Consider the following 108103-nt stretch of genomic DNA (forward strand, 5'->3'; position numbering starts at 1 on the left):
AATGGTTCAGCAAAATATGTGTGTGTCTATTTACCTATCTACATAATGCATATATAGATATAAACATGTTTAGCAAGACAGGGAGATAAAGCAAACATGGCAACTTGTTAACTATTAGTGAATCTAGACCGAGATTTAGATTTCTATCAACTGTTATGTTCCAAAATTTAAAAGCTGGCAACCCCCACCCCCCAACTCTTGCTCTCTCTCTCAAAAATAAATAGACATTAAAAATTTTTCAAAAAAAGGTGGGGGGGGGTGCCTGGGTGGCTCAGTTGGTTAAGCATCCGACTCTTGATTTCGGCTCAGGTCGTGATCTCGTGGTTCGTGAGTTTGAGCCCCACATCGGGCTTTGAGCTGACAGCGTGGAGCCTGCTTCTGATTCTCTATCTACCTCTCTCTCCCCCTCTCCAACTCTCTATCAAAAATAAACGTTAAAAATTTTTTTTTTAAACTCGCAAAAAGGTAGCACTTACAATACACAAAAATATCAAGTATGAAAGGATTAAGTCTTTAAAAAAGAAATAGAAGCCCTCTGTGAGGGAGATTATGAGTTTACTGTGAAGCATTAAGAGAAGACATAGAACATAGAGAAATACCATGCCCATGGATTGGAAAGCTAAACATAAAATTTATGAAAGAAGACACAGATCTACGATGCTCCTAGATTAGAAGATTAAATTTGTAAAAATCCCCCAAATTCATGAGTAGATTTAATGCAACTTTCATCAAAATCTAATAGGGCTTTCAATCACTATATTGTACACCTGGAACCAGTATTACACTGTATGTTAATGAACTGAAATTTAAACAAAAACTTTAAAAAATCTAATAGGGTTTGGAAAGAACTCGGCAAGGTGCATATGCATATGGACGAGGTAAGGGTCGCGAAGAGAAACACACTCTGGGCTTCCAACCACTACACGCTGTGTGGTTTTGTTCTACCTCAGTTGTGGCTCCGTCTCGGCCTTATTCATTGATTTCTTAACTTCTTCCTGATCTTCTTAGGCCTGCCCCAGGGCTCAGGCCTTCAACTTCTCTCCACTATTATACTCGCTCCTTCGGCAATTTCATCCAGTCTCATAGCTTTAAATAACCATCAATTACTAACCCCTCCGCCTCCGTTCCAATCTAGATCTCCCTCTCAGACTCAACTCTTATATCCAATTGCTTATTTGGTATCTCCACTTGGGTTATCTAGTGGACATCTGAGATGTAACCTATCTCAAACTGAATGCCTCAAAACTTTTCTCCGTCTGCCACCCTCCTCGTTTCAGTTGATGAGCAATTTGAATTGCTCAGTCCAGTACTTTGGGTTCAGCTGTGACGCTTTTTCTCTTACATATTTTATCCAACCCATCAACCAATCCCTAATCACTTCTCATATACCCTCCTTTGATCCACCACCCGCTCTTATCTGGATAACTGCAATGGCCTTCCAATCGGCCTACCTTCCTCATCCCGTGTCCCTGCATCCCTCTCTCCCCAGAACCAGTGTGATCATTTTAGAAGCCCAAGATCATTTTTCACCCTAAAACCTTGTCACAATTTTTATTGAGTAAAAGCCAAAATCTCTAACGACGGTCTTCTAGAACCTGTATCATCTGGCACTGCTCCTTGTTCCTTCCTCCAGGACCTCAGATCTCCTACCGTTGTCCCCTTCCCTCACTTCACGCTAGCCGCACTGGCTTCCTTGCCCCTCCTCAAATATGCCAAACACCCTCCCACATTACAGGCTTTGCACTAACACTCCCACTAGCATTTCCCTCTAGTTCTTACCCCAGTTAGCGTGATGAAAATCGGCTTGGGTTTGGCATTAGAATATATTTTAGATGTCCCATATTTCTTCAAAATAATCAGGAATTTATTTTAGTGCTTCGTTGGTAATTGTTGGAACTGAGCAATGGGTACACGGAGCCCTTACGCTGTCTTCTCAAATAAGTATAAAACAAAATGAAAGCGTCTCTGGTGGTTCCACTGTGCAGTAGGATGGGGAAGCACTGGTCTATGATCTCCAAACTAGATCATTTTCCCAGAAGTAAAAATTCTAGGGGGCGCCTGGGTGGCTCAGTCGGTTGAGTGACCAACTTTGGCTCAGGTCATGATCTCGCGGTTCGTGGGTAGAAGCCCCGTGTCGGGCTCTGTGCTGACAGCTCAGAGCCTGGAGCCTGCTTCGGATTCTGTGTCTCCTTCTCTCTCTGCCCCTCCCCCGCTACACTCTGTCTCTCTAAAAACAAATAAACGTTAAAATTTTTTTTTTTAAGTTTAAAAATAAATAAAAAATAAAAATCCTACTTGAAAGGCTGTCTTAATAAATTGAAAGGATACATAGAAGATGAAAAATATCACATTTATTTTCCAAATACAACCGAAGTATGCATTTGAATTCACTTTGCAATAAACATTAGCAATAAAAACACCTGTCCCATGTCCCACCTGTCTCAGCTTAACCCCCCAACCAATGGTGGCAGCCACAGGAAGGGAAAGATTGCTGGTCCTTTGTTTGCAGAATCTGAAACCTGGCACGAGAGCAGACAGAACAGCAACCCCAGGCTCTGAAGGCCTTCTTACCACCTGCTCATCCAAAAGCTCTGGAAGAGCCATTTGCAGTCTGAGGTCTTGCCACAGCTTCCACTAACGCTTAATATATTTTGAGGTAAAGTCCAGGGTGTGGAAGAAAGAAATTCTCTTCAGTGTCAAATGAAAAACAGTTTGTAGCTGAATCTGAAAATCTTATCAAAGGTGATGCTTTTTCCTCTTTAAAAAAGAAACCACCCAAATGAGTTTAGTGGTTTGAAAGAGATTTGTTAATAAGCCTGACAAGGAAAAATCCAACCACCACCCCATTTTTGCCAGAAGGATGAGAATCTACAAAAGGCTAACTTAGGTCTTCGGGAGGTGGAACCACATGAGTTCTACCGACAGGGGCTCTCGGGCTTGTTACATGTGATCTGAGGTCCCCTCGGAAGACTGGGGAAGCTGGGAAGACTTTAGCTGCAGGCTATTCCCACTCATGCTCACCAGATGGCTATTGATGACGTTAAGTTCTCTTATCACCGTGCTCAGGTCTTCGTGTAGTTTCACTATGGCATTTTTCACCTCCCCTAGGAGAGTTTTAATGGAATCGTTTGTTTCGGGCTCCCCCGGCAGGCCGGCAGGTGTCTGAAAACTCAGACAGGACACAGAGGTGACGTGGTCTGCCCTGGGGGTGGAAGACTCTGCCCAATTACTGGCAGAAGCAGGACTTGTCTGCTCTTTAGCAGACTCAGAGTTATCCGGAAGACTCTCCAGCAGATGGAGGTTGTCGTCCTCCTCTTCATCAGAAGACGCTTGGTCCCTAGGAGCAAAGGGGTGGTGAGCCCTGGTCGTCTTATCTTCATCTTTAAAGGAGGCGGAAGAAGACCGTTGCTGGGCCAGAGACCAGAAGGAAGGTCCCGTCAAAATGCGGGGTAGAAGATGAACAGACTTCTCCGGAGAGGCTGAGTCGGGAGACGGCATGGATAAAGTAGACAAGGAGGACGTTCCTTCAGAGGTGGTTGAAACTACAAGGGAGAGAGAGATTATGCAACATACAAACGAGAGTAATGGCTAAAATAATTTTTCAATGTAAAATCCCCATCTGCAAGGTCTCAACATAAATATACTACTGACAGTGTCATATGCTAAATAGTCATCATAAGCCTAGATAAACCCGAAGCAGGAAGCAGAGAAAATCTAAGGAGGTATTCTATACCAACAATGCCATGGAAATGAAACGAACATGGAAGTATCAATAGTCACCTTGACTGTGAACCGTGCCCGATGTACTTTCACACCACACTTACCAGAGAGAGCAGAAAAGTAAAGTATTACACCCCGTTCTACTGGCTGGTGGCATTTTAAGTTGGCATTTAAAGCAGAAAGTCTGAGAAAGCTGTAACTTAGATTCCTTCATCCTTTTTTTTTTTGTCCCCTACAGAGACTATTATGGTAAAATGAACAACCAACTACAAGTACCTAAAAGCTGTCAAACGAATCTTTTTCTCTAACTGTTCAAATACGGTCAAAACTGAACTCCAGCCCACCTGAGATCTGGGACACTTGAGCACACATACGGAATTTTTTTTTTTTTCCACCAAGAAACAGTAAGTAAAATCAAAAGCATTCTAAACCGGTTTTCTGTAAAATATTTGATAACATTTTAATTCCCTTTCAGACAAAATCATACTCATTGCTTTTTGTGCACTTCATCTTAAATCGTTATTTCCCGGGGCGCCTGGGTGGCTCAGTCGGTTAAGCGTCTGACTTCAGCTCAGGTCACGATCTCGCGGTCTGTGAGTTCGAGCCCCGCGTCGGGCTCTGTGCTGACAGCTCAGAGCCTGGAGCCTGTTTCGGATTCTGTGTCTCCCTCTCTTTGACCCTCCCCTGTTCATGCTCTGTCTCTGTCTCAAAAATAAATGAATGTTAAAAAAAATAATAATAAATAAAAAATAAATCGTTATTTCCCAAACTGTGTCCTGAGGAACGCTGTGTTCCTGGAGATGTACAAACAGGTTTTGTGAAAACAGTATTTCAAAGTCAAGTAAGACCAGGCGATTGCATGTCGTGCCTCTCGTTAGGAGGTTAACAACGAACATTAGCACATTTAAAGTTCTGAGAAGTCGTACACTAATTTATTCAAGGGTTTTCCAAACTTTCTTGGACACAACTTTCTCTTGTCTTCTTGGAGTATCTGTTTACATTCATGCGTGCGTTAGGTGGTACGGATTGGCAGAATTCGGTTTCTAAAGTCTTGCAGCTAACTCTAGACTTGCTACTTTCACATAAAAAAAAAAAAAAGCTGAAGTCATAGAAAGGGAAATTACCGCTAAGCACACATGACTTCTTATCTTTCTATATTATTTTATTTGCTTAGAGATGCATGTCCCTTTAAGCGAAATTGAACCTCTCCTGTAAAAAACATGGCTGGGGCAGGCGGCTTCTATTTTCTGCTTCAAAGCTCTCTGAGGGCTATCTCCGTCCAGTTTTTAGGAAAAATTCCAATCACAAGACATTTTGGGGGTGACATGAGTATTCTCAGCCGATGTAGCAGCAGGACACGAAAAGGAAAATAGGGACTTCATCGGCACATGGTCAAGGCAAGACAAGCGCACAGGAGAATCTAGGTCAGCCTTATCCTGACGTTCTGTCCTTGGGTTGAAGAGAGGGCATGGTGGTGACGGGCACGCTAAGGGTGAGAGAGCCTCCACACGTGTGCGTCCTGAGTCACGCCGCTGCTCTGCTCTGGGTGTGCTCTGTTTGGGTCACAGCTGTCACCTGACATGGCCCCGCACCATCCTCCCGTGTTGGCCCTCCCGTTTCCATATCCCAAGTCTTTCTCTTTCTGGGTTTACCCTCACCTGGGGATAGCACCTTCTCCAGCAGGTCACTGAAAAAGGGTAACACAGTCACGTTAGTCACATGGATGCGATGTGATTACCTGCTTTAATTTTATGCCAGCGGTTCTCAAAGCGGGTGCCTGGGTGGCTTAGTTGGTTGAGCGTCTGACTTCCGCTCAGGTCATGATCTCGCGGTACGTGAGTTCAAGCCCCACATGGGGCTCGCTGCTCTCAGCACAGAGCCCGCTTTGGATCCTCTGTCCCCCTCTCTCCCTCTGCCCCTCCCCTCTCTCAAAAATAAGTAAAACATTAACAACAACAAAGTGCGCCCCCTGAACAAGCAGCAGCAGCACCTGGGAATTTGTTAGAAATAAAGTTCTCGGGCCCCATCTCTCTAAATCAGAAACTGGGACTGTGCCCAGGACACTGAGTTTTAACAAGCCTCCAAGTGTGTCATGCCTGCTAACGTCTGAGAATCACTGTTTTCTGCTGTGTGTCCACCTTTCTTTCTCTTTGTAGCTACAACTGCTGACTGAATAGCTTATCATTGTTTACAGTTTGGTAGCTTTGATTCACGGGCTTTTGCTCATAAAAAGCCACTTCAGCTCTAATTGCTGCGCACCAATTTACTTTTGTTTCCAAACACGCCACAGCTGTACGAGACACTTCAACGCTGCACTCCAGGGTGCCTCTCCTGCCCATTTCGTCACCCTGCTCCCACTCACTGCGGAAGGTACTGGACTATCTTGTTAACAGCCATCCTCTTCATACAGTGCACCCACCAGAGCTGGAGCCAGCCGCGATAAATGGCTGAATTTAAACGATCTCCCCGGGTGATATATGCACGCCAATTAATGCTGCACTTGCTTAAAAATAGCGCCGATAAAGCGATTCCAAATGCGGATGTGTTATCTCTGACTTTTTATGCTCGTGAAAACATCAGGCCCCTTAATTATTATATTGCAACTCGAAATTTAAAAAGCATTTAGAAGAACTGCGCTGCAAAAATATCATGACGAATACATTCCTAGAAATATTTTTAAACTCTCTTCGCCTGGAGTTGCAAATGTAAATTTTTCTGTTAGCAGTAGGTCCTTGTTCAGCTAAACACTTCAAACTGTTCACTGTAAAACAGGAGCTTTTTATTCTTCTCTTTCAGTTTTCCTATGTGATACATAACGACTGTTAAGTTACCTGTACACATGAATTAAAACATTCTGATTTTCAGGGGCACCTGGGTGGCTCAGTCTGTTGGGCGTCCGACTTCGGTTCAGGTCATGATCTCACGGTTTGTGAGTTCGAGCCCCGCGTCGGGCTCCGTGCTGACAGCTCAGAGCCTGGAGCCTGCTTCGGATTCTGTATCTCCCTCTCTTTCTGCCCCTCCCCCACTTGTGCTCTGCCTCTCAAAAATAAATCAATGTAAAAGAAAAAACTAAAAAAAAAAATTCTGATTTTGTTCTGTGTTGTAGAAAGTAACAAATGTCCGTAGTAATATTATTTGTACTAGCTAAAAAGACGAAACAACTCAAATATCCATCAGCTGATGGACAGATACATAAAATGTGTTTAAACAGCGGAGTATTACTCAGCCATAAGGAGAGAAGTACTGATTCATGCGACAACGTGGATGAACCCTGGAAACGCTGTGCTACGTCAAAGAAGCCAGACACGAGAGGCACATAGTGTATGATTCTGTAACATGAAACGTCCAGAGTAGGCAAATGCACAGAGGCAGAAAGTACATCACTGCTTAGGAGGAAGCGCTCGGGGGGAGGAAGGAATGGGGAGTGACTGCTAATGGATACGGGACTTTTTGGGGTAATGAAAATATCCTGGAATTAGTGGTGATGATGGCGCAATTCTGAGAATATACGAAAAGTACTGAATCGTACACTTTAATAGGGTGCATTTTCTGGTGCGTGAATTAGATCTTGTACTTAAAAAAAATTTTTTTTGATGTTTATTTATTTTTTTTTTTGAAAGAGAGAGAGAGAGAGAGAGCGAGTACGAACAGGGGAGGGGCAGAGAGAGAATCCCGAGCAGGTCCTGAACTGTCAGCACAGAGCCCAACACGGGGCTCAAACCCACGAACCATGAGATCATGACCTGAACCGAAGTTGGACACTTAACAGACCGAGCCACCCTGGCGTCCCAATCTCGTACTTTTATAAGTACAATATTTGAAAATTTATTGTCATGATTATCAAGGAGTTACATGAAAAGAAACAGATTTAGGAATAACATAGGATTCGAGAGAAATGCTAATGACTCTGCCTCTAATCACTGATGCTAAACTGTTATTGGGATGACTGGACGATTGGATTAATGCTGAGTCTTCTCACTTACCTACGAAGTATAAATTTGGCTCCCTGAATGTAAAAAATCAAATCAGTGTGTCTTTTTGTCTGCACGAAGGCAGGCAGGAGCTGTACAGCTGGAGGTGTTGCTGGGTCCACAGAACCACCACTACTGAAACCCATGGTACAAAAATGGAATCAATGAGATATAAACAAAGGACAGAGCCAGTGAGAACGCTCACCACTAGCCCAGCATGAGAACATATGGATTTTTTTTTCCTACCCCCAAAATTAGAAAGAAAAGTCCAGGGCAGTCTAACACACTTACCCAAACTATGGCTCACGGATATAATGATCTGGCTTCTGTGTATGTTCTATCTTCTTTTTTTCTTTTTGGTATGCATGACAAATGATCTAATGACCTAAAGGAATAGTATGACCTAGACATAAAGAACTTAAAATTTAAATGGAGGAAGAGAAGGAATGGACTGTTCTAGGAACAGAGTTACTCAGTATCAAAAGGTCAAACGAGGTTGCTGCAAATCCATCATTCGGTGAAAATATTAGAATGAGAATATTAACCTATATTAGGTGGCTGAGATCTGTTACACCGTGAGGGTGCAAGTATTTTTAAGTTTACCAAGCTCATCATCTCCAAAGAGTTTTGTAACACCAGACCTGGACCCTTCATATAAACAAATACTTCTTAAAAAAATAAAATAGAAAAAAAAAAAAAAACCACCCCAGAAAGTAGACAGTGTCGTGTCTACCTTCCTTCACCCAGCGTCCACGGAGACCAGCCATCGATCCTGCCTCAACGTTTCCTGAATTCCTCAACCGCGAGTTACCTGCAGCCATTCCTTTGAGCTGCCCTACTCTGAAATCTTGCTTTCCAAGATTACTTTCCTTCTTGATTCCTTCCAGCCTTCTCATTCCCTTTAATGCATCTACACTTTGGCCTCATCGAGACATCAGGTCCGATCATCTTTTTATTTTCTCGTTATCCATCACCTGAACCACTTTCTTGCTCCCCTCCGCTCCCCCCCACTGCCATGGTTTCTGCTTTATCTGCTGCTAATTCCTAATCCAGGAGTCAGGCAGACCTTTTCTGTCAAGGACCAAATGGTAAATATTTTAGGCTTTACGGGACATACTGTCTCTATTACAACTTCTCAGCTCTGCTGTTGTAGCACAAAAGCAACCAAAGACTACATGGGAGCCAGTTAGTATGGTTGTGTTCCAATAAAATTTTATTTGCATAAACAGGGGGTGACCACATTTGGCCTCAAAGCTATGGTTTGCAAATTCCTGTCCAAATCCTATTTCAATTCAAATATGCTTTCTCATTCCTACCCCCAGGCTGCTCAGCGCTCTTGGAGGAAGCACAGATCCTGCAAATTAGGACCCCCACAAATTCTGGCTCTGTCGCTCCATTGTACCAGAGTCTTATCAGCATCTTCTTCCATTCTCTAGAGTGGCTATTCCTAAATCTCAGCAGACCTTTCACCGCCTTTATACCACTTCCCCTCAGTCTGGGCAGGTGACCTCAGACGATAAGATATGGAGGCCACAACATACAACGTGCGGCACGTGAAGGCTCAATACATCTTAATTACTAAAACCCACCAAACCCATCCCTCACACTCTGACACATCCCTTCCCCTCCTTCCTTACGGGCGCTCAGGGTAAGGTGAGTATCTTTCTGTTCTGGATTCTAGCCCACTTGCCCCTGACTGTGCCCCATCTCAGGCTAGCCGCCCCCCCTCTCCCCCACCTCACCTGCTTTGCTCTCCAATCTCCCACTTGGTCTCCTTCCCGGCAACAGCCCCTGACGAGCTCCCCGCCCCAGCTTCACCCCCCTCCACATCAATCCTCCACACTGCCCCCACCATAGAAATCAGTAATTTTTCTAAAACACATTCAAAAAGCCACTCACGTGGCTTAAAACCTTTAGTGACTTGCATTCTCTTCAAACTGAAGTCCAAACTTCTTAACCTGGCACACACAGCTCTTCGTCATCCGTCCTGGCATAATTTTCCAGTGCTTTCTTCCATTATTTCTTCACGCACACTCTCCATGGCTGCTTCACTAAGCTGCTTTTGATTCACTTGTTGAACGTTGGGTACCTACTGTGTGCAAGGCACTGTGGTCGGTGCTGGGGCTTCAATAACCAACAGGCAGACGTGGTCCCTCCCTCAGGAAGGCGCCATCCCACTCGGGGAGTGGGGGAGACATCAGACAAGTTCACGGATATGCAATCACATCCCACTCGAATGGCGGTACGTGCTAGAAGGATAATTACGGGCACCAAGACAACATAGAGTGGGAGGGGGATCTGAAGTAATCAAGGGGGTCAGGGAAGCCTGTGGAAGCAACGTTTGAGCTGAGCCCTGAAGGAGGAATGCAGCGGGGAAGGGCTGGGTGGGAAGCGTTCCGGTCTGAGGGAACAACAGCACCAAGCTGGTGAAGCGATTTGGTTTACTTGACAAGCGGAAGCATCACCAGGCTGCGGGGAGAGGCAGAAGCGAGACCGCGCAGGGCAGTGGAAGGCTAGTGACCTTCAGGAACAGGGCGACAGTCCGAGAGGTCTGCCGTCTCAGCGGGGAGCAGCAGTCGTCAGGTCCTCTGGCTGCTCTGGGGAGAATGAACTGGAGCTCCCTAGGATCTCTTTGGTCCGTCCCAGCTGGGCTCTATTCCTCAGCCTGCAAGGCCCTTTCTGGAAGGACAGGAGTTTTCTTGCTCCTGAGAATAAGCAAGGAACTCCTGGGTCCTTTTGGAAATAACCGGAGTGGATGTGGAGAGTTGGGAGGGGGCTGGGGGCTCGGAGCTCTAAAAGCAGAACTAAAGGGACGCCTGGGTGGCTCAGTCGGTTGAGCATCCGACTTCGGCTCAGGTCATGATCTCGCGGTCTGTGAGTTCGAGCCCCGTGTCGGGCTCTGTGCTGACAGCTCGGAGCCTGGAGCCTGCTTCGGATTCTGTCTCTCCCTCTCTCTCTGCCCCTAACCCACTCGCATTCTGTCTCTGTCTCTCTCAAAAATAAATAAACATTGGATAAATAAATAAAAGCAGAACTAAAAACATGGAAACTGGGGGTGCCTGGGTGGCTCAGTCGGTTAAGCGTCTGATTTCGGCTCAGGTCATGATCTCACGGTTCGTGGGTTCGAGCCCCACGTCAGGCTCTGTGCTGACAGCTTGGAGCCTGGGGCCTGCTTCGAATTCTGTGTCTCTCTCTCTCTCTGCCCCTCCCCCACTTGTTCTCTCTCTCTCTCTCTCTCTCTCTCTCTCTCTCTCTCTCTCTCAAAAATAAACATTAAAAACAAAAACAAAAACACGGACACTGGAGTAAAAATAGCAAATTTTTTTTCTACGGCACTGGCCAGGTCCAGATTCTACCCTGAGCACCTGATGTTTGCGAATTCAGGGACCCCCTCCAGCGGCCCCATTCCGTAGATGAAGACAGCGCCACACAGAGGCCACGCAGCCAGTGGCTGGGCTGAGATTATGAACCCAGGCAGTGTGATCCCAGAACCTGAGCCGCTAACAACTATGCAATCCAGCCATTCTTTGTCCTCTGTTGTGATATATATTACATCTACTGTTTTAAAACAAAATACAGTAGGAAAAGTTTGCTTTAAACAGTCACATGCATTTTAAGAGTGAGAATAAAAATAAAATATACTGCGTTTTATATTTACCCACGTATTTTAGGATTGCCCACATGACTTCCCAGCTCCTCTGCCAGTACCGAAGCTCTCTTTTGATAACCTCAGGCCATGTGACTGAACAGTGCCCTCAGGGCCTTAATTTTGGCTACTGTATTTTTCAGCTCCGGAACTTTCGTTTCATTCATTCATTCTTTTTTTAAAAAATCTTTTAATGTTTATTATTTACTTTTGAGAGAGAGAGAGAGAGAGCATGAAGGGGGGAGGGGGAGAGAGAGAGGGAGACACAGAATCAGAAGCAGGCTCCAGGTTCCGAGCCATCAGCACAGAGCCCGACACAGGGCTCGAACCCACGGACCGCAAGATCACGACCTGAGCCGAAGTCAGACGCTCAACCGACTGAGCCACCCAGGGGCCCCTCGTTTCATTCTTTCTTCACAGATACTTGCATTCTGGTGAAATTCTCCATCCTTCCCTCTGTGCTCTTGATCATATTAATCACAGCTATTTTAAAGTACTTATCTTACAATGTCAGTATCTAGCTTCTCTGTGGTTCTGCTTCTGTTGTCTGTTTTTCTCGTGTATTTTAAAAGCCAAAAACTTTGCATGAGAAATTATAGGAGCTCTTAAGCAAGGGCTTCATTGTCTTCTAGAAGACAGATGGAACGCAGTACAATCCCTTTGCTCCACTTGGAGCTGGGTTTCGGCATTTGTGAGGGCTGTTCTAGTTCTGGTCTGTTCTCGCCCCTAGATGGGAGTTGTGATGCCTGGGGCGTGGCCTGTCGCAGGTCCCAGCTGAGAGCACGCTACTCGCCAGAGCCACTCCAGTTTGGCAGACCCTGAGCTCCACCCTCTGTCTCCCAGAGCCGTGAGATGATGAGAACCTTTGCCCTCTAGAAGCTGCCTCCCCCTTAGCTTCTTGGCATCACATCCCTAACGTGTGCAACTTAGCAGGGGGCAGATATTTCAGTAAGAAATTGCACAAAGACTTCGGGGCTTTCTCCTCTGTGACTTCCTCTCTTCTGGCATGTTCGCCCCTGGAGTCCCTGCCACCGGGGATGCCCCAAACTCCAATCCTATCTCTCAAGCCCAGTAAACAGTGGAGAGCCCAGGCCTCTGATTTTCCCTCAGTTTCCATCATCCTGCTCTGCGAATAGGCAAGTGATCCATGGTGGGAAAACTGAGATGAATGCAGGGCCAACTACAAGTAAACTAGTTTCCTGCTTTGCTCACATCATTTCTGACACCAAATGTGGGTTCTGCACACCAAGGATTTCTCTAATTCTCTGAGGACACTAACTGGGTGTCCTATAATTTAACTCCATTCTGGCACTACCCAGAGTTAGTGCAAACACCACAGATGAGAGGCCCAATCCCTCAAGACCGTCCCCCACTTCAGTTGCCACTCACAAGTCTAGGCCTCACATATTTCTGACCTGCCGGGTATAAATGGAGGGATCCCATGATCCCCTCCTCGGGGCTGGTAATTTGCTACAACGGCTCACGGAACTCAGGAAAGTGCTTTGTTTCCTATTACTAGTTTGTTAGGAAGGATACAACTCAGGAACAGCCAAATGGAAAGATGCACCGGACAAGGTATGGGGAAGGGCCCAGAGCTTCCATGCCCTCTCTGGGTGCACCAACCTCCCAGAAACTTCACGTGTTCGCCAACGTGGAGGCTCTCTAAACCCCACTGTCTGGGGATTTTTATGGAGGTTCCGTTACAGAGACATGACTGATCAAATCATTGGCCATTGGTGATGAAGTCAACTTCCCTAGAGGTCAGTGGGTGGGGCTGAAAGTTCCAGCCCTCCACTGGCCTGATTGGTTACTCTGGCAACGAGCCCCCATTCTCCAAGACGCACCTCAACATAAACCCAGGTATGGAAGGAAGGGGTTTATTACAAATAACAAAAAGACTCTTCTCACTCCTATCACTCAGGAAATTCCAAGGGTTTTTAGGGAGCTCAGTGCCGGGAACCAGGGATGAAGACCTAATATATATATTTCATATTATATCACAGTGTCACAGTCCCCTTCCTAGGATCTTGACCCATCATGTGTTTTCTACCTCAGTTGTTTTACAGGACTTCAAACCAGCTTTTAATAGTTTTCCAGCTTTAACCAGTATTTTCGGTGGGAGAGTTAGAACAATACTATCTACTTCATTATAAATGGAAGCAAAAGTCCTCCTTGCTCACTGGCTTTAGAGGAACTTCCAGCTAATTTTTATAATTAAGTATGCTTGGTACACAGGCAGTGGCCAAAACTATTTTCAATGATCTTTCTGTGGTATTTGTGAAAGAAATGAACTCATAGTAACAACATCCCGGGGGACAGCCACGCACACAAACCGTCACAGTCATTGTAACCGGTACTGATTGGTTTCCACATCAACAGTCTCCGCAGAACAGTTAATTTGGTGACAGAAGTAAGAATCAGTTTATTTTTAGGCTATTCGATCCCCTAAAATTCTGGAAAGTGCAGCAAGGGGACTGTGCTATCATTCACTGACCTTACTAACACCAAAGTAAATTTCTTTAGCCTCAACATGTTGGCTTCCATTGTTTGTACTTTTGACCTGAGATTGAGGCAGTTTAGAGTATTTATATTAAAAGCTTTATATTTATATGAGTTAGTAAGCATTATTGTACATAAGAACCAATAAAACGACTCAGTCTTGGAAAATAGCACAAACAACTTATTCTTTTACTAATTAACTTTAAAGAAGAAAGCATAATTACGATGTAGGCTTTGGTAACTGATAGCCAACAATCTGGATTCCCAATTGGCTTTCTCCTTTACCATCAAGGCCCAAGAATACTGCAACCCTTTTAGTGTTTTATAGGACAGAATAAAGAAGAGATTCCCCGCCATTTTTTTTTTTTTTTTTTGGCAATCAGTACACAATACTTTAAAAAAAGGCCGCGTACGCACACACATACATTGTGTGTCTACACATCAGTATACATAATAACTCATTCCTTTTTATAAAGTGTCTTCATAGGTAACCTAAATGCCTAACAGGAAGCTCTTATTTAATGCTAGTTCTTTCTAATTTACTCGGAATCAGAATTGCTCAGAACTTGTGCTTCAACAAGTACTTGAGACCCCCAGGGATGAACTGCCTTTCAGCTCTTTAAGAAAAGGGGTGCTTTTTCCCAACTGAGAAGTCCCTTTCTCTGGCTTGTATGTTTTAACGCCACTGGATGCAGAGTGAAAGAAGGGAACCAGAAACAGAGACAGAAAGCACAGAAAAATAACAGAAGAACACTTCAGAAGAGCTGTGTGTGTGTGTGTGTGTGTGTGTGTGTGTGTGCGCGCGCGTGCGCATGTGGGTGCACGCAGACTCACCCCATGTGGTTACAGTCTTGAGGTTTTCCTCATCCATGTGAACAATGCTGGATTGTGCTGGCTTCTGGCAGTCCTTATTGCTTACCATCTCCTTCACTGGGTCAAATGTTTTGAATGAAGGAGAGACATAGAGCGTCTCCACAGAGGCCTGGTCACAGAAAGTAGAATCTGACTTTGACATCCTTAAATTAGGGCTGACGAACTCTTCCTTATTCGATGACCAAAACGATGGTGAGGTTGTCAATGTGTCAAAGCTTTCTGCAGCGGACTGCTTTTCCAGAGGCATTTGCAAAGGGCTTTCGGTTACGGTATTTGTGATGGTACTGCTGTCTGGTTTCTTGTCCAAACTCACATTTGTCTGCAGAGACGGGCTTTCTTCTGAGGGGGTAGGCACAGCGTCTGTAAAATAACAAGTAAGAACCATGATCAAAAAATACAACTGAAAACACTCTGTTTCAAATCCGTTGCAATTTTATTTCTTTTTTCTTTTCCTTTTAAAAAAAATTTTTTTTTACGTTTATTTATTTTTGAGACAGAGAGAGACAGAGCATGAACGGGGGAGGGGCAGAGAGACAGGGAGACACAGAATCGGAAGCAGGCTCCAGGCTCCGAGCCATCAGCCCAGAGCCCGACGCGGGGCTCGAACTCACGGACCGTGAGATCGTGACCTGAGCTGAAGTCGGACGCCCAACCGACTGAGCCACCCAGGCGCCCCTCTTTTCCTTTTTTTAAAGTAAGCTCTACACCACGCATGTGGCTTGAACTCATGACTCTGAGATCAAGAGCCACATGCTCCACGGATGGAGCCAGCCGGGTGCCCCCAAATCCATTGTAATTTTAATAATGGATTTTTTTTTTTTTTATTTGAGAGAGAAAGAGAGAGCAAGCAGGAGAAGGGGTCTGGGTAGGGGGAGAGAGAGAGAAAGAGAGAGAGAGAATCTTAAGCAGGCTCCACATTTGCCTGTCATGGGCTCGATCTCTAACCCTGGGATCATGATCTGAGCTGAAATCAAGAGTTGGATGCTCAACTGACTGAGCCACCCAGGCGCTCCTAAATCGGATTTTTTGATGCTATAACAGGATTCTCTATTTAGTTGTTTCTACTTTCTTACTATATTTCTCTTCTGCCTATATAAAGTATACCCCAGCTATTACTGATGCATTAGTCATTTGGTGGCCGCTTCTCTCTCTCTCTCCTCACTGAAGCACAAGGAAAGGAAAGCTTCAAATAACTTGTCTTTAAATATTTTTCTCTTCACCCACTTATCTGTCTCTGAAACCACTATATTTTTAGAACCTTCAAACGTTCATCTTTTACAAGATAAACTAGAGAAAATATGCCATATCATACTGGTCTATCCCTACAGAACCCCCAGCTACCAAAAAAAAAAAAAGGGCCGTTTTCCCCTGTAATAAAAAATGTCTTCTTGTCCTGGTGTCTACACAAAGCCCATGAAAGAAAACCCTGCTTTCGGTAGCAGCCTAATTTTAATAAATCCTTTGTCTATGTGGGAGAAAAGAAGCAATCTTTCAGAGCCGTTGTGATGATTACCAAAATGTAAGTTCCGTCAGGGCGGAATCTTTATCCATTTCATTCATTAATATCACCACAGTAACTAGACTATGACAAAGTACCTGGAATATAAGGGACAAATAATATTTATTACAAATAGAAGGGATTGAAAGGAGCTGATATTTAAGATAGGTCTGATATAGGAAGACCTACTGAATCTGTGACTTATGAGCCTGGTCCAAATTTCTAGACGCAAACTGTTACCAACCCTCCGTGCCAGGGCTGGCTCTGAAGTAGTTTTACCTGAAGTTGGATATGGAAAGAAAGAAAAGTATTTTAAGAGACAGAGTTGATGAAGTTAGTGGCATCATGGGCTGGGAAAGGGCAAAAGGAAGACTGAGCAGAAGCTCCCAGAAGAGGATACAGGAATTGTGTAATTCACTATCGAGTGTCTACGTATCACCATGCCCACCACAACATAGCCTCACAAAGCACATTTATATGCCATCATCACCGCTGTCAGGCCCTGAGTTATTACAGAAACACATTTTCATCCACAGTTGGAGGCCAGCCTGGGCGAAATGGCTGCTGGGACGCCACGGCATTGGACAATTCAGGACACGTGCCTCCCTCCCTCCGTGGGGAGTTCCATTTCTCTCCAACCCTCTCACCTCCAAGCTTTTCCATTTTTTCCAACTGATTCAAGCAGCCTGTTCTCTTGCCCTGAACCTGTTCTTTCCTTTCCTTGCCCTCCCCTGTCATCGTCTTTCTCACCACACCCTGTCTGGGGCCCTGCAGTCAGCCTTACATACACTTCCTCATTCTCACCAGTCCGGCCCCTCCCGGCAAACAGGCCCCCCCCACCCAAGAGGCCTTCTTAGGAGTTATCTTTGTGCCCCAGCACTGGAGAGTGTGACCCGTGGGAAGTGTTCAGTAAATGCTTGTTAAGGAGAAGGACAAATAGAAGCACAAGGATAAAGAAAGAGAAAAAGGAGTGCCTTTGTTTTTAAAAAAGCCAAATCAAGTTACTGAAGAATCATTAAAAGAAAGAGTAAATCGGTAGATGAAAATAACTTCTAAAATATCCCTAATTTGCATATGACCGAGTTGTAACTAGTTGGTAAAGGTTTCTGTTAAAGATGCGAATATATTTCCCCGGCAGAATGCTAGACTGACTAGCGCCAAGCACACGTATACCTCCCCATGTTTACATAAACGCGTTTCTTCAGAGTGGATTTTTGTCAAAACTTTTCCCCTTGGCTTCTATTTTACATCTGAGAGAAATGGGGGGAAAAGCATTTTTCTATAGTAACAGAATCACCTTAACACTTAGCAATATGGACAGTAAGATAATTCAGAATGACAATGACTCTCTCATGGAAATATTCACAACAACACTCAATCTAAATCTCAAAACTGGGATGTATAAAGTCATCTAACAGCCATGATTTTATTTGCTTATTTTCTTATTTTTTTATTTTTAAGTAACCTCTATACCCAACATGTGGCTTGAACTCATGACCCCGAGATCAAGAGTCATATGCTCCTCTGACTAAGCCAGCCGGGTGTCCCTAGCCATTGTGTTAACGTTTAATATAAAAGCTTAACATTATGAAAGAAAAAATTATCTTCAAATTCAACGAAACAAACCAGACTGAAGTCTATCTATCCACCCTCTTTCCCATCTGTCCAGGAGGAACAGTCTTCTGGGTGCTTAGACTTTGGTTTTTAGACTGGTAATCTTTTCAATGAGTAAAACACTATGATCTAAAAGAAGAAAGCATGACAACAATTCAAAAATAATGATTTAAAAAAGTTTTTTGATAATGTTTATTTATTTTTGAGAGAGAGAGAGCGCGCGCACGCGTGCGAGTACGAGCGGGGGAGGGGAAGAGAGAGAGGGAGACACAGAATCGGAAGCAGGCTCCAGGCTCCGAGCTGTCAGCACAGAGCCCGACACGGGGCTCCAACTCGAGGACTGTGAGATCATGACCTGAGCCGAAGTCGGATGCTTAACCAATTGAGCCACCCAAGCGCCCCTCAAGTTTCTTTACCTTTATTACCATCTATTTCTCACCCTGCACCCCAACACTGGACCACCCCCTCCGCTTCTCTATCTATTTAAATCCTATCAACGTCTCAAGGCCTCTACCTCGACTACTTCTGGAAACCATTTCCAATCACACCTACCTAATCCTTCCCTTCTCTCAATAATAAATATTAGTTTCTGTAAACTCATTTTTTTTCCACCTAAGAATATGCTGTATACAGCCTATCACACATCGTACTAACTTCCCACATTCTGACTTTAGAGCCTCGACCATGCTTTAGCAGGTAGGAGGTCTGCAAAGGTGAGTTAAATAGGATAATTTATAACTTATCTAAGTGTTATATGTGGATTTTGTGTATAATAATTTACAGTGGATGTAAAGGCTAAAAATTAAGATTAAAGATTAAAGATTTTAAAGAATAAAAATTAAAGATTAATCAAGAAACACTTGTTGAACATCCACTGTTTGCACTGGACTGTATTTAACTCTGCAGGCACCTAAGTGGAAGTCATAGTTCCTACTGTCAATGAATGTTAAGATCAAGCATGGATTTTATATAAGCAGATAGGTAGGGAGGGAGAGAGAGAAAGAAGGAAGGAATATATGTACATATACGTGTATACCTACAAAAGTATATGGACAATAAACACATAGAAATAACTAATGATACAAGTTACCAGTTAAATTTCACAGTGTCTAAGAGGTTGTAGTTTCTCAATAAATGAGTAAACGTGAAGAATAAATGTGTATAATACAGTAGACAATAATACAGTAAATTTGTATAGTACAGTAAATATTCTGTATCTGTGTAATACAGTTTCAGATCGGGTTCCCCCAGAAGCAGACTTGGATGCAGGGAGCATCCTGCAAGTCTGAGAAAAAGACTTGGATGCAGGGAGCGGGTTTGGCCGTCGATCCCAAGGGCACGAGTGAAGGAGTGGGCATGGTAAAACAGAAAAGGGATCAAGTCAATAGAGCGTACTACTGACCAGATTACCATGGTGCGCAAATGAGGTTCGATCCTGCGGGGTGCTGCAGGGTTGTCCTTTCAGGAACGGGAAGGTGGAACACGAATTCAGAGACTCTCGCCTTCACTGGCTGAGGGTTGCGCTCACTAGTGCTAAATCTGGGGCACGTCTAGGCGGTCTCGCACTTACGCCGAACAGGTGGTGTCTGGGCTCCAGAGGAAACCCCGGTAGAGGACACTCGCGGTGGACAGGGGGACTGGTCACCAGGGCTGCCGCTGAACTCAGAGGTAGGCCAAGAGAATACGGGGTGGGGGCATTAACAGCATTTGCTACAAGACATATTCATTTCTCAGTTTTCCTTCCCCCATACCCACTGGAATGACAGAAGTGGCACAAAGAGGTCCAGACCTCGGGAGGCAAATAGAACAGGAGAGAAGAGAGGACAACAGAAGATGGGCGATGTCAACACTGTTGGAAAAGGAACCATTGATGGAGCGAGGAAGCAAACCCCAAATACCTGCAGAGGGGAAGCCAGTGTGGAGGAGATCGGCTCTTACCACAGAGCTCCAGAAAGTCTTAGGAGTGGGAGGAGGGGGCGCCCTGGAAGGCTGGGACCTTGTGCCTCGTTACTTTGGGGAGAGGACCTTCTTTCATACAAACAGTGGGAGGTGTTGTTGTTGCCTGGACGTTCAAATAACTGCAGAAGAGTGTGGATGGGCTGTGCTCGTTATTGAGCTATTGTCTCTTGGCTTTGTGATGCTGGGGACGGGCACCACAAGGCACACCTCTGCTTTGCTGCTTCATTTTGAACTACGGTTTTTCCAGAACTAAATGACCCTACTATACTTTCTTTCGGTTCTTCAAATTTGCCACGTTTCCTCCTTGCACCAAGCCTTCACCCATGCTGTTCTTGGTGCCTGAAATGCTCTTCTTCTTCTTTATACCCAACTGATTTCCAGTTTCCAAGGTTATGTCCGTTAGGTGGACATATCTCTGTGTTTTTGCTCGTGCTGCTCCCTCAGCCTAGAATGTCCTCCAGCCCTGCCCTTCTCCTCTATCAAAAATGGTTTCACGTGTCCAACCCCAATTGAAATACTACTGCTTTTGTTAAATACCTTTATCCTCCGAGTTAAAACGAATCCCTCTTTTCTTTGCTTTTGCATAATTCAATGTGAACATTCATATTTTTCACTTAGTTCATTGTTTCAGAGATTAGTCACTCGTTTGACAAATATTTATTAAGTACAAGGATGTGGCAGGCACTCTTCTAAGCTTTGTAACACTAGTAAAAATTTGTTGTTTATGACTCATTATAATTTGTTTACAGATCCATCGCCTCCAGGAGACTACAAACTCCTTCAGGGCAAACATCTTGATTTCAGCTCCGGTCGTGATCTCAGGGGTTCGTGAGTTGGAGCCCGCCTAGGGCTCCGGGCTGACAGCGGGGAGCCTGCTTGGGATTCTGTCTCCTGCTCTCTCTGCCCCTCCCCCACTTGCTCTCTACCTCTCTCTCAAAATAAATAAAAACAAACTAATAAAAAAAAAAAAGAAATGAAAAGTCTGGTAGAAGCTGCTGTACCAAGTGGCTCTTTACTGACAATTCTAATGGTTCATAAGTGTAAGTGACTGAAGTTTACCTTGGGGTCACTCCTCTCCTCCCTGGTGTCACTTTTAGAGATGCAGGGCCATGTGGAGGAGGACTGAGTCATTAAGTACACAACTGGCCCATTGTCTTTGCCTATTTGTCTCTTCCCAGAAGGGCTTCGGGGTAGATGTTTTCTTGGATCCATATAAAGGATGCACAACATTTATGGAAAAATTTCTGAACTCCGTGGGAACTCCTGGGGATTTGCCGGAGAACAGCAATAAATATTAACTCTATATGGTTGAATACAAAGCACAGAAATGTATACCCTGCAAACACTAAAACAATTGTTTCGTGAGGGCCTCCCAACTTTCTCTGGGAGCGAATCTCTCTGAATTCCACTAAAAAGCAGAGAGGACTACAGAGTGAATTAATTTGGTTGGCTTGCTTTATCAGGTTTCTCATTTTCTTTCAATTTAAAACCTGCATGTCAAAGAGCTTTGTTCTCAAGTATCTGTCTGGCAGACTCCGGGGTGAGAAGCTCAGTATTAAATTATGAGACTGTCCCCGGTTTTCTTTATTGTACAGTGTTTCACACCTGCCAATATACTTGATTAATGCAAAACAGGACCTCGACACATCGGTCATTGTAAAGCTGGTTTGATTACTCTTAATAGTTATCTCTAGGAAGAAGCTTATTCCCTGTGTAAGGCATCAGACTGCAAATTTAAATACAGACTATCACTAAGCTGTCTGCAGTAAGGAAAAGGAAAAACAAACCAAAACAAACCAAAACAAACAAACAAACAAACAAACAAACAAACAAATGCATCACCTCTCCATGCTCTGAGCCTAAGGACAAAAGAGAAGAGCTATGTTGGCGAAGGTACCGAAAATGTTTTTGCTCATTTGGAGACGATGATGAGATCATTTTTGAAAGGGAACATTGGATTTAATTCCGGGTTAAGAGACTTTGCCTACAGGTAGGAATATTCTGTACTGGTAACTCTTTTTTCAATTTTCAATAATTCCCCTGCCTCGTTTCAGGTACTGTAATCATTGCATATTATTTTATATTCCATTATATGGTGACTCTGATAATGGGTGTTAATTCCAGCCCAGCGATTGCTGTGATCAATTCTCCTGCTGGTCTGACGCATGGTATCCAATTACAGCTCCAAGGCGGAGAGCTGGCAAGCGTGACAAAAGGTAGACGCCAAAATAGGTCTTTCTGGAGCTTAAAAATGTGTAGCCGAAGGAGCTTCTACTTTTGCAATTATTTAATCAAAGGACATAGGATCTGACGATAATAGGTCTATTTTGCTAAGAGGCCACAGTTATAAATTATTAATATAGAGGAGTGATTTGAATTGCTCATTAATATATTGGTTTAAAGTAGACAAGCCACTAATTTTAAGGTGGATGTGAGACTTGAATAACATGTTTGACATGAAAATCTTACTATAGTTTTCTTACAGTGTATGCGCGAAACCTCAAATCATCATAATACGTTAGAAGAACAGCTATATTCTCCCTCTGATCCGTGTTAAGTGCGTGCACACACACAGGTGCAGGCTCTGAAAATTTCACTTCATCATATATCACTGCGTTTAACTGCAGAATATAGTGTACCCAAGTTTTAAAAAGAGAAAATATTTTGGAAAGCATGGCTATGAAATACGGCAAGTATATTTACTACTTCTTTCAATATAAATTTGCGATAACGGTTTAACTTCTCATAAGAAAACAGAGACATGGGCATATCTGAAGGTACTTTTCTTTAAAAGCCTCTTCAATAGACAACCTATAACTTACAGCTTCTCTTTTAAAACAGGCTCAATTCTTTAAATTAAAACAAAAACTTTAAAAGAAGATTTAGAAGGCAAAATCCTATTATTTGTTAGAGAATACTGTTAATACTGTTAGATTTTCTGAAGACATCTATTCTGTAAAACATATCATCAAATGAAATAAACGGATCGTTCTTCAAAAATAAAAAAAATGAAAAAATAAGTAGGACGGCAGAAGACTCTCAGGCCATGAAAACGGATCACGGCGAATGGATTATACAGGTACGGGGCGCTCATGATTACATTTTATGCCATAGTTACGGTTCCCCCCATAATAAAAATCCAAATTTCCCTTAATAGATAATCATTATGGAAACTGAAGCTGAACAGGTCTTTGGGAAACTAGTGCTCATGACCTATCTCAGTGTTTCCTGCTGTTTGGGCTAGAGGTTAAATGGAAATTGGCCTCTGGCACACGAGGGTCTCCTGCTCTACAGAGCCCTCTCCAGGCAGGTGCCTGAAGACCTAAGTGTTTGTGACCATCAGACCGATCCATAGAATGCCAATAAAACCCTGCAGGGCACCCGAGGAGAATAAAAAATGAAAATAAATTGGTCAGAGGCTCAATTCTGACATGAATGAAATACAAGAAATGCTCGAAGTGGTACCCGGCCCACAGATACTCTATATAGTTCCTGGCTGCTGTTATGATGGAGTGGTCTGAAGGCGTTCCCGCCATGGCCGTGACTAGAGGCAGACGGGACCCTGGATGTCCCAGGCACTCTCCCCCCCCCCCCAAATTCCTGTATAGGTAGACCACGGGCAGGATGCAGGTTCTCTGTGCCCACTGTTCTTAGAAGGTGGTATTTGACACCAAGAGAACTGGTGTTCTGTGGAAAGATGATGATGAACAACTGTAATTCGCAAACGTTTTCCCTCGTTAGATGTACAGAACAATGAGAAACTTTTACTTCAATGCAGCGTAAAAATCTTGTCTAAGTCTGCAACACAGCAACGCACCTGAGAATATCATTTACGCTGTGAATTCAGATGAAGTATTATTTCTCCTGAAGTAAGGATGCTCTGTTTTCCACACTAAGCTGAGAAAAAAAAAAAAAAACTCACCTATTAAAACTTCGTACAACATATACGTCTCTTTGGAACACACCTTCCCGAATACCTAAAAGGACACGCGCCATTTCTCTGTCCCCAGGCAGGATCGGAGTGTGGTCCTTGTTCTTAGAGCTCTTCGCTTATATTTTTATAATATGACTTACAGCACTATCCTGTAATTTACCTATTAATGTTTCATTTGCTCTTTTTATTCCAGCACCTTCCACATATTTTCATTTGTTCGTTTATGCAACAAACAATATTGGGGATGGCGCAGTGCCCGAAAATACAAAAGCCACCAGAATTATCCCAGCAAAACCTGTCACCATTGCAATTCGTTGGAATTACAAAACACAGAAGACAGATAACCACAGATATACTTAATACGTTTAAGGAAATAACACAAGCTTGAAAATATAAGCAAGGAATAAGATTATAAAAACAGACCCAAGCAGAAGACCCAAATAGAAATTGTAAAAGTGAAAACTAGAATGGCTGAAATTACAAAAATAATTGTTTTTTTAAGCAGCGGGTTAACTAGCTGAAAAGAAAATTAGGAACTGGAAGATAGGGGCAAAGCAATTATTTAAAAATACGGCACAGAGATCAAAGTGAAAGAAAATCTGGGCGTGAGGGGAGGCAGTATGGCGGACGGAGTGTTCTCCCATTGACGCCGTGTCTAGTCAGAGCGCGACCCTCCTTCCGGTCTCTGATGAACCCCCCCCCGCCACCGCATGTCAGCCATGCTGAATCCCTCGAAAGAGTCCCCACACACACCTGGTGCTATCACACCTCTGGGCTTTTGCACTGGCTTCTCTCCCTTCCTGGCCTACCCTTCTTCTCATCTGGAGGTTGAATTTGATCTACTGATGGGACAAAGCTCCCTCCTCCGAGCTCCGCTCTATTCGGCGTCAGAACAGAGGAAGGGCGATACGAGACAAGCGTCTATCTCTTCCTCATCTGGCCGCTGTTGTGATCACGTATCTCTTGGCAGCTGCCGTGGCTTCGGCTAATGTGGCCCTCCCCGGCCGCTCTACAGCAGGCACCCGAATGCTGGTTCTCTCGTGAAGTGAATATGAGAGGCTCTTCAGTGCACCCTGGGGAGCCCCCTAACCACACCATTCCCTAATGCAGGACATCCAGGTCTGGTTCAACTTACTCGAACCACCTCCCTGCGGCGCCCTCCCTACTGGGACTTTCGGTGTTTGCATCTAGCGCCTTGGGCCTGGAACACATTTGACTCCCCGGGGCCCCTGCTCCTCTCCTCTCCCGGGTGACTGACTGCTACTGTAGAGAGTTCACAACTGTTACGTTCATGGTCTCCACGCCCCCCGGGGTCCTCAGGAGTGTCCAGGAATCCTTTCTGCGTGTCCTTTCTCTCCCGTTTCTCTCAGAGACAATTCCAAACTTCCCTGCTCTCCTCAAAGCTCCCTTGTCAACTAGACCTTTCTCTTATTTTTAGTAGATGACCTTCTCCCCTCTTCGTCAAGATAAGAGAGGTTTTTCAACTGGTTTGTTTCAGCTTCTCTCCCTCTCTTCAGCCAACTGAACCACAATCCACAACCGTTCCTCACACCCTTCCCTTCGGTCTTGAGGGTCTGAGACCCTTCTTATGCCTACTCAGGCCTGTCCTGCCATCTGTGTCACCGAAACACCCACTCAAGTGGAACCTAGTCTCCTTTATTTTAAATATTTCTCTGGGCCTTTCTGCTAGTGTCTCTCTGTCTTGCTCCCCCCAGCCAACCACACTGAAAAACAAATTTATTTTCTCCCTCTGAATTAATTTCCCTCTTTCCTGTTCAACTCCTCAAAACACCACAATCTGGCTTCCATTCCTACTTCTTGACTGATGCTGTCCTGTCTGAGGACCACTGACCTTTTCCACTGCTAATTCCAATTTCCAGTCCTAGGTCACAGGACATCCCTGTGTCATCGAAGATTGGTTAGTCTCTCCCCACTCTGCACCCCTGGGAGCGATAACGGTGCACAGGACCAGGACCAGCAGCGGAGGTGACCAGTTTCTGGATATACGCTGAACCAGAGCTGCTATGAAAGGAAGATCGGGGGTGACGCCAAGGTCTGCAGGGATGACGCATCTCTATTCCGGCTGCCTGTTCGTGACACCGTCCTCTTTGCCATTCTACAGGTTCATTCTAATACGTGAGTTTGCAAGTGTTTGTAGTTCTACCCTATTTGGTATATATCAGGCTCCCTGTATCTTTAAATTCATGCCTTTCATCAGTTCTGGAAAAATGATCTCCTATTACCTCATCAAAGAGTGCCTCCCACTGGCTGTACGCAACTTCCCGACTTGCCATTTGTGCCTCAGCTTAAAAAAAAAAGTACTTTCCATCTTCTTGGCCTCCTTGCAGCCCTTCTACTTCTCACTTCGGTTTGATCAAATCTGGTGTTTAATCCATCCACATCCACTGGATTTTTACTTTCAAACAAGTTTATTTTTCCTTTCCAAAAGTTTTATTTGGTCATTTTTCAAATGTGCCTAGTCATCCGTCCCTTACTGATTCCATCCTTTTTTTTTTCCCTTTAAACATTTCATACTCAGATAATATTCTATCGCCAACGGTTCAAGCCTGAAATCCTCAGAGGCTAAACCTGCTGTCCACATCTTTGTAGACTCAGTCACAAAGGCTTATTCTCTTGTGTTTCCGGCGATCACTGATCGTGACATCAGGTTGAGGTTAATCTGTGAGAGTCTTGGGTCTCAGTGGGGCCTCCAGAAAGGATCTGTATTTTTGTCACACCTAAAGCCAGTGCAGCCCCCTTGAATGCTCCACTTAAAGCCGAGTTTGAGGCTCTGCTTCCTCCCTGCTGTGGGCTCCAGCCTGCGGTCTCTGATCTCTGATCAGTGATGATGTCAGCATTCGCCTTCGGGGGAAAACCTGCCTTTGGAGTCCTTCACACCCACAGCTCCCTGCTCCAATCAGGTTCCAGCTCTTGGGTTTAGACACGTGGGGTTTGTTCCGGTCTGCCCTCGAGATTTCCCTCAGTTCCCACGAACCCAACAATGTATTAAAAGGTAGCTTTCATCGAGAATCTAGGTTGGAGGCTCTTCAGAGTATCTAGTCCACCACACTCCTGAAAATGTAAGAAGTCAGGAGTATAGTTTTTATCCCATAGATGATGAAAAGCCACTAAAGGCTGTTTTGAAGATTTGTGTGTTATACAGATCTCTGTGGAGATTATGTGGCAGACAGGAGCGAGGCTCGGGCCAAAAGATCAGCGACAAAGGTGTCCTAATAGTGCAGGTGACAGATGACAAGAGCCTACAAACTAGGGACAGAGATGACAGTTAAGATAAGATTATCATAATTTAGTGATTGAATATTTCTGAATAATTAAGCTTTTTCCAAGTCTGTAGGTAGCAGAGGACTGGTAGCTATCATTATCAAAGTATTAAGGACTCCTTTCTGGGTTTTTCTTCTCTAAGTCAAATGAATCAAACACCTCCAAGGAAGCAAAACGCCCTTTTCATCTATATTTATTCAAAGCATTTGACCTTGGCAGGAGCCACACTAAACTCTCGAGATTTGTAACTGCTGTAGCCCTTTGCTTGGCTTGTCTCAAGGCCATACTGCGTGCTGATCCAAAGTATAAAAGACACCTGCCGCAAACCCTGAGGCACTTCCAGAATATCTTCGTAGTGCAGTAGTGCTGTCGTCCCTTTCCCATCCCCCCACCACACTAGCACAAGCACGTGCCTGTGCGCGCGCGCGCACACACACACACACACACACACACACACATCTTCCAAGAGGGAAACAAAGGACATTTACAGGAGTCTAATCAACCCATCAGAAACCAGGTCATTCATTGTCTACTTCACCCAGTCCTCTAAAGCATCCACACTCCGTTGTAAGGAGGACAGCAATATGAAGAGGAAAAAAAATCAAGCGCCACTGTTTACATTGTGTACAAACTGCTAACTTCAGGGAAACTGAAGCTGTGGTTTGAACGTGTTGGGCATGCTGGACTGTCATCAACAACAAGGGTAAAGAGATGAACGGCGAGAGTGCTCTCGGGAGGGTATTAAGGGATTGGGCATGTCTGGTGATGACCTACATTTGAGGTTTGTGGTGCCCTTTTTTTTTTTTTTTAATAGTAATGGGATGCTCGGATCTCTGATATGCACAGCAGACATACAACCACCATCCAGAAACCACAGTTAGAATTTTTAAAAAATTAGGTGTTTCAAGGAAGGAGAGACTGATTAAAGAAGTAGGAAAAACAATCATCTAAGTTCCAATTTAGTTACTTTAGTGTCCTGATATCCAGGATTTCCAGAAGGCAGGGATTTAAATAGATGTCTCATAGGCACCTCAAATGTAACATATCCAAGATGCAGCCCTTAATATCCCCCAACCCGTTCTCTCCCCACCGCCTTTCCCTTCTCACTAAACGACATCACACACTCACTTCCCAAAGGCAGAAAACTAGGAGTCATCCTTGTTCCCAGACTCGTCCTCCCTCCAACAAGCAGTCGTCAGGAGTCCTAGGGACTGAACTCCAAATTATATCTCAGATCTGCACACTCTTCTCCATAGCCGCTGCCTCCGCTCTCAGTCATGGTCACTTGGACAGTCTACCTAGGTTCTCCATCGATCTTTCTGCTTCTGTCTCCCCCCCATAATGCATTCCCTGACAGTTTCTATTTCAGTAAATAATAAATCAGATTACAGCATCCCTGTGCTTCAAATGTTCCCACTGTGCTCAGAATTCAGTCTGAAACTCCTCCCTCTGACTACACTGTGGTCCCGCGTGACGTGGCTCCTGTCTGCTTTTCTCTGATCTCCACAAGCACCCCCGTCCCCTCATTTGCTTGCAATTCTAGGAGCAAGCTAACCTTTCCTCCTGCCCCTGAGCCTTTGAACTCGCTGTTCCCTCTGCTTGAAATGATCCTTCCAGGCTGCTTCGTCCTTATTTCACAGCACATCATCTCCGTGTAGGGGCCTTCTCTTGCTACCCTAACTAAAGCTCACATGCTCCCATCGCTTCACCGAAGCTCCTGTTCATTTCTTTAACAGCACGTAGTACAATCTGTAATTATACCTTCACCAGAAGTTCCTTGAGGCAGACAGGGCCTGCCATGCTCGCGGCCACAGCTTCATGCCTACCGCCAGGGTCTGACACATGCTACAAACTCGTTGAATTAAAACCTGTTGAATTAAAACCAAATTTCTCAATTTTCCCTTCTAGAATTTGACTACTGTTGAGCAACCAATACCTAGTTGCGAGTAGCTATTTTGGTTTCTGCTTCTAAAAAGCTGAACAATCTCTGGGGTTTTGCCCTAATTTAGAGAGTTAGCTTACTAAGTTGGGGTCCAGGGAACCTCCAGCTTTACAATCAATAAGAATTACAGCAATACTCCTGATTAGAATTAAGATTAACAGGGGCGCCTGGGTGGCTCAGTCGGTTGGGCGTCTGACTCCGGCTCGGGTCATGATCTGACAGTTCGTGTGTTTGAGTCCCGCGTCGGGCTGTGTGCTGACAGATCAGAGCCTGGAGCCTGCTTCGGATTCTGTGTCTCCCTCTCTCTCTGCACCTCCCCTGCTTGTCTTCGATCTCTCTCTCAAAAATAAACAAACATTAAAAAAAAAAAAAAGATTAACAAATCATGTGGCCTTATTGAATAGAATTCTGTTTCAACAGAGAATCAGCAATATTGAGCATTCCTTGTATATCTCATTCCATCTTTACCCTGAGGACACCCTGAAGCCTCCACTCTTCTCCTGTCAGTATCTTACCAATTTCTGACTCATCCAGTATTCAGTTCAGTAAAGACGAACAGGGCGCCCACTCTGTGCTAGGCGCCGTGCTAGGAGCTGGCGTTAGAGGTATAGTACTGGGAGTCAGAGTGTCCCTCCCCACAAATTGAATCCCCAAGGCCCTTCGCCAAGCATAGTCACCTAAACACGAAGCCATGATGCCCAAGAGGGAGTGTCATGATGGGTCAGAGATGAAGACTTAAATTAAAAACAAAAGCCAGATAAGCCTGTCGCAGACGGAGTTTGGAGAGAATATTGGTTCAGCCTGTCTCTCCCTCCCTTACCCCTGTAGGCGTCTACCACAGACTAAAGAACCTCTGAGGGAGGAGACGAACGGAAGAAGCAAGAGTTGGATACTGGCAAGGAGGTCTTGTACCCTAAGCCCATGCCGGGCCCAGTCATGGGAGTTGGGGAGGCGAGGGAGAGGCCGGTCATCCACCTATCCAACAAGTAGTTCTCGAGCCCTTATGGTCACCTAGCCACCCTTCTAGGCCCTGGGCATCGGCATCAGCATCAGCATCAGCATCGGCAGTGAAGAGAAGAGAAGAAAATTCTTTCCCTCGTGCTGCTTTCATTCTGAGCACGGAGAGGGTTTCTGCTTGGGCCCCAGGTGGAGCCTGGAACAGCGAGCGACACTTAGAATCCCCCCATCTGTCTTTACCTCCCACCAGCGACACAGGACGGAAGCAGAAGAACAGAAATGCAGGTGGGGGGTGGGGGGCAACCGCCCAGAGGTCCCCACTACGCGCGAGAGAGGCGCGGGAAGCATCCAGCGGTGTGTGAAGGCTGCGGACTCAGCTGGGGGATCGAGAGAGAGGGAGAGTGGCAGAAGCGAAAGGGCCTCACCATCGGGGCGGCGAGGACGCCGAGTGCACGGCCTAACAACTTAACTCCAGGGCACCGCTATTAAGATGCCGGCGGACACCGGCAGAACGAGACGTGGACAGAGAACGGTGGCTTCCCCTCAGCAGAAGGCAGTGTGAAGAGGTGCCCATCCCCAAAGCCGCGAGGCTGAGCTGGTCCCCGAAACCCGGATGCCGTCCTCGAGAAGAGGGAGGAGAAAGGGAAATCCTGAAGCGACCGAGGGTAAAGCAGAGATGGCCGAGAAAACAAAATAACCAAGGTTATCTTTTCTGTCATCGGAGAAATTTAAGATGATTTTCCGGCACACTGGAGGTCACAGCTTGAAAATATCGTGCCGATGGCTCAGGGGTGAATAAGAACCACCTCTGCCTTTGAGGGTCTCTTCCACCTCCCAGACGGCTCTCTTTCTTCACCAGCTCTTTAAACTCCCCACGAAGAAAGCCACTCAGCTCTCTCTGCCCTCCAGACTTTCCTCCCTCTGAAACTCACCAACCACCTTGAGTAACAGCATCTAGAACCGGGGGAGAAATCATCCATGCTGCGCCTCTGGGCTCCTGCCACACCAGAGACAGATCCTGGTTTCAGACCAGACTTGAAGCGATACGAGACAAAAAGCTAAATAAATACTCTCCGGGCCAGCACCAGTGCTCACGCGCGAAGTTCCCTCTTGACGTCCTTGAGCACGATCGCAAGTTGTATGTGTTTTGAGCACTTCCTGCTAAAAGCAGGAATAAACAGACTTTCTTTAGCTAATGTTACAGTCAAGTGTCAACTAGGGATGAGGAAAATTCTACAAAATTTCAAATGTTTATTTATTTGACAGGGAGAGAGCGAGCACGCATGTGCACACGTGAGTGGGGGAAGGGCAGAGAGGGAGAGAGAGAGAGAGAGAGAGAGAGAGAGAGAGAGAGAGAGAGAATCCTAAGCAGGGTCTGTGCCCCAACATGGGACTCAATCCCACAAACCGTGAGCTCATGACCTGAGCCAAAATCGAGAGTCGGACGCTTAACTGACTGAGCCACCCAGGTGCCCTGAAAATTCCACAAAATTTCAAAAGATGACTCTGATGCTAGTGAACCTCATCAGTGAACTTGGAATACACCCATGGGGGGCTCGTGCTGCCCTTCTTTTACAAACCTACGATAGCTCTTCTCTGAAGACACTTTTGAAGTGTATGCAAAAAATACAGGCAGAGAGCACTGCGAGGAGGACTGTATTCAATTTAGGAGCATTTCAATGACCCTTATTTAGCCAACAAATATCTAGTGGACACTTACTATGTGCTAAGCACTGGGTTAGAGGCAGAGAATAAAATGATGAACAAGACACAGACTTCTCTCAAAAAAAAAAAAAAGCATAGTCAGATCGATAGAATAGAATAGAGAGCCCAGAAATAAACCCACGCATATAATGGTCAATTACTTTACTACAAAGTAGGGGCTCCTGGGTGGCTCAGTCGGTTAAGCATCTAACTCTTGATTTCGGCTCAGGTCATGATCTCACGGTTCGTGAGTTCAAGCCCCATGTTGGGCTCCATGCTGACCGTGCAGAGCCTGCTTGGGATTCTCTGTCTCCCTCTCTCTCTCTCTCTCTCAAAATAAATAAGTAAACGTAAACAATTTTACTATAAAGCAGCCAAGCATATACAATGGGGAAAGGACAGTCTCTTCAGTATATGGTGCTGGGAAAACTGGACAGCAACGTGCAGAAGAATGAACCTGGACCAGTGTCTCACACCGTACACGCACTAACTCAGGATGGCTCAGAGATTTCAACATAAGACCTGAAACCATGGCACTCCTGAAAGGAAACGTAGGTGGCAAGCTCCGTGACATCAGTCTTGGTGAGGATTTTTTAAATTTGACACTAAAAGCAAAGGCAACAAAAGCAAAAGACAAGAAGTAACAAGTGTTGGTGGAGATGTGGAGAAAAAGGAACCCGGTGCACCGTGAGTGGGAAATTAAATTGGCGACTGCACTGTGGAAAACAGTATGGAAGTTTCTCAAAAACATTAAAAACGGAACTACTGTATGATTCAGCAATTCCACCTCTAGGTAGTTATCTGAAGAAAATGAAAACACTAATGCGAAAAGATAGCTATGCCCCCATGTTCACTGCAACATTATTTACAATAGCTAAGCTATGGAAGCAACTTAAATGTCCATTGATGGATGAATGGATAAAGATAATGTCTACACACACACATACTCACACACACACACGATTATTCAGCCATAAGAAAGAAGGAAACCTTGCCATTTGCAACCTGGATGGAACTTGAGGGCATTATGCTAAGTGAAATAAGTCAGACAGGGAAAGACAAATACCATGTGATCTCACTTATATGTAGAATCTAAAAACCAAAAGAAAACCAACAAAACCAGCAAACAAAACAAGCTCATGGATATACAGAACAGATTGGTGGTTGCCAGAAGTAGGGGGTAGGGAGTAGGGGGTGGGCAAAATGGGTGAAGGAGGTTAATAAGCACAAGCTCTCAGCTGTACAATAAGCCATGGGGATGTAACGTATGGCATGGGGGCTGTTAGTTAATAATCCTGTATTGCATATTTGGAAGTTGCTAACAGAGTCAATCTTAAAGATCATCATCATATTCTCTGCACAAGAAAAAAATTTGTTAACTATGTATGGTGACGGATGTTAACTAGACTTAATGTGGTGATCATTTCGCAATACACACAAATATCGAATCATTATGCTGTACATCTGAAACTAATATAATGTTATACATCAATTACATCTAAATTTTAAACATCATCGTCTAGTGGGTTTGACAGCGGGGAGGAGTCACGGGCAACTGAAACACAGCATCGGCACCGGATCAGCCATGAGAGCCCAAACGAAAATCAACAACCCGTTTCTGGTGTGTCAGGAAAGGCTTCCTGGGAGATGCAACATCTTTGCTCAATCTTCAGGATTCACACAAATGGATTCGCACGCCAGGGGTGGGGCTTCCCGATGGAGGAAGTGGCATATGCAATTCCTAGAGCCAACGAGGTGTTTGGGGCAAGTACTTCCGCGTCCATAGCTAGACCATCGCGTGTGACGGGGGAGGACGGAGGTGACAGGTAAAACTGGAGAGGAACCCAGCTTATCTGCCATGCTTCGGTGTCAGGACTCCATCCTAGGGGAGCTTCCCATTTTAGACATGTCTGAAGTCTCGAGTTCCGTTCTGACCTGACTGCTCTCTCTAACTTGCCTCCCCCAATCCTTTCTTTACCCTCCCTCCACGGTCATCTTCTTCAAGCAAGGTTATAGCACGGCCTTGCTTAAAACACTGCAGAGGCTCCTCACGGTTATTCAGGCACAACTGAACTCCCTCAACACAGCTCATCAGGAGACCGGGCACACGTGCCGGTCTTAGTCTGTTCGGGCCGATATAACAAAATGCCACAGACTGGGCAGCTTATCAACAACAGAAACTGATTCCCCACAGTTCCGGGGACTGACATCCAAGACCAGGGTGCCAGCATAGCCAGGCCCCGGTGAAGGCCCTCTTCTCAGCAGCCGATTGCCAACGTCTCACGGTGTACGGACGTGGTGGAGGGGGCGAGGCAGCTCCGTGGGGTCCCTTATAAACCGCGAATTCCCTTCAAGAGGGCCCCACCCTCATGACCTAATCACCTGCCAGAGGTGCCACCTCCTAATACCATCACCTTGGGCATTAAGTTTTCAACATATGAATGTGGGGAGGGGGGCACAAACATCCAGACCGTAGCAATGCCACTTTGCCCAAGGAGCTCCAGGTTGACACCTGTTACCCTGGCATCACTATCAATCGTGCCCCCTCGCATATCAAAGTGTCTTGGTCTGGACAATAGATCACATGGTCACCTTTTTGATACGACTTTGCCTACCTTTCTCACTCCGTCTGTTACCTGTCCCGACATCCACTTGATCCTAAGACCCTGCTAAATTGCTTTCGGTTCTTCGAGCCCGCCAAGCTTCCTCTTACCCCACACCTTTGGTCTCTTACACAGTGTTCACTCTGCCTAAGATAGTCTCTTCTTTTCTCCTCACTTGGTCTGGTTCCTTCTGCATAGTGGGCAAAATAGTGTAGTGAGCTCTCTTTCAAACTGGGGGTTGTGACCCTTTAGTGGGTTGTGAGGTCAAATTGTGGGTCACATCCAATATTTAAAAAAAAAAACAAAACTGCCTAGAATAAAATAGAATAGATCAGAGTACATTGCCAAAACTATTGTTTTGTGAAACTAGGGTGTGAGTCCACATGTACTGGGTCACGGCATAAAAGGCATTTCTGCTTGATCACAGTCGAAAGGTCTGAAACACTCTGGCATAGGTTCTGGCATCAGACACTTTTGGTCTCGATCCTAACTCTGCTCTGTGACCTTAGGCAAGTTACTTAAACTCTCTGTGTGGGTTTTCCTCCTCTATCTTGTAAGATGGTATGAAGATGGAATGAATCGAAGTGCTCACAAGGATACTCAGCACACACAAGGTAAGCGTTGGCCATGTTGTCATTGCCTATCAGGTTCCGGTTTGGACATCACCTCTCCTAACACCCGAAGTCATGGGTAGATGCCCTCCTGTGTGTTTCTCCGTCCTCCCTATCCTAACGTTTACCTCACTTGTCGGGTTGGACTCGATCCCTCGACCGGGAGATCCGTAAAGGCAGGGATCTTGTCTATCATCGACTATCACACAGTTAGCACCATGGCTGGCACCTGGTAGGCATTTGGGAAATTTTTGTAGCAGGAACAATTTGCTCCTTTTTGGAAAAAGATATACAGTCATTTGCTCCATTCAAATAAAGTCCACTTGGGACTGAGAGCTCAGTCATTCTGATGATGAACCTGTCACCGTACTTTAGATTAAGTCTGATTCTCCTAATTTGGGATGTTGGAGGGGTTATGTGACATATGTATAATACACACACTCGTTAGTAACGTAGAAAAGGATTTAGGCCGGATGGCTTTTTGACCTAAAAATTCCTAAACAATTCAAAAGTCAGCATCTCTTAATCTTTCCTTTCATCATCACAAGGATGAAAAAAATCGGCCACCGTGTGACAAATAAAAGGTGGCATCTTCGAATGTAGTTACATCCTTCCGGTCTTTCAATTACTTAACTGACTTCCACTGCAAATGATTGTGGATTTGCTCTATTCATTCACTTCAGTGGAAGCCTTTAATACTTTCATTTATGTCCGTTCTACACGTGCGAATCATGTTTTCCTGTATTTTTGAAGTAAAAAAGAGGAAATGATTAAGTTTAAAAGGTTTTAATTGGATTTCTTAATACCGAGCATATAATGCACAGTTGCCATGTCGATAACCTCTCAAATTTCTATAGGCGGTTCTGTAATTCAAAGCACACGTTGTAATGCTCTGATGATATAAAGCCTCTTTCAGAAAAATGTGAAAGCATACGGCAACTGCCCTCGAAACAGAAGACACTAGTACAGTGCATCCAATTCATGAGCGACACACAAAACCCGTATGCAACTGCTCGCAAAGCATCGTATATACCTAGAAGTGGCAAAGAGCAGAGCCCAGAGTCAGAGCTCTGCTAATGGCGGACTCACTCTGATACCTGTGGGTGGTTTGGGGGACTCCTGTATCGGACCAGTCTCTTACTGAATCAAATACGTACATGCTTCAGATGATGATTAGTGCTACTGAGGAAACAGAGCAGGGAAGAGGCATAGGGAGCGCCAATGGTGGTGGTGGTATGTCGATTTTTAAGAAAGCGTTCAGGAAAGCCTCCCTAGACTCTAACCTTTCAGCGGGACCAGGAAAAAGGGAGAGAGAGAGCGAGACCCAGAGAGTGAGACAGCATCGTATACAGGACTCGGGCATGGCCTTCAGAACAAAGGGCACTTCTCTGACATCCTGTAAAGGAAGCTTCAAGGCTCCACAAGACGGGACTGCTGGGAGGGATCTATCACGTACAACACGCTCAGGCACCTTCTACTTGTCCCGGAGGGCAGTCCCTTCAGCACGGCATTAAAAAAATGTACCGTGATGGGACACCAGCCTCACTGAAGAGCTTGTAGCGGTTGTCATCTTTGGGTGGAGAGGATCACAGGGATGAGGCAGAGGTGACAGGATTGGTGACAAAGAAACACGTGGGTGGACCTCTTAGGATGTATATGCCAAGAGATTCATGCCCCATAGAAATGCCTGCCGGGGGACGGGGAGACTCTCAAAAAGGGGGTGGGCAAGACGCTCTGTTTACTGGCCGTCAATCATCCTCTTTCCCTGGTCACTCCAGTGGCTGTTCAAGAGGCTTTGGCCACGTGGCAGGGATGGAGGCCATGCGTGGGCTCCCCTGACATTAACTCTTCCTGACCAAGGTGACCTGGCTACCCAACTGCTGAATGCTCAAGCTGTCAACATTAGAGGTTCCTGCTACACCCCCAGCGCGGCGCCATTTTCTGGGGAAAACAGCCAGTTACCTGGTATCAGCTTTCCTGTACCGGAACTCTCCGCTCTAAAGGAAGCTGCACTTTGCCTTCATTGGGGGACGCACATATCCGGGTGCAGAGTTGCCTCCCCTGCCTGCAGCCCTTCTGGCAGCACCGTGAGTGAACACTGGCATCTCACAAACAACTCTACACAAACTGGATTCTTAAAAAAGAGCAAATGCTTTTCAACTCTTTTTAGGAGTCTAGCAAAATCTCGGTATCGAAACATGACAAAGAATATCAGAAAAGATAATCTTGGGTAACTTCACTCCTAGATGTAGAGGTAAAACTCAAACTAAACGTCAACAAATCAAAGCCCGTGTCTTACCTATGAGAGAATAAGTCATGGCCAAATTGAGTTTATTCCACGAATTCAAGGTTGTCTTAAGATTTGGAAATTAACTAATTTACAAAATTCACAGCTCAAAGGAGAAAAATCTATAACCATTAATATAGACGCTGAAAATGGAGAAAATTCAATATATACTCGTGATAAAACTGTTAACAAATGAGGAATGGAGATCTGCCAAAAAACATACAGCCAACCCGTCTTAATGGCAAAATGTTGAAAGAATTCTCTGAAGAGAGAGACCAAGTATAGGAAGCCCATGATCACACTTTCATTCAACAGAGTGGTTCTACCGGGCATGGTTGAAGTAAGAAAACAATACTTTGGCATATGGCTTATAAGTAAAGAAAACAATTTTGCCATCATCCACAGAGGTTACAATTTTCAACATAAAAAACCCAGAGGAATCTAGACATAAATCAGGAAAATTGGTAAGAGTTAATTAAGCAAGGTTACTGGTTATAAAGTCAACATACAAAAATTAATTCCACTCATTTTCACCATCAACCATTAGAAAATGCAATTTATAGGGGCACCTGGGTGGCTCAGTTGGTTATGCGTCAAACTTTGGCTCAGGTCATGATCTCACAGTTCACGAGTTCAAGCCCCTCATCAGGCTCTGTGCTGACAGCTCAGATCCTGGAGCCTGCTTCACATTCCATGTCTCCCTCTCTCTCTGCCCCTTCCCTGCTCACACTCTGTTTCTCTCCTTCTCAAAAATAAATAAACATAAAAAAATTAAAAAAAGAAAGAAAATGCAATTTATAAAATATCTTTTACAGTAGCAAGAAAAATACATAAAGTACCTAGGACTAAATCTAACAAAAGATATAGGAGACCTCTATGGGGAAAAAGCATAAAATATATTAAAGAAGACTTAAATGAATAGAATGATGTGATGTTGTAAAGGTGTTACCTCTCCAAATTGATGTAAAGATTCGAGACAGTCAGAGACCTTGGGAACAAGCCCCCCGTGCACCTGAGACACTCTTGGCTGGCTGTTATGGCTGTTCTTAAGGAGCAAAGCATCAGCCGAGGAGCAAGTCTAGACAGGTCCAAACTAGTCCAAGGACAAAGGTCACCAAACTTGATCTTTCACCCACTTCCCCCTTATTGTGAGGCTAAAACTCACGCCCAGAGGTGGACACTTAGCTGTCAGAGGAATCATACAATGTGTGAAGCAGCTAACTGTGCCTGCGTGCCCAATTCCCTGTATTGTCCTACCCCTACATGCTTAGATGTCCCACCCCTACATGCTTAGATGTCACTCCTCGTCTGCCTCAGGTCCTTTAAAACATTCCCTAGCTATTATTGAGGTCTGGCTCCTTTGTCACGACTGTGTCTCCCTTCAGCTGAAGCTGTTGCCCCAATTAAGCCTGTCTGTGCCTTTGTACTTTGGGTCCAGCCTCATTTCTGCCGTTGCTGGGTCCAAGGACCTGAGTCTGGTAACAGATTGGCAGGGCCAATCGAAACTCATTTTTTTTTTTTCCAAGAACTTGACAAGCTTTTATGTGCGAAAGCGAAGGATTAAAAAGAGACAAAATATTCCTGACGAGGGAGAAGTGATCAAAAATTATCACAAAGATAGGGTAATTGAAGCTATCTGTGGGTGCAAGAATAGTCACATAACTTCTGGAACAGAATAGAGTCCAGAAACGAATCCATACGAATGGGCAAACTTGCTAAGGATATAAACAGCATGGCAGCTCAGTGGAGAAAAGGCAGAATTTTCAATAAATGATGTGGGGACAGCTGGTTATCCATTTAGCAGTTAAGACTGGACTCACGCTTCAACCACACACAAAAACCAACTCCAGCTGCGTTAAAATTTTAATTGTGGAAGGCAAAACTATGAAATTTTTAGCCCAAGCAGAAGGAGGCTCTACAGTCTTGAGATAAGAAAGAGTTTTTTAAAACAACAAGATACATGGGGCGCCTGGGTGGCTTGGTCGGTTGAGTGTCTGACTTCGGCTCAGGTCATGATCTCACGGTCCGTGAGTTCGAGCCCCGCGTCGGGCTCTGGGCTGACAGCTCAGAGCCTGGAGCCTGTTTCAGATTCTGTGTCTCCCTCTCTCTCTGCCCCTCCCCTGTTCATGCTCTGTCTCTCTCTGTCTCAAAAATAAATAAACGTTAAAAAAAAAAATTAAAAAAAAAACCAACAAGATACAAAAAGTGCATCCATGAAGACTAAAATTCTACCTCATTAAAATTGAGAACTTGTATTACTCAAAAGACTCTTCACCAAGTGAAAAGACAAGTCACAACCTGGGAAGACATTTACAAAATGAAATGTTTAGCCTCCAGAATAGATCAAGAATTCCTACAAATCAGTCAAGAAAAGGACAAACAACCAAATAGAAAAATGGCCAAAAAGACATGAACAGACATTTCACAGATGAGAAAACATGAATGAACCGTACGCGTATGAAAATGTGTTCAATTTCACTATCAAAAAACGGTTTTAGAACAAATGAGATACCAATTCCCACCCAATAGATTGGCAATTTTTCTCTTTCCAAGAATGGCGACCTGAAGGGGTTGGTGAGGACATGGGAAAACTAAAACTCTGGAAAACAGCTGGGCATTATCTAGTACACTTGAAGACGCTCATATTGAACCTTCCTTCAGCAATTTCACTTCCAAACATGTGCCCTAGAGCAACTCTTGTCCACGAGAACCAGGAGGCTTGTAGAAGTATGTTCACAGCTGTTCACGTTACAAAAAAAACCTGGCACTGTACTGACCATAGTAGAGCAGAATGAGTACATTCTAATGCACACACCCAGTAAAATACTGAACAGTATTCGTGAAAACAAATGACAATCCTACACACACGTAGATGAATCTTAAGAACATATTATTGAGTGATAAAAGGAAGTCACAAAAAATAAATTCAAAATGACTCCATTTAATAGTAAAGTTTAAAATCACGTAAAACTAAGTAACATATTGGGGTGCCTGGCTGGCTCAGTAGCTAGAGCACACGACTCCTGATCTCAGAGTTGCGAGTTCGAGCCCCATGTTGGTGTAGAGTACTTAAAAATAAAAACTGGTGGGGGGTGGGGGGCGCCTGGGTGGCTTAGTCGGTCGGGCATCCGACTTTGGTTCGGGTCGTGATCTCGCAGTTTGTGGGTAAGAGCCCCGCGTCGGGCTCTGTGCTGACAGCTCAGAGCCTGGAGCTTGCTTCTGATTCTGTGTCTCATTCTCTCTCTGCCCCTCCCCCACTTGTACTCTGTCTCTCTGTGTCTCTCAAAAATAAATAAATGTAAACAAAATTAAAAAAAAAAAAAAACAACTGGGGGCGCCCGGGTGGCTCAGTGGGTTAAGTGTCCAACTTCGGCTCAGGTCATGATCTTATGGTTCGTGAGTTTGAGCCCCACATCAGGCTCTGTGCTGAGAGCTCGGAGCCTGGAGCCTGCTTTAGATTCTGTGTGTGTGTCTCTCTCTCTCTCTGCCCTTCATCCACTTGTGCTCTGTCTCTCTCTCAAAATATAAATAAATAAATAAATAAATAACTTAAAACACACACACACACACACACACAACTAAGTAACTTACTGTTTATAGCATAAACGTATGTAGTAAAACTATAAAGAAAGCGGAGAATGATGAACACAAAATTGAAATGAGTGGCCACTCAGAGAGTGAAAGAAAGGGGTGGGATCAGTGAAGCTAAGACCGAGAGTTAGCGAGGGGTAAGTATGCCTACATGCTGCAGCCCAGTGTGAACAGCAGATCACGGTGTGCCCAAGAAGGGGGAAGGCAAGGGAGAAGAGGATGTTGTACGGAATGACTCTCCTTCTTTATTTTTGCCTTTGGGCTGAAGCCGCTGAAATTATAACGTGGAAATTAGAACCATTTGTTGACAGGATAAGTTGTGAACTAGACACAGTTTGTCAACAGAAATTCAGAATAATGTATTTTAGAGTTTGCGTAAAATTGTGAAACAAATAATCATATAAATAATAATAAATAGTAGCAAAATAAATTAGAGGCCTACTTTATTTGAAAGGAGAGAAAGAGGTCATTTCATCATCATTTATAATAACAAAAATAGGGGAATGACCTAAGTTACCCTTAATATAATACTGGTTAAGTAAAATAGAATACATTCATACTATCGCACATTATTACAGTAATTGCAAAAAATTAAACAGACCACGACTGGAAGAATGGATCAACAGAACAGAACAGAGTTGATAAACAGATACTATTTAGTACAGGTTAAAGAGTCATTTCAAAACAGTGAAGAGAAATAAACTAGTCAATAAATGTTGATACAACTGGCCGCCCACTGACCATATCTAGAACCCATCACAAATCCTTTAAATCCACATAGATTAAAGCATAACTAAAGCAGGGGCACCTGAGTGGCTCAGTCGGTTGAGCAACCGACTCTTGACTCTCAGGGTCATGGGATCGAGCCCCGTGTTGGGCCCTACACTGAGCATGGAGCCTGCTTAAGATTCTCTCTTTCCCTCTGCCCCTCCCCCCGGTTGTGGGCTCTCGCTCTCTCAAATTGAAAAAATAAAAGCACTAAAACAAAATTTAAAAATGGGTGAATATATACTATGAACGTGGTGTAGGGAAAGCCTTCTTAAAACACAAAAAAATATATGGTATTTGTCTTTCTCCATTTATTTCACTTAGCGTTATACCCTGTAGGTTCACCCACGTTGTTGTAAATGGCAAGATCTCATTCTTTTTTATGGTTGAGTAATATTCTTGTGTGTGTGTGTGTGTATCTTATCTATTCTTTATCCATTTATCGATGGACCCTTGGGTTGCTTCCATGTCTTGAACATTGTAAATAACACTGCAGTAAACATAGGGGTGTACGTGTCTTTTTGAATTAGTGTTTTTGTCTTCTTTGGGTCAATACCCAGTCGTGGAATTACTAGATTATAATGGTATTTATATTTTTAATTTTTTGAAGAACCTCCATATTGCTTTCCACAGTGGCTATGCTAATTTACATCGCCACCAACAGTGCAATTCTGACAGGTGTAAGGCAATATTTCATTGGGGTTCTGATTTGCATTTCCCTGATGATTACTGATGTTGAGCATCTTTTCATGTGTCTGTTGGCCATCTGTAGGTCTTCTTTAGAAAGTTACACAAAAAAGACAAACGCCATATGATTTAGCTTACGTGTGGAATCTAAGAAATGAAACAAAGGAACAAACGGAGAGAGAAAGAAACAAAAAACAGACTCTTAAATACAGAGACCAGATTGGTGGTTGCCAGAGGAGAGGTGGGGGGATGGAATAGATAAAGGTACAAACTTCTAGTTATAAAATAAATAAGGCACAGAGATGAAAAGCACAGCACAGGAAATATAGTCAATAAGGTTGTAATAAAGTTGTCTGATGGTCACTATACTTATCATGGTGAGCACTACTGAGTATTGTACAGAACTGTCTGATCATTACGTTGTACACCTGAAATTTATATAACACTGTATGTTAATTATACTTTAGTAAAAAATAAATTTACAAAAACAAAAAACAAAAGCTCTGAAAGGAAATAATAATACACTTGACTACATAAAACATCAGACTTCTACAAAAACACCAAGAAAACACAAATCTTCTGTAAAGAAATCTGAAAGACACTTCATAGCCTAGAAGATGATATTTGCAACATAAATCACAGAAAGGATTAGTAACAGTGTGAAAATTAGTAACGGAAACCCTCACTAAAATGGAGTCCGGAGGTTTCCCTAGGAGAAGCTCTCACGCCCTACCACTCTAGTCAATTGCACACACGACAGAAGAGCAGGACTTGACCTTGAAGGCGCATACTACTGGGAAGAGGAAGAGAGGCTTTCCATATCTCCCTCCCCTCCCAACAACAGCTCAGTCAATGAGAAGCCATTACACTTGGAACTCTCAGTTTACTCCAATGGCCTTTAAGCTTCTAACAGCCTTCCCGACTACTCCTTTTCTCCTTAAGAAAGTGTACCTCTCCTTCATTCCTTGGGCTTGCCTGTATTTTGCCTCAGCTCGTTTGTCCTGAATTGAAATTCTCTTTTATTCCCGAATAACCCTATCTTTTGCTGGTAAGATAAAGGGCAGTTTTGATTCTTAAGGTTAGCGACCTATATAAAAATGCTACAAAATCATTGAATTTAAATGATCAACAACAAACAAGCCAAAAGAAAAAGACTAAGGATATAAGCATGCACTGCACAGAAGAAGAAATAAAAATATCAAGTTAACACATGGAAATATGCAAATTATACCTACTATGCAATGCAACCTTTTCCAAGCGATAAAAATATAAGACTTGAAAAAAATCAAGTGCTGGTGAGGGTGTGTGTGAATAAGTACTTCTATATACCGCAAGCCAGTGTGAATCGGTATTGATATTTTGAGGGGCTATTTGGCAGCATTAACTAAAATGAAAATGGGCATATATTATGACCCAGGGATTCCATTTCTAGGAATCTATCTACCCTAAATAAACACTCACATATATGCACACAGCTATTCACTGAAGCATCATTTGTAATAGTGTAATATCAAGTAGTGAAATAATAGTGAAATATTGTGAAAATAGTGAAATAATAGTGTACTATTGAAATAGTGTAATAGTGAAAAATATAAAATACCAAACTGTCTACCGGCAGGGAAATAAACGATAACACCCAGGCAATATAGGAGTTAAAAAGAAAGGCCATCTACAGGATGGCCAAGTGACGTTGCTTTAAGACGTTTCAGAAAAATACAGAATATTCTGAAACAAAATAAAGTCAGTTCTACATACTTTTCAAGGTACATGTATGTGTGCAAATACACAGAGAAAGGCCTAGAGAGTAACCAACAAATTGATCATAACAGGTAACTCTGGGGAGGGAACTGTGTTGGGGTAAGGGACAGTCAAGGAGGATTTGGACTCTAGCAATATTGTTTGAATTTTTTAAAACAAGAGTATATTCACTTGTTACTTACATAATTAAAAATAAATCAAACTTATAAAATGATACACAACTATAAATTCAAATCTAAGGTTGTAGGCAAAGTCCCACAGGGACACAGTGAAAAGAAAAATTCGTGTGTAGAAAAGATTTTATAGCAGTAGTGACCTTTGAGCTGGGCCTGGCTGTCTCAATAGGACTTTGTCAAGCATCCATAATTTGGTGGAGGACCGTGGCAGACTGTATTTTCCAAAGATGACTGTACTAACACACACACCCTCCCATATGCTTTTCTTTCAATATGACATTGACACTTGTCCATGGAGGGGTGGGAGTCTATGTTCCCTCTCCCTTGAACTTGGGCAAGATTTTGTGATTGCTTTGATGAACTGAATGGGAAGGAAGTCTCACAGCATGACTTTTGAGAGGATCCAGCTACTGCCTGGTCTTTCTTTTACAGGACGCTCACCCTGGGAACCCAGCCACCATGCTGTGAGAAAGCCCAAACTAGCCCATGTGGAGAGACTGCACGAAGAGTCTCACGTGGAGAGAAACTGAGGCCCCCAGCCGACAGTGGGCACCAGCCACCAGACACACGAGTGAACGAGCCTTCAGATGATTCCCATCCCCAGCCTTTGTGTTCTCGGGCCGAGGCCCAAACACACGTCATGAGACAAAGCTAAGTCATCCCCACTGTGCCCTGTCCTAATTCCTGACCCAGAGAATTCCATGAGCGGAATACATGCTTATTTTATGCCACAAAGTTTTAGAGCAATGTGTTACCCAGCCGAAGTAACTGGAACAAAGACTTTCTAAGGAGAAGAAACTATACAGGTAATAGAATGTCACAGAGCATTGTGAGGATTGGCAGTATTGTGTGATGAGGTTACAGGGGTTGGCTGGGAGCAGGCCATGAAAATCTCATATGACAGCATAAAAAAATTAAACATGCTATCGGTAGTGGAAAACTACTGAAAGTTTTTAAGCTGAGAAGTGAAACATTTAGATCTGCATTTTAGCAAGATATCTCTGAGACTGGTGTGAAGGAAAGACGGGAGAAGAGAAAGACTCAAAAATAGGAGAAGCTTCTCCAATTAAGACGAGTTCTAACCAAGTAACGTGGGGGACTCATCCCTCACTCGGCATGTTTTGTGACTTTTTTCCTCTTAAAGGCTTCCTCTGAGCCTCGTTTATATTCAACTTCACTTGTATTAAAATGTTGGCGGGGAAAACTTATTTCCACACAAAAACCTGCACATGGATATTTACAGCAGCTTTATTTATTATGATTGCCCAAACTTGGACACAACTAAGATGTTCTTCAGCAGGTGAATGGATAAATACTCTATCATATCCTATTCGGCACTACGAAGAAATGGGCTATCAAGCCATGAAAAGACACAGAGGAGCTTAAGATACATGTTACTGAATAAAAGAAGTCAGTCTGAAAACGCTATCCCGTATGATTCCAACCGTATGACTTTCTGGAAAAGGCAAAATTGTGGAGACAAAGTATCGGGTGTTAGGAGGAAGGGAGAAACGTTCTGTATGATACTAAAACGGTGGATACGTTTCTCAAAACCCATAGAATATACAACACCAAGAGAGAACCCTAATGTAAACTATCGTCTTTGATAACCAAGCATTAATGTATAGTCACTGATTGCAACAAATGTGAGGTGTTGGTAGTGGGGGAAGCTGTGCTTGTCTGGGGGCAGGGGTGTATGGGGAAATCTCTGTACCTTCCATTCAATTTTACTGGGAGCCTAAAACCGCTCTAAAAATGAAGTTTAATTAAAAAATGTTGGGCGCAGCGGAGGGAGGCGGGGATACATGGGAATATTAGATCACAAAAATGTTTTCCTTACTATTCTTTCAAGCTTCTGGATCTGGATCCGTTTACATAAAGCGTATTCTAAGAAGACAGAGCAAGCTGTCTAAAAAACGGTAACCACTTATAACTAATTATCCATGTGAGTCATACCATCCTGGCACTTACAAATATCACCATAACCCACAACTTCTTGTTCTGTGTTTGTTGAAACATCCTCATCATCATTCTCAGGACCGGTTTTATAAGAAAATTATATAAATGCAAATGTATAAAAGAAATCTACACTAATAACCTACAGGGTTTTTTTAAATATATTTTGGATATTGGGGATATATATAAGGAGAAAACCGAGGTGCGTGGCCCAAAGATGAGGGAGAAGACGAAACTCAGAACATAAGGAGCCACCTCTGCAATGAGGGAGAAGATGCCCGGATGGATATAAAAGCAAAGACAAATGAGGGGATGAAACATACTAATGAGAACGTTTCATTCTCAACTTGGCAGAAGGTCTTGAGTCCTATTTTTTGAGAAGAGCAAGAGGAAGAATGTATCAAAAATTGAGAGTTTCTGAAAAATAGAGACAGTATGGAGTGGTGCCATGGTGAATCAATCGGGTCTTTCACAGCAGCAGGACCCAGTTGGAATTTGATAGTGTAATTTCTTGGAGGCCAGTCTGTATCATTTTATACGGTACCCCCTGTAATGTTAATTATTCAAGAGGCGATTAGCCAGTTTGGGGGATCCCATGCATTCTGGCCTAAAGCTTGGTTATCAAAGAGATGTTCATACAAACGAAAAAAGGAACTCAAATTAATTTTTCTGCTTTTTTAAAGCATTCGTAAGAGGTTTGACTGTGGTAACTAATTTTTGAAATGGTGAAAAAGAAAAGAAAGCAAAATAGGGAAAAAAACCACTGAAACAAATGGCAAAATAAGATTATAGGATTATGTGTGGGCTGAATTCAGCCATGCTGGTCCCATCCCCCATTATCAAAGTTAAATTAAAGCCATTATTGCTATATTTCACAAAATAAAATCTGATGAAAAGCAACTCCTTTCCCAGTGTTTCGTATGGATGCTTCTGAGTAAACTTTCTAATTTTTACCCAATTTACCTGCATCGCAGAGGTGACAAACGTCTGCTTGCTCTTCTGATAACCATTTAGTTGATGAGGTAATGGGAGGAGGAATTGTGGACAAAACTGGCTTTGGATCATCCTCATAAAATAACATCAGGTCCTTAAAGAAAATAAGAGAGCACATGAAGTTTGAAAAACATAATTAATCCCTCTGCTTCAATTTGGTAAAACAGATGGACAATTCATGGAGATACACTGTGTCTATATGTGCTAACATAAACCCATTTTAATGGAAAGAACTTAAATATAAGTTATTTATACACTTGGTGTGCACTGAGCGTAGGGTGGTTTTCTACCCTTGGAGATCCTCACTCCTTGATGAAGACTTCTAGTGCAGAGTAGCAACGTTTCTGTTTGAGGCATGAACTTTCCCCACCACTCCCTGAGCATCCTTAGGGCGTACTATCTCAGAGGCTGATTGTTCTGTTTTACTGGCAATAATAAGGCTACCTGTGTCTATCTTTTTTTCAATGTTTGTTTATTTTTGAGAGAGAGTACACGAGCATGCGCGCAAACAGGGGAGGGGCAGAAAGAGGGAGAGAGAGGATCCCAAGCAGGCTCCATGCTGTCCGTGCAGAGGTAGACACGGGACTCGATCTCACAAACCACGAGATCATGACCTGAGCCGAAATCAAGAGTTGAAGGCTTAACCAACCGAGCCACCCAGGTGCTCCTATTTGTACTAAATTTTAGAACTTTAACTTTTTATCATGGAGTAAAACACAGATGATAATCAATCCAACCACGCAGTTAAACAAATCAATGCATGGCCAATCTGGTTTCATTTACATCCTACCAGTCCTCATTGGCTTTATTGTGAAGCCAACCCTAGATACATCACTGATTTCAGTGCCTCTCTCTAAATGACATGAACTCTTTAACACAATTATTATTTTATACCTATAAACTTCCCAACTCCTTAATGTCATCAGTTACAAACTCCTCATCTTTTCAATTTCTCATGAGTGCTATGAAGCAGTTTTTTTCTATAGCTTGTCCAAGAGAGGATTCAAATAAAGTCCATATGGTGGGATCAGTTGACGTGTCTTTTTCCTCCTATGAACAAAGATCTGTTTTATGGTACTTTAAGGTAATAATCAACATAGAGTAAAATGCATAAACCTTAAGGGTAGAGTTCAATAGGTTTTAACATTATGCCGTATACCTATGTAGCCACATTTCTGTCACTCCAGAAAGTTCCCCCAAGCTCCTTTCCAGTTGGTCCCACCCTCCCACTACCAGTAAACAGCGTCTATCTTCCATCAGTAGCAATGAGTTCGCCTGTTCTTTTTTTTTTAAATTTTTTTTTTCAACGTTTTTTATTTATTTTTGGGACAGAGAGAGACAGAGCATGAACAGGGGAGGGGCAGAGAGAGAGGGAGACACAGAATCGGAAACAGGCTCCAGGCTCCGAGCCATCAGGCCAGAGCCTGACGCGGGGCTCGAACTCACGGACCGCGAGATCGTGACCTGGCTGAAGTCGGACGCTTAACCGACTGCGCCACCCAGGCGCCCCGAGTTCGCCTGTTCTTAAGCTTCATATGAATGTCATCATACGCTACGTGCTCTCTTGTATCTGATTCCCATTGCTTAACACAATGTGTGAAAAAAATGCATCCATATTTTGTGTGTATCCGTTCCTTTTTTTTTTGTAAGAAGTATTCCATTGTAGGAATATGCCACAATTTGTTTATCCATTCTCCTCCATATGAACATCTGGATTGTTTCCAAATTTCGGCTATAATGAATAAAGATACTGTGAACATTCTTACACAAATCTTTTTATGGACAAGTGTACTCATTACTCCTGGATATTTACACAGGAGTAGAACGGGCAGGTCATAGGATAAGTTAAACAGTACTTAACTCCATTAAATATACAAATTCATAGAATTCATATATTTCAATATGAATTTAACTTCATTAAATATATAGTATGTAACTTCGTTGAAACTGCCAAACCATTTTCCAAGGGATTCGCCCCTTTTTATAATTCACCTTTTATTTTAAAATCACTGTAGATTCACATGTATTAAGATATAATACAGAGTGACCCTATGTATCCTTTACCCTGTTTTCCCTAAAAATAACATCTTAAAAACTGCAGTACATATCATCCAAGATATTGACACTGTTACGGTCAAAATACAGAACATTTCCATCACCCTAAGGACCCTTCCTGGTACCTTTTTATTACCATAGCCTGCCCCCCACAACTACTAATCTTTTCTCCATTTCTATAATTTTGACATTTGAAGACATGTTATATAAATAGAGCCATATAGGATGTAACCTTTTGGAATTGGCTTTTTTTTTTTTTTTACCTGGCATAATTCCCAGAAATTCATCCATGTTGTTTCATGCATTAATAACTCGTTCCTTTTTATTGCTGTGTAGGTATCCATGGTATAGATGTATCACAGTTTGTTTCACCTGTCAAAGGACCATCTGGATTGTTTCCAGATCTGGGCTATTATACATAAAGCCGCTGTGAACACTGTGTGTAGCTTTGGGTATGAAAGTAAGTTGCCATGTTGCTGGGATAGATGTCTAAGAATGCAATTGCTCAGTCCTATGGTAGTTGCACGTTTAGTTTTATAAGACGCTGCAAACGGTTTCCCAGAGTAGGTTTACAATTTTACATTCCCACTAGTAATATTTGAGTGATCCAATTTCCCCACATTTGCCAGCATTTGGTGTTGTCGCTACTTTTTACTTTAGCCATTTTGATATTTCATTGTGTGTTTCAATTACATATTCCTCGTGGGTGATGAGGTGGAACATCTTTTCATGTGCTTATTTGCTGTTTGTATTTGCTGAAGGGACAGTTCTTGTCATTTGCCCATTTTCTAATTGGATGGTGCTGGATTTTTAACTGTTGCGCTTTGAGAGGTTAGTTTTTTAATTTTTAATTTTTTAAAAAGTAGGCTCCATCCCTAATATGGGGCTTGAGCTCAACGACCTTGAGATTAAGCTTCGTATGCTCTACCCACTGAGCCAGCCAGGTGCCCCAAGAGGTTTTTATTTATTTTTTTAATACTCAAGATATTAGTCCTTTGCCAGATATGTGGGTTGCAAACATTTTCTCCCAGTCTGTAACTTGTTTTTATATCTTTTTGCGATGAGGTCTAACTTTTTTTTTCTTTTAGGGATCATGTTTTTGGCCAGCCCTAGATCCCAAAGATGTTTCTCCAGTATTTTAAAAAAGTTTTATAGTTTAACATTTTACATTTAAGTCCACAATCTACTTGGACTGAATTTCTATATGAAGCTTAAACGGAGGCTCATGGTTTTGCCTATACCAATGTCCAATTGCCCCAATATCATTTGTCGAAAAAGTTGTCCCTCGTTGAATTCCTTTTGTTCCTCTGTTAAAAATCAATTGGCCATATTTGTGTGGGTCTAAGTTCTTGGTTCTCTCTCCTGTTCCACTGACGTAGGTGTCTATCTCTCCACACTCTCAATACCACACTCCAATTCCACACTCTCTTGATTGCAGTAGCTGCCGAAGGCTTAATATCAGGCAGAGTGATTAGTTCCACTTTAGTTTTAGCTGTTCTAGAGCCTGTGCCTTTCCACATAAATTTTAGAATAAGCTTATTATCTGTCTCAAAAAAAAAAAAAAAAAAGCTTTGCTGGAATTTTTATAGGAATTGCATTAAACCTATAGAGTAGTTAGGGGCATCTTTACTATGACAAGTCTTCCAATCTGTGAACATGGTATGTCTTTAACTGACTGGTCTTTAAAATCTTTCATCGGTATTTTCTAATTTTCAGCATACTGATGCTATACATGTTTTTGTTACAATTATACCTAAGGATGTCATTGGGGGGCAGTAATTGCAAATGGCATGTGTCTTAATTTGTTTCCACATGTTCACTATTAGTACATAAAAATGCAACTGAGGAGTGCCTGGGTGGCTCAGTCGGTTAAGCGTCCCATTTCAGCTCAGGTCATGCTCTCATGGTTCATGAGTTCGAGCCCCAAGTCAGGCTCTGAGCTGACAGTGTGGAGCCAGCTTCAGATTCTCTGTCTCCCTCTCTCTCTGCTGCTCCCTGCTCCCTTTTTTTCAAAAATAAATCAAGACTAAAAAAAAAAAAAATTCAGAGGTGCCTGGGTGGCTCAGTCCATTAAGCATTGAACTCTTGATTTTGGCTCGGGTCATGATCTCACGGCTTGTGAGTTCGAGCCCCACATCAGGCTCTGCTCTGACAGCTCAGAACCTCCTTAGGATGCTCTGTCTCTCTATCTCTCTGCTCCTCCCCTGCGCTCACTCACTCTTTCAGAAACAGATAAATAAACATTAAAAACAAAAAAGATAAAAAATGCAATTGATTTATGTATGCTGATCTTGTATCCTCCATGCCTACTGAATCCACTAGCTGGTTCTCTAAGGTTTTGTCGCCTCTCTGGGATTTTCTATGCAGACAATCTGTAAATGAGGACAATTTTATTTTTTCTTCTACACATCTTTTCTTTTCTTATTGCAGTGGCTGGAACTTCTAGTACTATGTGGAATAAGTCCTGGCCTTGTTCCCGATCTTGAACAGCATTCACTGTTAAGTACGATGCTATTGCAGGTTTTGTGTGGATGATCTTTACCAATTTCAGGAAAGTCCCTATTTCTAGTTGCGGAGTTTTTACCATAAATGGGTATTGCGTGCTGTTGAATGTTTTCTCCATCAACTGACAAAAATCCTATGATTTTTCTTCTTTAATTTGTTGACATGATAAATTACACTCATTGACTTTCAAATGTTGAGCCACAACTAGATTAAATCCCACTTGGTTCTGGTGTATAATTTTTTAAAATATATTGCTGGATTCAATTGGATAATTGTTTTTTGAGGATTTTGCCTCTCATTTCATGAGAGATAATGGCTTTTTTTTTTTTTTTTTTTTTGTAAGACAAGAAATGGTCTTTTTCTGGGGTTGGTAGCAGAGCATCAATACTTGCCTCATAAAATGAACTGGGAAGTACTCCCTCCTACTTCTGAAAGACATTTGTGTAAAAATAGTGTCTATTCGAGAATTCTCCAGTAAAACCATCTGGAAGTGGAGATTTCTTTTTCAGGAGACTTATATTACAAATTCACTTAAAAACAAAATGGTTACAGGGGCACGCCTGGGTGGCTCAGCTGATTAAGCATGTGACTTCGGCTCAGGTCATGATCGCACAGCTCTTGAGTTCGAGCCCCACGTCTCTGCTGACGGCTCAGAGCCTTCAGATTCTGTGTCTCCCTCTCTCTGCCCCTCCCCCCCAAATATAAATAAACATTAAAAAATTTTCTTAACGGTTACAGAACTATTCAGGTTCTATTCCACCTTCTTTGAATTTTCGTAGTGTCCGCTTTCTGAGAAATTGTTCTATTTCTTCTAAACCGTCAAATTTATGAGCATAAAGTTGTTGGCAGCAATTCTTTATTGTCCTTTGATAGCTACAGGAACTGTAGTGACATCCCACTTCATCCTGATCTGGTGATCGGTGTCTTTCCTCTTTGGCAGTCTTGCTAGAGGCTTATCCATTTTCCTATTTTTCAAAGACCTGGCTTTTGCGTCAGTCATTTTTTCTGTTAACTGTTTTCCTGCTTTTAATTCCATTAATTTCTGATCTTTATTATTTTCTTTCTTCTGTTTCATGTAGGTTTATTTGGTTTTCTTAGTTTTTTTTTTCAAGAAACCTAATTATTGATTTTACACCTTTCCTCTTTTCTAATCTAAGCATTTAGTGCTATAAATTTCCCTCCGACCACTACTTTACCTATGCCTCCTATATTTTGATAAGTTGTGCTTCCTTCTTACCCAGTTATATGCATTTTTAAATTTCCTCTGAGACTTCCCCTTTGGCCTATGAATAATTTAGTTTATTTTCCCAAAACATTTCATGTAAAATTCCTCATGAGTTTATAGTTATATATTTTCAATCCAATTCAGGTCTATTAGGTCATGACAATCTCTTCTATCTTACACGCATATCTCCTGTCCCCCACACCGAGAATCCCAGTTCTCAAGGACACCAAAGATGATTCAAATAGAGGATCACGAGACTACTCATTTGATTCATCCCACATTATGCTCACAATAATCTCAGATCAAAAATACCAACATCTTAGAATAAAAACACCGACGGAATGCAAGGAACATTTGTTTATTTGTATTTTACATTTTAAAGGATTACTTTCTTTATTTTGTTTCGTAATTATGCACAATATTTCCAGGATTCCAATGACAAATCTAAAATCACGATACAATCAAAGAAATTTAGCTTCTATCTCTCCTCCCTTATTCCCTTCTTTCCCTTTATACATAGCCTTTCCTTCTTTCTTTTTTTAAATGTTACAGCTGATCTTTGCATGTTGCGTCTTTAATATAAACAAGTAGAAAATCCAGGAATGGGCGTAAGCATAAATGGGAATTTATTGTGTGATAGAAGGCACTATTCAAGTCAATGGGGAAAAGGTGGATTGTTCAACAAACAGCATTGAAACAACTGATTATCATTTGTAAAAATACAAATTTAAAGATGAATCTTTAACACTCTTCATTCATTAAGTAATTTTTTGATGGATAGCATTTAACTATATTTTAAAAATTAAAGCATAAAAGAACTAGGGTAGTTTTTTACAAAACTAAACATACACTTACCACACAACCTAGCAATTGCACTCCTTGGTATTTACCCAAAAGAGCTGAAAACTTATGTGCACACAAACACCTACACACAATTGTTCATAGTAGCTTTATTCATAATTGCCAAAAGTCGGAAACAACCAAGATGTCTTTCAGGAGGTGAACGGGTTAATAAACTGTGGTACATCCAGACAATGGCATATTTTTTTAAATTTATTTATTTTTGAGAGAGAGAGAGAGTGCACACATGAGTGGGGGGGGGGAGGGAGAGAGAGAGAGAGAGAGAGAGAGAGAGAGAGAGAGAATCCCAAGCAGGCTTCATGCTGTCAGTGTGGAGCCCGACGCAGGGTTTGAACTCACAAACCATGGGATCAGGACCTGAGCTGAAACCAAAAGTCAGATGCTTAACCAGGTGAGTCACCCAGGCACCCCCAGACAATGGCATATTATTCAGCGTTAAAAAAAGAAATGAGCTATCAAACCATAAAGAGACACAAGAATCTTAAATGCATATTACTAAATGAAAGAAACCAGTTTGGAAAGGCTACATACTGTATGATTCCAACCATATGACTTTCTGAAAAAGGCAAAACTAAGGAGACAGTAAAAGGATCAGTGGTTTCCAGGCGTTAGCAGGAAAAGGAATAAATAGATGAAACATAGAGGATTTTTAGTACAATGAAACCATTCTCTACGACACTGTAATGGCAGATACATAGCACCATACATTTGTCAAAACTCACAGAACACACAGCAAACCTTAATGTAAACTGTGGCCTTTGGATGATAATGAGTGTTAATTTAGGTTCATTGATTATAACAAATGTACCACCCTGGGGTGGATGCTAATCGTGGGGGAGGTCATACAGGGCAGAGGCGGGTGGTGGTATGCATCGGGTATATGGAAAAATCTCTTTCTACTCACTTCTGCTGTGAATCTAAAACTGATCTAAAAAATAGCTTGTTGAACTAAAAAGCCAGGGTGATATTTAATAAAATCTTAGACTAGGGAAGGTCTTTCTAAGAATGACTTAAAATCTAGAAGCCGTAATGGAAAGGCAAATTTGACTACTTTTTAATGAAAATTAAAGACTGCTTTAAGGCTGTGATATCGGAGTCATAATAAATATATATTTGGTCTTTGTCCCTGGTGCTGGCCCAGAGCCCCTGAACTCCTGTAATTTCCTAAGTGAGAGGAGTGCTAGGAGCATCTTTTGTTTTAATATTTGGTCTTTGACCCTGGCTCCTGACACAGAGCTCCTATATCACTTGGAATTTTCTGGGAGCTCAGAGTGTCTTTTGTTTTGTGAGGTGACTCTTGGTGGGTTCCTGGACAGCTTCGGGATGGGGACTGGTCACCAGAAAGACCAAGCCATGATTAGAAGCCTGGAACTTTCAGTCCCACACCGCATCCCCCTGGAAGGGGAGAGAGACTGGAGATGGAATAAAGGATCAGTCACGCTCATCTGATGAAGCCACCATAAAAGTCCCAAATGTTTGCGGTGCCAAGAGCTTTTGGGTTGGTGAATACCGGACATGCTGGGAGGGTGACACAGCCCAACTCCATGGGGACAGAAACTCTTGCACTAGGGAAACTTCTGGGCCTTGCCCTGTGTATTTCTACATCTGGCAATTCATCTGTACCCTTTATCACATCCTTTATTATATAATAAAGCAGCATCTGCGAGTAATATTTCCATGGGTTCTTAAGCTGTTCTAGCGAGTGAGCAAACCCGAGGAGGGGGTCATGGGAACCTGGATTTACAGCAGGTCAGAAGTACAGGTGACAGCCCGAGATGTGCAGTTGGCATCTGAAATGGGAGGTGGGGGAAAGGAAGCTTTGGGGACTGGGCACTTAAGCCTGTGAAATCTGATGCCATCTTTAGGCAGACAGTGTCAGAATCGAGTTAAGTTGCAGCACACCCAGCTAATGTTGTAGACAACAGCTGGGTGTGTGGAAAACCCACGTCTCTTGTGTCAGAAGTGAAGTGCGACGGCAGGTGTGTAAGGAAAAAAAGAGACAAAGAAAGAGCGGTATGTTTTCCCTTTGCAAAGGCAAAAAAAAAAAAAAAAAGCCATAAATAAAATTAAAAAATCACACGAGGGGCGCCTGGGTGGCTCAGTCGGTTAAGCGGCCGACTTCGGCTCAGGTCATGACCTCGTGGTCCGTGAGTTCGAGCCCCGCGTCGGGCTCTGGGCTGACAGCTCAGAGCCTGGAGCCTGTTTCAGATTCTGTGTCTCCGTCTCTCTGATCCTCCCCCGTTCATGCTCTGTCTCTCTCTGTCTCAAAAATAAATAAATGTTAAAAAAAAATAATAAAAATAAAAATAATAAAAAAAATATTAAAAAAAAATCACACAAAAACCTGGAAATGAATAAAGAGATAAAGAAGCAGACGATGAGCTAATTATTTAATAGCCAAATAGCTCTTAGAAACTGATAACAAAAAGATGAGAAACCAAACAGAAAAACAAGCAAAGGAGATGAATAGAGTTAATAATAAAAAAGAAACACAGGGACACCTGGGTGGCGCAGTCGGTTGAGTGTCTGACTCTTGGCTTCCGCTCAAGTCATGATCTCACGGTTTGTGAGTTCGAGCTCTGCATCGGGCTCTGTATTGACAGTGAGGAGCCTGCTTGGGATTCTCTCTCTCTCCCTCTCTGCCCCTCCCCCACTCACATGTTCTCTCTAAGTAAATAAATAAACTTAACAAAAAGAAACACAAATCCCCAAGAAACATGTGAAAAGTTCTTCCACTCTTACCTGTAATTACAATGGAATAAATTAAAACAAATTTTCCCCACCTTTCAGACTGACAAAAAAGTGTACAAGTTTGATAATACTCAGTATTTGCAAAACTATGCTTCTGGTGGGCATAAATTGGTGCAACTTTTGGGAGGACAGTTTGGCAGTACTTTTCAAAACTAAAGATACATATAATCTTTCAGCGAGTCCACTTTTAGGACAGCATCATATAAAACGTGTACAAGAACCGCTGTTACAATATTGCTCTTAATAGACAAAAACATAAAAATATCCCTAAATGATTACCAACAGGGGATGGCCAAATAAGCGAAGATTCATTTATGCATCAAGAATATGCACAGCTAGGGGCGCCTGGGTGGCTCAGTCGGTGAAGCATCCGACTTCAGCTCAGGTCATGATCTCGCAGTTTGTGAGTTTAGGCCCTGCGTCGGGCTCTGTGCTGACAGCTCGGAGCCTGGAGCCTGCAGCCTGCTTCGGATTCTGTGTCTCCCTCTCCCTGCCCCTTCCCCACTCGCTCTCTGTGTCTCTCAAAAGATAAATAAACATTAAACAATTTTAAAAATAAGAAAGAATACAGCACCGCTATCCACACGGATAGAGAAAGACATCCATGATCTACAGTTTAGCAAAAAAGATGTGGAACAACACACACCAAAGGACTGCATTTATTACATGAATAAATTTGCATTTATTACATAAATAAAAAAAGATGTCCAAGATACATTGTTTAGTTCGAGGCATGCTGCAGAGCAGTATATATGGGATGAATCCTTAGATAAACGAAATGTCTGGACACAGAAAATTTCCCTCCCAAATTTCTAAGAACCTAGTTAGTAACGGATGCCTCCAAGGGAAGGAACTGAAGGTGTATAGAGAAGTAAGAAGAAACTTTGTTTTTCACTCTTTACCCTTTCATATTGTTTCAACTTTTTCCAGCAAGTATCTTCCAACTTGAAAAGAATAAAAGTACAGACATGAAAATAAAAAAGGGCTTTTCAGCATAAAGCAATGATGCAGAAACGAAGTAAGGGGATGATGAATTAGCATGATTAGAATAGGTACAATTTCCATTTCCCTAACAGCTTTGATGAGTTCAAAGTTTTGCAAATATAATAAATGATATGCTAATAAGCCCAAGGATAAAAACTGTTTACTCTTCATTTAACAAAATAATAAACAGAAGCAGGAGGAAATAAACATTTATCTCCCGTCACTTCCAAACTCACAACTAGACTGAAGGCTTTGGTCAGCTTTAATTCTGCGGGAACCAATTCATAGCATCCCTATCTGTTACTATAGAAACAACTGTGACCAAAAAAAAAAAAGAAAGAAAAGAAAAAGAAAATCATAACCCTCATTGTTGAATCTCCTCAAACAGGAAAAGAGGAAGGTCTCTTGAGGTGGTGAAAGGCTATGTAATAACCTTATTAATTAGCAAATTCAATAATAAAGATTCTGGGCAGTACCTAGAGAGAACACATACCCATGTCTAAGTGCTGTACGTTTAAAGGCTTTCCTGAGTTTTGAAAGTACCACAAGCAAGCTCTGCTCTGCTTTTGAATGCCCTGTTCTGTTAAGAATTTTATTTACTGCTTTTAGATCATCCTTTCATTTGTAGAAAGAGAATAAAGAGATTTCTATTTAAAGTTTTTACAAGATATTTTTAAGTCCCCTTCATCTGCCTAAGCAATCAACAGTATCATTTCTTTCTCATTCTGTATTAAGAACATGAGAATTTTAATGTACATGTAGTACATTTGGCAACAACAATTAGATTCACTGTTCAGCCTGGTGGGTTTTGTCTTCTGCCACAAAAGCAGATTTCTGGAGAGGATATATTGGGTCACATCAAATATTCCTGACAGTAATAAGAGAGATAGCTTGTCAGTAAAATGATGGAATAGTGTCATGATGTAGTAATGCTTTGAGAAAGAGAAATCTAACTTCAAACTTCTTTTGAGAGAAGGGCACCATTTTTTGCTAACTGATACAAGATGCTGAATGATGTAAATCAATTACAGCGGTTTCCTCTGAAGTCAGAAAGAAACAATAATAATGAGAATTTGGGGACTGATACAAAAAAGCTAGGTGGCACTTTATGTCTTTGTTAGGCTCCAAAGCATGTAAGATTATTCAAGTCTATTTTCTTCCTTAAAAGCCATCGGCAGTAAACAAAACTGACCGCGTATTTAAAAATAATTTTGCTCGGCGTGCCTGGGTGGCTCGGTCTGTTGGGCGTCAGACTCTTGATTTCGGCGCAGCTCGCGAATTCGAGCCCCACATCAGGCTCTGTGCTGACAGTGAGGGACCTGCTTGGGATTCTCTCTCCCCTCATCCCCCACCTCTCAAAATAAATAAACTTAAAAAAATAACAATAATAATAAAAATAATTTTGCTTAATGTCATATCTTTTTTTTTTTTTTAATTTTTTTTTTCAACGTTTTTTATTTATTTTTGGGACAGAGAGAGACAGAGCATGAACAGGGGAGGGGCAGAGAGAGAGGGAGACACAGAATCGGAAACAGGCTCCAGGCTCCGAGCCATCAGCCCAGAGCCCGACGCGGGGCTCGAACTCACGGACCGCGAGATCGTGACCTGGCTGAAGTCGGACGCTTAACCGACTGCGCCACCCAGGCGCCCCAATGTCATATCTTTTAAAACGATCTACGTATTTTCTTTCAGTCTGCGGGCTGTGATGCAATTAGGGAAAAGTGAAATTTTAATTTTATGTACTTTTCGGGGCTGCTAGAAAATCGGGTAAATCCAATGCCTAACTGGGTTCAGGGAAAGGGCTGGGAACAGAAGGTCAATAAATAATTCCAGCCACTCTCATAGGAACTGTGGCAGGGAACGCTAAACAAAACAGAAGACCAAACAAGCCTCTTTCACAGGGGAGGAAGAGAAGGAAGTTAAAATTGAGTGTCTACCGTTCAGTCATTTCTTCATTAACAAAAATTTGGCAAGTGAAGGTTCAGTAATGAGTAAGACTAAAATGGCCATTACTCTCAAGGAGCTTTCCTTCTAGAAGGAGAAACACACATAAAACAGACAAACAAATGAGTGATGAGATCATTGTAAATAGTCTTCAGTGGAACAGGTTTCCAGTCAAGATGGTTCTGTAAATTCAAACTTTGGGGATACCCTCCCTCCCCAAACACACAGCAACGAAAGAGAAAAATACAAATGTGAGAATTAAAGACACAGGTCATGCTCAAAAATAAGATGAACATCTTCACGGATGAGAGCACAAGTAGAAACACACTGGTATCCAGAATATACAAAGAACTCTCCTAACTCAACGGTAATAAACCATCATCAGTCCAATTAGAAAATGAGCAAAAGATATGAAGATATCTGTCACCAAAGAGAAGTGACGATGATACAAACGAGCACACGAAAAGATGTTCAGCATCATTAGCCATTTGGGAAACATCAACTAAAAACCATGATGAGATATCGCCACAAACCTATTAGAATAGCCAAAATAAAAACGGTGATGCCACAAGGTGGTGAGAAGGCAGAGAAACTGGGTCTCTTCTACACTGCTGGTGGGAATGTAAAATGGTACAGCCAGTCTAGGAAACAGGTCGACAGTTTCTTACCACATTTAGTAGGTACTTAATATACAACCTAGCAATCACACCCCTAGACATTTATCCCAGAGATACGAAAACTTCACAACTGAATGGATATCATGAGCATTATGCTAAGTGGAAAAAATAAAAACGATCTCAAAAGATTACATATGGTCTGAATTCATTTACATAGCATTCTCGAAATAATAAAACTATAAAGATAGAGAAAAGATTAGTGGTCGTCAGGGGAGGACGTGGTTGGGGTGTGGGGAATGAGATGGGGTGGATAGCATGAGGGATTTCTTTTGGTGATTACATGAATCTATACTTAGAATAAAATTGCATAGCACTCCCCCTACAGACACACACACACACACACACACACACACACACACACAAATGGAGGTTAAAAAATCAGCTAGTGAGGGGTGCCTGGGTGGCTCAGTCAGTTAAGCATCCGACTTCAGCTCAGGTCATGATCTCACGGTTCACGGGTTCGAGCCCCACATCTGGGCTCTGTGCTGACAGCTCAGAGCCTGGAGCCTGCTTCGGATTCTGTGTCTCCCTCTCTCTCTGACCCTCTCCCGCTCGTGCTCTGTCTCTGTCTCTCCCTCAAAAATAAATAAACATTAAAAAGATTTTTTTTAATTGAATAGTGAATTAAAAATTCGGAAACTGAATAAGGTCTGTAATCTAGTTAGCAGTAACATACCGACATCCACTTCCTCATTTTGATGTTGCACCGCGGTTATATAAGATGCCAACATTGGGAGAAGCTGGGTAAAGGGTACATGGGAGTCTGTACTATTTCTGCAACTTCCTGAAGTCTTTTAAAAAGTTATTTTAGATGAGTAGAGAGAGATGGACTGTACAATAAATTAAATACTGTTTATCCACAGGTATAAAGACAGTAAGACTCCCCTCTTACGGTATGTGGTAAAATTCTAGAGGACACAAGGATTTCATTTAGAAGAAAAGATAAGAGAGCTTTATTCTATTAGGATAAAGAAGAATTTCTTTAGAAAGATTTTTTCTACAGCATGAGCTTTAACGGAAAACTTTCATAATTTAACCTCATTCTTATTTAAAACGGGGTAAAACAAAAGACAGCAAAATTAAAAGACAAGTGTTCTCTTAGAACACAGGAAGCCAGAGAGGACAAGGAAACAAATTTTCCCTTCAGGCCTCCAGAAAGGGAGGCAGGCTGCAGATGATACCTTGATTTTAGCCCAGTGAGTCCTGTGTCCGACTTCTGACCTACAGAACTGCAAAATGACACATCTGTGCTGATTTAAGGCACTGAGTTTGTGGTCATTTGTTACAGCGGCAACAGGAAACTGCCACAGTGACTTACCTCTGTTGATTTCCAAACATTCATCTTGACTGGTGGTGTTTCCTGGGACAACACAGTCCCACTAGGCAATTGGATGTCTTGGCGCTGCTCTTGTTTCAATCCCGCCTTGGAGGCGTTTTCTGTCAACAACAGAAAGCTAAGATTTCAGTTTGGCAAAAAAAAAATCGTAATGTTTTTACATTAGCTCGCAATTTTTAAGTTAATTACTCCGGAAGATCCGTTTTGTCTGCAACATATACATCATCTGCCAATGGTCATTTTAATGTATCCCTGTATTATAGTCGACTCATTCAGGCAGATTTAAAAATACAACTTTGATTCTAGTCTCTTCTACCATTGACAATTTTATTTTACACTTCATTACTTGAAACAGCTTTTTAAAAATAAGGTACAATACAGCATAGAAAACAGACTTTGAACATTATTCTTAGCAAAGTAGGAATGTAGCAAAGTAGGAATCAGTCTAATTAAGATGTAAAAGAACCTTATTACTGCAGGGCGAATTTCATGTGGTCACATATATGATCTATAGGTTAGATGATGAGAAACTGCTTTTAAACAAAATTAAAAAAAAATTTTCAACATAAGAGAATATGCCGATGAAAATAAATGGATAGTTCTGCTTATACGTTTTTGCTGAATGGTTTTGTAGTTGCCATTTTCATGACCTGAGCTGAGGTTGGACACTTAACCGACGGAGCCACCCAGGCGCCCGCCCCTTTTTTGTAATTTTTTTAAACGCTTATTTATTTTTGAGAGAGAGAGACAGAGACAGAGAGCAAGCGGGAGAGGGGCAGACAGAGAGGGAGACGAGACACAGGGAGACACAGAGAGGGAGACTCGGACTCCAGGCTTCGAGCTGTCAGCACAGAGCCCGACGAGAGGCTGGAACCCGGGAACCGTGAGATCATGACCTGAGCCTAAGTTGAAGCGAAACTGTCTGAGCCACCCCGGCGCCCAGCTCCTTCCCTTTCCTAATCAATTTCCTCCCGCTTTACAAAGAAAGGCCTATCCTCTCGCCACCTTCCTGTGTCTCATCTTCCTTTATGCTGCAAACGCAAGAACCTCTAAACACCAAACAATAGTAGAAAAGACTAGTATAGGGAATCCTTTTTATTTATGTATGTATGTATGTATGTATTTATTTCTTTATTTAAATCTTGTACGTCTTTTTTAATGTGTGCAAATATATGTGAAATTTACAGTGCTACATATAGAATCCGTGGGTCAAAGGATTACATTTCCAATTTAGATGCAATCTCCAAGTTGCCCTCCATCAACGCACACACTGTGTTATGGAACTTTCAGATTTGTAACAATATAATAAATGGGAAATGGTATTGTTCCGGTTAATGTGTATTTCTCTTACTATGAAGGAACAAAGCTGAGCATATTTTCATATGCTTAAAAGCTGCCTACATTTATTTTCCTGTAAACACTATCTTGAACTCTTTTGTCCATTTTTTTTACTGGATTGTTTTTGTCTTATCGATTTTTTTTTAATTTTATTTTTTATTTTTCAAAATTTACATCCAAATTAGTTAGCATCTAGTGCAACGATTTCAGGAGTAGATTCCTTGGTGCCCCTTCCCCATTTAGCCCATCCCCCTCCCACAACCCCTCTCGTAACCCTCTGTTTGTTCTCCTTATTTATGAGTCTCTTCTGTTTTGTCCCCCTCCCTGTTTTTATTTTTGTTTCCCTTCCCTTATGGTCATCTGTTTTGTCTCTTAAAGTCCTCATATGAGTGAAGTCATATGATATTCGGCTTTCTCTGACTAATTTCCCTTAGCATAATACCCTCCAGTTCCATCCACGTAGTTGCAAATGGCAAGATTTCATTCTTTTTGATTGCCGAGTAATACTCCATTGTGTATATATACCACATCTTCTTTATCCATTCATCCATCGATGGGCATTTGGGGTCTTTCCATACTTTGGCTATTGTTGATAGTGCTGCTATAGACATTGGGGTGCATGTGTCCCTTCGAAACAGCACACCTGTATCCCTTGGATAAATGCCTAGTAGTGCAATTGCTGGGTGGTAGGGTAGTTCTATTTTTAGTTTTTTGAGGAACCTCCATACTGTTTTCCAGAGTGGCTGCGCCAGCTTGCATTCCCAGGGAATCCTCTTTTAATCAAGGCTGGAAAAACCCAAAGTAAAGCTCCACAATTTGTTCTGTTTACGCATGTTTCTTTTAATGGCAACGCATGGCATGAGTAACAGGGTATTTTCATCCATCCTGGGATGTTTGGTATTGAGACATACTATACAGTATGGGGGAGCTGTATTTAACAACTTCCATTTAATGTCCTGTGCTTTTCATCCCCAGCTATTGTCAGAGATGCATCATTCTGAGGAAGAGTCCCAGGAGAGGAAAGAAGGAAAGCATGGGGCCGGGGGCAGGGGGGAGGGCGGCGGGGCACCTCATTTCATCAACCCAACAAACCGACAAGGCTCCATGCCCTCGCCATCTCTCTTAGGAAAAGAATTCAGGAGTGTGAACACAACCAGAGTGTCTATTACATGTCTATTTAAACAAACAAAGTAAAATGTTTTCTAAAGAAAGTGTAAGGGGCACCTGGGTGGCTCAGTAAGTTAAGTGTCTGACTTCGGCTCAGGTCATGATCTTGAGGTTTGTGAGTTTGAGTCCTGCATCAGGTTCTGTGGCTGACAGCTCAGAGCCTGGAGCCTGCTTCAGATTCTGTGTCTCCCTCTCTCTCTGCCCCTCACCCACTCACGTTCTGTCTCTCAAAAATAAACATTAAAAAAATTAAAAAAAAAAAAAAAAAAAAAGAAGAAAGTTTAAATCTGATTTGGCCAACTGTTTTGACTTACAAGAGTTGGCTTTGCCAGTGAGGTAAATATGGCCAATAGTTTCCAGAAATTCAATGAACCAAATCTGTAGTTCTCAACAGTTGCTGAAATATACTTAAAGCATATGAAACAATAAAATAATTGTTTCAAGGGGCACCTGGGTGGCTTAGTCGGTTAGGTGTCTGACTTCGGCTCGGGTCATGATCTCACAGTTTGTGAGTTCGAGCCCCATGTTGGGCTCTGTGCTGACAGCTCAGAGCCTGGAGCCTGCCTCAGATTCTGTGTCTCCCTCCCTCTTTGCCCCTCCACTGCTTGCACACGGTCTCTCTCAAAAATAAATAAACATTAAAAAAAATAATAAAAAATAAATGTTAAAAATTATTTTAAATAATTGTTTTAAAAATTATATTGACAGGTGCATTAGAATTAATATTTTTCTTTTTCCACTTTCTGAGTGTATTGGGTTAAATTAAAGTGTAACTAGTATCAGGGTGCCTGGGTGGCTCAGTCGGTTGAGCGTCTGACTCTAGCTCAGGTCATGGTCTCACTGTCCATGAGTTCGGGCCCCACGTCAGGCTCTGTGCTGACAGCTCAGAGCCTGGAGCCTGTTTTGGATTCTGTGTCCCTCTCTCTCTGCCCCTCCCCCACTCATGCTCTGTCTCTCTCTCTCTCTCTCTCTCTCTCTCTCTGTCAAAAATAAATAAACATTAAAAAAATTTTTTAAGTGTGACTAGTATCATTAATAGTCATCTGATAACTTTTAGTAAAGGTTTTTCGATATTATTCTCAGAAACTGAGAAAGTAAATTACCCCTAATGACTGTTTAACAAATCTTTTTCTAAGTAGGTTGTTTCTAATTCTTTGCTTTCAACAACACTGAAGAAAGACCTAATCAAGTTAACAGTTGACAAGAGATGAAAAACATTTTTATAATAAATCAATATATAATTCTGGCATGTTGCTTGAAAGGAATTCATAGAACGGAGTGACAATGCTGTAGTAAAACACCTTCTGTTCCCACCTACAATTTTATGTGAACAAGTGTTCCCAGCATTTCCACCTATAAAAATGTAAAAGGGAAACAGAATTTATGCTGAACCTTGCTTATTTCTAGCAATAAGTAATATTCACGTGTGTAAACAAAGAATTCCACGTATCTCATAGAAACATGTATTTCCAATAAAACGCTATTCTTTATGCTTAGTAAGTATTTATAAAAATTTATAATACATTTATGTGGTTTGGGTTTTGATCAATTGTGTACTAAAAGTAATTGTAATGACAAGTCAATCTAGAAAGAATACTTTACCACTTCAAAGCCTCTGGCCATAGAAAATTTAGAAAAATAATTTCCATTTACATACATATTTAATGGAGAGAAGACTTTCAAGCATAACAACACTTTCTATTAGGATGGAGTCCTATGAGGGACGTGGAAGAGAAACATGACTTCAAGGAGTAAAGGGAATGATGCAAAACTTCCAACAGTTAAAGACCTCGTGGGTTCTTTCAAATGAACGACTGGAGGTATCGATCACAAGAGCATTTTAGATTCCTTTAGCTACACGTAAAAGCCTCAGGGGACGATTTCATTTTGCTCTCTTTGGTCTTTAATCTCAATATTTTGAATCCTGTCCTTTGCAGTTACTTAGTGTGCAATTTCACATGCCAACTTAACAGTGAACAAGGACGGATGTCACTTTTCAAAATCTTGCAGGGGCTATCCAAGAAAAATAGCTTGAAAACCAGTGGTGTAGGATGCGGTGATCCTTGCCTTCAGAAAGTTTACAGTCTGACTCGGGAGATGAGTCTGACATACAGACTTATGGGAAACAACCAGAGGAAAACAATACCATGCCAAGCTTTCTTAAATTAGCTAACTTTAGGAATAGACATCCTACGGGGGGAAAAAAAAAATCTGTGTGCCCCAGAGTAGTCAGAACGTGCCTCAAATAGGAAGTAAAATTTGAACAAGCCTTTGAAGGATGGCTGGGATCCTGGTGAATGTGAATGAGAAATGATCCTAAGCAGGAGGAACTACGCGGGCAAAAAGGAGCGAGTATGATACATGCCAAAGATACCGAAGAAAGAATAAGGACTTCGCAATTAATCGTTCTTTTAATTTTCTCGTCACTTCACATGAACATGAATAATTAAGATGAACTTATTTGGGACTTGGAGATTTTATAATTAATACTGGCAAACAGTAGTGGTTTGAGGCTTAGATCATCTATGTACTTTCATGTGATTCATCAGAAGCCACCTTTTTTTAAAATTTTTTTTTTTAACATTTATTAGTTTTTGAGACAGGGAGAGACAGCATGAACGGCGGAGGGTCAGAGAGAGAGGGAGACACAGAATCTGAAACAGGCCCCAGGCTCCGAGCTGTCGGCACAGAGCCCGACGCGGGGCTCGAACTCACGGACCGCGAGATCATGACCTGAGCCGAAGTCGGATGCTTAACCGACTGAGCCACCCAGGCGCCCCAGAAGCCACCTTTCTTATCACTCTTTGAGTATTGAGCAAATAAAATTATCCTGGAAGTGATGCGGACTTAGGTTTAGACATCACAGAGGTAGACTGATAACAGTCGCAGGAAGTCAGTTTTGAAGTAAAATATGAGGAAAACTGAATAACAGCAAGAACTGTGAAAGAAAAAAAAAACACCTTGACTATCTGGAGATGCATTTCAGGCTAGAATAGTTAAAATATTACAAACTTATATGACATAATCTTCTAGGGGCAAGAAGAAATGTAGTTGGAATAGAGCGAGTCTCGGGAAATTCGTTTAGAAATTGTTTTAGCATCAGCGCAACACTTCAGCTGGAAGTGACGTGTGCGTAACTGAATTAGGTGACCGCACAACACTTCTGGGTTTTCACAAGCAAAGGGAGAGGGAGGACACGTTTAGTCCCGGAGCGGCGATGAAGTCCCTTTGATCTCATACGCTCTGTCTCAACTGAGACTGTGAAGTCACAAGCCGGGAGGACTTGTGTGTGTGTGATTGTGAAACCCCAAAGGAGGAAGGGAAGGCACGGAAGCAGTGATGCTATCGGCTCTTTGGAAGATGAGAGGTTAGATACCAGGGCTGGAGGTGCCGTGAGGAAACCATCGAGAGAGAGGCGGTAGATTTCACGAGCCTGTACCGCTCAGATAATACCGCAGAGCAGAACCGGCAGACCCCGTGGTACTTCTTAGATGAGATACCGAACTGACATCCAAGCCATCGGACATTCACCAGGCAACGGCACATTCTGGAACTGGAAGGCTCCACAAATTGAGTAAATTCCCCAACTGTTCCACTTATTATTTAGCATCTAATAAACGTCGCTGCTACGGATTGACAGTGTCCTTTCAATCAGTGTAGGTAATTTAAGTAAATTAAGTCATTTACTTAACACAATTAGCTTTTAAAAAAACAAAAAACAAAAAACAAAAAACAAAACAGAACAAACGAACCCATCAAAGAAAATGCGCGGTGGGCTAATGAACTGGTAAGCTATGGAAGTCTCATGGTGATTATGTATCTAACTTTTGCAGAATCATGAGTCTGGAACCTTACCAACTTCCCTGTCTTGGAGCATGACTGCACTTAAGCATCTGCAAGTGATTGATACTTGTCTTGATTCTTTCAAGTTCCATTTTATAGTCATTTCAAACGTACACAAAAATCATGGCAAGAAGAGTACGAAGAGCTCCCATACCCTCTTCGGCCAGGTTAACCAACTGTTAACATTTTGCGCCGTTTGCTGTATAATTCTCTTTCTTCATGCACAGACACAAATTATGATACTCCTATGTTTTAAACCTTGAGGAAAAGCCATGGTCACCGGTTGGGTTCCCCCAGGAAACCGATCCCAAGGCTCAAATGTGTAAGAGGGAGATTCATTAGGGAGTGCTCTCTGCAATGGGACCCACGAGGAGCCTGGAAGGTAGGACGGGGCCAGGGGAGAAACTGGTCTGTAATGGGGTTGCGGCAGAGGCCTCGACCGATCCTGCCAGGCGCTGTGGGGCTGGGATGGCTCTTCACAGGTGTCCTGCCTCGAAGCAAGGGAGCAGCCCGCCCGCGTCCAACAGGTCTTGAGTCAACAGCCTCTCTTCGCTGAGCTGAGACCCTTCAGCCACCAATCTTCCCAGCAGCTGAGGGCATGAGTGCCTTGATCTTGAAGAGGGGATCTGGGGGTGCCACACAACATCCACTATAGACACCACCTGTCTGTTCCTGTTTGCTTCTGAGACGTGCCTGCCGAGAGACGGGGGGCAGCCCGTGAGCACTGTAAATCTCTTTTGAAAGGTGAATTCTGAGATGAGTGGAGAAAAGGCTTTTATTTTTTTTTTTCAATGAAAACAGAAAAAGACACAGAATAAGAAAGCAGAGATGTTTAAGCAGATTTTAAAAATGCAATTTTAAATAGGCAGACAAGAAAAGGGGAGAAAGGACAAACTTTTGTTGCAGGAGACCTTAAAAAGGGAGCTAAGGCCATTTTACTTCAGCGTTTTGCTAACAATAGCACACAAAATTTGAGACACTGCCGGTAGTTCTTACTTAAGAATAATGGGGAACAGGAAAATGCTCCAACCGTGTTCACTGTTCAGCTACAAAGACGAGCAGACAGTCACTGCGCGAGCAGGATTAAGTATTCAGTGGCCGACTCCCAGGTTAAGAGAGTACACTGAAACGGCAACACAGTTTCCATCACCCAAAACTGAATAAGAGGTTTTTAAAAAGTTGCAACTAGGGGGCCCTGGGTGGCTCAGTCAGTTAAGCGTCTGACTTCAGCTCACGGCATGATCTTGTGGTCCATGGGTTCGAGCCCCACATGGGGCTCTGTGCTGACAGCTCAGAGTCTGGAGCCTGCTTCAGATTCTGTGTCTCCCTCCCTCTCTGCCCCTCCCCTGCTTGCTCTCTGTCTCTCAAAAATGAACAAACATTAAACAAAGTTTTTTTTTAAGTCAAAACTAATTAAAAAATTTTACAACAGCAATCTAACATGGAAACAGATATAACCGAAAGTAGTTTTTAAAAGGAAAATAACTGCTGACCAAGGTGATAGGGATGAGTTGCAAAGATTCGGAGATTTCTCATCACTATCCTCATGTCCGGAAAAAGGGGAACTGAGGAGACAATCCTTTTTTCCCCTCCTTATGACTGAGAAGAGGTGGAAATGGGTAAAGAAAAAAAAAAAAAAAAAGGTGTAACCGAGTGAGTAAATAAAGACACTGACGCTTTAAACGGAAGTGAAAACTACCATTTCACGCTGGACTGGGCGGATGATCTGAAGCTCAGGGCGGCTCTTGCCCCCACGGCACCGGGACATACTTCCCAACTAGACAGAACGAGCAGGGTCCTGTGCAAAAGGCTCAGAAGACAGCAGAGCCCAGATACGCTAAACAAGGTCGCGTGTGGCCTGTTGAAGGCCCCCCTTCCTCGCTGCTGCAGAAGAAAAGGGCTAAAATAAGAAACAGCACACAAACTGCAACTTGGTGGAGAAAACAAACCGGTCTCAGTCATGGTGGGAAGCATCGAGAAATCGCTAAGTGTATCTGAGCAAATAACTGCCAGAGTGTATGTGCTGGACCTGTATCGCCTCGTTTACTCCTTACGACAATTCTACACCAGACACTCTGTCGGCCCCATTTTACAGAAGAGGAAACTACAGCACAAAGGCTGAATGAAACAGCATGTCCGAGGGCACACAGGCCACACAATCTGAGGCAGGGTTCAAATCCGGTCGGTCAGGTGCCAGGACCTAAGTGCTTCACCATTACTCTACACTGCCTTCAAACCAGACTGCCTCGGGGCGCCTGCGTGTCTCGGTCGGTTGAGTCCGACTTCGGCTCAGGTCATGATCTCGCGGTTCGTGAGTTCGAGCCCCGCGTCGGGCTCTGTGCCGGCGGCTCGGAGCCTGGAGCCTGCCTCGGATTCTGTGTCTCCCTCTCTCTCTGCCCCTCCCCTGCTCATGCTCTGTCTCTGTCTCTCTCTCAAAAATAAACGTTGAAAAAAAATTTTTAAAACAAAAACCAGACTGCCTAGAGGGAGCTGCCTAAGCAGCAGCAAGATGTGAAGAAAGGACCTGGGAACTGAGGACACACATTCCAGGAGGAAAATAAGAGAAGAGGAGAAAGAAGGGAGGGGGAAGCAATAAAGAGAGAGAGAGGAAGATGGCATGCCAAAAATAGATTCCAAATGCACAAGAAAATATACTTCAAGGAACAGAAGGACATTCCTCACAATATGGCATTAGATGGTTTTTCAAGTTATTGTAATTGTGCATTTTCACATATTTTATTTTAGAATTGTTGCTACTGTATCACAATACAAGGTTGAGAATTTGGAAAAACGTCTCTTGGCCGTACGTGTTTCCTCCCTCTTTTTTTTAGGAAATGCTTTCCATATCTGCCCCCCCCCAGTTTTCAGTGAGGCTGTCCTTTTCGCATGGATTTGTAGAAGTTCCTTATATATTCTGGATAATCCCTTGTCACTTACATATGTTAGAAATGTTTCTCCTAGTGTGGGACTGTCTTCACTTTCTATATGGTGTTTTTTGATGGCAAGATAATTCTTAAATTTAATAAGCCTTGTTAGTTTTCTGTTGCTGCCAAAAATTACAACAAACTTACTGGCTTAAGACACAACAGCCATTCATTATGTAGATCAGCAGGCCAGGCCTGGCAGGCTTGACTGGGTTCTCTGCCTTGGGTCTCACAAGGCCAAAATCAAGGCGTCAGTGAAACTGGACTCCTATCTGGAGACTGTGAGGAACAATCCACTTCCAAGAGCATTCAGGTTGTTGGCAGAACTCCGATTCCTTGTGGTTGTACGACCGACGTCCCCCTTTCCTTGCTGGCTGGCCACCGGGGATCAGTCGGTCTCCGCTTCTAGAAGCCACTTGCGTTCCTTATCGCTCCGTTTTCTAGCCAGTAAGGGTGCGTCAAATCCTTCTCCCATTTGGAATCTGGGACTTCCTCTTCTGCCTTCAGCTGGAGAAAACTCTGCTTTCAAATGGTTGGTGCGATTGGATTACGCCCACGTGGATACTCCCTTTGTGACATACAATGTAACATAATCATGGAAGTGATACCTCTTCTCATTCACAGGTCATACCCCCCCTCAAAGGGGAGGAGATTCCATAGAGGCAAAGGTCCTTGGGGCTTATTCTCAGTCTTCTGCCTACCGCAAGAGTCAAACGGACAAATGCTTTTTCGATAGCTTGTACTTTTTTGGTAACGTTTAAGAAATCCTTCCATATCCAATGTAAAAAAGATATTCTCCTTTCCTTTTTTTTTTTTTTTAATATGTTTATGTACTTATTTTGAGAGAGAGAAACAGAGCACACGAGCAGGGGAGGGGCAGAGAGAGAGGGAGGGAGAGAGAATCCCAAGCAGGCTCTGCACTGACAGCAGATGTGGGGCTCGAACTCCTGAACTGTGAGATCATGACCCAAGCCAAAGTCAAAAGCCGGACGCTTAACCGACTGAACCACCCAGGCGCCCCCTCCTTTATTTTCTTCTAAACATTTTGAAGTCCTTCTTTTTCCCCCCCTCCTTTAAGTCCTTAATTCCTCTAGAATTTGTTTTTGTGCACGGTAAGAGGTAGAAACCTAATTTCACTTTTTCGATATAGGTAAATAATTGCCCCACCATTATTTATGAAGTCGTTCACCCTCTCCCCACCAATGTGAAACACCACCTCTGTCATACGTGAAGATAACCTAGTTGTACAAGTCTGTGCGCTGGGTCCTACAGTTGTCCCGCTGGCCCACGCACCTATCCCCGCACCCATACCACACTGTCGTGATTACGATTGCTTTAGTCTCGTTATCCAGAAAGGCAAGCCCCCCCATCTTTTTCTTCTTCACGAATGTTTTGGATATTCTTGATAGCTTTTTTTTGATACTCCAGATAACTCTGGGAATCAGCCCATTACATTCAATTTTTAAAATCCTTTTTGGATTTTGATTACAATTGCACTGAATCAGTGGTTCTCGACGGAGGGCAATTTTCGTCCTCAGGAAACATCTGACAATGTCTGCAGATATTTTTGGTTTTCACAACAGGGAGAGATGTGTGCTAGTAGCATCTGGTGGGTAGAGGCCAGGGGTAATGCTAAGCATGCTATCCGGCACAGGACAGCCCCCGCAACAAAGAATTACCTGGATTAAAATGCCAGCATCGCCAAGCTTGAGGAAAACCTCCACTGAACCTATGCAATTTGGAGACCACTGATATTCACATTTTTTAGTTTTTCAATAAACAAACATGAATATCTTTCCATCTGTATAGGTCATCTTTCACATATTTGTTAAGTGTTATAATTTTCAGTGTATAGATCTTGTACGTCTTTGTAAAAGATTTATCCTTAAGTAAATAATGATTTTTTGCTATTATAAATGGTATTTAAAAAAATGTGTTTACTGTCTGGTGCCGATACATAAGAAAATATAACTTGATTTATATATTTTGATATAATAGCCATCCATCTTGCTAAAACTCTCATTATTTCTTTTTTTTAAGTTATTTATTTATTTATTTATTTATTTATTTATTTAGAGAGCATGCATACATGTGGATGTGAGTAGGGGAAGGGCAGAGAGAGAGGGGGAGAGAAAGAATCTCAAGCAGGCTGTCACCACAGAGCCTGGTGTGGGACTTGAACCCATTAATGGCAAGATCATGACCTGACCCCAAATCAAGAAATGGATGCTTTTAACTGACTGAGCCACCCAGGTGCCCCTCTCATTATTCCTAATATGTCTATAGATCCTTCAAGTTTTCTATATGAAAATCCTATCATCTCAGGTATATTTTTATTCCATTTCAATACTTATGCTTTTAAATTGTCTTACTTATTTTATTGTGATGGTTAGGGGCAGTACAAAGCTGAACAGAAGCAAAGAGAATGGGAACATTTTTTTCTATCTGATTTTATTTAAAAAAAATTTTTTTTTTTTAACGTTTATTTTTGAGACAGAGAGAGACAAAGCATGAACGGTCAGAGAGAGGGAGACACAGAATCTGAAACAGGCTCCAGGCTCTGAGCTGTCAGCACAGAGCCCGACGCGGGGCTCGAACTCACGGACCGCGAGATCATGACCTGAGCCGAAGTCAGCCGCTCAACCGAGCGAGCCACCCAGGCGCCCCTCTATCTGATTTTAAAAGGAATACTTCCACGTTTAAATATATGAAAAATTTTGATGTACATTTTTAAAAATCAAACTTAATTGCATTTTTGCTAGAAAAAGTGGTTTGTGTAATACAGATTCCTTGAAATGTTAAGACTGGCTTTAGAACATAATCAATTATAAAATCCATATTTAAAAAAACGTTTCATGTATTTATTTATTTTTGGAGAGAGAGTGTGTGCTCGAGTGGGGGGAGGAGCAAAGGGAGAGGGAGAGAGAATCTTAGGCAGGCTCCACACCCAGCGCTGAGACCGCTGGTGGGGCTCGATCTAACAAGCATGAGATCATGACCCGAGCTGAAATCAAGAGTCAGACACTTAACCGACTCAGCCACCCAGGAGTCCCTTTAAAAGTGTTTTATTGGGGCGCCTGGGTGGCTCAGTCGGTTAACCGTCCGACTTCGGCTCAGGTCATGATCTCACAGTCTGTGAGTTCGAGCCCCACGTCGGGCTCTGTGCTGACAGCTCAGAGCCTGGAGCCTGCTTTGGATTCTGTGTCTCCCTCTCTCTCTCTGACCCTCCCCGACTCATGCTCTGTCTCTCTCTGTCTCAAAAATAAATAAACGTTAAAAAAAAATTTTTTTTAAATAAATAAATAAAAAATAAAATGTTTTATTTACTTGGCCTATCAATAATTGAGAGAGATTTTGAAATCATCTGCTATAATGATATATGTTTCAATTTCTTCCTGTAGTTCTACCATTTTTTGCTCTATATACTTTGAAGTTATTTTATTGGGTGTGTACTGACATTTAGAAATGTTATGCCTTCCTGGGGACTTAAGCCTTTTATCATTGTCCTTAATAACGCTTTAGGCTTTAAATTCTATTTTGTCAGATACTAATATAGCTATACCAGCTTTATAAAATTAGTATAGGCCTGATTCATCTTTTCCTACCCATGTGCATTTATTTATTTACTTACTTACTTAATTTCTTTTTTATTTTTTAGACAGAGAGGGAGCAAGCCAGGAAGAGGGGCAGAGGGAAAGAGAGAATTCCCAAGCAGGCTCTAATGCAGGACTTGATCCCACAACCCCGGAATCATGACCTGCATTGAAATCAAGAGTCAGAAGCTCAACCAACTGAGTCGCCCATTTGCTTTTAACCATTATGTGGACTTTTGTGTGAAGCGTATATCCGGACTTCTTTTGTCCCAATTTGATAATCTCTGCCTTTTAACAGATGAGCTTAGTCCATTTATATTTATCGTGATTATTAATATATCTGGACTTATTTCTATCATTTTACCTTTGTTATTTCCATCAACCCCACTTTATCTATGCTTCTTGCCCTTTATAAAATTTTATTTTTTTTTTCTCATTCTATTTTTGTCCCTACTTTGGGATGTATGCATTCTACTTCTCTCCTTTTGGTGTTAATCCTTTCAAGTTTATCGTGCACATTTACCTTTAAAAGTTGAGAGTCAAATAATATCCTTACCGTTCTCTCACAAAAAAATGCAAGATCTGAGAACAGTTAATTCTATAGATTCACTTCCAACTTACATACCATGGCTACCCACTATTCTAGTTGTTTTTATTTTTTTTTTAATTTTTTAAATGCTTATTATTTTTGAGAGAGAGAGAAAGGCAGAGCGTGAGTGGGGGAGGGGCAGAGAGAGAGGGAGACACAGAATCCGAGGCAGGCCCCAGACACTTAACCGACTGAGCCACCCAGGCGCCCTTAGTTGTCTGCTTCTAAAACTCAAAAGTTACACATTACTATTTTACACAGAAAGTGTTCATTTTATTTCATATACATACTTATTATTTGTTAATCACTCCCTCTTGCATTTCCAACCATTCTTCTGGAATAATTTTCCTTTTTTTTTAAATTTGTTTTTAAAGGTTTTATTTATTTTTAAGAGACAGAGAGAGAGAGACAGAGTGCGAATGGAGGAGGGGGCAGAGAGAGATGGAGACACAGCATCCAAAGCAGGCTCCAGGCTCTGAGCCGTCAGCACAGAGCCCGACGCGGGGCTCAAACTTGCGAACCGTGAGATCATGACCTGAGCTGAAGTCGGACGCTTCACCGACTGAGCCACCCAGGTGCCCCTGGAATAATTTTCCTTCTTTTTGAAGTATATACTTTCACAAAGGTCCCGTGGTGGTAAGCTCCAGGTTTTTTATTTACCTGTAAGTGACTATTTCACCCTTATCTTTGAGTGACAGTTTTGCTGGGTACATAATTATAGGCTGTTATTTTCTCTCAGCACTTTGAAAATGCTGTATCACTGTCATCTCGCCTCTGCTGTAGCTGAAGAGGAGAGGTGACTGGCGTGGTAACTGTCATTCCCCTGCAGATGTGTCCTCTATGTCTTAACGCTGTTTCAGTGTTTTCCTTTGAACATAGTTTCCAGTTCACTAAATTAAAATTTTGATTTCAGTGGTTTTTCTCATTTTTGTAAGTTTCCATGTTTCAAATTCCTACATTCATTCCTAATAATCTTTTTTTTTTTTTGAAGTAAAATAGTTCTAATTTTTAGAGTTTGGTTTGGCCCAAGGAGCCAGGCTATTGCAGATACAATTGACATTTGAATAATTAGATTAATTTAGAGAAGGATAAATCCAGTTTTGACACTTGTGCTTGTGTGTATGTCTTTTTTTTTTTTTTTTAAGACTTCATTTTTCAGGGCAGTTTTAGGTTTACAACAAAATTGAGAGGGAAATACAGAGATTTTCCATATGCCTTTCCCCTACACGTGCACAGTCTCCCCAAAACAACAGCATGATTGTATTCTTTCCTTATCTAAATACTTAAATACATAGCTATTCTACATCGTGTATCTGACCTTTCTACTACCTACAATATTTGGGGGACTAAATAGGCTACTCTTTTCTTTCCTGGATTGGTGACACAGATTGTGAGCTCACTGTCTGATCTTAATTGGTGGGAATCCTGTGGGACTAACTCATGAAATGAGCTTTATTCTTCCAAAGAAAATTGCCTTGAATCACTTCAGTGCCCTCTCGAGGGTCTTTCCTTCACAATGTTCAAGTGAGGCCCAAGACCGTTTTTTAAAAAAACCATTGACAAGTGCCCTTAAACACCTCTACCCCTGCAGAGACCTCCAGTGTCCTACAGGCACCAGCTCCAAGTCACTCTGACCCCAGCTCACATGTCCTGCTCTTATTTTGTTTATTTAAGTAATTAATTAATTTAAATTTTTGGAAGGCAAGGTCTTTGGAGACTTCCCATACCTCTAGTGAGGCCAGAAATGTCTCGGTGGTTTGTCATTTAGGGTCTTTGGTTATTGTGCAATAAACGGGTTTCTAGGAGCCCCTGGCAAGTCTAACCGCCAGGAGTAGGCCTAAAATATTTTTCAGCAAGAACAATTGCATCTTGTACAATTCCACTTTTATAAAGATAATTTCGGGGCGCCTGGGTGGCTCAGTCGGTTGAGTGTCCGACTTCGGCTCAGGTCACGATCTCACGGTCCGTGAGTTCGAGCCCCGCGTCGGGCTCTGGGCTGATGGCTCAGAGCCTGGAGCCTGTTTCAGATTCTGTGTCTCCCTCTCTCTCTCTGACCCTCCCCCGTTCATGCTCTGTCTCTCTCTGTCTCAAAAATAAATAAACGTTAAAAAAAAATTTTTAAATAAAAAAATTAAAAAAAAATTTCTCTCTAGTTATCCATTTTCTAAATGTGTATATGCACAGAAAAATGCCTAGAATTTATGTTCATCTGATATGAGTTATATGTTTTTTTTAAAACAGACTGAAAGTCCTCACTCGATATAACCCCGAAGACAGCAGAAATACATTCACTTTGCTTCCCAGGCCTAGAACAGTGTCTGGCACACAGCAAACACTCAACACATGCTTGTGATATAAAAAAAAAAAAAATTAACTGTAGCAAAACTTCATTTTGCTAGGAGGGAGGGGATTGGAAGTGATTGATTCTTCAGTACTTTCGAGTTTGTATTGTTTTTACAAGAATAGAGTGATTTTTCTGAAACAAAAACAAAAGAAGAAAAGTAACCAGACTGGAAGTAAATATTCTAAGATGTTAGTGGTGGTTGGTTTAGGGTGACAGAGATATAAGTTGCTGTTATTTTCTTTTTTGTACATTTGTTTAAGTTACAAAAAAAATCGCTGTTTGACATTCATCAATGCAGATGATTTAGTAGGAACTCCCATTTGTACCATAAGCCCTGCCGTCTAGACTGTATGTGACAAGGCAACCGAGCGTGACTCCAGGTCAACTCCGTTAGTACAAAGTTCACTGCAGGAAGCAACACTAACACTGGTGTTTTTGCTTAGAAAAGCATGGCAAGTATTTTGAAGTTTTGCTTTCGGTCCAACAGGAAACATAAATGATTTTTCGGGCAATATTTCCGTGACGTAGAGGGCTATTACATTTAACATAGACCAGAGTAATCCTTCTCTGATACAAGTTCCATCGCAAAGGATAATACCACTAAAGAGCTCTTTATGGAGGATCGATCGGATGACCAACACAGGGAATGCTTTGCTGGTCTGGTTGTAAGCAACACCTCTGGCGACAGCTTTTTAAATTATCACCTCTAAGGAAAGGACGTAACCCTGGGGCTTACAGTTCAGAGAAGCTGAGTTATAACGGTGCATATACAGTTTTCGGTCTTGCTATCAGGCAACAATTATCGTTCAGTTCGTCTCTTCCTCCAAACAACAAAATCACCTAAACAAAGACTATCCAAGCTATCTACCACAATTAAAACTTGGGGGAAACATCTAGGAAGAGAAGAAAAAGGAGTAGAAGTAGTAATGTGTGTTTAACACCTTCTCCAAAGTACCTTTTCTCCCTTGCTAATTTACCGCAAAGAAGCTCGGCACAGCTGTTTCGGCTCTAGATCCTAAAGCCTGGGAATCAGATTTCTAGCAATGCATTCAATTTCACATTTCAATGGAACTAAATAATTTGGAGACATCTTTAAATACATCCTGATGGAAATTTCCCTGTGTGATACCATCACTTGCCTCTCTAGCTTAAATGTTAGTCGTTTTCAATTTCTCTCTTTCTTCTCCAATACATCACCTACTTACCCCATTTCCTCTCTCTATTCTATCTTGAAACATTACCTTTCCTTCATTTCAATAACCCGAGAGCAGGATGCTGGATTAAAACAACTGTCTCTTACAGAGCTTCCCTTCAATTCGTATCGCCTTCATTTCTACACAAAGCAATAAGAATTATCTGCCACAAACAGCTGTTTTCAGTAATAAGAAAGCTAAGTTCTGTGACTAAGCTAAACATCCCTTCTGTTCTTCAAGGCCTACAATGGTTCCTAGTCACATCAAATCGAAATTTCCAAATACTGCTCATTACGTCCTTTACGAACGGTGCTGAGTATATTCAGTGATCTGTCCGCATTTTTCTACATATTCAAATTTATGGTCTCAATTCCATTTAGTCTGACAACTATGTATTAACATGATTAATTCGTTTCTTGTTTATATTCTTTGTCACTACAGTAGGGAACTACTTACTCTTCCCTGTATTTATTCTTTCCTTCTTCCTTAACCACAGCTTCTCTATCTTTCTTTGGAGCACATAGCTGTCCCGTATAAAGACTACATTTTTCAGCCTCTCTTGCACCTAGCAGTGTCCATTTGACTAAATGCTAAACAACATGTAAGCCAAAAAGGTTATGAGCAACTTCAAGAAGTGTCCTTAAAGGGAAGGAGTATTGATATTTTCCATCTCTCCTCCTTCCTACTGGCTAGAATGCAGATGTGATGGCTGGTGCTCCAGCAGCTATCTTGGATCAGGAAGTGGAAGTTCATGCTGAGTTTGATGGAGCAGTGAGACAGAAAGAGCCCTGGGTCCCCGACATCATGAAGAGCCATATCAGTCCTAGAATATCTAGTTGTTGGTTCTTTTTAGAAGAAAGGAAAAAAAATCCTTTTATGTTCAAGCCATTAACATTTTTGTGGCCTCTTCGACTATCACTTATGGGAATACCTAATTCTGAGAGATCCACCTATCTCCAAGTCTTCATTTGCTACGTCTTCTGTCCCACTAAAAATGCCCCTCCAATTTATTTTCCTACCTCCCTCCCCCACCCACACACACCAAATTGTCAGTTTCCTTTCCTCCTTTAAAACACAGCTTCAGATTCAAATGCCTACATGGAAATGGCTAGTATTGCTAAGCTTATTTAATCCAATTACTATTTGTGAACACAAACACACACATCTACATATCCCGTATGTATATGTGTATACATGCATAGTGATGGATAAATGAAATTTTTAGATAATTTAACAGATTTTTAATACATTTACCACATTTTTACATCCAAACATTCACTACTCACTTGAAATAGTACTCTCACTACAAATTCATTTCAATGATGCCATCATCACTAAAACTCTTTGGAACATTTTTTTTTAAAACAGACTGAAAGTCCTCACTCGATTTAACCCCCAAGACAGCAGAAATACATTCACTTTGCTTCCCAGGCCTAGAACAGTGTCTGGCACACAGTAAATACTCAACACATGCTTGTGATAAAAAAAAAAAAAAAATTAACTGTAGCAAAACTTCATTTAAAGGTAGATAGACTATTTAAAAGTAGTCAAAAGGCATTCTGAACTCAGTTTAGTGAATAAGATGGGTCAGAAAGCTATAAAATATCATTTGGGGTTAGGAAAAAAAGCAGTGACGATAATGCAATAATACTTGATTTCCTTGGATGAATCATAAAAATGGCTCAGAGTTCAGCTACTTCTGTAGCAGTTGAAAGACTCACTTCCTAAGCTTCAGTCAAGTATGCCAAACTTATTCCAGTTTCAGAACTGTTTGCACCTGCTGTTCCCTTTGCCTGGAACCCCCCCAGATACACGTGGATTGTTTCCTTCTTCATTTGAGTCTCTGTTTATATACTCACCTCCTCCAAAAGGCCTTCCCTTACTCATTGACCTAAAGAAAGTCATCTTTATCGCTCTCTGTCCCCTGACACTGCCTTCCTTTTCTTTACAGGACTTGTCACGAATGTAATATTTTATATCTATTTCGTTTATATGTGGTTAGTATCTGTCTCTGTCACCAAAATATTTGCTCCATGATGAAAGGGACTATGTTTTATTCACTGCTATAGCTCCAAATTTCCACTTGATAGCCAAATTTCAAATTTCAAATGTTCAAATTATTTGAAGTAAGTTTATAATGAAAGAGAAAGGGGGGGGGGTTCCTGGGTGGCTCAGTACTTTCAACATCTGACTCTTGGTTTCGGCTCAGGTCATGATCTCACGGTTCATGGGATCGAGCCCCACATTGGTCTCTGTGCTGACAGCACGGAGCCTGCTTAGAATTCTCTCTTTCCCCCTCTCTCTCTGCTCCTACCCTGATCACACACTTGCGCTCTCTCTCTCTCTCAAAATAAATAAATAAACTTAAAAAAAAAAAAAAGAGAAAGGAAGTGAGAAAAGCAATGGAGGCAGGAAGACCAAGAAAGGTTACAGAAATAGCAAAAGGGGTGAAGACTCTGGGTGAGTTATAATTGGCTGTTTTATTCTGTTACTCCTTTGTCGTATTAGTTTGAGTTGAAGGCTTCCATGAGAAAATTGAAGAATGGGTCTCTATCTCTCCTAGAGGTTTATTTCAAAGGAATGGCTAACCTAAAGAAAGAGATTCCACTATGTTTAGAAGCATGTGGATGGCATTTACTATCCTTTCCTGCCTTTCCACATCTCCAGGCCACACAAATACAAACTGAGTGAACATTCGAGAACTCCTGACCGAGTCGGAGAAGTACTTTCGTGATTTTTAGCAGGATTAGTCTGTGTTGGTATTATTATTCACACTTTTAATTTCCATACGTAACTGACATTTGAAACATCTGTTCATCCTGAACACCTGAAGCTCTTTCAGGATCTTGCTTAATCAAGTTACATGATAAAGCCAGGAGGCAAGCCTCTGAAAATACTTTTAATTCTATTTTACTCCTGCTACATCCCTCACAAAGTTTCATCCCTTTCAAAGGAAAATGCTTCGAGTCACATTTCTTTAATGCTTTTGCTTCCTCAAACTGTCCATTCCTTATACAAAACTTAGCAGCGGGGTTTGTACCACAGAAGATCAAACACAATGATATTCCGTTACATTTTAGTAAATTTAGTAGAAAAGATCATTGCATCTTCCTGCTGATTTCTATCATAACATCACAAAGAAATCCCTTTTTTTAATGTTTCTTTTATTTAAAAAAATTTTTTTTTACATTTATTTATTTTTGAGGGACAGAGAGAGACCGAGCACAAGTGGGGGAGGAGCAGAGATAGAAGGAGGCACAGAATCCGAGGCAGGCTCCAGGCTCTGAGCTGTCAGCACAGAGCCCGATGCGGGGCTCGAACTCAAGGAGTGTGAGATCATAACCCGAGCCGAAGTCGGACGCTTAACCGACTGAGCCACCCAGGTGCCCCTGTTTCTTTTCTTTTCTTTTTTTTTTTTTTTAACGTTTATTTATTTTTGGGACAGAGAGAGACAGAGCATGAACGGGGGAGGGGCAGAGAGAGAGGGAGACACAGAATCGGAAGCAGGCTCCAGGCTCTGAGCCATCAGCCCAGAGCCCGACACGGGGCTCGAACTCACGGACCGCGAGATCATGACCTGAGCCGAAGTCGGATGCTTAACTGACTGAGCCACCCAGGCGCCCCGCCCCTGTTTATTTTCTATTTTTGCGAGAGAGCAAGGGAATTGGGGAGGGGCAGAGAGAGGGGAACAGAGGATCTGAAGCGGGCTCTGTGCTGATGGTACACAGCCCGATGTGGGGCTCAGGCTTGCAAACCATGAGGTCATGACCTGAGCCAAAGTCGGACGCTTAACCAACGGAGCCACCCAAATGCCCCTGAAAGAAATCTTTTTTAAAAAGTTTGGTTCATATTTAAAATTTTAAGGCCAAGGAAGGGGTTATATAATACAAGGTACTGTCTCATAATAGTTTTAGAGCACTTTCAGGATTCCGAGGCACATTGAAGAAAATGTCAGTTTCTCGACCGGTAGGAGCAAACAGCACAAAATGCACAGACACCCAGACCCTGAGTCTCCCGTTTCAGTGATGATCAAAATCTTAAAGTGAATCATGATGCCAAATAAGTAAGTCACTACCTGAATACCCTTCAAGCCCCAAAATCCCATTTTATGTGAATCCCAGATCATTGCATTCAGAAAATGGTCACACATTTTTCCACTGAGTATTATTCTTCGTCTTTGTTTCGTACAGCATGACGCCTAATGCGGTAATGGTGGCACTTATATTGTATTAATACCTCAGAACCAAACCCCAACGTTTTCTATTTTCTCATTGCTCTTAAATGATACCTACTACATTCGGGGCCAACGTTCGTTATACGTACTTGTGTTACGTTGCCTTGCAACCTTAAGCAGCTTACGTTTCCTCTCCGAGGCAGGGATTTCTGGTGTGTGGGCAGAGGCACATACTGCTGGGGTGTTAGCCGTACCAGGTAATCTTTTAGGAAATGTCATGGAGTGGGAGGTTCGCTGCCTCGTCCGACACGCTGCTTCCCTCTCTCTGTGCAGCAGCTCTTCATCCACCAGCAGTGTCATGACTTGCTTAGACTTTTCCCGGATATGATAGCCTGAAAAACACGTTGGCTTTGCGTCGGTAAGAAAATACGCCTTAGGGCGGCGAGGACTTTTCATTCTACAGAAAATTCGGGGGGAAAATGTAAGCAACGTTAAGCAAAGTGAAAAAAAATCTGGAGCAAACGTACAAGGAAACCTAAGTCCCGTGGGAATTGTCAGTAAGTGCCCTTTTCTGATACTTTAGGAAGTGAGCGAGTATATGATTAAATCGTATCACCATATTGACATGAAATTCTGCACTTGATTTTTTTGATATTTATTCATTTTTGAGAGAGAGAGAGAGAGAAAGAGAAAGAGAGAGAGAGTGAGCTCGTGGGAGCGGGGGAGGGGCACAGAGAGAGGGAGACACAGAATCCGAAGCAGGCTCCAGGCTCTGAGCTGTCAGCACAGAGCCCACGTGGCACTTGAACTCACAAGCCGTGAGATCATGACCTGAGCCGAAGTCAGACGCCCAACTGACTGAGTCACCGAGGCAGCCCGCTCCCCGACATTTTGCACTTTAAATATGCTCTTTCTTTTTAAAAGCAATACATACTCTATAATCAAATTATATAGGTGTAAAAGAGGAGGAATGAATTAGACCTAGATTTACTGACCTGGATGTGTGACCATGACATATAGCTAAAGATTTAAAGTTATATGCATGGTATGATTCAAATCTGGAAAGCACAGGGGAAAATCAAGCATTATGTATGTATCCAGTAGAGAGAAGTAGAGAAATAGATGGATGGCTGGATGGATGATGGATGGGCAGGCAGACAGCCAGCTGTGTACCCACAACATTGTTAACATCCGTTACGTTAAAGGGGTACAGTCGGGGCGGGAGAAGAGTAGGGAGGGCAATTAGATTTTCTTTGACATAACATCCTATCAAAACAACTCGATGCCATTAATAGAGTGCCAGACGAATAGTCTAAGATCAGAATCCTAACCAAGACGCTGTCCTTAACCATCTGTGTGACTCTCAGTTAGGTCGTCTGTCTGGGCTTCAGGTTTCTATGTGAAAACCAGGAGAAGCAGATGTATTCAGTGTAACTCACAGATACAAAAGTATACCTGCTCAAATATATAGTATCATTACTACAATTCTCAACTCCCTCCCAGGAGAAATGATCAAGGAAAATCACTTACCTTTCCACATCTTGAGACAAACTCGTATTATCTCCTGTCTTCCCAAGCCTTCTTCCAGAAGTAAACTGAAAAGTCCCTAAAGAGCCACTACTATGTTCATTTTGGGCTCCAAGTGTGATGAATTAAAGTGGTAATGTATCCAATTATAATTTACTAGTAGTAGGAATAATGAGAAATGGTCAGCTGCATGGTGTATGCAGACGAAAGAGGTCAACACGTTCTGGGCCAGTCGTTTCATTAAGGACTGCTAAGGACAGTGTCGGAAACCTTTGCTCAAGTTGCCATCTTTTCCAAGATTGTTTTATCTACCTTTTTTTTTTTTAATTTTTTTTAATGTTTATTTATTTTTGAGACAGAGAGAGACAGAGCATGAATGGGGGAGGGTCAGAGAGAGAGGGAGACACAGAATCCGAAGCAGGCTCCAGGCTCTGAGCTGTCAGCCCGGAGCCCGACGCAGGGCTCGAACCCACGGACGGCGAGATCATGACCTGAGCTGAAGTCGGACGCTTAACCGACGAGCCACCCAGGTGCCCCTATTTTATCTACTCTTAATCTCACTTCTTAGTCACTTCTTCCTTCCAAACTTCTTTTGTAACTGCTGCAAACCATATCGTTCTCAATACCCTTAATTTCCTGTGATTAATGTGTAGCCCATAAACAACAAAAAAAATCTCACGGTGTTTTATGCTACCACTCAGTGTCGCACGACAGAAGCCTGCTGTGACTGTCAGCCTCTGGGGACAGGCGACATACCAGACACTACTTTCCCCTGGAAAACTGCCACAGCTCTGTTTGGAGGAAGGGGTGAAAACCTTCACAAACTCATCTCCTTCCGCCTCCCCTCTCTCCCTCTACCCTAGCGACCCCGACTGCCTTATTCTTCAATTACACCAGGCTCTTTATCTCCTTCAAGCCCTGGGCTAGCTGTCGCTTCTGCCAGGGACTCTGCATGGATAGGTCCCCAATTCGTTCAAGTCTCTACTCAAATGTCACCTCCTCATAGAAGCCTTCCTTCTTCCCACCCTCTCTAAAATAGTCCCATCCCCATCACTCTCTATTCCCTTACCTGTTTTATCACCACCTGCTATTGGTATACACAGGTTTGCACACACGAACACACACACACACACACACACACACACACGTTTACTTGTTTACTGTTCGTTTCCTTACCTAGAATACAAGCTCCATGAGGGCAGAGAACCTCATTCACACGGTATCTCCAGTGGCTGGAAGAATGATTGGCACATAACAGCTACTCAATAAATAGCTACTGAGTAAATGAATCGATAAAGGAGCAAATTCCGAAAAGTCTCAATATTCTCCTTTCTACAGTGCAAATGGAACCAGAAGGATGATAGACACTGAGCGCCGACTTACAGTGTAGCTGCCTGAGAAAGTTGCTTGGCCTGAAATAGTTTTTTGCGACACCCCTAACTAGAAAAGGGCAGAACTAGAAGTTACAGGACAGACGGCGATTATTTGACTTGGAGGCTGCGTGAATTGGCGGGACTTAAAAGCAGCTGCAAAAGTTCAAAGGTCCGAGCAGATCCGTGAAGCAGAAAGCCAGCCACGATGACGAAGCACTTCTCCCCCGAAATATCACGGCTCCTCCCTGAGGTAGCAGTCTACGGCACTGGGAAGGTCAAGCCACAGTACTCCACCTCTCACTCAAGGCCGCCCACGGCCCTGGCTACCTGCCCACACCCATCCTTGAGATGCTGGAGGGTAGAAACCCGGCTGTTCTCAAGCGTTAAAGTTGAAAGTGAAAAAATCCAAGAACCCAATAAACCGGCTTCAAGGGTGAATTAACTAATAACAACGGTAATAACAGGATGGCATCTACTCACTGCTAAGCAATGTGTTTCTGAAAGGAAAGGGAGAACATAGTACTAAAACAGAATTGTACTGGAATAGAACAAACGTAGGCAGCCCCTGCTCTGGGTCTGAAAGAGAGAAAGACAAAGAAGGGGGGAGAAGTTGGGAGGGTGAGGGACAGAGACAGACAAAGGGAGGGAGAAAACATGGAGTCTCTGAAAAGAGAAATATGAAACAGATTGATACCGAAGGATACGTCAAGATGTAAAGCTTGTTAGAAGAGGTGAAGGGTAAAGCAAAAATGAAGCTACGTTCCGTTTTAATAGGCATCTTTGGGTGATAAGCGACAGAAACTCAAGTTGAACCGGCCATGGGAAAAGCAGGGGTTGTGACTGGGCCTCAGGCGCAGGAGAGGCAGAGACTGGAAAAGTACCAGCACACTTTTTCCGTCTCCCATCCTTTCTTCTCTGTGTGTAATGCCTTCCTTTTCTCCTCTTGCAGACTGGCTTCCTCCACCTGAATGTGGACATAGGCACAGATAGCTCTGGATTCACGCCTCACACTGTGCCACCTGAGAGGCCTCCCTCTTCCTTCATTCAAATTGGAAAAATCCAGGAGAATGACGCTGCTCGGCCCAGCCTGAAAGTCACATGCCCGTTACCTTGGCCAGAGGGTGGGATGCTACCACTGGCAACCCCCCATCAGAAAGGCATGGTGGAACGAGGGGAGAGTCAACAGGACAGAAGAATGAACGAACAGAAAGCCAACTTGCGGAGGCTTCCCAAACTCGAGGCCGAGGCCAAGGACATACAAATCACTAGAGCGACTAAGGGACAGACCAACATCCAAGGATATTCGCTTATTCACTTATGCAGTATTTAATCATTTCTTGAACATTTCAGTTTCAGGAATTGTCTAGAAGCACAAGTGAGGACAAAAGAGACGAGATCCCCACACGAGATAATTTCCGATAAAAATAAAAGCTCTACAGGAAATAAAGAACAGTGAGGTGCTGAACATCAAGCCGTGGTGAAGGGAAGGAAAGTCGTACTGGGGACATAACGTATCATCTGAGCCTTGAACAGCAAGGGAAAGCCAGCTGTGCGGACATTCAGGCAGAGGGAACCGCTCTGATTTCCCTTCTTCAGGAAGCCTTCTACTGAGAGAGAGCAAGTCCCTCCAGGCTCACCCTACACACACGTGGTCGAGCCGGGTTTCCACGCAACTCTCACGGCATCTACACTTGTCTCTTAACAACACTTGCACGGTTTGCAATTGCCTATCTATTTGCTGAATGTCTTTTTCCTCCACTAAAGCATAACGTCCATGAAGGCCAGAGCTATACCTGTTTGTTAAGATACTTCAGAAGTGTCTGCGAAATAAGTGAGTGAACGTGCTGAGGAAACATCTTCCAGACGCAGGGGAGGAGTCTCTGTAAATTCACAAAGGAACATCACATAAAGGGATTTGGAAATGTGGTAAATTCAAAGATGCCGGGCAAAGAGATGCACCAGGCTTCTAGAAGAACATGTACTAGGCTTGGAACAATGGTCATAAAACATCTTAACGCCCCTCCCTCCATACCTGACCCACTAACCAATCAAAATTTACTCTTCCTCCTCCATTCCTTTCTCAGTCAAGTTGATCTCCATTCTAAGCCTGAAATATGAACATTCACCTCCCCAGATGCAGTAACCCGTGTCCACTGATGGTACCCACTAAATCTTTCCCCCCCCTCGCTGTGTCCCTCAGTTCAGGCTCTGCTCATTTCCTGCCCACGGTGTTTCGAATTATTGACTTATCTGGAGTCTCCCTCACCATCTGTGCTCCACAGTGTCTCCAGGGGCGAGGGGGTGTGGGGTCGGGAGAAGCACCCCCAACAGTGTATCTGATCAAGGCATTTTCCAGTTAAAAAAAAAAACCCTCGGTCAAGTTGGCACAGTAAAGTCAAGCTTCAAAGTACCCCTCTGCTCCGCAACAAATACACAGCACTAACAGACACTGCCAGGCTCCAAAACAAGATAGAAACCTCCACAAACCAGAAACGGAAGAGAAATGGAAGGGTGGTCAGCACGGCTGAGGCCTCAGGGCTGTGGGGCTCTTGGTCTGGCAGCCAGGAGTTCAGCTCCTCACGTGTTAGGGGACCAGAGCCGGCCTTACTCCCTCTTTGATGTTAGGAGGTATCCGTGTTTGTGAGAGAAGGCTGGGAAGAAAAGAAATAGTAGGGACAAAACCAGCTGCTAATTGTTTCCTGGGCTGTCACTTATTTGTAGCTGTGGGTCTAGAAGCTAGAAGACACGTGTGCAGCCTCAAGACTGGGAACTAAACCGAGTCACCGCCACCTGCGTCTAAGACATCCCGGTTCTGTCACAGGGCACGAGCCCTGAGCTACCTTTACAAGGGCTGCGCTGGGGGCTCTGAGGGAGCTGGGTGGAAAGAACTGGAAAAAGCAACGTAAAGGGGTAAACATGAATGGTAGGGGAAGAGCCTCTTGGTCAAAATAAGGCAGGAAACTAAAATTCCAAAATAGATTTTTTTTTTTTAAATGAAAGATGGCTGATAAAAGCAGCAGTCAAAACGTAAATTCACAGGGTGTCTGGGTGGCTCAGTTGGTTAAGCGTCTGACATTTGATGTCAGTTCAGCCCTGTGTTGGGTGGCGCTCGGCACCTGCTTGGGATTCTCTCTCTCTCCCCCTCTCTGTCCCTCCCCTGCTCGTACTCGTGCCTTCTCTCTCTCCCCCTTCCCTCCTCTCTCTCTCTAACATAAACTTAAAATAAACTTAAAAACAAACAAACACATGCATTCACTCCAAATGAAATCAACGTTCTACAGGATTCTATAAGATCTTCTATAAATCAATATTCTATATTGTCAGAGGATTTTAAAATCCTAAACCAAGATTTTTAAAATAAATACGATTAAGAGAGATTATTACAGGAGTCATATCCGCAACAAGGACTACGCGAAAACCACAAAGGACAGATTGCAAGGTCCTGGTATTTACCTAGAAGTAGTTCCAAAAGAAGAAAATTAAGGTCATCACAAAAAAGCAATATTCAGAGCAAAAGGAGCTAGGAATTTTACAGAAAAGACATGAATCCTCACATCAAAAGTGATCTCCAAAGACCAAGCGGGATAAAAAAAAATAAAAAAAAAAAGAACAAACCTATATGGAGAGACACTGGAGAAAAACAGAAGACCGTCTAGGATAATGAGAAACTCTCCAAAGCTACCAGTCCCTTCTTCAGACCTACAATAGCCCGCTGGCCATTCGGTCAGCACTCATTCGGCACCTGCATCAAACCAAGTGAAGAAACAGAGATACCAATAAGGTCATCTCAGTCCTCCAAACCCCACAGTCCAGTGAAGGCGGACACCCAGATGGCTCTTCGAGCAGTGTGTTCAGCAGACGTGTGGACAAGGTACAGTGCATTGGCAGAAACTGCGGCAACAGGGCACGGAAAAGCCCTTCCTGATGGTTGTACTGAGCATTATTTGGACATGAATATACACTGCGGGAAACAAAATTAACTAAAGTCGAAATATGCCAAGGACTAACAGCATTAGCTAATATTAGCTGACGATTTACTATGTGCCTGACTTTCAGACATTATCTCACATCCGCACGAAGCCCATTTTACAGGTGAGACAAGTAAGTTTACGGGGAGTAAAAAAAACTCTCCAAAAGTCACAGACTTAATAATAAGCTGGAAGGTAGAGACTGGCTCCATAAAAATAACAAAATGCAGACTTTTATTTCTTTGACTGAATTCAGTGCACAAATGTAAGCTTTTTTATTTGATGACAAGATTGAGAAGAGAAGGATTGTATTGACATAGCACCGAAGTGCTAACCTGGTTACTCTCCCTTGTTTGTCTGCCCTGCTCTGCTGTCCATGTGCATACAGGAAGCAAGGAGGAACGTGGGAAGACTGGCCGGACAGGTATATTTAAGTTTAAATAGATTCAAGGTGTGCTTCTTGCTGTCATGATTACTAACACCTACATTTGTTGAAAAGGAGCGAAGGGTGACCCAAAATACTCAACTGTTTTAGGTATAAAGATTTTGTTTAAACTCACAGTAATATAACTTAAAAAAATATTTTTTTTAATATTTATTTTTGAGAGAGAGACAGAGCATAAGCCAGGGAGGGGCAGAGAGAGAGGGAGACACAGAATCCGAAGCAGGCTCCAGGCTCTGAGCTGTCAGCACAGATCCCGATGCGGGGCTCGAACCTGCAAACTGGGAGATCATGACCTGAGCTAAAGTCGGACACCTAACCGACTGAGCCACCCAGGCGCCCCATCATAGTAATATAACTTTTATTTAACAATAGCAGAACAGGCTTATGATGACCTAAAGCCTGCATGTTTGTTAAAAGAAATTCATGACTTCATCAAAACTACAAAAATGTTGGTTATAGGAAATCACATTTGGTCAGTGGCCTTGTGTTAATGAACCCACCTCTCTGTAAATGAGCACAACTCCGTTGCATTAGCTAATCAACCCACCACCATCTATCAGGTGGGTTCGGTGGTTAGAGAATTTGGACTCCTGTTGTGTGACCATTGTAGGGAGAAAATCAAGTCTGATGAATTTGTAAGGTACATCACGCACCCCCCGTGCCGCGTGCTTAGCCACTACACCACAATGCCTGGGATTTGCCCGTCTCATGCCCCCACGTTCCCTCCCTCCTGTACAAGAATACCCTCAGATTTGACTCCGCTTTTGGAGCCTTGACACAGCTGACCAATATCTAAATCAATTCTCCCACGTTTTCAGATATTTTCTTTCTCTTGAACTCACTCTTTCCAGAGATCTTGCCTCTATTTAATTTATCACAGTCACTTTGAAAGGGAAATCCCAATCATTCCCTTTTTCTCCTACTTGCCCATGTTCCGTCTTTCTCTAAACCCCTTCCTGGCCCATATACGCGTTTTCTCCTTTCTCCTTTCTTCTCTGAGAAACTGAACTCAAAAAACAACCTTCTCAAAAACAACTGATTTTAATAACTTGTAAACTAATATAAATATAAATAAATGTATTACAGGGGCGCCTGGGTGGCTCAGTCAGTTAAGCATCTGACTTCGGCTCAGGTCATGATCTCACAGTCCACGAGCCTGAGCCCCGCGTCGGGCTCTGTGCTGACAGCTCGGAGCCTGGAGCCTGCTTCGGATTCTGCGTCTCCCTCTCTCTCTGCCCCTCCCCTGCCCATGCTCCGTCTCTTTCTGTCTCAAAAATAAATAAAAACATTAAAAAAAAAGTTTAAAATAAATGTATTACATCTTCCAGAGAGTTTGCTTTTTACATTTTAGTTTGTATCTCTTAACTCTGGCATACAAGGCTTATTAGTTCCTAACGTCACTCCAAGACATTTAATTTTCGTGAGCAAATGGGTAGCTGATTGGGAAGGGCCAGTCCTTGAGGCCTGAACAAAATCAGCGCTGGATATAAATGTGAAGGGTCTAATTTCCCAAGTTGGATGACTGATGATGACAGTAGAAAAAAAAGGCAGTAACGTCACCAACGCATGCTACTTCTAGTAAAACTGCTTAACACAACTTTTTAACAACACTGAAAAGCTGTCTTTTTAAAATGTACCTTTCAAAAGAAATCTAGCTCGAATTTAAATATATGAGTGTGTGTATATACAATGGCCCATTTAAATGAAATCAACTGCAATTTCAGGACTTAACTAATTGAGAATAACGTAGTACATAAACTTTAATGCACACGTTTCTGAGAACCTATATCGGTTTTATAAAAGGAATACCATAATTTCTGTAAATAAATAATTTGATGGTGTGAAACATTCAATTGGGTATTTTTCAGACCCTTTGAATTAAGTTCACTCTAGTAGTTCAGTGAAACTCTGTTAGGATATTTTTTAAAACTCAATTAAGAGGGGCTGCCTAGCATAATAATAGAATAGGACCAAAGAGTATTAGACTATTAATCATGTTCAGTCATTAATGAAATGTGCAACCTTACCTAAAGAACAATCTGAGCATTAGCGCCTCATCTGTGTCAGAGAGATAATACACATCCTTCATTCCTCATAAGGTATTGTCAGATCACATGATATAACATACATGAAAATGCTCTACGGGCGCCTGGGTGGCTCAGTCGGTTAAGCGTCCGACTTCAGCTCAGGTCATAATCTAATGGTTCATGGGTTCAAGCCCCGCGTCGGGCTCTGTGCTGACAGCTCGGAGCCTGGAGCCTGCTTGGGATTCTGTGTCTCCCTCTCTCTCTCCCTCTGCCTCTCCTCTGCTTGTGCTTTCTCTCTCTCTCTCTCTCTCTCTCTCAAAAATAAACATTAAAAAAAATGAAGACGACTTTGGTTAAATATACACCTGCCCTATGACCCAGAAATGCCACTCTTAAGTGTATGCCCAAGAGAGCTGAATATGTATGTCCACAAAAAACCTTACATAAGGATGTTCGTAACAGCTTTACTCATAATAGCCAAGGACTATGTACACACCAAATGCTCATCAACAGAAGATAGGTAAACAAACTGTGGTATATAAGTTATATCTCAATAAAGCACTGTTAGCATTAAAAATCTATTTTTAAAAGGAATTTATAGTGAATAAATGGGAATTTTGTTGTTAAAGGAATCGACTTTGACATTTATATTTTTTATATTCCTAAAAGAGAGTTGCTATAAACCCGCTAAAAGTATAAAAGTACTAGGATATTAATCATCCATTCATCTAATATCTATTGAGTGATCCCACCCCCAGGCATGTACTAAGGGCTAGGGACACTTCTCTTGCCCTTTAGAAATTCACAGTTTTGCAAGAGATACAGGCATGTATATAAATGTGCTCTGACAGAGGCATGACAGAGGTATAGAGGCGCTGTGCACACAACAGAGACAATGTTCTACTCTACCTGAGAATATCAAGGAGATTCAGGACTATCAGCTGGAGACCCTGAATCTCCTGCAGGAACATGGCCCCCTTCCCGATGAGTTTGAGCCTACCTTGCAATGGGCCCTAAATCTAAGAGAAAAGAAACTGGCCCGATCACGCCAACTGTGTCTAGCCAGTTGCCCGAGACCATAAAATTAGATTTGCGTGAAGGATTTTTTTTAAGCCACGATTGCCACCAGACTATAAGGTATACATTTCTTGTACCATCTTTGACCTAAAACAACTTAAACAGATGCAAAAAAGGATAAACTTTTCAGTTCCTGTCCCAGATTAATGAGCAGAACTAGTTTAGGTCTCAGGCCCTTCCTGTGTGTCCCACCTTGCCACGTGTAACTAGTTAAATGCGCGATCAAGTCTGGAGACACGACACAGGTTGACAGGGTGGAGTAGAACGTCACTCATTCAGTCCGTCAGTCATTCAACAATGTATTGTAGTAGGTAAGAACGTGGATTCTGGAGCCAAAACATCGAGCTTATAATCTTGGCTCTGCCACTAACTAGCTGTGTGAACTGGCTACTCAACCTCTTTCTACCTTACTTTCCTCCTCAGTAAAATGGGGCCAATACCGCAACTGTCTCAAAGGGTTATTATGAAGATTAAATGAGTTAACATATATGAAGTGGTTAGAAGAGTCTTTGTCACATAGTTAAATGTCATAAACTTGTTTGCTAATATAGGGGGTCCAAAAAGTTAGGGAATACAGAAAAAAAACTTATTTTTACATAGTATGCTAATTACATTTTACGTTAATACATTCACTGTTTTTCTATACATTCTAGACACTGTTTCAGGTAAAGTACCTCTAAATTTAAAGCAATGTGTCCAGGGGCGCCTGGGTGGCTCAGTCGGTTAAGCGTCCGACTTCAGCTCAGGTCACGATCTCACGGTCCGTGAGTTCGAGCCCCGCGTCGGGCTCTGGGCTGATGGCCCAGAGCGTGGAGCCTGCTTCCGATTCTGTGTCTCCCTCTCTCTCTGCCCCTCCCCCGTTCATACTCTGTCTTTCTCTCTGTCTCAAAAATAAACATTAAAAAAAAAATTAAAAAAAAAATAAAGCAATGTGTCCAATTGTCAACCTAAAAAAAAAAAAAAAAAAAAGAACTACAATAAATACAATACAGAGTGTCCCCCAAAGTCTGGAAACACAGTAAAAATCATGTATTTATTATAAATTTTTTCAGATTAACAATTAGACTCATTGCTTTAAATTTACTTCATCTGAAAAACTGTCTGGAGGTTGAAGAGAAACACTGGGAAAGTCATTTGAAATGTTAACAAACTACTTGAAAACAAGTTTCTCCTGTTCCCCAAGTTCTCTGAGTTGTTTTCTCAATTTTTCCCCCCTGTAGCCAACGGGAATACTTTCCAAGACCCCCAGTGGATGCCTGAAACTGCAGATACTAGCAAACCCTACCTGTGTTTTCTTCTACACACACATACCTATGATGAAGCTTAATTTATAAATTAGGCACAGTAAGAGATTAACAACAACAACTAATAATAAAATAGACCAATTATAAGAATATACCGTATTCTTGTACCATATTCTTATACCATAACGGAAGTTATTACATGAATGTGGTCTCTCTCTCTCAAAATACCTTATTGTACTCCACTCACTTTTCTCCATGTGATGATGTGAGATAAAACACCTACGTGATGAGCTGAAGTGAAGCGAATGATGGAGACACTGTGTCATAGCACTAGGCTACTACCTGCCTTCTGAACAACATATCAGAAGGAGGCTCATCTGCTTCCGGACGATAGTTGACTACGGGTAACTGAAACTTTGAAAACTGAAACCACAGATAAAGCGGGGACTCCTGTAGGGACGCCTGGGTGGCTCAGTTGGTTAAGCACCCAACTCTCGATTTCAGCTCAGGTCATGATCTTGCAGTTCGTGAGCTCGAGCCCCGCATCGGGCTCTCTCTGCTGTCGGCGCAGAGCCTGCTTCAGATGCTCTGTCCCCCTCTCTCTGCCCGTCCCATGTGTGCTGTCTCTCTCTCACAAATAAATAAACATTAAGAAATGGGCGGGGGGGGACTACTGTAATACTATTATGAAGTACTGGGCATGAGCTGTGTGATAGCTGCTGTTGTAATGTTGGAAATAGAGCATGGGCAGAGCAGACATAAAACATTCCTGCTCTCAGGGCACCTGGGGGGCTCAGTTTGGTTAAGCATCTGACTCTTGATTTCAGCTCAGGTCATGATCTCACAGTTAGTGAGTTCGAGCCCCACATCGGGCTCTGTGCTGACAGCATGGAGCCTGCTTAGGATTCTGTCTCCCTCTCCCTCTCTCTGCCTCTCCTCCCCTTGCTATCTCTCTCTCTCTCTCAAAAATAAAATAAATTTTAAAAAATTAAAAAAAATTCCTGCCTTCATAAAACGTATGCTTTAGTAGGAAGAAATAGACAATAAATAATAAAATAAAACATGCCCTATGTCAGATAAGAAAAGCTATGAAGAAAACTAAAACAGAAGGTGGCTAGGGCCTATCAGTGCAATTGTGGGATGGGGCTGATTTTTCATAAATAGGGTAGATAAGAGGCCTCACTAAAAAGATGACTTTCTCAGCGGAGATCTCAAGTATGTAAGAAAACAATGCAGGTATCTGAGGATGAACACTCAGGCAAAGGGAACGGCAAGTGTAGAAGCCAATCATGGAAACCCCCCCAAAAGTCTTTTTCTATAATTTCTTCTATTTTTATCTTTTTTTCTTTGCCTCTTCTTGACAGCCTGTATCTCAGGTGGGATCCAGCTACAGATCACTTGGATCGCTACAATTTCTCTTCCGTTAATTTCTCAATACAAACTTCACTCTCTGCTTTTTTCTGATACGATAAAATCATTCTTATTGAGTAGTTTTTCAGGGATCACGTTTCCTATCTCAAGTCTTTTGCTTTTTTTATGACTTCCATTCAATAAAAATCTACTGAGGTCTAGTACGTGCCAAGGCCTGCTGGTAAAAAGATGATTATCACATGACATGTACCTTCAGAATCTAGTTAAGGATAAATATATATACACACGCACATATATAAAGTGGATAAAATATACTGTAAAAAACACCTCACTGATATTATGAATAAAACACTACAGCAATTAATTCTTCCCAGTAAGGAAAAGAAGACATAGTCGGAGATATAGAGGAAAAGCCTCCTGAGCTAGGATCTGATGACTAAGTAGGAACTCAACAAACAGACAGCAGGAAACAACTAGTACAGGGAAGAAGAAACATCTGAAGTATCAGCACAGAGATGTGAAAGCAAATAATACATTAGGAATGCTTGGATGCAATATGTTAGCTTAGAAGACTAAGGAAATAAGAGTAGAAATGTCAATTGGGAACATGCTAAGAGGCCTGACTTTATCCCAAGAGCCAGTGGCTCCCAAATTATTTTGACCACACACCCTATCAGTCACAAAATTTTATGCATATATCTACATCTATATCTGTATCTATATGTATCTGTATACACACACACACACACACACACATATATGTGTATATGTGTGTGTGTGTGTGTGTGTGTGTGTATATATATATATATGTTTATGTATAAATTATGCCAAGAACTACTATTCTAGTATGTTACACTCATTAGGAAACAAATACAAAAAGAGAAATGTGTAAAATATAAAGATGAAATAGGTAATATTTTCCCCCAACAGAATTATTTTTCACTAATTAATATCTATTAACTTAAAGAATACTGTGTGCCAATGTTACCAATCAATAACCACTGTCGCTTCCATAATCAACAAATGAATATACGATGCTTCTGTTGACAATTCAGTTCTCACTTGCATGTTTCTTGCTCTTTTCATGCTACCAAGTCATCAAGAATATTTTCAAAGCCCAAAATAGTATACATGTGCTTACTTCTTTGATCTTAAGCTCAGCTGTTAAGAAATCTGAAAAACCTTTATGATAGTGAATTTAAACATATCCAAATATACCATACCTTATAAAAGGTATAAATGCATAAACAAGCTTGCTTACAATTTCATGCTTATCTACTTTATCTCTCAAAACAGCTCACAAACTCTTCAGAGTAGGGGCTGATCCTCTCTCTTTCCACTTAAAAATAAAAAAATCATCATAGTGCTCAGCACAGTGATAAAATAGCTGCTCTGTAAAGTACAAAAATGATTACATTCCATTCACTGTTATCCAAAATATTAGGCCTTTTTAAAACTTAATTCTTGGGGATGCAAAACTTTAATCAGTATTTTATTTTAATGTTTAGTAATTAATTTAATGCCCATAGAAGTTGATGACTTCACAATTTTGAGATTAAAAAGCCTAGCATGATCAAAAACCAAGAAGATGTTCTCCAATATCATCATTAAACGTCACACCGGACCTTAAGTAAACACTTCAAAAATAAAGAGGATACACACCATGACCGAGTGGGATTTATACTAGGAATGCAAGGTTGGTGCCCATATGGAAATCAATCGATGCAATACACCGTATCAACAGAATAAAGGAGAAAAAACACATAATCATCTCAGTAGCTGCAGAAAAAGCATTTGACAAAAGTCAACAGCCTTTCCTTATAAAAACATTCGACAAACTAACAATAGAACTCCAGCAGGGCACGTGGGTGGCTCAGTCAGTTAAGCATTGGCTCAAGTCATGACCTCACGGGTTCAGTTTGTGAGTTCGAGCCCTGCCTTGGCCTCAGCCTCGGGCTCTCTGCTGTCAGCCCAGAGCTTCTATCCCCCTCTCTCTGGGCGCTCCCCTGCCTGCACGCATGCACTCGCTCTCAAACTAAACATTACAAAACAAGACAAAACAACTCCATCAACCTTATGATAAAAAGCATCTATGAAAACCCACACCTAACATCATACTTAATGGTGAAAGACTGAAAGCTTTCCTCTCAAGATCAGGAATGAAACTGATTCTCACCATTTCTATTCGACGTTGTACAGGAGGTTTTAGCCAGGGCAATTAAGCAAGAAAAAGAAATAAGATGCATCCGCATTGGAAAGGAAAAGTAAAACTATTTCTATGTGCAGATGACATGATATTGCGTGCAGGAAATCCTTAGGAATCTTTAAAAAAAAAAAACCAAAAACTATTACAGCTAATAAACAAGTTGAGCAAAGTAGCAGGATACAAGAGCAATATACAAAAATAACTCGAATGGTTGTATTTCTATCCATTAGCAACGAGTAATCTAAAAATGGAATGAAGAAAATAATCCCATTTACAATAGCACCAAAGAGAATAAAATACTTATGACTATATTTGCCAAAAGAAATGTAAGACTTGTGCACTGAAAACTACAAAAGATTTATGAAAGAAGGTGTGGGGCGCCTGGTGGCTCAGTTGGTTGGGCAACTGACTTCAGCTCAGATCATGATCTCACAGTCCGTGAGTTCAAGCCCCGCATCGGGCTCTGTGCTGAGAGTTCAGAGCCTGGAGCCTGCTTCCGATTCTGCGTCTCCCTCTCTCCCTCTGCCCCTCTCCCGCTTGCACTCTGTCTCTCTCTGTCTCTCAAAAATGAATACACGTTAAAAAATTTTTGAAAAAAGAAAGAAGACCTTAAATTAAAGGGAAGATATCTGGTGTTTGTGGACTGGAGGAACTGATGTTTGTTAAGATGGCAATATTCTCAAAATTGATCTACAGGTTAAGTGCAATCTTGATAAAAATCCTAGCTGCTTTTTTTTTTTTTGTTACAGAAATTAACAAGCTAATGCTAAACTTGATATGGAAATGCAAAGGACCCAGAAAGGCCACAACAACTATTGAAAAAGAACAAAGCTGGAGGACTCGCCTTTATTTCAAAATTTACTACATAGCTACAGTAATCAAAATAGTGTGGCGCTGGCATATAGACATATAGATCAGTAGAAAAGAATTAAGAGAACAGGAGGTGCCTGGGTGGCTTAGTCAGTTAAGCATCTGCCTCTTGGTTTTGGCTCAGGTCATGATCTCATGGTTCATGAGATCGAGCCCCACGTCGGGTTCCACACTGACAGCACAGAGCCTGCTTGGGATTCTCTCTCCCTCTCTCTCTCTCTTTGCCTCTCTCCCGCTCATGCTCTCTCTTTCTCAAAATAAATAAATAAACTTTTTTTTTTTTAATTGAGGGTACAGAAATAAAACCTTACATCTATGGTCAACTGATTTTTATAAGGGTGCCAGTATAATTCAATGGGGGAAGGAATAGTCTTTTCAGCAGGTAGTAGTGGGACAACTGGATATCTACACGCAAAAGAATGAGACTGGAACTCTACTTCACGCCATACACAAAAATTTAGATCCAAGATCTAAATGGAAGAGCTAAAACATTGAAACTCTTAGAAAAAAACATAGGTGAGAATCTTCATGACCTTAGATTAAGCAATGATTTCTTACATATGACACTTAAAGCACGAGCACCAAAGGAAAACAGACAAACTGGACTTCATCAAAATTTAATCAAGCAAGTAAAAAAGACAACCTAAGAATGGGAGAAGATATTTGCAAGTCACAAGATAGAGGTCTTGTATCCAGAATATAAAAAACTCAACACATAAAAAGAAAAAAAAAACCCAACAATTAAAAATGGACAAAGGATTTGTACAGCCATTTCTTCAAAGAAGATATATAAATGGCCAACAAGGGCATAGAAAGATGCTCAACATCATTAGTCTTTAGGGAAACGTAAATTGAAACCGCAGGGAGATACTCTTTTCACATCCAGTAGGATGGCTCTAATCAAAAAGATGGACAAGAACAAGTGTTGTCAAGGATATGGAAAAACAGGAACCCTCTTAAATTGCTGGTAAGAATGTAAAATGGTGCGGCTGCTAAGGAAAACCAGTTACTGGTTCCTCAAAAAGCTGAACATTGAATTGCCATACGACCCAGCAACTCCACTCCTAAGCATACACCCAACGGAACTGAAAGCAGAGGCTCAAACTGACACTTGTAGGCTTTTGTCATTGCAGCCCAATTCACAATAGCCAAAATGTGAAAACAACCCAAGAATCCACCATCAGATGAATAAACAAAATGTGGTAGGTTTATACAATGGAATGTTATTCAGCTACAAAAAGAATGAAGTTCACATCAAGTATGTGAAATAAGCCAAAAACAAAAGGGCAAATACTATATGATTCACTTCCACGAGGTACCCCGAAGAGGTGAATTTATAGAGATAGAAAGTAGATTAGAGATTAGCAGGAGAGCTTTATTGCCCAATGATTATGGAGGTGCTTTTTTTTTTTTTTAAGTTTACTTATTTATGTTGAAAGAGAAAGTGAGCACGGGAGGGACAGAGAGAGAGAGAGAGAGAAAGAGAGAGAGGGACTTCCAAGCAGGTTCCACACTGTCAGCATGGAGCCCAGCACAGGGCTTGAATTCACAAACTGTGAGATCACGACCTGAGCCAAAACCAAGAGTCAGACGCTCAACCAACTGAGCCACTCAAGTGCCCCACAGTTAATGGAGTTTCTGCCTGGGGTGATGAAAGTTTTGGAAGTAGACAGTGGCAATGGTTGTGCCACACTGTGAATGTAATTAATGTCACGGAATTGCATGCTTAAAATGACAAATTTGGTTATTTACATTTTATCCCAATTTTTAAAAGTTAACAATATACCTAAAACCATAGGATTGTAGACTTTAGATGGGTGAATTGTCTGACATGTGAATTATATTGCAATAAAGCTGATTTTTAAAATGCGAAGAAAAAAAGAAAAAGAAACGAGCTCTCAGGCTATAAAAAGGACATGGGAGAATCTTAAATGCAGACTGTCAAGTAAAGAAAGGAGTCTGAAAAAGCTACATCGTATATGATTCCAATTACATAATATTCTGGAAAAGGCAAAACTATAAAGACAATAAAAAGATCAGTGGCTACCAAGGGTTCCAGGCAGGGGAGAAAGGAGGAACAGGTAGAACACAAGACGTTTTCAAGGCAGTGAAACTATTATGATACTGGAGCGGTAGGTACACGACGTGCGTTTTTCAAAACCCGCAGAACAGAACAGCAAGAGTGAACCCTAAGGTCAACAAAGGACTTTAGCGAACGTGTTAATACTGATTATTAGTCAATTGTTACAAACGTACCACACTAATGCGAGATGTTAACTGGAGAGGCAGTGTGTGCGGATGGCGAAGGGTATGTGGGAACTCTGTACTTTCTGTGTAAATCTGTAAATCTTTTCTCTAAATCTCAAGCTGCTCTTAAAAAAGGTCTATTCTAAAAATGTATGCTTCACACAAAGACTGCACTGAATTGTATCCTTTTCTCATGATTCATAAGACTATTCACTTTAAATGCTAATTATAATTTTACATTAGATGGGGAGGAAATGCTTGGTTTTTTTAGCATTACAGAATACCAGACGTTTCCAAGTCATCTCAGTTTGGTATTCCCCATAACTGTTCCCTACTTCACCTCCTCCTCCACCCCCGACAAAATTATTTTATGACCTAAATTTTTGTATTCCTATACTTCCATCTAGATAGTCTTTGAGGATTCTGGAGTCTGTGGAAACGCTTCCTTACATTTATGACTAAATTCCAGTCCAGTTATAATTGTGAATTACAGTGACCTTATTACACCAAGCTGCCATGCTTCCTGTTTTATTCACTTTGTTCATCTTCTACGAGCTATCGTTTTATCGGGAACCTTACATGTGTTAGTTTTACACATTCCTTTGAAAGAAAATTGCTCTCTAAGGCACTGAAGAGTCAACACAAAGTCTTCTGGAAACTGTAACTGTCCCAGAGAAAGGGAGCCAATACATTTGAGCATAACTTTCCCCCAGCTCCTGGTTCAAAACGATCCCTTCCCAAACGTCTAATCTTTAGTGGCACACCACAGACATTGCTTTTACCTTGGTCTTTTCCAGCTTCATCTATGTGTTGAAAATCTTTTAGTGTCTGAAGTTTACAGAACCCCTCTCTGCAATGCTGGATAACTTTCTTTGATCCATTCTTGATGAGATAATCCATGAGCGTAAGGGATTTGTACACATGACGCCAGCTCTTCCCATGGTCACCGAGTCTCTGCCATAGCATATTCATAATCTCTGACAGAGAAATTGTGTTGAAAGTCAGGTCACTGATATCTAACATGAGAGAACTAGAAGGACCCCAAGGGTCATTGGAAGTTGCTTCCCTGACTTTTATTTCGGCATCTGAGTAATTCTTCATGAAGTTTTTCACTTGCCTCCTGAATGCCATCGGTAAGAAGTTTGAAGGTGGGATGGGGGTGGGAGCAACGGAAAAGGAGTTCATATAATTGGTTTATAAAATTGAGAGGTAATTGGCCCCCAGTTCGGCTGCTCCCAAACACAAATGATTAATCTCCATTTTGACGAGGCATCAATTTCCTGCAAAGCAAAGCACAAAAAATAGGTAAGTGAAAGCTTTTCTGAGAAGTCTACAGAAGACCAAGTCCGTGTGAGAAATGTAGTTTTACTTAGAAATCAGCCCCTCACTTACAGGAGCCAGAATTGAGGGCACTATATAAAATTCTCCTAGGAGCTGTATGGGAAAATCTCTCATGAGGGCTTGGCCCATATTATGTGAAGAAATACAGGTGGTGTTTTTTAGTCCTAAACGTTTCTGCAGAAAATTTTCACTCAATCACTCAACCTCTTTGGCCAGAAATAAAATTATCTTAAAGCATTACATGGACAGTGGGCAAGTCAGTTTCAGAGAATGGAACTTGGGGGGGCATCTGGGTGGCTCAGTCGGTGAGGCATCTGGCTTCGGCTCAGGTTGTGATCTCACGGTTCGTGGGTTCGAGCCCCGCATGGGGCTCTGTGCTGACAGCTCAGAGCCTGGAGCCTGCTTCGGATTCTGTGTCTCCCTCTCTCTCTGCCTGTTCCCTGCTCGCTCACTCTCTCAAAAATAAATAAATAAACATTAAAAACAAAGAAAATGGAACTTGTGCTCTGACATCTCATGCTTGAGACTTGTCTTGTATAAAATAGTGTGTCCCAAAGGTAATTAAGATGGTTAACGACTGAGTCTTAGCGTCATCAAGTGACCCCGTGGTTGTATTCTTCTTAGAACTACAAGTCACTAGAATCAGATCTAAATATGTTCTGCTTTCTTGTTAATCTGAAAGTAGGGAGGGTTGTGGACCATTAATGCAAGGAGCTGCACCTCAGCAGACTCCACATCTAACTCAGGGTACCCTCGACCCATGTGTAAGGTTAATAAGGTCAAGGAAAAGGTTAAATTACTTTCTTTACTGGGCTTCAGTAAAGGAAGTATGTGTTTAGGACTAAACAATGTCAATAGTGTAATTCAAATGGGGTAACAACTTCCCTAAAACGTGGAGTGATTACCAGTGGGATCTGTCAGATCCCAGAACAAGGGCGCACAAAGCGTGCCCACTGAGGTTGACACAAAATACGCTAAAACCTTAAATGGTTTTAAGGTTTTGAGATCTGCAGCCCCAAAACCTTAAATGATGCTTCTGATCAATTCACAGCTCACATGAAACCATTCCCTTCCTCCTTTGTCATTGCTTTGCATTAAGGTGGGTCAGTTGGTTTGCATTTTCCCTGGTGATTCACCACCGATGGCCACCGAGATCATGCACTAAATTGATTTTGAGCCCTGACAAGCATCCAGAGCCAGTGAAGCCTCAACGATCTATAATCAGATTTTACTAGAGAAACGGCACACACACAAAAGAAAAACATTAAAATCCATAACAAATTTGTCTTGTTTTCAGTGTTGTTTTTCTTCCTTGACCTTCACAACTCCCAGCTCAGGTTTGATCAATTTCTGTGTGTGTATTTAAGGAAGACATAAATTTTCAGAAGCAAACTAAATGAGTTATCCCTTCTTTTTCAAAAAATAAGAGAAGGGGATAATCAACTTTTTTTTTTTTTTTTTTGGTAAAAGTACAACACATCCTCAAATACGCAAGATAGAAAATGTATCAGTTTAATTAACATTTCTCTTATATTAACATTTAATTGACCATCATCAACCCTAGGAAGAAAACAATAAGTTGTGTGTTTTTACAATTTTCTGATTTTCTCTCTTGTTTGCACTTCAAACACAGGCATTTTTATCTGACTCATTCCTGCAGCAAAAACCAGATTTATAATGTGTTTCAATAAGCTATTAAAATTTTCAACCATGAGGGCTTTCTTTTTCTATTGTCCTTTTTTCCCTTCTACCAAAGCTCAGTCAATGCAGAGATGCACTGTGACACTGGCTTAGAGCAACAAATATTGATCTGTTTCCTCACAAGTCTATTAAAAAAAAAAAAAAACCTGTTAGAATCATAACCTGCTGATGAACAACAGTCATCAAACACGCTCGTTTTTCCTTTTTTTTTTTTTTGTCTAGCTACCTATCTATATTTTGGAGGAAGAAAATTCTAATTTTTTAGGTTTTCCTATATTCTCTAAATTGCATTTGAAAAATGCTTTCTTAAATAAATTTTCTGCCCCAGGAAAGTATCTAAATAATTGGCTTCAATCCAATAGGGCAGTTTAAAATGGAGGTGCTTGACATTATACTGAAATTAAATACATTCCCAACCATTAGTAAAACCCCGAAGAAAAAAGTCTGGCTAGGCGAATTACTATCATTTTACTAATGCATTAGTACTTTATGACACGACCAGAGAATATGTAAGACACCATTCTGCTATTGGTTTCTTTTCAGATTAACAAGTTCAGCTGGTGTTAATTGTAAATTGTATGTTGGTTTTATGTGTTTTAGACACCGGACTACATGCAAATGTTCAGTTTACTCACACCATCAGAGACTTGAGATAGTAATTACGGTGACATGACATCTGAGACAGAAGTGATGCCTGAGAGGGTAAATTTGCACACCTGAATTTTGGCTGTCTGGCTACCCTAACCCCTAGAATACTTAGAAACGGAGGGAAGTAAGATACTCTATGTCACAAAGCTGGGTCACCTCCTCCGGGAGGCCTTCAGCAAGCACACTAACTACTTAGATCTTCCCAGATACTCTTTCTGCACCAGGTTTATTTCCTTCATGGCACTTACCACGATCTGTACTTGTGCATTTGTCATTTGCTTTCTTCACCACCAGACTAGAAGCTCCGTGACGGCAGGGACCATGACCATCTTATTTACAAGGCAGTATAATCCTATTGCCCAACAGGTACCTAGAACATAGTAGATACTCGAGAAACAGGTGTTGAGTGAATGCCCAAATGACTGAGTGACTCTGCTTTGGGATAAACCTGCATTGGCTCCGCAGTTTTGGATTATGAACACGATATTTCGAAAAATATATTACAGTCCTGTAACTGTCAAGTAAAATCCTAGAGTGTGGAGCAAATCTTTTCAAATTAATCAGTAAGTATTTCTTGAGTATCTACCATTTGTATTGCTTTGTGGATGACATAAGAAATCTAAAACATGATCCCAACATGCAAAAACCAGTGTCTGGTTAAGGGGCTTTTTTCCTTAAATAATTCCAAAATAAACAACGGGATGAGGTCTCTTGGTTCTCTTTTTAGAGTTACCCACTTCCACAATGCTTTGGCAAACGCTGTTTCCTCCCCCAACTTTACCTTGATCACAACAGGAAATCCTGTAAGCTATCAAGGGACATTATGGAATTCAAACCCAAGGTTTTTTCTCAGACTTTTGAAGGGTAATGCAGTGCCTCTACCATAAGTCACATGATAACCACAGTAAGGTGGGGGGGGGGGGGGCGCGCTCGGAACAAACAAACATTAACATGACTGCAAAAACTTGTTCGTATTTGGAATAAATAAAGACAAATGGCTCGCTTCAATTCAGGTCTTGCGGCCAAATGAGTTGAGGGAAAAACTGGTCTTCAAAACTCTTTGGGTGTCAGAATCAAGAACAAGGGATGGAGAAGCCGAAAGGGACTATACCCGACGACCTAGGACAATAACAAGGGCAGCATCGAAGAGGCCGAGCGCAAGCGGCATCTGGAAAGATCCATTTAGGGTAGTGCTACGAAGAGAGTGCTATAGGTTCTGCCTATAGACTTAAGTTTACCCAGGAGAAAAAAAAAAGTTCTGGACAAGACTGTCACGGGTGAGTGACTACAGAGAATACCAAGATGGCATTAGGAGGTGTTACCGTTTCGATGGGAAGAATACGGCAAGAGGCAGAGAAACCAACTTTTTGGAGCCCTCCTGTATGTTCATTAATTCAATCAACTGTTAGCTTTCTAGTTTACCATGTAGCAGACTCCATTCTAAGAAACGGGGGGAAGATGCACAAGACACAGACCCCTCCCGGAATAAAGGGCTACTCGTTTTGGAATGCTCACAATGTACTCACGCCTCGCATACCTCATCTCATTAATTAGGATTCCAAAGGCCTGGATTTGAGGTCCTGCTCTGCCATTCCCTAATCAAGGCTCAACAACTTCTCTGAGCCCCTGTTCCCTCATCTGCAGCATAAAGAATAATCACCACACAGAAAGAACTGTCGAGAAGAAGAAATGAGATGCTCCAGAAAGAATTCTGAACATGAAGGGTGAAGGCTGAGAGAGAATCAACTTCCTGTAGACGGGGTCTTTCCTTGGCATCCATTTCTTCATTCATTCAACAACCACTTCAGAACGACCACTGCGTGCGACGCAGGCCCTAAGTCACATGGAGTCACACGGCTGAACCAGCCCACTGACTGCCGTCGGCGAGCCCGCAGTTTACTTGGAGGGGAAGGTTGGGCCGCACAGAAGCTTCTAGAAGAAGGGCGTGACATGATGGCGTCACACAGCGGGGGCCTTCCCTCACGCAAAGCATGGTGGCCTCGGCCCCCTAGCGCCCGCGCCCGCACCCGCACAGCGACGGCACCGGCCTGGGACAGGAGGCAGGGAGCAGCCCCTCCGTGCCCGCCTGCACCCACAAACAAGAATCCACTACCTGAGGGGAAGATCCAGCCACCAGCGTCGGGGCCTTCTTCTGCTCAAATTCAAGCCCCTCGTTCCCAGGCTGATCGCCTCCTGCGGCCGGGCGCCAGCGCCCATGCCTTTCCCCACTTCCGCTTCCTCACTTCCGGCCCCTCACTTCCGGCTTGTGGGAGGTCTGGTGCCCGCTGCTCCCAGGGCGTCCAGCAAAAGGGACGGGAGGGGTTAAAATGATCCAACTTGGGGCTATCAAGTGGGATGAAGGCAAATGTCTTCACTTAACAACCTACGGGGCTATGATGCTGCCCTATTCCTCCTTTCAAAGAGAAGTTTTTACAATTTGTGTTACCGATGTATTTTAACTGACTGGATCCGGCACCCGCAGCTGATCTCCACCTCAAAGGAGTGTAATAATGGTAGTTTTCCAGGGATGAAAAGAGCCGTGTGTGTGATGGGCAGTGACAGAGCGCCTCCAGTGAGGGCTTCGGGTACCGCTGACGCGCAGTCGTTGAAATATTCACCCGATCTTCACGGAGCGCCCACTGCGTGCCAGGGATCCCGCTAAGCTGTAAGGACGTAAGGACCCAGAGAGGAAGAATGAGTCCAATGCTGCCTGAGTTTACAGACTAGTGGAGGTGACAGGCACCGTCACAGAGGATTGTGACAAGGTATGTATCTGGTAATAAGAGAGGAGAGAGCATCTAATTCTGCCAAGGCGTATTTAAGGGCAGGTTTCACGGAAAGCTTTGCATCAGAGTCTTAAAGGATGACAGGGAGTTCACTGGATAGACAAGTGGAGGAGCCCATTAGAGGCAAAGGACACATCATGTGTAAAGACTTGAAAGCTGAGAGAGCCTATTATCTTGGTCAGACTGCAAGCCCTGCAGTTCCTGTGGCTTCTCAAAGGCTATTTGTGGAACAGCAAAGGTAGATGAAACGGCAGTGGAAAGTCAGGTCATGAAAGACCTTGTCCATACTGCTAGGTGATCCTACCTGGTAGGCATTGAAAATATAATCAAGCCCATGTTTTCAAAGACTATGCCGCTATTCCGCCAGGATGGAGGGAATAGACTTAGACAATAGCAAAATTCTTCACAGATGAAAGTAACTTTGTTTTTAGCTCCTACGACTTCAATCATAATTATTATTTTAACAGATCTCACGATCAGTACTGACACGTAGGTAGGTAATTATAATATAAAATGGCAGGAGATATGAAAGAAGCTGGTGTGTTTATAATATTGCTTAGCTGGCTATCATTTAGAGGAGTGAGGATAGTAGCCAGAGGGAAATTAAAAAGGTAGCCTAGAAACAGATTGTTCAGGGCCTTGAATGCCATGCTAAGCTGTTATTCTATAAAACAGTGGGGGACAGACAGCAAGTATTTTATATAGTGAGTGATAGTTTATGAAGATTTTTTTCTAGGCAT

General features: G+C 42.3%; 1 protein-coding gene across 8 annotated transcripts; it reads right to left on the reverse strand.

The window, feature by feature from the left end:
- Positions 1 to 2329: 2329 nt before the first annotated feature.
- On the reverse strand, positions 2330 to 107258 carry ENTHD1 (ENTH domain containing 1). 8 transcript variants are annotated; one of them, XM_042993319.1, is made up of 8 exons: positions 107024 to 107101; positions 104826 to 104947; positions 101670 to 102167; positions 82682 to 82924; positions 61350 to 61468; positions 47000 to 47123; positions 14671 to 15069; positions 2330 to 3542 (listed from the first exon to the last, which is right to left on the reverse strand). In XM_042993319.1, exons 3-8 carry the CDS (start codon positions 102070 to 102072, stop codon positions 2941 to 2943), a joined length of 1890 nt encoding a protein of 629 aa, XP_042849253.1. In that variant the 5' UTR covers positions 102073 to 102167; positions 104826 to 104947; positions 107024 to 107101; the 3' UTR covers positions 2330 to 2940. The 8 variants fall into 8 exon arrangements, with proteins under 8 accessions (XP_042849253.1, XP_042849254.1, XP_042849255.1 ...); XM_042993320.1 differs by lacking the exon at positions 107024 to 107101 and adding an exon at positions 106691 to 106772; XM_042993321.1 differs by lacking the exon at positions 107024 to 107101 and adding an exon at positions 106115 to 106448.
- Between the last annotated feature and the right edge of the window lie 845 nt (positions 107259 to 108103).

Source organism: Panthera tigris, chromosome B4, assembly GCF_018350195.1.
Source record: "Panthera tigris isolate Pti1 chromosome B4, P.tigris_Pti1_mat1.1, whole genome shotgun sequence".
Taxonomy (NCBI): Eukaryota; Metazoa; Chordata; class Mammalia; order Carnivora; family Felidae; genus Panthera; species Panthera tigris.

What these genes read in the sequence shown, in the direction of transcription:
- ENTHD1 (XM_042993323.1), bottom strand. Translation starts at nt 102,072, where the DNA reads ATGAACTCCTTTTCCGTTGCTCCCACCCCCATCCCACCTTCAAACTTC. An exon ending in TGAAGCTGGAAAAGACCAAG is followed by an intron (nt 82,925 to 101,669) that starts GTAAAAGCAATG and finishes CGTGTTTTTCAG; the next exon opens with GCTATCATATCCGGGAAAAG. An exon ending in TTGTCACCTCTGCGATGCAG is followed by an intron (nt 15,070 to 46,999) that starts GTAAATTGGGTA and finishes GTTATTTTACAG; the next exon opens with ACGCTGTGCCTACCCCCTCA.